At 38.1% G+C, this 144,179-nt stretch overlaps 1 protein-coding gene and 1 non-coding gene across 2 annotated transcripts; one reads left to right on the top strand and one right to left on the bottom strand.

The window, feature by feature from the left end:
* The first annotated feature begins 46,174 nt into the window (after window positions 1-46,174).
* Window positions 46,175-46,276, top strand: LOC130456053 (U6 spliceosomal RNA). The gene has a single exon (XR_008914328.1). It is a non-coding gene; the product is annotated as a U6 spliceosomal RNA (small nuclear RNA).
* A 2,694-nt stretch (window positions 46,277-48,970) lies between these two features.
* MREG (melanoregulin) lies at window positions 48,971-135,445 on the bottom strand. The gene is made up of 5 exons (XM_001368220.4): window positions 134,861-135,445; window positions 111,386-111,545; window positions 56,246-56,336; window positions 54,419-54,582; window positions 48,971-49,733 (listed from the first exon to the last, which is right to left on the bottom strand). The coding sequence occupies exons 1-5, from the start codon at window positions 134,941-134,943 to the stop codon at window positions 49,599-49,601; spliced, it is 633 nt and encodes a 210-aa protein (XP_001368257.1). The 5' UTR covers window positions 134,944-135,445; the 3' UTR covers window positions 48,971-49,598.
* Window positions 135,446-144,179: the final 8,734 nt, after the last annotated feature.

The following is a 144,179-nucleotide window of genomic DNA, read 5'->3' as shown; positions in this document are numbered from 1 at the left end:
GAGATGGACATATTTTTCTTCATCCCCCATCCTCAAGAATCGCTTACTTAGAGCTGGGGAAAGGCAGATTAACCAAATACTGTGCTTGTAGAAGAAGAAAGAAAAACTCTGCTGGATGAGTAGAAAACAAATTTTTCCTAATGGAGTCATTTGTAGGCTCAGAGGCCTCAGCAGCTTGGAGCATTAAACTTAATTAGGATCTACAGACCCTTAACAATGAGCAATCAGAATGTCACCCCTATATACACCCCCAAAAAAGCCTACTGGCCTTTAAAAATATTTATTGTAATTGTATCCTTTATACAAGGCTGCCAAAGAAGGAGCCTGGCAACATCTGGAATTCAAGTACATCTGCCTCAGGTGATCAAACAAGACAGCCAGAAAGCCATTGGACATAAATGCTTCTCATTGGGCTGTGTGGCATTTTTATGAATGTTTTATTAGGGTAGGAGCCTTTGTTTAGACATCCCCACTTACTATCTCCAGTTCTCCTAAACAGGAAAGAAGATGGGACTGGACTGAGCCTTCTTCTCCCAAGCGGCTACATCTGGTTTTAGTGAACCATTCCCTATAAAATCAGACAGACAGCAAATATTTGACGAGGCAGGAGATGAAGCAGGTGCAGTGTTTGGATAATCAGGTAGTTCTGTTCTGAGTCATGGGTAGGATAGTTAGGTCAGTGACTATTCTGCTCAGTAAGTGCTTTTGATCCTTATACAAGTGGGAAGTCTTTTTTTCCCCCCTTTGGTGTTCTCCTATCCCCGCCACCACTACCAAAACACATACATACACATTCATACATAAGAGCTCCATAATCTCCACAGACCATGCCATTGTAAATTTAGAAAAAGTCAACCAGGTGGGATTCACAGAAACCAGATTATAGCTTGGGGAAGCTGGCAGAGTTGAATGAGGTTGATGGTTTTGCTTCCAGTAGAGTGAGGAATGCAGTACCTCGCATCTGACCATGGGCCCTTGATGTAATCTGAAATTTCAAAATGCCCAGAGCTGGAAACTAGTCTGCTTTGTAAATCTCAGCTCATGAGTGAGTTCATTGGGGGAAGTTTTTAAGTCACAAATGTGGCTGTCCTTCCTCCAAAATGGCAGCCATGAAGGTGACTTTCCCAATTATTTGTGAATATAAGACTTATAGAAAAATAGTTATAATACAAAGCAGAATACGGTCATTTTCATAATGAAGGAATAAACAAAGAATCATAGGAATACAGACAAGAGCTAGATCTCCATCCACTAAGCCACCTTGCTCCTTGATTTATAAATCTTAATGTGAATGTATATACATATACATGTATATGGTCAGCTATTATTATATATGTACATGCATATTTTAATTTATTTTCTATAGGATAGAAATAGGGACTAGAATTGAAATTTCATAATTATAGGCAACCCTGAGATGAGAAATTCCTTCTCCTGATGTAGTTTGATACCTTCTCTTAACTTATAATCTTAAGAAATTTGCTCAGAGCACTGAAGCTAACATGGTTAGAGAAACTAACATAATCACATGGTATATATCTGAGGCAGTATTTGAACCCAGGTCTTTCTGGATCCAGGATCAGTTCTCTATCCACTCTACCTCCATGTTTCTTCTAGTCTATACAATAAATCTAATCACTTAGTATAATAACATACATACCTTGGGTAGACCAACTATGCATCTGACCTAGAAGGAAATACAAAATTATGACCATCACATAGCATACACCTAAAAACATGAACAGATAAATTCTAATGATTACATACCTAGTTTGGGTCAAATAAATAGGAGTCCTCCCACTTGAGCAAGTGGGACAGTTAGAGGAAGGCAACAAGCACTCTCATAAATGCCTTTGAAATTTTTTCATCTTTTCTATCAGGATATGACACAAAAAGTCAAAAATGGCTAAGTGGGGTCCAATCCCAAGATTGTTGAAGTAATTTGGGTTAAATAAGAATAGTGTTGTGCAGTCCATCAAACAAGCATTCATTAAGCTCTTCCTATGTGCCACACATTGCCCCCAAGTCTTGGGACTATAAAGAAAAGCAAAACAATTCTTTCTCTCAAGGAGTTCACAGTCTAATGATAGAGACAAGACATTAACAAATGTGTATAAAGATATATGCAGGCCTCATTGGCTAATGAATGTATTCAATCATTTCTTCATTTATTTGTTCATTAATTTGTTCATTTTATATAGAGGCAGAAACAGAAAGAGGTAGAGACACAGAAAGTTAGAGACAGACAGAGAGAGAGAAAGAGAGAGACAGAGAGACAGAGAGAGACAGAGACAGAGGCAGAGAGGGACAGAGGGGGACAGACAGAAAGGTGGGAAGGGAGTTAGGCACTCTGTTAGCCATGTGTACAAAAGCAAAATAAATAAGACACTGTCTCTGTTTTCAAAGAGCTCATCGTCATATACAGGACATAGAACATGGTCACCAATACTTCTAAAAATAAGACAGAAAAAGGGCAAGTACCAAAAGAGAGATGCCAATATGGTACTGTGGGAACACAAAAGTTGTTTCTAGTTGAGGGGCTTTGGGAAGTATTCATGAAGGAGGCAGTATCTGAATTGGACCTTGAAGGATGATTAAGATTTTTATGACAGACACAGGAGGAAGAACCTTTTAGAAGTACAGAAGGAAAGAACCATTTGCACAAGAGTGTCAAAGATAGAAATATCAGAACAAGTCAGGAAATATCAAGCTACCACAATGGGAGACATGAATGAAAAGGCAACATGGAGATAGAGTAGGAATATCTGGGCCAGGAGTTCCAACCTAATTCAGGAGTCTGTGTGAAGTCATGGAAGAAGATGGAGAAATTACAGTGAGAATGTATTTGGGAATAGGTAGAGAGAGGGCACAACTTTAGGTGCTGTGGCTCAAGGCACTGTTCCCCAGGGTACAGTCTCAGAGCTTAGGCAGGAGGATAGAATATGGAGAGGGCAACAGCACCTGTTTTGATTTACTGGTTCATGTGCAGTCTATTTTCACTTCATTTGCTTTCTAGGGTCAGATAATTTTTGACTCAATTTTTATGCTGATTGAATTGTGTTTGCCTATTTGTCAAGATTCATTTGGCAGAGAAGTACCTTTTATCTTGTTTATTTTCAATAAATTTATATTAGGCAACCAGGGCTAGCCCTGGATAAAACTGCAAAACAATCCAAGTTTGTTTTGGTATTGATCCTCTTTTCCTTTCTGTGCCCCCTCCCTCCATCTAGCACCTGCCTTGCCTCACTCTTTTCTACTACAAAAACCTTTTTATCCTTGCCTAAATACTTCTGTCATGAGAAGAATCACATTTAAGTGGTTGTTTTATGTTATGCCTTTTTAGAGTATTTGCATTTTAAAATGGAAACCCAAAGAGATGAATGGTGGAGTTTCAGGCACTTTGATAAGTCTGGAAAGGAATTCTTTTCACTCCATGGGGTCCTGTAAAGGCAGTGTGACATAATGGGAAAACCTTGAACTTTTAAGATCAGTACAAATCCTGGTTTATTCACTGTGAGACCATCAAGCAGATATTAAAGCTTTCTGAGCTTTAGTTTCCTCATCAATAAAATGGGGATCATAGACCTCATGATATCGACCTCACAAGAGAATTGGAAGGAAAGCACTCCATAGACTCGATAGTACTATATTAACGAATCATTCTTGTTGCAGAGCTTCTTGAATCAAATGATGAAGGTGACTATCTTCTGCCTACACAAGAGCAGGCCTATTATTAGTCTTACTCAGTATCTTTCTCAAATATGGTTGCTGGTGCTTAGCATTGGGTCATCCCATAAGCAACGGGCAGACTGCATTCTTTCATCCACCAGCCATTTATTGAGTGCCTCCCACTGAGTCAATGAGCTGAACTAGAGTCTCTCTGTTTCTTTAATCTTTATGCTGTGGGTGCCCAGCAGTTGTCAGACAACATGCAACCAGCTAGTCTGAAAAAATTTTGAAGGTGTTGATTTGGAATTCTTATCCTGGTATCCACTGACCCCAAGGGTTGAAAAGACTTCTAGGGCTCCATAAAATTGAATCGGAAAAATGAATTGCATCTTTGTTTCCACTAATCTCTGCTTTAAATTTGATATTTCCTTCAATGATTTTTAAATTTTTAAAAGCCACGTTATTCTGAAAGAGGGTCCCACGGGGCTTCACCAGACTTCCAGAGGGATCCATGACACAAAAGCCTATCAGAATCCCTGATGAAATATGGTTGAATTAGTACATCATCATTCTTTTGTTTATTTGTCACAGAAATTCTAGAAAATGAGTGTGATTAAAGTCTTACCATCTTGATCACTCCTTGACCACACCTCATAGCTCAAGGAGATTCTGAATGGGGAGAGGAACCCATCAAGAAGCTACCTCCAGTTAGGGAGTTTCATTATTTAATGCCCCAATCTACCATTATGGCCAATCCTAAGGCTTCAGGGAAATTGGGTCATCTTAGAGAAGAGTTTGATGATGCCCTGCCATTTTAAAAGCTGGGAAAAGAGTCCTAACAAGTTGTGAGCCTATTTCCACCTCTCCTCTGTTCAGATAAATCAAACATGGTTCTGGTTAATTAAAACTGAATGTCTTGAGACCACGAGCAAATCTAGCTCATTGGGGCAGGTGCAGTTCATTGCTTGAAAAAGTAATTGGTTCAGAGCACAGGACAGGACCTGACTTCTCTCCTCCTCCCAACCCTACCCCTATCAGAACATACCTTTAGTCATGACCAACTATAGAGAATCCTAAAAGACTAGAGGAGTGAAGCACTGATTGCATCAGCATTTTTATTTTCATGTGTTCTGAGAGAAAATTAGATTTCTCAGGAATGCCAAGACTAGAGGAAAACAAACATGGCCAGGCAATTTTAGCTTCCTTCCAATTTGAAGTGTGGAAAAACATACATCCTATTTACCAGGTGGATGGACAGCCATGACACGTAAGCACTGGAGTCAGAGTGTTTTCCCTTGACCAGTGCCAAGCACCTAGGGTTATCTTCTGTACATTTGGTATCTATGGAACCAAGTGAAGTGTACATGCCATCAACAAACTCTCTTTTCAAAGGCTGTCTGCACTGTCCTCTGGAAGGCTGCTTGCTCAAGACTGGGGCAACTCCCAGTTTATTTCAAATGGTTCCTTGTTTGCATGGAGCCCAGAGGCCCCCTGAACAAATTTGCTTAAACCCTCAAGCTCTGTTCCAAAGTTGCAAAGCAAAAGGATTTATGAGAAATGGTGTCTGGAGACAAGAGGAAAATATTGAGTAATTAGTGCAGCAGCTTTAAGAAGCTGGCTATGTTCTCTGGCTAGACACCCACCTTCACACAGGGCAGACAGCTGGATCATGTCACACAGCCACAGCATGCCCTCAATCACAGAAACATCACCCTGGACCCCAAGAGCCCTAAGAGACAATGTGTCAGCTGCGTCTTTTCCAGCAAAGATGCTCTTTTTCCCTATGAGTGATGTCAGCCTAATATGTAACCCAAGGTGAGGCAGGACCTGCTGTATAGAGAGAAGTCTGAAATGTTAATGATGGAAGGACCTCAGGGATCCAACAAGCAAACATCCCATCTAGTGCAAGAATCCCCACCACAATATCCCTGACAAGTGGATGTCCAGCCTCAACTTGAGCACTTCCAGTGATAATATCCATGGCAGTCAGCCACTCTTGACTTGCTACATTATTTGTTTGTTTTTACCATTGTAATAAGTTCCCAAAATACTCTAGTGCCATTGAACTCATTTGAAATTAAAAAAAAACACACACTTAAGGGACATAGAGACCACATTCTACAATGTTTATAGCCTAGTATTCTACTCATTTTTGGCAGCTACTGACGCAGTAGATACAGCTCAAGTCCTGGAGTCAGAAAGAACTAAATTCAGATCTGACTTTGGACATTTATTAGCTATGTGACCCTGGGCAAGTCACCTAATTTTTGCCTCAGTTTCCTCAATTGTAAAATAGGCATAATAGTAATATCAAGGCCTGACAGGTTTATTGTGAAGACCAAATGAAATAATATTTGTAAAGTTGCTTATCATGGTATATAGCACATAGTAGGTGTCATATAAATGTGTGTTCCTTGCCCTGCCCTAGTTGGAAGAGAAAATCTCAAAATCCAAAAAGACTTGAATTCAAATTCTCAGTGCTATAGAGAGCTCTAAAAGACAATAAATTAAAGTGAAAGTACTAGCCAGCTATGGTCAAGCAAATTTCCTCACCAGAGAGTTCCCTTTGCCTATGAAATCTCTGCTCCAGGCTTTATCTCTGCTATGTAATAAGCACCATGACAGGGGCTAAGGATATAAAGACAAAATAGTCTTTTAATCTCAATGACAGGTTGAATGACTTGCTCTAGGGCCAAATGGCTTATAAGTGTCCAAGGCAGGATTCAAACTCAAATCTTTCTGACTCCCTTTCTGGTACCACTGTGTCACCTACTTGCCCAAAGAGGCAAGATAATTTCTGGGTAGGAGAGAGCACTAACAACTAGAACACATTAATTAGGAAAGGCTCCATGCAGAAGATAGCCTTTGAGTTGAGCTTTGAAGGAAGCCAGGGGTTCTAGGAAGAGAAAGTAAGGAGAAAGTAAATTCCATTGAAGGGAGTAAATTCCTTTCTGAAGGGAGGCAGCAGGAAATGGAATGTTATAAACTAAGTAAAAGAGAACCAGTCTAGCTGATGAATAGAGCATGTGAAGAATGGTAATGTGATAAGCCTAGGAAAGTTAGCTAAACCCAGATTGTGATGGACTCTAAACACCCAACAGTGATAATTGCATTTTAACTCAAAGGCAAGAGAGAACCACTGGAACTTCTTAAACATTCTAATTTATTTTAATTCCCAAATTCCCAAATATGGTCACTGCAATAGTAGAGACAAGGAGACAGATGTAAGAGATTGTGGAGACAGAACCAACAAAAATTAGCAACTAATTGAACTAGAATGAGACTGTAAAGTAAGGGTATCTCCAAGGTTTGAAACCTGGATGAATGGAAGAATGTTAGCTCCCTTGACAGAAGTAGGAAAAATGGGAAAATGAGAGGTTTGGAAAGAGCGGTGATAATTATGTTTGGAACATTTTGATTCTTGGACATCTAGTTACAATAGGCAATATAATAGGCAGTTGTTGATACAGGACTAGTGTTCAGAAAAGACTAGGTTATTGACATCTGCATAGGGGGTGATTTAACCTTAAGGAGCTAATGAAATCACCAAGAGATGGAGACAATCAAAGATTCAAGTCAGAGCCCTGAGGCATACTCATGCAAGAGGAGTGAGCTTTTGTGGATATAGTAATGGAAGCCAAAAAGGATCAAACAAACTGATAGGAGGAACAATGTCAAGAAAATCATGAGAAAAGAGATTATATAGTAGGTGGAGGTGATCCACACTGTCATATGTATCAAAGAAATCAAAAAAGATAAGGACTGGCAAAAGACCAGGAGATGTGATCATTAAGAGGTCTTTGCTAACTTTGGAGAAAGAATAACTACTTGAGTGATGAGAAGTCAGAAGACAGATTTCAAGAGGGTTAGAAGTGAGAAATGAGAAAATAGAAATGATTAGATAGTTTTTTCTATGAAAAGGAAAAATATAAGATGATAACTTGACGGGATGGTCAGATCAATCAGTTATTTTTATAATTGACAGAGACTTAGACATGGAAACAGGAACAGATGTGGTGGAAAAGTATCTCATTACTACAATTCTAAAAAGATGACTTGAGGGGAAAGATGTATGGTAGGATCATATGAAGTTATATTTTAGAATGGGAGCTTCTTTTCATGATGGAGTGCTTCATTATTTGTATTTATTCAATGCCTACCACAATATCTGTCATATAGTAATACTTAATGAATAAATACTTTTTGACTGATGGTTAAACAGAAGGAAAGACTCATTGGATAGGGAGAGATTAGAAACTAAGGAGAAAGAAAGAATGATCAAACTTAAGAGGTAATTCAAACTTAATAGTAATTAAGAGATAAACTCTTAAGAGAGACAGGATGGAATTGGAATCAAGGGTACTAATAGAGAAGATGGAGTTGGTAAGAAGTATTCCTCAGAGACTAGAGCAAAGTAGAAGAAAGCAGAATGAGAATTTGAGGGGTATAGGATTAAGAAGGGACTCATGTCTTAGGGCCTCAATTTTTTCAGTATAGAATGAGATAAAGTCTTTGTTGAGAGGGAGAGGGGTGTTGATGAGAAAGTGGTTTGAGGAGAGAATGATTTGAGGTTTGAGGTATGAAATAGATGCTGTGAAGAATCAGGAAAGACTAAAAGGGTAGCTACTGGTATAGTGGAGAGAGATTGGCCTGAAGTCAGGAATACTCATTTTCCTGTGTTCAAATCTAGCCTTGAACACTTACTAGGTCTGTGACTCTGAGCAAATCACTTAATCCTGTTTGCCTTCATTTCCTCATCTGTAAAATGAGCTGGAGAAGGAAATCACAAACTACTTCAGTATCTTTGCCAAGAAAACCCTGCATGGGGTCACGAGTAGTCATACACAACTGAAACAACTGACCAACAACAAACCACAAAAAGACATTTGAAGAAATGAGACTAGAGGTCAGCAGAGAAGGCCCATATAAAATTATATAGCATAAATTTGTGGTAAATGCAGTTAGTGTAGTTGTATTACTTCCTCCAGAGGCCTTCAATATTGTGAATTCCCCATCCATAGACTCTTAGCTTCTTGACTGACAGGAGGGAAGTGTTTCATCAACTATAATCCAGAATCAAGGGCACTTGTAAAATTCATCCAAGTTCAACTGTCATTTGATATTGTTTTAATTTGAATTATTGTAGTCATCATATATAGACTTATGATTTTATGATTTATGCTTTCCTTGTTCTGCATCCCTCCATATGACTCCCCATATTTCTATGGATCCTTCATATGTATCATTTCTTACAGAGCTTTTAATATCCCATTACATTCATATACCACTGTCTACTTAGCCACTCCCCAAATGATGGGCATTAACTTTGTTTCTAGTTCTTTGTTACCACAAAGAATGCTGCTATAAATATTTTGGCAGGTGTCAAGCCTTTCTTCCTGAATTTGATTTATTTATTTGAGTTACTTGCCCAATAGTGGGATAACTTAATAAAAGGATATGATTATTTTAGTTCCTTTTTAAAACATTATTATTATTATTTTATTATTTTAAACAAATTATTTTCAGCTTCATCAATAATGTATTGATGTCACTTTCATCATCTCTCCAACACTGACTCTCTATGCTAGAAGCTATAATTATTATTACTGTGTTCTTTACTTTTCACAGTTCAAGTGACTTGTGAAGAACACAGAAAATTCCTCTGTCCCAGAATAACTTATCCCACTAACCTATTGTAATGTCTAAATTCCCCAGAAAGGCAAACTTTTGATGTAAGATATCATAACAAATACAAATTTCATATGGGACAGATGATTCCTTAGGCTACTAAAACCTCAGTGTTAATAAGGAACAGAATTAGCCCATTAACTTGGTTAGCCTGTCACATAGACACTGAAGAACTGAGTTAATAGTAAGACAGGAGTTGGAAAAAATTTCAATGAATGAATTGATGTCCAGCAGGGGAAGTCCAAGTGTAATGGCAGCCATGGGGCAGCCATAGAATAGTGAATACCTAGGAAAGAGAGGTGCCAAAGACATGTGGGATAGTAAAAGGATTATTTCTCCTTCCCCCAATTTCTCAAAGGGCTATCTTAGTGTGGGAGGCTTCCTTCTCCTGTCCATCCTTTTATCTACATCTCATCACCTCATTCTGAGACATGGGAGAATGTCAGCTCTTTGCAGAAGGGGAATTGTTTAATACTAGTGTCTTCTAGTGATTGCTACAAATTTAGCCTGTGTGTATCTTATTTGTTCATAGTTGTTTTTCTAAATCTTCCCCATGTAGATGATAAGGTCCTTGAGGGAAGGCACTGTCTTTGTTTTTCCTTTACATCATCAGTGCTTAGAACAGCGTCTGGCACACAATAGTGACTTAAATGCTTACTATCTTTATATTCTCATTTTCTAGCACATAGCAGGTGATTAATAAATACTTATTGACTAGAATTTCAATAGAGGCTCCAATGAGTGTCAAATGTGTTCAACCAAAAAAGAAAAAACAACCCACTCCTGAATCTCTTGGGACAAATATCTTATCCCACAAAGCCCTTACAGCTGATTGACATAGACCTAGATCTAATGAGGCTCTTCAGTCTGAACTAAAGAAGACTTACGTTCCCGAAATGGCTCCAGAAACTCCCAGAGTCTTTCTGACTTAAAATGACACATGGCAAAACAGGTTCTCCAGCCCCTGGATTGAATGAGAATGAACATTAAGATTGGAAAGAAAAAAGGCAATGCTAGCGGGAGCATTACCTAGGAACAAAGCTTACAGATCTGCACCCCCACCCTTAGGTATTTAACATTTGCATGCTGTTGGTGCACCTAGATTTATGTAAAGAGCACCTTTAGGGGAGCAAAATTATTAAACCATTTCATTATCAGTAAACAAGAGTCTAGGCAGTGGTGGATGAAAACTCAAATAGGAAAATGAATGCAGTCTTTCTCACATGACTGCTTTGTTAGAATCAAAGCCTTCAGAGACCAAGGAGATTGGGATTGCAGTAAATCTGTTTTTAAAGAAGTGTATGTGTGTGTGTGTGTGTGTGTGTGTGTGTGTGTGTGTGTGTGTGTGTGTGTGTGTGTGTGCGCACAGGTGGAACATCACAACCAATGAGCTATTCACTTGTTCTTTCCATTTCCGCTTGGGTGGCAGATTTGGGAAATGAACAAATAGACCAGTCTTGGCCCCTATATCTCATAAGGCACCTGTCTGGTTTCTAAGCAGGATTACCTAGTTGAAGGCATTCCTCCTTCTGTCTGCTTTTTATAGTCATGGTGTCTGGTTTTTTGATCTGATACTCGACTCCCTCATTTCAGCTTCCCCCCAGGGTAAGCCCCTTACTTCTGTTTCACCTTCCTAATCACACACACCCATCCTCAAACTTCCCAGCAAATCCATCTCCTACCCTTCTACATCTGAGATTCTACTGATAAAAATCAGAAAGAGGAATCAGAAAAAGTCTCCTCACTTTACCATTACTCTATTACCATTTTACCGGGGCTCTCATGTTTCTTCTTTATGGCTAAAATGCATAACTAAATTAGGAAAAGGTACTTTTTAAGAAGTTTGGAGGATAAATGAATAGAAAAATCAAAGTCAGTAGTTCTCTGGACATGAAATATACAATCACATATTTAGACCTGGAAGGACCCCTTATCTTACAGATGAAGAAACCAATCCTGAAAGGGGTTTAGTGATTTACCAAAGGTCATTCAGTTAATAAGTAGCCAGGACTGGATTTGAACTCGTCTTCCTTACTCTAGATTCCTTACTCTACTCACTGTTTGACTCATTTGAATGTGTTCTAATTGGAAGAAATGAACCAGACAAGGGAGTAAACCACCTTCTCCATCACTATTGAGATGACCAACTCTTCTTGATCCATATTTGTCTCTTTAATCCTTTTTGTTAACTGCCACCTTCCATCTTAGAATCAATACTGTTCTGTGGCAGATCAGTAAGGGCTAGGTAATGGGGATTAATTACTTGCCCAGGGTTATATAGGTAGGAAGTATCTGAGGCCAGATATGAAGCCAGGACCTCCTGTCTCCAGGCCTGGCCCTCTATCCATTGAACCACCCAGCTGTCCCTATGTCCCTTTCATCTCCATATTATCTTTAGTTTCTCTGATAATGAAGGTTTGTGTAAAACAAGGAGACAAAGCCAAGGCTTGCACACCACAGCTAGGTCCTGAGCATGCAAATAATGAACCCCATGAAATATTTACATGTATTTAAATTGTTACTATTCAAACTTATATTTTTATAAATATATATTAAAGATAACATTAAATAGGTAATACATATATAAAGCAAATAATAAAATGTGCTTTATATGGGCACTGGTTTCAGACCAATGAAAATACTCAGTATAAAGTTAAATAAAACTATTATTCATTATTTGTACTATTTGCAACCTGATCATATATTAGATTCGATTGCCTCCATCCTCCCAAATTCATTAACTTTTCATATCAAACATATAAATATCCTCATGACTACAGGTCAATGCTTACCAATGACAAAATTGGTCCCCTCACATAGAGAAGTCTGCTGAGATCATTTGTTCTGCCACCAGATGACTTCCTTTGTATAACATTCAAATCTGAAAGTCCCAGCCAAAGACTCATAAAACATTCCCGTTCCACCCCACCCACCCCCAAGCAAATGCTTTACACTTTGCTGCAGGGAACATCTGCTTTTCTCAGCCACCTGAGTTGAGGACTTTCCCTTGGAGCCAGGCTAAGGTGCAGGTGTCAAGTGAGGACCCAGACAGTTCCTTCCCACCACACCTCGAGAGAAGTCTGAGTTTATAGCCCATTTCCCCTGCAGAGGTTACAATGATATGAGGCCAAACAAGAGTGTGGAAACCATTGCAGCTGTGGCTCATTATAACCAATCAAAGGCCATTATTTAAAAAAAAAAAGGAAAGGTTGCATTTTTGTTTTTCTTAATTGAGTCTGTGTCCACAACCATATGGAAAGGAGAAAGTTAGTCTAAACCTGGATAAGGGAAACGGTGTTCTTTCTTCAGCAAGAAGCTCCCCATTCCATTGCTTCAAAATTACTTAAGTATTCCAAATGGGAAGTAATTGCCCAGACTACAATTCTTCTTGGGTCTGTGATTTGAGCCCCTCTGGGTCATAGTCCCTTTCTCTTTTACATTCCATACATAGAATAGATGTCAGTGAACTTAAGTAGTGATGATTCCTCTTTATTCCTTATAGGTAATGATGTAGAGTTACCTCATAGAGCCTGACTGATCTTTTTGTCTAACTCTTGTTTTACAGATGAGGATATGGGGGCCGGGAGGGAGGGTGATAGTAGTAATAGTAGTAGTAGTAATAGTAGTGGTGGTGGTGGTGGTTGTGCAATGAGAAAGAAGAAAAGGAGGAGGATTGTGGCTGGTAATCATAGTAGTGGTGGTGGTAGTAGTAATAGTAGTGGTAGTAGCAGCAAGCAGCAGTAGCAGATAATTAACATTCATATAGCACTTTAACACTTGCAAAGGTCATTACTCATCTGATGCTCACACAATCCTTTGAAGTAGGAATTTTTATAAATTAGGAAATGGAGATTCAATAGGTTAAATTACTTCCCTGGGGCCACTTAACTAGTTATGTCAGAGGCTGGATTTATTCCACAGCCTTTCAATCCTGGGCTCAGAACTGAGACTCAAATCTAGTTCTCTTTCCATTGTATAAAGGTGCTTTTTCTCTGTATTTACAAATAATTTCTAAGTATGAAGTACACCCCTTGTATCAGAGATTATGCTCCATGGTTTAGGAAGCCAGCAGACATCCAATAAATGCTCCTTGTAATACTTAACAAATCTGAAGGCCCTTCTAACTTGGGGGGGAGGGGCATCCTATATTTAAGGGTCCAGTTAACATTGTTATTTAATATAGCAAAGGACTTTCTTGGCCCCAGAATCTGTCTTCACTTTTCACCTCTCATTCATCCCAGGATCTCAAAACCTCCACCTGATAACAGATCTTTCCTAAATAGTAGCAAAAGTGATAAATGAGATGCACAGCTAGCTGTGGCTGGGGGAAGCTGGGGAAAGGAGGCCTGTGGACTTTCCCCATGGCACCTAACCTCCCAGAGCTTCTTTCTAGCTGTCTTTTTGTTGTTGTTGTTGCCAACTATAAGATCACTGGATTTAGAAAAGGGGGGAACTGAACTGAAAGCTGGCTAAAGGGGCTAGTTTTCTCTTTGAGACCAACAGGGACCTCTGGGGGCTCAAGTCTGCTCCCAGATATGATAGGAGCTGAGTTGCAGCTGCTTTCTACCGGCTGCATAGCCACACTCAGCAAACAAGATAGTGTTTTTCCCAGTTTCTTTGTCTAACAATCCAGGGGTTTACCCAGCTCCCTCATGCCTCAGGGAACAGTAGTACAAATGGAAAATAGATCAAGAGAACAAGCTTTACATTCTTTCCTGAAGTGGGATTTGCACACAGGGTGCTGTCTGGCTCTCTGACTCACTTTTATTCGTGGTCAGCCTGTAATTTTCCAAGACGACCTTGAATGTGCATCCCACAAGCAGAGGGGCAACTTCAAAAACAAAACAGGCCTGGGTGACCGTAAATACCTGTATTCATCTGACTCCCTGGGCTTTTACTTTCAAATATTCCCTTCTCACACAGTTTGTGCCAGACTTGCCAACAGATTAAAGAAAAAACCATGTGGCCTACAAAATTTTATATGGTTCCACCCACATGTACGAATGCCACCCTCCTTCCTTCCCAATCACCCTATGCTCCTACTTTCTCCTTTGTATTACTGGACTTAGAGAAAATGAGTCTGCCTAACACCCCTGACCTACCATCCCCTACAAAGTGAACCTAGCCCCAAATGAAAATAAAAAGAAGGGAGAAAAAAGGAAAAAATAAGCTATACATTTCCTTCAACTTATTTCAGGTACTTTTTGTGTTTGGTCCACACAAGATTCTTTTTTATTTTAAATGTTATTTTTATTGCTGTGCAAAGCACACTTCCAGATTGGTCCCTGTTGTAAGAATACATTCATAGAAAACCAAAAACCCTCAATATAACTGTAAATACACTGATATGAAAGATAGTATATTTTGTTCCTCAACTTTGACTCCAACAGTTCTTTCCCTGCTTCCACTAAAGATTCTTTAGGCTTTGAGCACAAGGGTGCATGCTAACTTTCACTGCAGTTAGATATACCAAGAAAAAAAAATAACCCATTCATTCGACAAATATTTATCACTGTTCTTGGCTCTGGAAGAGTTAAAGCACTGACCCTACCTATTTTACAACCTCGTGGAGGATATTAGATAGGTTTATACCTAATCTATAGATGAAGAAAATGAGGCAGAGAAGTAAAAATCACATAGAAAACCAAGTATTCTTCCATTCCACCATATTGTCTCTCTATATTCAGGCATAATTATTTTTTTTTTCTCCAAGCCTTTAGAGTATTATCTCATTCAATATTTTTCCACGTCTCTTTATTGAATTTTGAATTTTTTAAGTTAAAATAAGAACTATACTATGATGTACTCAGGAACAGGTCATAGACTGAGAACTGGACAGAACCATAGAAGTTGAGTCCAACTTCCTCTTTTTACTGATGAAGTAACTGAGGTACAGAAAAAATTGGGTCCTTATGAAATAGTAATTAAAAGGAAGAAATGAAGATACATTCAAGGAGAGTATCACAAAATCCTTTCAGGTGCAATGAATATAATAATGAACACTCACATTTTTATGGCCTTCTCTAACCCCTCTTAAGTCCAGTGCTTTCACCCTTTTACTTATTTCCCATTTATCCTGAAATAGCTTACTTTGTACATATTTGTTTACATGTTGTCTCCTCCAATTGACTCCAGACTCCTCAAGGACAAGAGTTGTCTTATGCCTCTTTTTGTTTCCTTGGGGCTTAGCACAGTTCCTGGAACATACTAGGTGCTTAATAAATGTTGATTGAGTCGAATATACTTTACATGTAATCCCTCAGAGTTAGGAAGGCTAACAGAACAAAGCAGTTGAGACTTGAGAGCTCTCAATAAAAGAATTCAAAATTCAGGGAATTAAAAAGATTTGTTGAAGACACACAACTAAAATATCAATTCCAGGCCAGTTTGGTTAGAATGAAGAGTGTCAGTAGGGATTAGGAAGAGATGGGTCCAGAAAGATAGGTTGGAGCCTAATCGAGAAGGTGAAGGAATTAAAACAGCAAGTGGTAGTGGAAAACGAGTGAATCACTGACTCCACCTTTGGACTCAAGTCTGGATCTAGCTCAGTTCCCTTTATATTCAATTATAGGAATTGTGGGTAAGAAAAAAACATTATTGCATTGTTTGAGTGCATCAGGTGTGACTGGGAAGCTAGCCCACCCCCACCTGTTGCTTAAGACCCTTAACAAAACACCTAGGTTATGCTCACCAGAAACCCAATCAGAGGGGCAGTTGGGTAGCTCAGTGAATTGAGAGCCAGGCCTAGAGATGGAAGGTCCTAGGTTCAAATCTGGTATCAGACATTCCCCAGTGGTGTGACCCTGGGCAAGTCACTTAACCTCCATTGCCTAGTTCTTACCACTCTTCTGCCTTGGAACCAATACACAGTACTGATTCCAAGATGGAAGGTGCGGGTTTAAAAAAAGAAAAGAAACCCAATCAGATCTGAGACTGATGCAAGAAATTTTCTCAAAATTTTACATCTCAAGCAATCCATATGTCTGATCTGAAAGCTAGATCAGTGCTGGTTGGTTAATGTTTACTTGTTCCTTTGATGGAATACAAACACTTGGGAGAAGTGAAATTCTTCTTTTTTTCTGATTTCAGAGATTTGCACCTGTCCACTCTTCCCCTTCTTTATAAAGTCCTTAATCTTTCCCCCAATTAGAAATCAGATTACCAAATTTGGATTCTAATTCATTATTTTCTTTTAATTAATTAGTCTTATTCAATTGTTTTTGATGCATAAAAATCTGTCTTCCTCTGTATTCAGAGCCCAGTGCCAAAGTAGAGAAGGTCTAGTCCCAATTTGTTATCCAACTGGCATGCATTGCTTAATAAATCAATATGTTTGGAAGCTCAAACCTTTCTTGCCTCAGTCATTTCATATTTCATTTTCTACAAAGGGCTCTATGAAAGGGACTTATATTTAATCTAGAAGTAAGAAGGCACCACTGAAGCATCCCAAACAGGGGAGTGACAACATCAGACCAGTGCTTTTGGAATACCAGTTTGGCAATTGTTTGGAAGATGAATTAGAAATGGGAAAACCTGGAGGCAAAGACATCAATTGCAAAATTTTTGCAATACTTGAGGTAAACTGAGATAAAGACCTGACCTAGAATATTAGCTATGGAAGAAGAGTGGAAGTAGAGTGGAAGTAAGATCATCAAAATTTAACAAATGATTATACACAAGGGGTAAGGGAAAATGAGGAATGGAGAATGACCCAAAGGTTGCCAACCTGGTTGACTGGAAGGATAGTGTTGCTCTCCAAAGAAACAGGAAAGTTTCAAAGAAGGATGGATTTTAGGGGAAAGAGATCATGCTCCATTTTAGATATGTTAAGTTTGAATGGCTACAGGTCATCCATACAAGGATTTCCATGAGATAACTGGCGATGCAAGACTAGAATGCAGAATGCAGATTTGAGAGTCACCTAATAGGTATGATAATTAAATTAACAGAGATTTATGCATAAAGAGAAAGAGTGAAGGGAAGAAGAAAAAGGTGTGAAAGTCTGAGCACTATGGCATATACTAATGTATATGAATGAAACATTGCTAAAGCTCTTGCAATGGGTGTTAAGAAGGGGCAATCAGACAGACCTCAGAAGAACAAGGAAAAAAAACAAAAAACATGGCAAGGAGAAATGGCCAGAAGGATGGGTCAAACACAGTAAAGAGATAAAAAATGTATCAGGACTGAGAAAAAGCCAAGGGACTTGGCTCACTAATGAATGAGTGACCTTGCTGTTGAACATGAAAGCTTCTTCCCAGAACGAGCCACACCCAGGAAAACACCAGACAGGGCAATGAAGCCCTCTGTCATCTGAAAGTAAAATTATTTTTTGCAAAGTTTCCAAAATTAGTTAATACTGCATAAGGTTCCAGTGTGGGTTTTTTTTTTTTTAGTGGGGTGGGGGCATATTCATAAAGGAGTACTTTTCCCAAGTTGGTAGCCAGTCTTGCCAAAAATCTTTAAATATAAATCTAGTTAAAAATAAAAAATAAACTGTGATTCAGCAAATGAGTGACAGTATGCTAAATCATCTTTTTATTTGCATGCAGGTTCCTCATTTCTGCTTGTATATATATATATATATATATATATATATATATATATATATATATATATATATATATATACTTATCCCTTCTGAAAAGCTTTTCGTGATTTTTGACTACCAAATAAAGAGATAGCTTCCATACTCTACAAAGGGAGCCTTGATTCTTTAGGGTTATATGCTTCTAGGAGTGTAAGGCGTGTTCAGGGAGGGCTGGCCAAACCCTTTTTGAAGTTGCTCATCTACCTATGTTGACCATCTTTCACCAAACTGTCACCTGTAGCTCTAAGAAGCTGTAGTACGAGCAGCAGCCGCACAGTATAACTGTCTTTACATTACATATCCTTGGTTACCCAATAAACACTGAGTTTCTCTAGCCAAGACCTTGTGTTCTCTGAGCCCCAGATGTCATGGACCAGTAGCTAGTCATGGGTCAGGTGGACTTAGCTAACATTCTTCCCTCCTTTCAGGGTTTCCAAATCCTCTGAATGGAATTCCTGATGCTGCAGAACGTCAGGTCTTGTCTCTTACAGCTCATCCCAGCCTTTCTCCATAGCATCACCCTAGGGAGTCCACTGAGCTGGCACATTCCCAGTAGCCAACCCTACACCTCAGAGAAGAAGATAAAATTCCAGGAAAGGGGATTCCCAAGGCTGTCTAAAAAGCCCCAGAAACCCAGCCATGCACAGATATATGGAGACTTCCAGCAGCTCTGGTCCTCTTTACAACTGTCAGCAGGAAAATGATTTTGCAATAGCCTCCATTGTGGAGGAGAAATAAATTTTCAATAATAACAGCAGCAGAAAAGATGCTCTACCTTTTTCCAGCCTATGATCCTGGGAGGTTCCAAGCCCTCATGTTCTATGAGTTCAAGCAAAAAGGAGCCAATTCTATGACCTAAGGGAGCTATTCTGCCCTTAATCTCTTTTACAAACTGCAAAGGATTCCAGTACCAAAGAGTGAAGGGCAGGATTATTGCCAGATAGACCAGAGACAAATGTCCACATAGGACTTTATTCCCCTCTCTGTTCCACTCTTTTACTCACTATTCCTTCCTTCACACCTTTCCCACTGGCATACTCATTCTGAGTAATTTCCAGAAACTATAACTTGCTCTTTCAACAAGAAACATTTCTCACACTTCTACTATGTGTTAGGTGCTGAGGGAGGCATGGATTAAAAAAAACATAGAAATACAGATTCTTAGAGTTGGAAAGGCCTTTAGAAATTTTCTAATTCAATTTATACCTGTATAGGAATCTTTCACCTCAAAGTCTTACCCCTCCTTGAGAGTAACAACCTAGAAGGAGAGATAAGCAAGACATGGGAAAATCGCCATAATAGAAATTGAAACATGATTAAATTATACCAGTGCTACATATATGCTAGCATATATACAGCAGCAATTTTTTTGTTGTAGCAAAGAACTAGAAACAAAGTCTATGTTTATTATTATTATTATTATGGAACAGCTAAAGAAATTGTGGGACATTGATATAATGAAATACTACTGTTCTATTAGAAACAACAAATATGATAAACCCAGAGAACTATGGGAAGGTTTAGGTGAACAAGTGATTCAAAGTGATATAAGTAGAACTGGGAAAATAATGTACATGATCACAGCAATGAAAATTGAAAGAACAAAACAGTTGAATGCTTTAAAACTAAAATGACCAAGCTTGGTCCAGATAAAAAGAAGCAAACAGGCATTTTATCTGTTTTGTATGCACAGATTTGTATCTGTGAAATGAGATGTTAGTGAATCTGTGAAATATGAACTGTTATATCAGACTTTTCTGAGATTGAACAGTTTTGCTCATTTATTTTTCCTTCTTTTCCTGTTCTTTGTTATACAGGATGACTTTCTGAGAAAGGAAAAGGGAAAGGATACATTGGAAAACGTACGTTATGGATTTCTGCCCAAGATAGTTGCTTAAATGGGAAGCAGAACACAGAATCACTATGTACTTGCCTCAGCAAAACCCTGGAATTCACACCAGATTGAATAGTTTTTTTTAATTATGAGAAACTATAGTAGTGACTTCTTCTTCCCTAGAACTGCATAAGAGGTCACTAGGCACCCACGGGCAATAGGAAAGGAAGCCTGGCAGTTCTAAGACAGGGCATCCCAACAACCAGAGACATGAGGACCATTTGAGGCAGCAAGGTCTCCTCTTAGATAGCCATAGGGTAGAGACATTGGAAGCCCTGGGGAAGTCCAGATTAAGGCAATAGCAACATTTAGACTGGGGCACTTTGGTCCCTACCTCTCCTCAGATGTGAGAGAAGGGAGAAATTCAGAATTCTGAATGGCAAAGATCTAAGAAGGTTGACTGAGATAAGTACAGGAACCCAGAGCATCCAAGATGAGATGAAATGGGGCCAACCACTTCCCCCAAGGTATATCAGGAAACAGAGCCTGGTCCTATAAAAAGCTCTGTTTGAGGAACAAAAGTTAGACAAATGAATAAATAAAAGAAAATAACCCATATGAAAATTATTGGAAATCTAAAGATCCCCCTAAAAGCAGAAAGATAAAAAAGAAAAAATAATTGTCTTTCCTCAAGGACTACATGTCTACGTAGAATAAATGAAACAAAAAATGAAATAAGAACTATGGAGAAAAGAATTAAAAGAAAATAATTAGCTTAAAAAAGAAAATGGTAAAGTTATAGGAATAAGTCTTTCTGGAAATTACAACAGATCAAACAGAAATCAATGACTCCATGAAGCAGCAAGAAATATTAAAGTCAAATGAAAATATTGAAAAAATAGAAAAAAATGTAAGATACCTGATATCAAAAACAAATGATACCCTGAACTAAGGTGGTGGCAATAGGAAAGGAAAGGAAGAAATGGCTTTGAATCTTTTGGAAAGAGAAATAAATAAATAAATGAACAAATAAATGGATGAATGAATAAATAAATGAATAAATGAATGAATGAATGAATAAATGAATGAATGAATGAATGGATAGATAGATAGATAGATAGATAGATAGATAGATAGATAGATAAATGAAATGAAATGTCTTGACAACCAAATGAATTTGTGCAATTGATGAAAAGGAAGTGTCAAAATGAAACTAAATTTGATTCTAGCTAATAAGCAATGGTGCTGTCATTGATAGGAAGAGGGAAACTAAGAGGAAATATATGTTGAGATAAGGGGAAGATGCCAAATTACTTGGAACAAAGTGAGTTTAATGGGATAGTGAGGCATCCTGACCACATGGAGGTGTCCAACACAGTTAGAGGTCTGGATCTGGGAAAGAGGCCAAGGCAAAAGCAGGAGGTAAGACAAAAGGACCAAGTAAAGAACTGGAAATCATATAAAACAAAATCCCCAAAATCCACTGAATCTGAAGGATTAAAAGAGATTGCCAAGGACTGAAAAGTCAAGAGATATTCTTGGAGGATACCTACATTCAGGGGTTGGAAGGAGTTTCTTTAAAAGTCCACAAAGTATACAAAGAATTCTCCAGAGAAGTAAGAGGAAAAATACAATGGGAAATGTGATAGATGAAGAAGGAGAAGGGCAAAATAAAAATGGTAGTGGCCAAATGTCCTATTCATAGAGAAAACAAGAATATAGATAGAGGAAGTCATTGTATTTGGCATTGACATATCGCTAATGAGCTTGGAAAGAACAGTTTCAGGGAAGTAGTATAAGCACTTTACTGTACCTGTGTATGATTGGGTCTTATATGAGTATGTTTTACTCTCCTACTAGTCCTTAAGCTACCTTGGGGTATGAAGTATTATTTCATCTAAACTTTGTGTCTATCCTGGCAGCTAATATAATGCTTTTGGCATATAATAAACACTTGCTGCTAAACTGAAGTTTGGCATTGAAATGGTAGACATACTACAGAAATCAAAGGATCATAAGATTTAGGGTTGAAAAAAAAAAGACAAAAAAGGATCATCTGGCTCAATACTCTTATTTTATGTATGATCTATATGGTATATTACTGACGATGCACCAAGGAAAGCTTTTTTTTTTTTAATTTCCAAAACAAATGAAATCTGAAAAAATCTAAAAGTGCAAGAGAAAGGATTAGTTGAGAGAGGGAGACAGGAGATGCATAAGAGAAAATAATGAATGGAGAAAGACTCCACAGGCAGGGGTAGGGGACAGAACCAAAGACACAAATCAGAGGTGGGGAGCTTAATCTTGTCTAGAAGGAGAATTAACAGCTTCCTCTGATATAGGAGGTAAAGAGGAAGGTTAGGTGAAGATACAGAGAGGTTTTTAAAGTATGGAAGAAGGAAATTGAAAGAACTCACAGAAAATGTCCTCAATCTTCTTTAGTTAAGTAGGAGCTAAAAACTTTTCTTAAGAAATCTCTGAATCTCCAAATTCTTCAAGCAATTCTTTAATAGTGTGGAAAGGAAACTAGACTAACAGTTTGTGTGGGGGAAGGGCCAACTGGGAGTGGCAGTTGGGTCTTGTGACTAGCACTTCCTTCCTGCTGGGAGAGGTCTTGTGTCCTGGTGTTGGAGGAGAGAGGAGCTTGTTCAGCCCAGTCTGGAGTGGCATGCTCTTCTTGGTTCAGCCCAAAGACACAGGCTTCTAAAGGTTAGAATTGTTCTTGTTTGCTTTCTGTGTACTGCTAAGATTCTGAATTAGAACAACAAGAGTAGATGGGAGTGGGACAAACTCTCCGCCAGCCTCTGGGGCCTGGCCTCAGGTCTGAAACTGAGAAAAACTCCAATCCCAACTAGTTATTAAACTTTATGTTATTTGAATTTGCAGTCAGATAAGTGAACTATCTTTTCTGATCATAGAGGGAGCTGAACTTCAGTTTCAGTCATTCAAAGACAAAGGGTCCTTATTGGACCCCTGCTGTTTCCTCTCAGCAGGGGGCATCTCCCTCCCTTGCCTCACCAAGCAATATTCCCTCTCTCCCTTTAACTCCTCCTTACCCCTATACAAACCTCCCATTATTTCCCCATTTATCCCCTTTTTCCCAATCCCATTTCCCTTCCCAATATATATATTACAATAGTCACTTATATCTCATTCAGCTTGATATAATGAGGCATTTGCCCTCCACAGCAATGTTCTCTCAATGTGAGGAGAATTACTTCAATTCACTGGGATTTCTGGCTTCACATATTCATTCATCCAGAAATGTTCCTTTTGTTTTGTTTTGTTTGGTATATAACATTCACAGAAAAAGTCTGGACTGATTCTGGTTTGCTTTTCTGTGAAATGATACCTTATAAATCATTCCATTTATCAAAATGATGTGCTTTGTCCTTGATTAGATGAATACTGACTCAGTATCATTGATGGGCAAAGTCAGGCATTTGTGTCCAACATGGATAATAGCTGGGTTATTTATTTTGTTGAGATGAGAATAAACCTTTGGGAGTTGTCTTCCATTAGTTCAGCAAGAAACTGTTGCTTATTAATGGCATTCACTGATTTCTCCTGAGATGCTATTCTTGTTAGCCTTACAATAAAATGCAGCTGAAAAATAATTCTCCAATTTTAGTTGACTTTGTTAAAAATCTCTTAGTAAAAAAAAAGGAAAGAAAGAAAAGCAATCCCTCAAATGACTACTCAATAGCCACAAACATATTTTATTTGAATGTTTACTTAGAAGGGAGTTCCGTTTTCCTACTTTAAACTGCCTCTAAGAGCAAAGATCTAGAGGAATCTGAAAATGCCAGGTACCTGAATTAAAGCTAAAAATCATTACACTTTGTTACAACCACAAATTATGCATAGTTTTCAGAATTCTTATGTAGTAATTTAGCCCCTTTAATGGTCATGTGTCTGACTTACAGACTGTTGGGGAGAAAATTACAAAGAAGGTATCCTGAGATAATTTAATACAAGTCCCTCATTTTATAGATGAGGAAATTAAGTATCAGAGATAGGAGGTAATTTACCAGAGGTCACATAGTGAACTAGTGACAAAGATGGGTTAGAACTTGATCTTTCTATGACTACGTCTAATTCTCTTAGCTGCCCCTGATCCAGACAATAGAATGCTTCCCTTTCCCTTCTCCCCCTATCCAACAATATAGCTCCAGTACTTCAATAAAGGGAATATGACACAGTGAAAAGAATATTGGTTTGGGAAGTAGAAACCTAGGGGTTCAAATGCCAGATCTGTAGCTCACTACCTGTAAAACCCCAGGCCAATAAGTCATAATCCCCTTAGACTCAGTTTCCTAATATGTGCAATATAAGGGTGTTGACCTCTTAGACCCTTTTCAACTTTAAATCTGCCAACTAAACTATTAACTTACTTTAAGTGGGTGAATATATACAAAAAATAAAAAATATCCAGGTTGACAAGAGAAGATAAAGATAATTTAAATATCCCATTTTCAGAAAAGGAAATTGAGCAAGCCATAAATAAACTGCCAAAGAAAAAATCCAGAATCAGATGTATTTTTAACTAAATGATATCAAGCAGTCAAACAATAATTCATTCCAACACTATATAAGCTATTTGTGAATAATTTAAAATAAGAGCTCCTTACAAACTCTTATTATTATATAAATATGACCTTGATAGTTATACTAGGGAGAAACAAAGCAGAGGACAAAAATTAAACTAATATCTCTAATGAATATCATCATAAAATATTAAATATTAGAAAAGAGTCTAGTACAACATATTAAAAAGGTTATACATTGTGACCAGGCTGGATTTAGGCCAGGAATGCATGATTAGTTCTTGAATATAAGAAAAACTATAAGCATAATACACCTTATTAAATACAAAATATATATACAATAATAAAAATAATCAAAACCAAATTATTTTAATAAATATAATAGAAAAAAACTTGTTAGAAAGCCCAGTATACATTTTGTTTAAAAATACTAGAAAGCACAAGAATAAAATGTACCCTTCTTTAATATAATAAAGAACATCCATTTAGAATCAGAACCAACATTATATTTAATTGAGAAAGGTTAAAAGTGAAACAATAATATCCATTATCATTACTGTTATTTAATATAGTAACAGAAAAAGATAGTTATAGCAATAAGATGAGAAAAATAAATTGATGGAATAAACATTGCCAGAGGACATAAAACTTTTACCCTCTGTAGATAAAATGATGATCTATTTAGAAAACCCTAAAGAGTCAACTAAAAAATAATTGAAACAGTAACTACAGCAAAATCTCACATAAATCATTATTATTTCTTCATGTTACCAATAAAATCCTGTAAGAATACCTAGAAAAAGACATTCAAATTGAAATATCTACATAAAGGAGAAAATATTTGAGATATCTACTTACCAAGACATTCATAAGAACTATATGAATATAACTACAAAAATTATTTATAGATATAAAGAAAAATGCAAATAGATAAATACAAATTACTCATAGGCAGATAAATTAAATGTTAAGAGTCTCAATGCTAATTGAATTCCTTTATTCAGTACTATAATAAACAACCAAAGGATTACCTTACAAGATTTGAAAAATATTAAAAGATTCATCTGGAGAGATAAAAATTTAATAATGACAAGAGGCATAATTTTTAAAAGCTATAAAGGGGACCTAGGAGCAGCACCATATTTCAATCTACTCTTTAAAGCAGTAATAATCAAGATTATTTTGTACTGACTGACAGATAAAAGTTCATCAGTGGAATGAAATGGGTATCTACAACATGTAAAAAAATTTTTTTAATGTTTAATATACCCAAAGACTCCAAATACTGAAGCAAAGACTTGCTATTTGACAAGATCTGCTGGAAAATGGAAGTCTTAGAAAAATTAAGTTGAACTGAACATCTCATGTTCTTATGAGCTCCAATGGACATAACTTAGATAGAGAAGGTTATATTATAAACAATTTTGAGTAGTTAGGATGAATTCATGATCAACTGGGATGAAAAAAATAACAAAAATGAAAGATAATTTTAACATAGAACATTTAAACGCATTTTGCATCCTCAGGCATGTAATTTAAGTTGCTTTCCAATAATTGGTATAGTTTTTGATTCCCCACAAAAAAAGCAACATTGTGCTATGAGAGTAAGAACACTGGATTAGAATCACAGGACCTCAATACCAGTCCTGCTTCCACCATTTAAGAACTTCAGGACCATGGATATATAATTTATTACCAGCTCTTAAGTCTTTTCTTCCATAGTCTTGACAGCTGCTTCTCTTCCTAGAGAAATCGTAGCCTAGTAGTGTGGCTTATATTTTCCTGAGTAGTTATTGTCTCTCCTGGACTACTGTTTTACCAAAAGGACTCTCTAGTGCTCCTCCACAGTCTTGACCAAAGCCTTGCCAATCCCCATCCTCTATCCTTCTGAAACCCTGAATCAAGATCAATCAACTCTGCCATTTCTGGATGAAGTGTCTCAATCTACTTTCCTAAAGCTCCATTCATCAGCCCTATAGTTTTCTCCCATTCACCATCCTGGTAACTTTCTGGACCAAAGTACTTCTCCCTGGCCACCATTCCCTTTTTATGTTGGCTCTCCCATTAGAATAAAAGCTCTATGAGGGCAAGTCTATCTTTGCTTTTGCTTTGATATGCATACATCTGTGTTTGTGGATGTGTATAATTAGCTTTGGAGTTCTGGATAAATCACACAAATGGTCATTCATTTATTAGTGAGCTGAGGCCAATATTAACAAACACTCTACCTGTTTCATAGAATCATTTAAAGACCAAATGGATGATATCTGAAAAGCTCAGGGTATTGCAGAAGGTAGTTCACTGAGGACAGCCTGCTCTGAATTAGATGCAGTTATATTGAGTGATCTTCAGGAGAGGATGGGGGAAAAATGGGAAAAAGTAGATGAGGAGCCATGCAGGCAGGTGGGGCACACAAGTGGGAAAATAGAACTAGAGAGATGGGGGACAAAGGCCCACTCATCCCACCTTGGTTGTGACTGTCACTGAAAAGTCAGTCTAAAAAAGGCATTTATTAAGTGCTTTCTCTGTGCCCAGGCACTAAGTTTTGGGAATACATGTATAAACAAAAAAGACAGTTGTTCCCTTAAGGAGCTTACATTCAAATTAGGAAGATGATATGAAGCTGAAAGAGGGTTTGCTGGAAGGGGGAGATACCAGTAAGGATAATGAAGGAGAAGTCCTGAATATAACCTGCTGAAAAATGAATAAACGGTCAGCCTGGGTACCTTTCTTAAATGGAAATTCTGGGAGGAACTACCAGAGAGAGAAACTTCAGGGATGCAAGGCCCTTCTGGGGAGTAAATTCCAATGTTTTTCCATGAAAAAGAGGTTCCAAGGCCATAGTGGAAAAGCCCAGAGAACAGCCTGGTGAGATATGCATTCAGGTAATAAGAAACATTTATTAAGTGTCTACCTAGAAAAAGGTTGAGACTAGCCAGGTCACAAAGCTAACTTTTCACAGAGGTTCACAGAGGAATGAAGATGATGATGATAGATTAAATAGCACTTACATATTACTTTAACATTTGAGAAATGTCTTTAAAATATTGTGTCAGGAAGCAGTGGATAAAGAGCCAGACCTGGAGATGGGAAGTCTTGGGTTCAAATCTGCCTTCAGATACTTCCTAGCTATTTGACCTTAGGCAAGTCACTTAACTCCCATTGCCTTGCCCATGCTGCTCTTCTGCCTTGGCACTGAAACTTGTACTGATTCTATGACAAAAGGTAAGTGTTTTTTTCCTTAATCTTGGGCCATATAAATCTTCACAATAATCCTTTGAAGTAGGTGCTATTGTTATCCTCATTTATCAGAAAAGTAAGTAAAGGCTGACAAGAGGAGAAGGGTCATAGAGTCTGAAGCAAAATTCCAACATATGTCTTTCTGACCCCAAATCTAAAGCTTTTTTCCCCATGCCTCTTTGATCAAATCTATGACTTTGGCCTCATTGGCACCAGTCACTGAGCCAACAACCCACCATAGAATTGTCCATTTCTGGTCATAGAATGGATAGCAGTTACAGGATAAGATATCTGGAGGTGAAAAAGACCTCAAAGGGCCACCTAATCTAATTCCTAATTTTGGAGATGAGGTCTTCAAAACTGAAATGAAATGATGTTTCCAGGACCATCACACAAGTAGTAAAACCAAAGCAGGAAGACTTGAACTCAGGTCTTCTGTCTCCCACAGGCAGTGAGTGGACAGAGTATTAGGCTGGGAATCAGGAAGATTTAGCTTCATGGGTTCTCAAATCTGGCCTCATACACTGATTAGATGTGTGACCCTGGGCAAGTTGCTTAACCCTGTTGATCTCAGTTTCCTCATCTGTAAAATGACCTGGAGAAGAAAATGGAAAACACTCAAGGAAAACCCAAAAGGGGACCACAAAGAGTCAGACACAATTGAAACGACCCAAGCACAATTACTTCTGACTCCCAAGTCGGTATACTTCTTCCTCTACTTCAAGGGCATAGAGTTTTCAAGGCAATGAACTTAACCCAGAGATATAAAGATAGAAATCTAAATTGGGAGATAAAACAGAGCCAGCCCCTTGATTTGGGGGGATGTCTTTTGAGACAGTACAGCTTGGAGGAGTTCAGAGTAAATCACATGAAAAATCCACTCTTCCTCACACGGCCTCCAAGAGATTTGGGGGCCCCTCATTCTTCAAAGAAAATGTTAAAAGTGCATCTCCCTGTTTGTTCTTCCTTTCCAATTGCTCCCACTTCCTTCAGCCTTTCAACTTTATATTCCATTACAATACAAACAACCCTACATGTTTCCTGCTCCTTCCCCCAGGCTAAGTGGATTTATTCATGCTCAAAGTTTAAAGAAGGAGATCAGCTTGAAGGGGAAAATAAGAGACTGAGGAGGGAAAACAAATGAGCAGTCCAAAGAACCAGAGCCAGCCCCCCCACCTCCATCCCCTTCCCTCCTAAGAAGGCTTTGGCATCTCCTCCGGAAGGCTGGGCTTTTCTGATGCCTCACTCAAGGGCTGCATTTTCTTCAGCACTCACATCAGAGGTATTCTGGGAAATTCTTCCACTCATGTTGGGACAGTCTTCACAAGTGGAAAGCTGTGGCTTACTAGATCCCTTCCATTATTCCGTCTGGACACACATTCAACTATGGAGCCCAGCTTGAAACATTTGTCCTATGTCTTCATTCCACTCTGGGCTTCACTCCTGGCTCTCTAGACCTTCTTACCCTGTCAGTTCTCTCTATCCCTTTGGTCTCTTCCTCTAATTAGTGGCTTCCTTTCAGAACTTCCATTTCAAGGAAGGGGCTAATAAAAGTTGTTGACTTAACTTGTCTCACATGGCTTCATCATGTTCCCATAAGCCAAAAAAAAAAAAAAGGTCAAATATCAAACTATAACTCCAGCTAAAAATGGGTAGAGATTTGGATGAGGTGAAAGAAGATTTTTGAGCTCATGCTTGAAATCTTAGAAAGGAACTTTATCTAGTCTAACTTCCCCACTTGACAAATGAGAAAATAGAGGTCAAGGGAAGGTAAGTGACTCACCTAAGATCACACAAATTTTAACTAAAGAAGCAGGTTTTGGACCCTAATCCACTAACTCTTCAGCCAGGGCTTATACTATGTTGCCTCAATTTTCTGCTGCCGCCTTCTCCTCTCCTCCTTGGCATAAAGAGGATAGCAGAGATCTAAATGAAAGAGACCTCAAAAACTAAGTAATATAAGCCACTCCTTTTACAGATGAGGACATTGAAGCTGAAATGACTCCTCTTCTCACATTTCTATAGCACATATAGATAGTGAAAGCATAGACATGTCCATTTTCCAGGAGAAGAAGCTTAGATTTCACATAAGAAAACAAAGAGATGAATTGATGAAGGTAGCTTCTTAATTTTTAAAAATTCTAAATAAGAGGCAGTAACATAGTATAAATGAATAAAGGGTTGAACTTAGAGGCAGGAAGACTTGGTGAGTTTGAATCCTACATCAGACTCACACACTGATTGGGTGACTCCAAGCAAGTCTTTAACCCCAGTCAAATCTCTGACTATAAATTACAGACAAGTTGATATCTGCATTGATGGGGACAAAAGAGGATGGAGGGAGTGGAGTTCCCCTCACTGATAAAGTCACAAGTAGGATTTAGAAAAAAAATGGACAAATCACAATTCCACCCACTCTATCCTTTCCATTTCATATCTCTGGAGTGAAAAGAGAAGAGACATTAATTCAGCTAAAGGGACTTTCTTTGTGGTTTATACCAAAATGGACAAGTTCTCATCTTTCCTCTCTTTAACCATTCTTTCCATGATCACCACAAGACTGACTGTATTAGGCCAGCTATTCTTGAGCAGAACTTTAGGAAAGACTGGAGAATGCCTGGAGAGGAAGTGAAAAGTGCATTCATGTCTGGCCTCAATTGCCTCATCTGGAAAATGACGGGACTGGACTAGATCATCTTGAGTTTCCTTTCACTGCTCTTGTCTGGGCTTTATTTGTACAACATATGTTCTCCAAGGTACTTGTGACTTCATAAGCTTCATAAGCCCCCTGCTCTCTCCCTCAATCAATACCCTAAAGAAAAATCTATATGAATTCGCTACTTTCTGAGGCATTATATAGGCAAGAAGAGGACTTAGGAGACAGCAAGGATAGGTTCTAAAGTAGCCAGGGATTGTCTCTCTCTCTCTCTCTCTCTCTCTCTCTCTCTCTATATATATATATATATATATATATATATATATATATATATATATATATATATATATATATATACATATATATATATACACACATATATATTAAGAAAATGGAGATTTCTCTTTCTTCCATGGATATATTGCTATTGCTTTTCTAGAGGTAAGAAAAATAGTGAAGTTCATAATACTGATCTTCTTTTTAAGTAGCAAATCCTTGAAAATGCCTTTAATTTTCAGCCATTGTGCTAGTGAAGTCCTCTTATTTTTCTGAGAATATGAAGATGATGAACACTTTCCAAAAGCTCTTCCCCTGATTTCTTTCCCTTTTAGCCTGAGTATGTCTTTGATTCTTGAATTCTGGAAGTATTCCATTTTATAAGTGTTTTGAGCACCTACCATATGCCTAGCACTGTGATAAAAGTACCATGCAGAATACAGAAGACACAGAAGACATTATTCCCTGCCCGTAAGGAACTTACAAACTGGTTGGCTTTTTCAAGGGAATTCCTTCCACCTTTCTCTGTGTGAAAGTTTATAAAGACTCTCTTGTTGTATCAGAACAAAAGCATAGATTATGTCAGTTATGAAGAGGCCGAGGGGTTGTGATTTCATCCCTGTAGGGAACTCCCAATGGGGAAACTCCCTCTAGTCATGTAGATTGCAAACCATTTGTGACTTAGTAGGTAAGATCTATAAAAAAGGCTCATAACTTTTCGAATATCATGAAAGTTTAAGAAGTCTAGAAATTCTACCCAGAATAATGTTTTTACACGCATTATGTGAACTATGTAAATTCCAAAGAAAGCCAATTCTATTGAAATGCAGTTATCAAAAAATTTATTGCTATAAATATGTCTGTTTATATATATATATATATATATATATATATATATACATATATATACATATATATATTAAGCTCATGGACTCCAATTTGAGAACTGTGATCTAGTCCAGGACCACTCATTCAATAACCACTGATGAAGTAGCTGCTATGTGCTTAGGAATACAAAGATGAAAATGGAACAATCCCTCTCTTCGAGGTATTCACAGTCTATTAAGGGAAAACAGGTACACTGTGAGTCCCAAACAGATGCAAGTAAACTGAGAAGAAGGTCCAATTGGACTCCAGCATGAGTAAGCCTTGGATTGGTCAAGAGCAAGACTTGAACCAGGTCTTCCCCTGGCTAAGCCCAGGATACTCCCCATTACCCCTAAGCCACCTCGAAGGTCAATTACAATAGCAAAATGTAAGAAATCCCATCACAGATATTCAGCATCTCCGGGTACTAAAGGAGGCAGCATGCCTTTATTTAGGGGACGCCATGAACGTATCTCTACTGCCATCTTCTGGATCTGTCCCCGAGTGTCTGGGCCACTCACGTCTGTCATATAGATAGAGCCAACATAAGCAATTTGAGAATTGTGCTTACAAGGAAATGAACTTTGAAAAATATTAAAGCACAAATCACTATCGCTGCCACATTAGTAAACAGTTGAGAGCACAGATAATAATTCCTGAATTTGCAGGCCATTTAAATGAATGCCAACCATATAGAGGAAAATTCCAAAGCCCATTCAGCCTGTGAGTCAGCAACATTTACTGAGCAGATACCTGCCAACAGGGCATGCTGTACTATCCTAGGTGTTGAGAGATGAGACAAAGGGCCCAGGAAAGAAGGAATAAAAACCAGTTCCTAATCTCTAGGGGATGATTAGCATTTATAGGTGTCTCCTGTTTAAGAGGGTCAGCTAGGTAGTGCAGTGGATAGAAAACTGGATGGAAAACCAGGGAGACTCATCTTCCTGAGTTCAAATCTGACCTCAGAGATTTACTAGCTATATTAACCTGGGTAAGTCACCTTAACCCTGTCTGCCTCTGCTCCTCTTCTGTAAAATGAGCTGGAGAAGGAAATGGAAAAATCAATCAGTATCTTTGCCAAGACAACTCCAGATGAGGTCAAGAAGAGTCAGGAATGACTGAATAAATAATTGAACCGTAACAGCAACCTTTTTTTAAGAGAACTACCAAAAGACAAGAATAGTAGGATCAGAAATCTAAAATGGGAAGGGACTTAAGAGAGACCATCTAGCCTATTTTTTTTCATATGAGAAAACTAATTTTTGAGGAGGACAAGTAGTTTCCCCACAGTCAGAAGTGGGATTTGAACTCAGGTCTCTTTACTTCAGTCATTACTCTTTCTATGTACTTGTCATTAAAAAAAAATGATAATTATGATATTTCAATGGATCTTGGACCTCTCTGGTGTGGGTAGTCCCTCCAAGAATGCAGATTGCAGCCTTTCTATGTCTTTGCATCCTGTGTCTTGTCTATGTCTTTCCATAAGTCATCCAGAGATGTACTTTCCCATTAGAAGTCCTCTTGTTTTGTTTTGTTTTGTTTTCTAATGTTTTCTGGAAACCAGCACAGTAACTGGATCTTCTATCTGTCATTCTCTCTTCTTGTTACATGCTGAGAATTGTCCCACTTGAAAGGAAAATTGTGAATTAACCTTGGAGATATATAGGACTTATTTTTAACCTTCATGCATAGACAGAAGCTCCAGCTAAGTTGTTTCCTTAGTAGGGAGGGGTGATGGAGGCTGGTTGGAAAAGTAGACATGCATGCCCAAACTGAGGTCCCACAAATGCTCCAATAGGTCATCTGATGGAGTCAGTCATTTCCCTCTTCTTTGCCTCAATTTCCTCATCTGTAAGATGAACTGAAATAGAAAATGGCAAAACCCCTCTAGTGTCTTTCTTTTTAATAGAGTGCCAGGCCTGGAATCAGGGAGGCTTATCTCCCTGAGTTCAAATCTGGCCACAGACACTCTCGAGCTATGTGACTATAGGCAAGTCACTTAATCCTATTTGCCTCAATTGATTCATCTGTCAAATGAACTGAGAAGGAAATGGCAGACCCTTTCTGTGTCTTTGCCAAAAAAATCCCAAATAGGGTCACAAAGAGTTGGACCCAACTGAAAATGACTTGAACACCATAAGAACACTGATGACAATTTCTCTGTGCACAGCAAGGTGCTCTAGATTCTCCTCTTTGGGGATGGTATTATGATGGATATAAGAAAATTACAATATGTAATGAAAGAGATATTTCAGAGAACAAGAGCAAAAGATGTCATGAAGGAATGATATGATGGGAAGAGAAGATGGGCTGGCTATGGACAAAGATTGTGGTCCACCAATGCATTCCAGTGGTACCTTCCCAATGGCAGGAGAAAATCAAGAAGACCACCTGGGCATTGGTGGACTCCCCATGGAAAACTTAAGAAATCTTTGGACAAGAATCACAGAATGGGGATCTCAGATGGATATTAATCTGCACGGTTGGGAGGAATGTCCAGAGCAGCAAGATCCCAGATCCATTTAAGTTTTGTTTTGTTTTGTTTTATATAAACCCTTACCTTCCATCTTGGAATCAATATTGTGGGGGCAGCTGGGTAGCTCAGTGGATTGAGAACCAGACTTAGAGATGGGAGGTCCTAGGTTCAAATCTGGCCTCAGCCACTTCCTAGCTGTGTGACCCTGGGCAAGTCACTTGACCCCCATTGCCTAGCCCTTACCACTCTTCTGCCTTGGAGCCAATACACAATATTGAGTCCAAGATGGAAGGTAAGGGTTTTAAAAAAAAAATTAAAAAAAAATATTGTGTATTGGTTCCAAGGCAGGAGTGGTAAGGGCTAGGCAATGGGGGTCAAGTGACTTATCCAGGGTCACACAGCTGGGAAGTATCTGAGGCCAGATTTGAACCTTGAACCTTGAACCTCCCATCTCTAGGCCTGGCTCTCAATCCACTGAGCTACCCAACTGCGCCCCCCCCCCCCCATTTGAATTTTTTGAATGATGATTTCAGATCAGAAGCCTTGGTAGGAAGGCATAGATTAGAGGCCGGAATACCCTAGATAGTCTTCTCATCTTATAAATGAGGAAGCTCAGATCCAGAGAAGTGATAGAATCTTTTCCAGGTCACACAGCAAATTAGTGTCAAAGCTTGAATCTGGCTCGGCATCCCTGACTCCTAGGGCAGGCAGCTTACTCCTTGATTACCTGTGCTTTCAATGAACATGCCGTAAGATATGCTTCCCACTCAAGCTGTGTAGAGCCCAGTCTCTGCTCGGTGATTCACGAGGCACTTCAGAAGCCTGCCATGCCTCAGAATCCTATTAGGAATATCAATTATCATTTGCTGTGGATGTATAGAAGTAGCTGGCAATAGCTCGTTCTGGCTAACAGAATGAATGATATCCGTAGCTTCCTAGTACTATACTTAACTGATGCCCAGAGTATAGAGATGGCGGAATTTATGGCCATGAAATGAGAATCTCCTGTATTATCATCTGTCATTCAGGGAGTGCTGGAGCTGTGCATAATGCAGAGAAAACAGTTATTCCAATAAGAGCTTTCACAGCTGAAGAAAACAAGCAGCATTATAACTAGCAATGCTATGCCCAACACAAAAGGGGCCCTCCACTCCCCCCAACCCCAGGCAAGCAGCCCCTCAAAGGGACCTTTAGGTCAGTCTTTTTAAATATATATTCAATGCGGGGAAGGAAACAGGGTCCAGCATGGAAGAGATCCCAGTAAGAGAGGGGCCCAGAGTAGACCTACCAGAGGGAGGTCTAAGACTATCTGGAATTGCACCATATTGTAGCACCCCACCCCCCACCAATTTAACTAATTATCTTCACTAAATAAGATATCTGTTGTTAATTCTACCTACTAAAGGAGTACAAATGCTGTCAGTGCCTTTTAAATTTTAGGGCCATAGGACAAAACCCTGACTATCCCTCCCTAGTTACAATTCTGAAAACAAGATATAAATAGAATGAGAAAAAAAAGTCAAATGAGTGCTATGGTAGTCGTTTCAGGCAATGATAACCACATCCTCATTCTAAACTGACTGAGTAGACTGATCCTGAGTCATTATCTGATAAATCTAAAAAAAACCATTCTTTTTTTTTATTAAAAAAAATTATTCTTTAAAACCCTTACCTTCCAAGGCAGAAGATTGGTAAGTTCTAGGCAATAAGGGTTAAGTGATTTTCCCAAGGTGGCACAACTAGGATGTATCTATGGCTAAAGACCTCCCATCTCCAAGCCTGACTCTCAATCCTCTGAGCCACTCAGCTGCCCCCTTAAATCACACAGATTATTTTAAAGGACCATTTAAGCTACTGATAGGGTATCTCTGGTTCTTGCTATATTAATGGTCCATCGCTATACATTTTTTAATCCTCACCTTCTATTTTAGAATCAATACTATGAATTGGTTCCAAGGCAGAAGAGCAGTAAAAGTTGGACAGTGGGGATTAAGTGACTTGCCCAAGGTCACATAGCTTGGAAGTCTGTCAGACAGGATTAGATTTCTTTTCTAACCTTTACCTTCTGTGTTAGAATCAATACTAAGTATTGATTCCAAAGAAGAAGAACTTTATGGGGGTTATGTGACATGTCCAGGGTCACACAGCTAGGAAATGTTTGAGGCCAGATTTGAATTCACAACCTCTCATTTCTGGGCTTGGCCATGCACATACTTTATACCAGTTTTCCAGATCAGCACTATTTTTGTCTGCTCTCATCCACCATACCTCCCTTCACTGCACTTTGGGCAATCATCAACTTCAGTTTTGGGAGATTATTGTCTTCTGTGACCTACAGCCAGACAACATCCTAGAAAGAATATCTGTACTGTAAAAAAAAAAAAAAGGTTCGCTTTTATTTCAGAGAGAATGGGAAGACCACTAAAACAACTCTGTGGTTGTCCAAAGGCAATCCAATTAACTCCTCTTTAATTCTGGACCCAAATGCCCATGACAAGGTCATAGAATTAATTTCAAGCTGAGAAAAACCTAAGCAATTCTTCTAGAATAACCCTCTCATTTAACAGATGAGGAAACTGAAATTGATTAGATTTATTAAGATAAAGAGATTTATTTAGGGCCACACAGTAGTAAATAATAAAAGCAGAGGCTTGAACCAAGATCCTCTGATTCCAATGTTCTTTCTCTTTTACCTACATAAGTAATCATCAATAAAAAAAATCAAAGAATTTAAATGACTAATTCTGCTTTGTTATAGAAGCAATCTACAGGCATAATAGCATTAAAATATTCACACCGAATGGAAAAAATGAGGAATAGAATGAATATGAAACTGATTTCAGAATTAATTATAATTTTTAAAAATCAGTTTTGCCAAAAAACTGAGGGAAAAAAATAGAACCAGAAACAACCAGAATTTTTCCCCAAGATAAAACAGCATCTATTGTTAAAGGAATTGGCAGGGAAAGTAGAAGTAAGGGAAGTATTTTTTGATGTTTTTGCTTTTTTAAAAAAGAGAGTAAGTGGAGAATGCAGAGTTTCTCCCCCCAGGGAAGCATTCAGGACCCTCTATCTCTCCTCTTTCTGTCAACCAGCAAATGTTCTTTGGAAGAAGAAAAGTGTTTATCAAAACAGACTTTCAAAATCAATCACTAATGGGGGCAAAATCAATAGAATATTGTGTACTGAGTCAGGCCTTTGGAATTATTCCTGCTTGCAGATGGAAAAAAAAAATTAAGAATAAAGTCTGAAACTTGCCAGAATTCAGCACGAGTCAACAGTGACCTCTTGTGTTCACTGAGATTGATAACAGCAAATAAAGTGCCTTGTCAATGATTTGTAGACCTTCAGAAGAGAGATGGGAAGCGCCTCCAGGTGACAGCAATGGCAGATGGTTGGAGTCACTGGTGTGACCATTTCTCACATTGGGCTAAAGGAAAATGGCATGGCCTATCTTGTTTATAAGAAATATATGAAATCAGGAATTAGGATGTCCAATGGGACTTCAACCAGCCACCATTATTAATCCTTTCTGTGTCCCAGCATTATACACACCCCAACCATGTCTTGGGGATTGCTATAGAGGAAGATTTCTGACTTTATGGTACCTAATAGCCTCTTCCTTTGTAAGTGAAGTGGGTCAGATTTGTGTTTGTTAATGGAATTCATTTAGATTTGCAGGTATTCTCCCACTAAATCCATAGCTCTCCAACTTAATCAAGGAGGGAACTCTGAGAAAATTCATGTATGGGACCACTCAGCAGGCTACGCATGTATGAATGAGAGCCTACTGTGGATTAGCAGACATTTTTAGTACAGAGGATGAGTCCAAGCTCTCATCACCTAAAGCCTGGACTACTGCAATAGCTTACTGGTAGGACACCCATTCCAAAGCATTCTTCATTCTTCTTTCAGCCACCAATGTGGTTTTCCTAAAGTTCTGACCTGATCAGATCATTCCCACTATTCCAGGAACTCCAGCAACTCCCTATTGCTTACAGGAGCAATTATAAAATGCTTCATTCAAAGACCCTCCTTCCTACCTTTCCAGCTCTCTTGTACCTTACTCCCTAACACTTACTCTTCAACCCGGAGACACTGGCATCCTGGTTGTTCCATAAACAAGATACGCCATCTCTCAGCCCACAGGACTTTTTCTGTCTGTCCTTCATGCTTCAAATGCTCTCCTTTCTCCTCTGGCTACTCTGATCTCCCCAGCTTCGAGTCTCATCTAAAATCCTACCTTCTCTAGGAAGTCTTCCCCAGCCCCATTGAATTCCAGTGCCCTCCCTCTACTAATTATTTCCTATTTGTTTTATTTTCTATTTAGCTTGCTTTGTATATATTTATTTGTTGCCTCTCCTACTGGGTTGTAAGCTCCTCAAGGACAGGAATTGTGTTTTGTCTTTCTCTGTATCCCTAGTGCTTAGTAGCTGACTCTTAATAAATGTTTAGTGATTGACTAGTAGTGCCCTTAACAGTCATAAGGAAATTCAGAAAAGGAGTTGGTTCGGGGAAAAAGATAATGTAATAAGATCTAGTTCTAATCTAATAATTCATATCTGCTCATCTTATGTAAATCATTTTGTCCCATCAAAATAATTACTGGTCTTTGTCCTGAAACACAAAGCCCATTCCATTGAAGGGCACCAAATACAGCCATGCAGTGATGGAGGGGAGGATCAGAGGGGAAGCAGTGTTTTGTCTGAATGGCTAAAGGTACACTCACCTGGATTGGTTTAGAACCTCCCAATGATAGTGAAGTCCTGTGCTGACCCTGAGGGGGGGGGGGGTTGTAGCTATATTAAAAAAGCCCCACCAATAACTACTGCAAGTAGGGTGAGATACAGCATATCCTACCATCTTATAAATGGCCACACAACCCTTGAAGTCAAGCCCTGGACCCTGGGGGAATAAGATTCATAGGACCTGCCCATTTTCTTTTTCAATCATACATGCCTTAATATCTTTCTTATCATTTCTTTCATTTTTTAGGCAAAGATCTTCATATTCTCCTTTCCAATTCCCACCCTTCATCCCAACCCAACCCCTACTGAGATAGCAAGCAAAACAAAACCCCTGTTACAAATATATATGTATATACTTATTATATATATAATATAAAAAAATAAATTCACTCAATGGCCATTTTTTAAAAAGCCTCCATATACTAAGACCATGACTTTTCAGGAGATGAGGAGCAAGCTTCATGAGTCTTCTGAAACCATGGTTGGCCATTGTTAGAGTTTCTAAAGTCTTTGAAAGCTGTTAATCTTTATAATGTTGTTGTTATTGTATAAAATATTCTCATAGTTCTTTTTTAAACCTTTACCTTCTGTCTTAAAACCATTGGTTCTAAGACAGAAGAGCAGTAAGGGTTAAGCAATGGGGGTCAAGTGACTTGCCCAGGGTCACACATCTAGGAAATGTCTGAGGTCAGATTTGATTTTAGGACTTTCCATCTCTAGACCTGGCTCTCAATCCACTGAGCCACCAGCTGCCCCCTCTTCTAATAGTTCTTTTCACTTTATTTTGCTTCAGTTCCTGTAAGTTTCTCTAAAACCAACCTTTTCATCACTTCTTATAGCAAAATAGTACTCCATGATATTCCTATGCCATAAACTTCTTCAACCATTCTTGAATTGATGGTTTTCTCCTCAATTTATAATCATTTATAATTCTTTGCCACCCCCAAAAGAAGTTGCTATGAATATTGCAATATTGTTCAGATTGATCCTTTTTCTCTTCTGTCTCTTTGGTGTGTAGACTTAGTAGAGATATTTCCAGATCAAAGAGTAATGCACAGTTTAATAGCCAAATTCCTTTCTAGAATATCTGAACTAGTTCACATCTTCATCAACAATACTTTTATATATCTGTTTTCCTATAGCCTCTCCAATATTTGTCATTTTCCTTTTACAATCATATCACCTCAGGGGCAGTGAGGTAGCCCAATGGCTAGAGCACCAGGCCTGAAGTCAGGAGGACTTGGGTTCAAATTTGACATCAGACATTTCTTAGCTGGGTGACCCTGGGCAAGTCACTTGAGCCCATTTGCCAAGCCTTTGCCTTCTGCTTTAGAGTTGTATGTAAAACAGAAAAATAAAGGTTTAAAAAAATTATATCACCTCCAAGATGGATTTCTTCTGTTTATTTTTATCAGATCCAGGCATTCTCTCTAAGTTCATTTTGTTAACCATCATTACCATCTCCTCACATAGGAGTATATAGTACTGAGGTAAGAGAATCCAAATATGAGCTTCACTATTACATTAATGAGCATACAAACAGCAGAAGATCTGTTCTATTTCATGTCTCTTTGTTGTCCATTTTCTTTTTTTTTTTTAATGCTGTTGGGATGGTCTGACGGATTCCACACTAAAATCTCTTGCATTTTCCTTTCAAGCTGAACTACTCAGATTCTTCTTTTATCCTTCTCGGTAAATATGTACAAATGAGAAATTTGGTCCTTAACTACTTTATTTTCCTTCTTGGCAAAGGGAGCAAGAGTCTTTTAGTGGAACTCATTGCTATGTTCTTTTAGGCTCTCCATTTTAGTGATTCTTTTTATCCTTTAAGCTTCTCAGAGAAATTGTGAGTGATAGATTTATACACCATGTATCAAGGTTGAATTCATTTGAGAGGATTTTGTCAAATTCTTCCCATAATTCTTTATCTTCTAGATGTTTGCACATTACAATTTACTGAAGATTACATGGATAATAAGGGAAGGGGGCAAGATTTGTATCCAGGACCTCTGACACCTACCCACGGTTGTTTCAATTGCTTCAGGCTGCCTCTCAAGAATACAATTAAAACCAATTTCATAAACTTCTTTATTTTCCTGAGGAAAACCCATCAATCATGCTTCCTTTGAGCTGAATAGTCTTTGTCTTCTGGTTTCATTTATAGAAAGAACGTTAATATGGATATGGTTCAATCCCTCCAGTTGTGTGTCAAGTCAGGGATAGTGTAACAAAAAGAAATACAAGATTATCAACAATTAAATGTTTTTGTAGAAAGGACTGTATGATCCCTAGGATCTTCTGCCTCTTTTTCCACTATTCAATCACCATCACAAAAGAACTGGAAAAGGGTCATCCAGGACTGAGAGTTATTTTGTATTTGTGCATTTCATGGGTCTCTATAACCAAAAATAATCTGTCACATGTCAGTCAATCTTCTAAGCTTTTTCATGCTTATCTAGGACCATTCTTGGATAGAAGGTAAGGTCTCTTACTGACTCGTTCTCAAAGACGGCCCAACTTTGAAGAATCTGTCAGTTTTCACTCCATGCACATAACTTTTGAGAATCCTGAATCTTCTCTTTTCCCCGACACATTGAGTCACAAAAGAAATATTTTTGCAAAAGTTCTCCTAAATAAATCTCTTTAATCCTGATATAGGTCACACTTTACCCCACCAAACTGGGCTTGTTCAAAATCTGAGTAGTCTACAATAGCAATCTACTGAGCATGGTGTATGTGCTTAGTAAATATTGCAGAATGATTGGAAAGATAGTTTCAAATACAAACTAAAATGATATTAAAATGAATAATGTTTAAAAGCCTTTTATAGTAAATACCTTTCAGATGCAGAAATATTATATTAATTTTCTCAGTGTATATATATTTTTGAAAAGATTTCAAAGAGATGAACTACCTCAACTTCAGTTTCCTCATCTATAAAATGAGGTTGACTAAATTGACTTTAATATCCTTTCCACTCCCAAGTCTATGATCTACTTTATACCAGACTTATTCAGTTCACTCCAGTATTCTGCAAACTAAAGGACATACTATATATTGGATGTATCAATACAATTAAACAGGGTCTTGGAAGAGAATATAGGATGCACAGTATGTTCATAAGGTCTGTTGGATAATATTTCTCTTTATAAAGGATTCAAAAAGGTTATTTCATGTAGTAAAAATGATGTATATGAAATATTGTATAGCAGCAAGGAATGAATGGATTTTGTGTTTTATCATCTATACCATTTGGGGAATTCCACAGATAGAGAACCTATTCCCCCAGCAATATACAGAGCTACCCATCTCTGGTGACTTCACAGAGCATCTAGATAACCAACTGGATAGTGTTTAAGATTTAGTTATATTGGGTCAGCAAAGTGGCTCAGTGGATTGAGAACCAGGACCTAGAGACAAGGGTTCACATATGCACGCTGACCCTTCCTAGCTGGGTGACCCTGGGCAAATCACTTAACCCCCATTGCTTTTCTGCATTGGAACCAATACATAGTATTGATTTTAAGATGAAAGATATGGGCTTAAAGAAAACAGAAATTAGTTATATTAGGGGCAGCTAGGTGGATCAGTAATTAGCTTCCTGGAATCAGGAGTATCTGGATTTAAATATGGCCTTAGATGTGTGACATGGGGCAAGTCACTTAACCCCAATTGCCTAGTCCTTACCAGTCTTCTGCCTTAGGTAAGGGTTGGTTTGTTTGTTTTAATTTAGTTGTATTAGATGACTTCCAAGATCCCTGACAACTTTAAGATTTTGTGATTCTGTGAAAGTTCCTGTTCCAAATTACTAATAAATTGAAACAACTGAGAATTCACCTCATTGAATACAAATTGACAAAGATGAAAAAATAAGTGGGATCAATGTTGGAGGGGGTAATGGAAAGTCAGGCATTCATGTATTATACAGAGCTGTGTTTTGTTGTTGTTGCTGTTGCAATCAATACTAATTATTGATTCCAAGGAAGAAGAGCAGTAAGGGATAGGCAATCGGGATCAAATGACTGGCCCAGGGTCACACAACTAGGAAATATCTGAGGCCAGATTTTAACCCAGGAACTCCCATCTTTAGGTCTGGCTCTCTATGCACTGAGCCATTTAGCTGCCCCATATTGTTGACAGACTTGTGTTTTGGTTGTGATGAAAGTTGAGTAACCTTAAAATGTCATCAGTCATTTTATGGTTTGCAAATGAAGGATGCAGCATGAAGGAAGACTCCAACAAGAAATAATTAAATAATATGCAAAAGGAAAGAGAGAGTACCTGGCTCTCTAGAAACAACTTGTAAAAAAATATCATTATTTAAATTGCAAAGTTTAAATTCCTTTTGAGAATAATTTTAGGTAAAGAAGATGCTACCTCTCTGAATCCAGAACTGAACTGTTGGAGAAGCCACCATGAAGAAGCCTCCAGACCACAGTTGCACAAAACTGAACTTTGGGTGTGGTTGATTGAACATTTATTTATATATATATACTTTCATGCCAAAGGGGACTGCCCCCTAACTGGCTTTCTGTCAATGCGTCCAGTAATTATTGGTTTTGTTCTTTTTTTTATTTTTCTTTCTCTTATCCTCAAATTATTGTAATGTTTAAGTTGATTATGTTCTCATGATCCTTTTTGGGGAAACTTTGCTCCCCAACAACGATCAAATGGAGAAATGTAAAAAAATAGACTCGAATACAGGACTACAATCCCCACAATTCCTTGCTCCACTCCAGAATGCTTTGTAATCTCACCTGGGCCGAGATGGAGAAGGTATTTAACCTGATTGCAAAAGCTTTTGGGTCTCTCTTTTGGACTTCCGTTTTGGGGCAGACTTTCCATAATGTAAGTGAGGTCTTATCTAGGCCTCCCTGGCCTAGGCACGTTTTCCTTATCCTGTATTTTCTTTAATCCTTAATCTTCAATGAACCTCATAAATATAATACTCCTTGCAGAGAGAAACAAATTTCTACCTCCCTCAATCTCTCCCCTAAATTTTCATCTTTACAAACTGTTTGAATGGTCAGATCCAAAGAGTATTGATTAATGATTTGCTGCCAACTTGGGTCTCTAGTGAAGTGGCCTCCAATTTTCTTGGAGCTGAACTATTAATATTTGCATCAATGATTTGGATTAAAGAATGCTTATTTTATTTTCAGATGACACAGATCTGAGAAGGATAATCTACATACTAGGAAACAGGATTCACCAAGATCCCAAAGACTAGAACTTTGGTCCATATTTACTCAAATGAAATTTAAGGATAGAGCCAGGTATTTGGATCTAAAGTTTGGGTATAAGAAACTCCTGGGTTAAAAAAACACAATCCCCCTCCTCCTGTGTAGGTCACCATCTTCTCTGCAATTTTTCATCTCAAAAAGTTGCCTAGAGGAGGCAGCTAGGTGACTCAGTGGTTTGAGGGTCAGGCTTAGAGACAAGAGGTCCTGATTCAAATCTGGTTTCAGATACTTCCCAGCTGTGTGACCCTGTGCAAGTCACCTAATCCCCTTTACTGCTCTTCTGTCTTAGAACCAATACACAGTATTGATTTTAAAACAGAAGGTAAGGATTTTTTTAAAAGTTGCCTAGAGCACTGTTGGTTTGAGTGACTTGCTGAGAGTCACAAAGCTAGATATAACTGACTAGGGATAGATATTGCACATACAAGATAGGGGAGGCATGGCTAGAGAAACATACAGCCAAACAACACAAGTCAATCACGATGGCTTTTGAAGCAGCCATATGAAGACTTGGGCTCCAGAAAACAAAGTATTGTAATAAATAAGATATTTGACTTAAACTCAGGAAGCACTGTGTTCAAATCCCATCTCAGACATTTACTAGCTGTGTGACTCCAAACAAGTCCTTTAACTGCTGTCAGCTTCTTCTGTAAAAATAAAGATTTGAACTTGCTAGCTTCTGATATCCTTTAGGTTCCCTATCTGTGACTAATGGAAAGTAGCTATTAAAGAGCAAGTTTAGGCTTCATGTAAGTGAAAACTTCATAACATTTTAGAGCAATCCCCAAATAGAATAGGATACATCAGGTAGTAATGGGCTCACACCTCACTAGAGGTCTGCTTCAAGGAAAAGTTTATTGTCTTCTTATCAGGGATGTCATAGAGGATTCTTGTTCATGTATGGATTGGACGGCATGGACTCCGAGCTCCCTTCCATGCCAAGGGATCCATGAGGATTAACTCTTCAATGTGTTATCTCAGGGATATTTTGCATGTTCACAACAGATCACTACAAGTGAATACCTTCATCCAAGAATGCAGAATGAATAATACTTTAAAAAAAACTTTATTATTCTTGTTGGTGGGAAAGTCTGTTTTCTTTCACAATACCGTTAATATGAAAATGTTTTGCATGACTGCATTTGTATAACACATATCAAATTGCCTTTTCAGGGAGGGGAGATGAGAGGGAGGGAAGGGGAGAATATGGGACCCAAATTTTTCAAATGAATATAAAAATTTTTTATTTCCATATAATTGAGAAAAAAAATTTTAATTATATGTAAAAAATTTTTAAAAACAAGATGTTTATATGAATCACATATTGACGTACAGGTCTTTCTTTTCTTTTCTATGCCCTGATATGTAGTAGAATGTTCAAGTTTTTTGATGTTTGTCAAATTCATAGTCATAGAAATGGAGGTTTTAAATAAAAAATAATTTACATTTCCATAGTATTTAACATTTACAAGGTCCCTTTATCACAGCTACTATATGATATACATAGCATAAAAATAATGATCTATTTTCCAGGTGAAGAAAATGAATCTGTTCCTTGGTTTGAAGCAGGTCAGTCCCTTGTTCATACATCCTGCTGGTCTGTTGCTGTCACTGTTCCCCAGTCATACAAAATTGGGCCACTGTGCCTGTCTCTTTTTACCCTCCCTGCTAAAGCTAAGGTCACAGTATTCAATAACTACATAGTCATCTTGATCTTGGCTGCTTTAAATCTAGGCAGAGATGTGCCGAAGCTAGCTCCAGTTGATTGGAAGCCAGCTTGAATAGACTTACAGCTTGCAAAAAATGATTGTTAAATTTTATACCCAGAAATCTACAACAACTACAAATCAAGGCTTTGGATTTTTATTTTTTGTTTTATTGTCTAGGCTTAGGAAGTGTTAATATTGTAGATTAAACACTTAAAGTATGTGTGCAGACCATTTCCCCCCTAGAAATCCTGATTGTTAAATATTCACCTGTACATCCCTCTTGTTTGACTCTAAGAGAACGCATTACCAGACTAGATGCCTGGTGACTGGAGTGTGATAATGACAACGATCATGGTGATGACGATAATGAGCATGATAGTGACAATTGCTATTTATATAATGATTTCAGGTTTAAAAAGTGCTTTATACCCACTATTTCACTTGACCCTCAAACACTCCTATACACATATCTGGCCCAGAAGCCCCTGTCATTACTAGAATCACTTTAGTGCCTTTTCCTTATGTGAATTAAAATGTTCTGTAATTCTGGCTCTGGTTACATTCTGGTACATCCAAATTTCCAGCAGGACCCAGCTTGGTGTCAGTGAATCATTAGGCTAAAAATGAAACATTGCTTTCTTCAGTAGCACATCTACTAAAATTGGAAAGCGAGAGATTAGCATGGCTCCTGCACCAGGATGATACACAAATTCATGAAGCATTCCATATTGTGGAAATTTGTTAGTACATATAATCAGTAAAAAAAAAAAAGCCTTTATAAAAATAAATAATAAAATAAAAAGATAACCAACAAAATTAATAAATTAAAATGAAAAAACAAAAATGAAACTGAAAAAAACAAAAAGTCATAATATTCTCTCCTTTCTTGGTTGGGGATATATTTGGACCTTATTGAGACAACTGGGGACATCTGGCTTATAGAGCCATCAGTATCATTAATGAGCCCCTACTGAATTATAGTTCTGCCCTTGATGTGAAGGCTCCTTCATCAATTTACTCTATAGGTAGGGTCATAACTACGGTGGAGTGACCAGAGTGGTGGCCTAGGGCACTGAAATTTAGAAGACACAGACCCTTGGCATCTGTTGGCAGGTGGAAATAACTGAACTTAGTCCCTAGATAGCAAGAATGATTGGGTAAAATAGAAATGCCTTCTCACATCCCTGATGAGCTTCTCTGACCAGCTCAGTTTCCCTTCCTAAACTCTACATATATCCCCTGCCCGTGATGGTCTTGCAGTGTCCTATACTCCCTGACCTGTCTCCCCTGCCTCTACCCCACAAATGAATTTGTCTTAAGTTGACTTGAAATATTTTAAACCACTGGTCTAGGACATATTTTGTATTATTTTCTCTGGTATAAAAATAATGGTAAGCTATGGCTCTTTTCATATCTCAGATTATCCATCTACAAACCAAAAAGTACATAGTACAGTAGAAAGAGAAAGACTACTCATATTCTGTGTTTCTCTGTATTCCACAGAAATGGCATGAAAATAAATGAAAGGCGTATATAAAAATCTATTAACATCTTGGTGGGAAAAACCTGTATAACTCAATGTGTTTTTTGTAATCAGAGTAGCATTTCATTACCATAAGTAATGGAATAGTTACTTAAGTCTTATGTTTTCCACAAATACAACCAATCTCATTCAGGAAAACAGGAAAGCAGAGAGCCGAAAAGAGAAAATCAAAGGACTGAGATAAAAACAATTTGCTTTTCAAAATCTCCCCCCCTCCAAAAAAAATTGAGCCTATGTTGGAACAACATAGAGATATGATGGGAAAGTTACTTTTAGAAATGTATCTAAGTTGAGCTTTTCAAAAATATTTTATACAAAAAAGCCAACCATCAATTCAACTAGCAACTATATTTAACTGGTCTGTCACTTCAGTAGGTCATACAGCAACAGAATCTATTAATTCTGTCTCTAAGATGCACTGAATTGACAAAGGAGAAAGGTCAGGTAAAAAATATTCAAGACAATTTCTTGGAGAAACTAAACAAGTAGTTCTTTTTAGATTGAGATCAACTAGGAGGGGTTAAATCGAAAATAAAAAAAAAGTTAAACACCACAGTTTTCTACAGAAATAAATTAATAAATCCCAGAGCCTTTTAAAACCTTTAAAAATATGAATCTAATATTTAAAAAGGAGTCAGTGAGAAGAGCTCACATATCTAAGGCAAATTAAAAGGTTTGTTTCTGAGTTCAGTAAAAGGATTTCAAATGTTGGTGGCTGAAAGATTGGCCAGATTGTGTTATTTCACTGAGAATCCCTTTAGAACTGAAGGTAGTACAAAATCTCAGAGGCAGCCAGGCTTGGGGTTTAGTTCCCAAGTCAAAGGCAGACCTCAACCCAAGCAAGTCAAGAGAACCCCTTTGCCTCTCCCTTGGGGACAAACCACTGTCTACTAACCATTGCTGTTGAGGTAGAAGTAAAGGATTATGGATAACACAGAAAAAACAAGCAAACACAGCTGTAATCTATTCCAACTGACAAATGACAATAATTCAATAGATTTATTAAGCACCTATAATATTGCTTCTGCCAGGTGTTAGGCACACAAAGACAGAAACATAAGGGTTCTCCTTCCAGGGGCTTACATTCTACTGGAAATGAAACAAAATGAACAAATCTGGTAAAAAATAACTTTTCATTAGGCATTCTTCCAATGGATTGATGAGGTAATTCAATATTATTACATTCAAGAAATTGTTCTCTCTTTATTCACATAGGGGTACGGTCTATATTTTCATTGTCAGTAACAGTAAACCCAAGTTATCTAGCAATCTCGCCATTGGAAGAATAGAACATCAGAGCTGGAAGGAATCCCAAGAGTCATTTATCTTAGCTCCCATCCAAAAAGTAATCTCCTTTACATGATTCCAAACATGTAGCTCACCAGCCTTTGCTTGAATACTTCCAGTGATGGGCAAATCACTAAAAGTAGCCTGTGTCATTTTGGGATTGTCTTTACTTTAGAAACTTGCTTGCTTCCAAACCAAGATTTCCACATTTGTTGTTCAGTCATTTTTCAGTCATATCTTTCTTATTCTTCATGGCCCCATGTAAGGGTTTCTTGGCAAAGATACTAGAGTGGTTTGCCAGTTCCACCTCCTACTCATTTTATAGATGAGGAAACTGAGGCAGAGTTAAATAACTTGGCCAAAGTCCCCCATCTAATAAGTGTCTGAGGCCAGATTTGAACTCAGGAAGATGAGTCTTCCTGACTCCAGGTCTGGCACTCTATCTACTCGGCCACCTAGCTGCCCCAGGATTTCCACGCATCTCTATTAACTGGCAATTATTTTAAATGCATAAAAAGTAATGCACTGATGATCCTGAGACACCATGAGGAGCTGAAGTGTTTTCTGAAAGATCAAAGAAAGATTACACCAGTTCAGTTTAGTTTTAGTGTTGGGCTCAGCAGACTTTATTGTACACTATTTGAAAGTAGATCATCCTGATATGGGATAACCAACAGCTTCCTATTGACCGAGATCCATTTACCTGATCTTACCCTGCCCTGCCCTGCCACCCCTCTGCTGCCACATCTCAGACTAGTTATTTGTAAGCTTTTGGAGGGCAGGACTCATGCTTTACTCATCTTTGTCACAACCAGCACCTAAGACTGTGCTTTTAGCACATAGGAGGCACTCAGTAAATTTCTTCTGGGTACGTTGAATTATTGAATTTTCCTATCTTGAAAGTCAGCGGAATTTAAAGTTCTCCAAGAAAGAGCTGAGGCCATGGAGTTTCCCTGATGGCGTAAATACACACAGTGAGTCCTCCTAACTAAGGACTAAGGTCTGGACTGTTATCATCTCCTAGTTTATTCCTTCCTTGGAGCTGGGCAGGGTTCTACATCCTTCTGCACATAGACATGTTTTCTAATCACGACACAGATGTCTTTCTTCTTCTCTTCCCTTATCTCCCTCCTGCTTGCAATTCTCCAAAGAAAAGCCATGGTACTTTGGCTGGTTGCCCTGAGTCCCCAGGGCAAAATTTAAGTTCTGTCCCAGGTCCATCTCTTTAGGGGCTTGGAAATGGAAGGTAGGGCAGTTCTTTCTGGCCATTGGCCAAGTAGGTTAGTCCTGGCTTTTTAGGGTAAGTGAGGCTGGCCATTTTAAAAAACTCTTCTGCAGCATCCAGAGTGATGAGACGGTCCTGTTAAAGATAAAATAGAGATGTGAGGCAGGTTTCTATTGGATAGAGGGAAAAGATCCTCAAAATCACAACATAAATTCATAGGTGACAAGACCATTTGTTAACATTTACCTTCAGTCTGGTGATGGTATACTATGGTGCTATAAGAAATGATGAGCAGGATGGTTTTAGAAAAGAGCTAAAAAGACCTACATGCACTGATGCAGAGTGAAAAAAGAAAAAAAAAAGCAGAACCAGAAGAACATGAGACACAGTAACAGCAATATCCTGGGATGATCAACTGTGAAAGACTTCGCTTTCTTAGCCATGCAATGATCCAGGGCCATTCTAAAGGACCTATGGCCAAGAATGCTATCCACCTCCAGAGAAAGAACTGCTTGAGTGCAAAGCATTTGAGTTTTCACATTAATTTATTTGTGTTTTTATTTTGGGGTTTGGGTTTTATAAAGTATGTTTTGCATGATAAAATATGTATAACCCAGATCAAGCTTCTTACTATCACAGGGACTGGGGAAGGAAGGGAAGGTGGAAGTCAATTTGAATATTAATTTTTGAAAATATGTTGAAAATTATTACTCATTGCTTAGTGAAGTAGCTTGTCAGCTCTAGGAGAGGGGAGGGAAGAGGAGTGGGGAAAATGATGAATCATGTAGCCATGGGAAAATATTCTAAATAAATGTTTAAAAAAGAAAGAAAATTACTACATATAACTGGAAAATAAAATATATATTTAATTTACTTTCAATCAATCAACACATATTTGTTTAACACTTAATTTTTCTTATTTTATTAAGTGCCTTCCCTTTGTTGATTATCTTCCAATGTATGTCATATATAGCCTTTTTTTAAACTCTTGTATTTCATCTTAGAATCAATATTGATCAGTATTGATCAGAATCAGTATTGGTTCCAAGGCAGAAGAGCAGTAGGGTTTGGCAATGATGTTAAGTGACTTGCCCAGGGTCACACATTTAGGAAGTATTTGAGGCCATATTTAAACCTAGAATCTCTTATCCCTAAGCCTGGCTTTCATACCACTGAGTTGCCCCCTCTATATAGCTTATTCGTATATAGTTGTTTGCATGTTCCCTCCCATTAGACATTGAGCTCCTTCAGAACAGAGGCCCTCTTTTGCTTTTCTTTGCATCTCTGGCCCTTAACACAGTGACTGGTCCTTTCTCACACACACACATCCCACAGGGATATTTATAGTTTCCAGAATATCAGAGCTAGATGGACCTAGGAGCTCATTTAGACCAAATAATCATTTTATAAAAGAAACAGAGGACTACTTTCCTATTTAACAAGGCTACCTTTTAAGTCTTTTATTTTTCCAGTCCTAATCTATAAATAATTAGTAATATATCCATATTTATAAATAATCTAATATATAAATAATATAAATAAACTAATTAATAATATAAATATAATATATTATAATAATAAATATAAATAAACTAAAAAATGGACCAATCACAGATTATTAATTTTAATTGAATTGAATTGAATTATTAAAATGGAGTGGTCATAATAATAATAATAATAATAATAATAATGGTTTACTTGTATATCCTTTATGGTTCATAAACACATTTTCCTCACAGTCCTGAGAGGTAGGTAGTGCAAATATTATTATTACCCCTGCCCTAATTCAGATAAGTAAAAAACCAGGGAGAGAAAGCCATTTGCCATGTATAAACCTCAGAAAATTTCAGAGCTGAAGTTCAAATCCTTCGGCCTTACATGATTTGTTCTCTTGAGAGTCCTCCCAATTCTGAGCTTCTATGATTTAGTGATTCCAAATCCGCCTGATTCCTGGATGCCCTGACTAACTCATAGAGTTTTGTGAGCATCTAGAGAGATTAATAATGTATGAGGAAATTTTCTGTGACCCTAGAGCCTATATAAATGTTAGCCATCATTATCATTATTATCTTTCACCAACAGGATTTCTCATTTGTTAACTATTATAAAGATACTGATTATGAGGCAATGAAAGTAGTATCAGAGTCAGAAGACCTGGGTTCAAATCTCAGTTGTACCACTTAAAATCTGTGTAATCTGGCTTTAGACACTTCCTAAATGTATGACCCTAGGCAAGTCACTTAACCCCCATTGCCCAGCCCTTACCACTCATCTGCTTTGTAACCAATACACAGTATTAATTCTAAGATGAAAGGTAAGGGTTTAAAAAAATTAGTGTAATCTTTAAGAAGTCATTTAATGCCACAGGAGGGGTCCAGCCTCACTCATGACTCCAGTGTTTCCCAACAGATCAGTCAAAATAAATAACAAATGGAAGACAGCTTAATCATTATGGCCATGGGACTGCTTTGCATCTGATAGCTGCTCTACCATCTCCATGCCTAGTTTTTATTTTTATACCCATTTTCTTGGCATTCAAATACATTACCTAACACACATGTTCAAAAAAAGATAATTGGAAAAGTGATACATTAACTTTTAACAAATCACTTGATTAACATTCTATATTCTTATATTGTGATTACAGACAACATACAAGATAAATGATTTCATCACAGGTATCTTAATTTTCTCATTACCCTATGAGGAGTTTTAAGCTTACAAACAATCAAGGAAAATTACTTATTGCTTTTAACAAAATGGAATAATTAATCAACAGTTCTTAAAAGATAATTCAACAATCATATCATTGAGGTTGAGGGGTACTGGGAACACAATTCAAATTTAATATTAGGCTAGTCATTTCTCAGGGTTCTTACTAGAGAGTTTCCCACTGGCGAGTTATTGGTTTGTGTAATCAATTCCCTGAGGCATATTGAAGCTTGATGCACTTGTACTTATTGTATGGGCCTCTATTGATTTGTGTGTTGGCTTCATGAGAATAAGTTTCTGTGAGTGGGAAAGTTCTTGGGCTTGGCCTGTAGCTGTGGTTTTGCTGGGAATTATGTACTTAAGTAAAAGTTAACTCATGATAGTCTTTTTGGGATTGGGTTTAAGTATCTGATCTTTTGGTGATGTTTTGGGGAATTAGGGTACAGGTATTTTGCTCTTGCATTATTTCTTTTGAGACTAGGGGGAATAATAATCATGTAGATTCATAGGTAAGGGGCATTTATGAGAGTGGTCATGTAAAGGGAGACTGGGTGGGCAATCACATCTTGCCAAGGACCACTCTGTGGTCTCCTCAACTACCACATGTGACTCTGTCAAGGCGTCATGATCTGATGACTCCCAGCAATTTAGCATCGCCAAGTCTGTTTTCTAACCTGCAAATCATCTATGAAATGAGGTTAGACTAATATAGTTTACAAATACATCCCCAACACATCTACTTGAATACTTCTAGAGATGGACAACTCTTTAATTATCAAAGTGGGCTTTCTGAGGTTCCATCTAGTTCCAAACTTGTGATCCAATGACTCTGTGATCTGAATTTGAATCCTAAACCTTCTAATTAGTACCTGTGCCACTTTGACTTCTCTGGGCTTCAGTTTCCTCATCTGCAATATGATTAGGGATTAGGTGGACAAGGTTAGGTGATCATTCAAGTCATTTTCTGCTTGAAAATTCTATGATCCAATGGTACAATGGAAATGGTACTAGACAGGGTGGGCTAAGTTCCTCACCAGACAGAATGCCAGATCTGGAGTCAGGAGGACCCAGGTACAAATTTAGCCTCAACTATTTCCTGGCTACATGACCCTGGGCTAGTCACTTAACCTTGTTTGCCTAGCTATTGCTCTTCTGTCTTAGAATTGTTAGTAGGGCAGAACGTAAGGGGAAGGGAAGGGTACTAAGCAGACTCAGAAGACCTAGTTGTCTAGTTGTCTAGAGATACAAAGAAAGGCAAAAATCTTCAGTGGGATCATAGTCTAATTGGGGAAGGCAACAGGAAAAAATATATACAAAAACATAATGTAAAGGACAAATAAGAAATAACAGGCAAGTCATTTTAGCCAGGGGAGTCAAAGGAATGATGAGTAAAGAGCCTCCCAGATCTAAATCTATGATCTTCTGATAGCTATGGTCCTCCAATTCTTTTAAACTCTCATAACCTGTGGCCCAGAGATGATCTCCCTATCTCATCAGATGCCCTCTTATTTACTCAGTTCAATTCTTATCAGAAATCTCTCAGATCATTTCTGCAAGGGGCAAGAGGGAAACCCATGGGACAAAATCTCCCTGGAACTAATTATCTCATCAGTCAAAGGAATACCAAAGCTAGATTTATCTCAAAGTCTAAGTTGGGATAGAGGAGTTGATTGCTCTAATACAAATATTAAAGGATATAGGCAAGGTCAAGCAGCCACAACCAGAAATGAGAGGGATCAAGTTAAATGGATATGGCAAACCACCCCCATATCTTTTGCAAGAGAACTCCAAATGAGATCATGAAGAGTCAAACATTACTCCCACAACTAAACAACAACCAAGTTCAACAAGCTTCTAAGCCTTGTTCTCAAGACGAAAATTTAAACTTAGTCAGCCTATGTGTGAGTCATTATTATGTCGGCCACATTCCCTCAACCCATTAACTATCAGATCCCAAAGAACATGTGCCTGAGATTCCACTGTCACATGCCACCTTGAACTTGAGGATGTAAGTAATATCTAAATGCCTAATTTCATATGCCAAACAGAAAAGAGATGAGAGTTTGAAATAAAATTAATGCAAAGAAAGTGAAAGGTCATCCACTTACCACCACAAAGAGGTACCTCTCTGAGAGCTCCCAGTTTGTTGGGAAAATATTTGTCTCTTCAGCAAGTTTTAACAATATTTCCCGGGCTTTCCTGGTGTTCTGAGAGTCACTGATGGTGCTGAGTTTAGTCACTGATAACAAAGAATCTGCTTCCTTCTGAAAGCCTAAAATAGAAGAGTTTGTCACAATTTAAAAGCAGAGGAAATGATTTCCCTAAAAGGAAATGATCTTCATTGGTACTAGGATGCCTTGGAAAAGTCGGTGCTTTCTTCATTCTTCTGTATCCCTTTCCCATCTCCTTACACCCTAGGTTCTCACTGTCTCCATGCTTCTTTCTAGACACCTTAAAGTCCCAGATAGAGATCCCCCACTTCAGCCTGCCCTCCCCCTTAAAGTGTCCAAAGCTATGAACTCTTTACTTCCTCCTAGTTTCCTCCCAACCCAAATTTCCATATTGTGAAATGGAAAGGAGTATAAGTCATGGAATTAGGAAACCTGAGTTTCCTGAGGAAAACCAGTTCTACTACTTTCTAACTGTGCATGACTCTGGTAAATCATTTAAACCTCTGCTTTTCAGTTTCTTCTTTTGTTAAATAGAGATAACAGAGTAGTTGCTCCTTCACCAGCCTGAAAGCTATATAAATGGGAATTCTTGCCATCATTTCCCCGATAACCAAATTAAAATAATTCATTCTAAAGTGTGGGTGGCTTGGTTCTCCAAAAGAAAACTTGCATTTTAGAGCAGGAACCCTACTGTGTGCCTCTGATTGGTAAGTCAGTCAGAATCAGTATGAAGGCCAGAAAAACAAGGTAAAATCATTTGGCTCCATGTTATTAAAAGGTATAAAATATGGTCTGACATATTTCTGTTTCCAAGAAGGAAGACTCACCCCCTTTGAAGTTCATAAGATCATAGATTGTGAGCTGGAAAGGACCTTGGAGACTTTTAGATGCAACTCTCTAATTTTACAGCTGAGGAAAGGGAGACAGATAGAGTTTAAGTGATTTGTCCAGAGTCACAAAGCTAAGGAGTATCTGGAGCTGTATTTGAACTCCTGACTCCAAGTCTAATGTTCTATTCACAAATGTGGGGGGTAATAATAACACTTACTTCCCAGGAATGTTATGGATAAAATAAATAGTATAAAATAAAATGCTTTCCAAACTTAAAATCACTTTATAAAGGCTATTATTTCTAAATAAATGATTTTTAATATGGGAAATAAAATTTTATTCTACTTTGTAGCTCTATGGACAGGATTGTAATAGTAATAAAGCTACTATTTATGTACAGCAACATTTACAAAGCATTTTACATGTTATCTCATTTGATTCTCACAACAACCTTATAAAGTAGGTGCTCCCCATCTTATAGACGAGGAAACTGAGGTTCAAAAGAAGTTAGGCTCTTGCCCAGTGAGGTAGCTAATAACATCTGAGTCAAGATTTGAACTCGGGTCTTTCTGACTCCAACTCCAGCTCTCTATCCACTTCATATGAACCAGGACCACACAACTTTAGTGAAATAAAAACATGGTACCCAAGAACCAAATCATTGAGACACAGTGAATTATGTAATAACAGAAACATTATGGAGTTTCTCCATATATGACTTTAAGGGAGAAAGAAGTGAGCAAGTAATTCACACAGCAAGCAGGCAATTACTAGGGTGCTTTTAGTCAAACCATAAAACAAATGGAGAAACCCAAGGAAAATAATTTTGGAGGAAAATAGAAGAAGCATTTTATAACAATGTGAGCATAGTGAGGAAGAAAATTCTCATGAAATAACCCCGTAGTAAGCTTGTAAACTCAATGGAATTCATACCTAAATCTTCCAAAATGTGCTTCCATCGGTTTCTCACTTCCCTTCGAGTTCTCCGTAAGGTGTAGATATCATAGTTGAGTTTTTGCCATTCCTATTGGATAATCACACAATAAAAAGTCACCTTTACTTGTGTCCCCCACACTGCACCTTCACTTTGCTACTGACTCTCAGGCTTTTAAGATAATGGGGCAACAGGCTGGAAAGTAATCTATCTCTTCCTTGGACTTTAAAAAGTGACTGTCAGAGGTTCAAACAGACCCTGCTACAAAAGAACCTTAGCCAGCATCGGCAAGGAAGCATCAAACAACTGCACTTCTCCACAGGCTGCCCTATCTTCCCACTGGAGAAGAAATGGAAAGCTTATGGAAAAAGAGATATTAGAGACCACCTACACCAACCCCCCTCATTAGGCTGTTTCCTGCCGGAAGAATTTCTGTCTTCTATCAGAATGTCCTTTCATTCAGTCATTTTTCAGTCATGTACAATTCTTTGTGAACCCATTTGAGGGTTTCTTGGCAAAGATACTGAAGAGGTTTGCCATTTCCTTCTCCAGTTCATTTTCATATGAGGAAACTAAGTAAATGGGATTAAGTGACTTGTCCAAGGTCACACAGCTAGTGTTTGAGGCTAGATTTGAATGCAGGAAGCTGACTATACCACTTACCCCTATCTTAGTGCCCTAGAAAGTGTAATCAAGTAAGAGGAAAGGTAGACTTAATATTGATGCAAACTTCAGGCTAATAAGGGAAAAGAATGGCAAACCTATGATCCCATGAAACTTGGATTGCAATCAAAACTTGTCCAGCTTTGTAGGATCTGAGAGAGCTTGTGTTGCCCTAGTGAAGCTTTCAAGAACTCACAGTCCCGTCTTAATGCCACGCAGAGTCAGCAGGATAGGACTTCAGGGGAAGGTATCTCATGAAAGGAGAGGGCCTAAGAATAAGACCAAGACTCCCATCTTCTGAAAAATTCTTGCCTTTCTTGTCAAAGGGTACTTCTCAGGACCTCAGCAGTTATTTAAAATTGCCCAATTTCACAGACTTCCTGTGTGTAGGAAGCCTCCTTGTAGGTCATAATTTTGAAATCAGAATCTCTCCACTCTCTTCAAAGGGAACTTGAGAACTAAGTGCTTTGAAAAAGAATAGTTACTGGCAAATGTTTTTGCAAGAGCCCATAAAGGGGTCACATTATAAACAATCGTCCCCATCCCTCCCCACCCCCTCCATTTCCTGGAGTAGAACAAGGATGTTGGCTCTGCGTATTCGCCACAAAACTCCATTCCAGTTGCTCTAGCTAAAAGGACATAATTCTAAATGCTTTATTTAAGGGGCAAGTCTTATGATACCTTGGCTCCTCTCCTTTCTTGGGAAATGGTTCTCTCTCTTCAATGATGACTTTTGTTCTCCTTGCTAGTGTACTAATCTTGCTTCTTACTCATATGCTTCATTGGCTGGTCAATTTTCAGTGACCTTTACACTACTTGCAAATAGGCTTACACTGCGTGGTATCACAAATAAAGATGGGAGCAGTTAGATGACTCAATGGACTGACCTCAGACACTTCCTAGCTGTAGTCACATAACTGCCATTGCCTAGCCCTTATCACTTTTCTGCCTTGGACCCAATACACAGGATTGATTATAGGACAAAAGGGAAAAGTTTAAAAAATAAAATAAAATAAAGACAGGGATCATTATAAAGCAGTGGTCATCAAAACAATTTGGTACTGGCTAAGAAACAGAAAGGAGGATCAGTGGAATAGACTTGGGGTAAGTGACCTCAGCAAGACAGTATATGACAAACCCAAAGACCCCAGCTTCTGGGACAAAAACCCACTATTTGACAAAAACTGCTGGGAAAATTGGAAGACAGTGTGGGAGAGATTAGGTTTGGATCAACACCTCACACCCTACACCAAGATAAACTCAGAATGGGTGAATGACTTGAACATAAAGAAGGAAATTATAGGTAAATTAGGTGAACACAGAATAGTATACATGTCAGACCTGTGGGAAGGGAAAGACTTTAAAACCAAGCAAGACATAGAAAGAGTCACAAAATGTAAAATAAACAATTTTGATTACATCAAATTAAAAAGGTTTTGTACAAACAAAAACAATAAAACCAAAATGAGAAGGGAAGCAACAAATTGGGAAACAATCTTCATAACAAAAACCTCTGACAAAGGTCTAATTACTCAAATTTATAAAGAGCTAAATCAATTGTACCAAAAATCAAACCATTCTCCAATTGATAAATGGGCAAGGGACATGAACAGGCAGTTTTCAGCCACAAAAATAAAAACTATTAATAAGCACATGAAAAAGTGCTCTAAATCTCTTATAATCAGAGAGATGCAAATCAAAACAACTCTGAGGTATCACCTCACACCTAGCAGATTGGCCAACATGACAGCAGAGGAAAGCAATGAATGCTGGAGGGGATGTGGCAAAGTCGGGACATTAGTGCATTGCTGGTGGAGTTGTGAATTGATCCAACCATTCTGGAGGGCAATTTGGAACTATGCCCAAAGGGCGATAAAAGACTGTCTGCCCTTTGATCCAGCCATAGCACTGCTGGGTCTGTACCCCAAAGAGATAGTAAGGAAAAAGACTTGTACAAGAATATTCATAGCTGCACTCTTTGTGGTGGCCAAAAATTGGAAAATGAGGGGATGCCCGTCAATTGGGGAATGGCTGAACACATTGTGGTCTATGTTGGTGATGGAATACTGTTGTGCTAAGAGGAATAATAAAGTGGAGAAGTTCCATGGAGACTGGAACAACCTCCAGGAAGTGATGCAGAGTGAGAGGAGCAGAACCAGGAGAACATTGTACACAGAGACTGATACACTGTGGTACAATCGAATGTAATAGACTTCTCCATTAGGGTCAATGCAATGTCCCTGAACATTCTGCAGGGATCTAGGAGAAAAAACACTACCCACAAGCAGAAGACAAATTGTGGGAGTCAAAACACCTAAGAAAAGCAACTGCTTGACTACAGGGGTTGAGGGGACAACATTGAGGAGAGACTCTAAATGAATACCCTAATGCAAGTACCAACAACATGGAAATGGGTTCGAATCAAGAACACATGTGATACCCAGTGGAATCGCTCCTTGGCTATGGGAGGGGTGGTGGCAGGGGGGGGAGGAAAAGAAAATGATCTTTGTGTCCAAGGAATAATGTTTGAAAATGACCAAATAAAATAATGGTTAAAAAAAAGAGAGGACTCACAGAATATGCTGTCATGAAGGCATGTTCTGACTAGCCTTTGCAGCCCCAGTTTTTGACTTGGGTTTTACAGGAGGGAAGTAACTACTGAATTGTAACTAGTATCATGTCCTAAAAAATTATTAACTTCAGATCCAAAAAATCATGGGGGAAAGGGCAAGAGAAAAGAACAAGCTCAAAGTAAAGGCCTACTCTGTGCCAGGCTTTGTGCTAAATACTCTATAAATATTATCTCATTTGAAAATAATAATTAATGAGAAGATTATATATTTAAGACTAGAAGAGACTTCAGATATTAGCCACTTTAACTCTCATTTTTTTCTATAAACTTGATACCCAAAGAGGTAAAGTGATTCCCTCTCCCTACTCAATAAACTATTTACCTCCAGGATCAAGGAATTAAAGGTAGTTAGGTGGCTCACTGGGTAGAGTGCTGGGCTTGGCATTAGGAAGACATATTCCAGTGTTCAAACCTGGCTTCAGACACTTACAAGCTGTGTGACCGTGAGCAAGTCATTTATAACCTTTTTGCCTCAGTTTCCTCAACTACAAAATAAGCTAGAGAAAGAAATGGCAAACAATTCCAGTGTCATTGCTAAGAAAATCCCAAATAGGGCCATGAAGAGTCAGACACAACTAAAATGACTGAATAACAGTAAAATCAAGGATCAAATCTACGATCCACTTTTTAGCTTCTAAAAACTTTCACAACCTCACTCCCTCCAACCTTTGCAGACTTTTCCCCTTTACACCCCTATCTATACCTACAATGCAGCAATACTACTGGCCTTCCTACTCTTCCTCACATCGGACAGCTCCTTTCTCAAGTCCATACCTTTCCACTGGCTGGCTGCCATGACTGGATTGCTTTCCCTCTTCATCTCTCTCCATCTCCTGGTTTCCCTGATCTCCTATAGAACTCAGCTCAAATCCAATCTTCTACAGTGGATTTCTTCCACCAACTCCTTTAAGGTCTTCCCTCTGAAATCTTCATTTGCACTGCATGCATTAGGTATATTGTTTGTATGCTGTATCCCCCATTAGATTGTTAACTTCTGCAGGGTAAGAGCTGTGTTTTTGCTTTTATTTGCTTCTCTCATTTGTAGCACCAAACCTTACACAAAAAAGTAGGTACTGAAAAAATGCTTGTTGACTGACTTTGATCAAGATCATGGAGCTAATGAGTGTTAGAGCAGACTTGACTCCAGGTCCTCAGACTTCAAATCCAATGTTAGCTTCCACTACATCACAGAATCTAATCTCCTTGGTTTCAAGTCCTGATTAATAGTAGTTGTGTCTGCTGGCTATGTTATTCTTAATTTCCTCATCTGTAAAATAGGAATTATAATTATTGCATTATCTGCCTTACAGTTTTGCAAAGCACTGTGCATACTAGCTCATTTGATCTTTCAATAATCATGTAAAGAGGGACTCTTTTATTATCCCCAATTTATAGGTGAGGAAACTGAGACTGAGAGAGGTTATATATCTTGCCCAGGTCATACAGAAAGTGTCTGAAGTTAGACTATAACTCATGTCTTCCTGATTTTAAGCCTAAAACTCTATTCACTAAGTCACTTAGCTGCCCTCATACTAAAACATCATACTAAAACTAAAGCATCATCATAGATATCTATGCTCTAACAAAAATAGCATTGATACGCATTTTAATATACTTTGTCTTACTGAATATCGATTGTACATGGAATGAAAAGTTTTGAAAATTTAGAGACCTAGCAGAAGAAATCAAAGTAATGTGTGATAAGAAAAAGAAACTTACATCATCCCCCTCATCCTACCTGCTACTGGGACTGTGCCAAAGAGGCTTTCAGGGAGCCTACAGAAAATGAGCTTAAACACAAAAGCATTATTAAATTACAAAAAAACAGCTATTTTATCCCCCTAAGTAATGGTATATATTACATGAAACACAAAAGAAAAGTCTCAGACCTTTGTTATTAGAATTCTATCAAACTAGTTGAGATGAATGAAAGAGCAATGATAGTCATTATTATTATTGACTTTACATAGTCTTCAATGCTTTCAAAATGCTACATATGTGTATGTATATATGCATACACATATACATATATATGAAATCTCATTTGATCCTCACAATTATTTGAAGAAGAAATTATAGGTCTTATAATTTCCACTTTAGATGGAGGATGATGAGAAAATGATGAGGAGGATGGTGAGGAAAGTAAGGCTCAAATGGGGTCTTCATAAAGTCATAGAAATTTAAAAATTTCAAGAATTACTTCTGAGCTCTAAATTTAAAAAAGATCCAGATCAGATGTACAACAAGATAGAGGACTAGCATTTTCTCTGATCCTGAAAACCACTTAAATTTCTTCAAAATAAGAATTGAGCACAATACATAAAACAATTTCAGCTGCTTTCATGGTCAAGGACACAAAGAACTCAAATGAGGTAACAATTCAATGAGCTAACAGCAGAAAAAGCTAATCTCCAATCACTAAAGTAATTACTCAGTAGCCCCTCCTACTGGCCACCATACTCTAGAAAAAGCTATAGAAACCACTCTATGGGCTTGCCAGGAGATTTAAATCTTCCCAGACTTCAAACTGGGGAAGAACAAAAGGCTCTGAATGAGACTGCAGTTGGAAGCATTCTTGTGTTATACCTGAGCTCAGCCAGAGAACCAAGCAACCTGGGACAGAATACCATCAGGGTTGGCACTCCACTAAGCCTGAGGGAAAGAGATGGAAATCTAGGCAGTAACAGTTGTTCTCTCTATAAATCACTCGAGAGCTCAGAGTGTGAAACATGATTTCCCCATTAAGGAGGTTTATTCAGTTTTGAGGTCCAGCTCCCAGGGAAATCACCATCAAAGGGGGGGAAAGAGTCAAAAAATGAACAAAGGGGAAAGAACTGAAATTACCAAATATTTTTTAAAAAGAAAACTCAATCAAAGACATTGAGCATTAGCTCAACTTTTTGTTAAGATGTTGATATAAGCCCTAGATTGACTATATAGGCATCTATGAATAAACATTATAAGATAAAGGAAAATGAATCAACAACTGATGAGAAAGAGGATACAGAGGATTCCCAAGAAAGCATAGAACCACAGCGGGATGTTTTAGATATAAAAAAAGGCAAATAAATAGAAAAGAAAAATAAGAATTATGAAAAAACAGAAAATTCAGTGCCTGTCACCTAGTAGGTGCTTAATAAATGTTTAATTGATTGAATTTATGGCTGTATAGCAGAAATAGCTGACAGAACAGAAAATTTTGAATTTGTGGTGACCAACCTCAGCAAAGAAACAAAAGACAGAACAATTGATTGGTGAGCAAATATGCAGAAGTAAAGAGCAACCTGGAAGAAGAGTAAAAAGCAATAATGTTAAAAGAAAATATAATCTCTATATAAGCAAATTATATTGCTCTCAAAGAAAAGATGCATGTACAACTTAAGAATTATAGACCTCTGAGAACATGAAAAATAAAAAAAAAACTGAACACCATAATTAAAGTAAAAAATCAAACAAGTACTCAAAAGTTCTGCACACAGAAAATAAAATCTCAAGGAAAATAATTTGCAGAATGCCTATAGAAAAAAAATACTACTATAAGGGTTAAATTAGGAGTTTTAACAAAATAAGAGAGCAACTTTTAATAATTTAAGTTTTAATCAGAATATAGTAAAGGTATAAATTCATATTATCCCTTTAAGCCAGAGAAAAGAAAACTTCTAGCAGCTTTTAACAATTAACAGTTTAGTTTAATTAAAATAGAGATAGTAAAAGAATATAGTAAAATGAATATAATAAAGGAGAGAAATATAGGAAAGAAGTAGAGAAAGAAAATTTCCTAATATCTATACTAGTTATCCTATAACTAACTATAATCACTACCTAAAACTACCTATATATACCTATAACTGAAAATTTCCTAATATCTATACTAGTTATCCTATAACTAACTATAATCACTACCTAAAACTACCTATATATACCTATAACTGCCTATAACTACCACAAATAACAAACCACCCCACAAAGTTCCAACCCAATCCAGCCCTATCAACACCAACCCAATCAGTGTTTTATACAATCCCAATTAGGTACGTAAATGAAGACCAGCCACCTTCCAACCCAGAAAAGGTCAAAAAGTCCTATAAAAGCTAAAGCCAAAAAGCCCACTCAGTATGTTCAGGCCCACATTTATATTCCAGCAACTAAACACCAACCACCAAACCAACCCACTCCTAGCAGCCAACTTCTCCAGAACAGCCAGCCCCGTAAGCACCTGACAGACCAACCAACTCATGCTGGCACCCTTTAATCCCCTTTTTCTACCTCACTTCCTATCTCTAGGGTTCCTCCTTCCTGTCACTGTGGGCTGGTTAATCCCTACACATCTCTATGGTAAGAGGAACTCCAGGTTCCCAGTTAAATTCAAAAAAGGAATAAAGAATTCCTTTTTATACTATAAAACTCTAAGACATGGTCACTTGGTTTAACAATTCCATCAACAATAACAAAATCTTTAAGCAACTAGGAGAAAGATTTTCAAATGCAAAGTAAAAGAAATTTGAATAACACAAAACTATTCTTTACCCATTAAAAATCCAAGGAGAGAATAGAAAAATGATTTCCAAATACCAAAGAAGCTCAAAATGCCTCTAAAATTTATAAATCCTGAAAAGTTGAACCTAAATATTAATGGAGGAAAAAAGATGTTTAATAAAAAAGAGATTTTGAAGCATTCCTGCAATGGGGCAATACTTCTATCCTCTTTATCTCCTATAGGAATTGATATATCTATATGTAAGCCACAAAGAGTGGGGGTGTGGAGGGGAGGAAGACGGCATGAGAGAAAAGACCTAGAAGACAGTAACATAGGAGCTATCTAGAAGAAAAAACTAAAAATGTATGTCTGAAGTTTTAACTCCATAAGAAACAGAGAATAAAGAAAAAATAGAGAAGTATAAGTTCATGAATCAAAGAATAAAAAATCTAGAACAGTCAGAAAGAAAATAGAAATAATAAAGAGAACAAGGGGGATCCTATTTAGAAAAGGGCACAGAAAATAAACATTTTAAACTAAAAAATAATAAATCAAAGTAGGAAGAGATTTCCTTATATATATAACTGAGAAGAAAAAAAAAGAAAAAATTTCAAGAAAAGTAACTAATGAGTTAAACAAAAGTCCAGAAGTAGGGATAACAAATGAAGGGAGAGGACTTTGAGGGTAAGAAGAGAGCCGCTAGAAACAGGGTTATGAAATTAAAAGAGAGAGAGAGAGAGAGAGAGAGAGAGAGAGAGAGAGAGAGAGAGAGAGAGAGAGAGAGAGAGAGAGAGAATATGCTGTCTTTACAAAAAAAAAAAAAAAAAAGGGAAATCCTAATCTGGGTGGGGAGAATTAGAGATAAATGGAGGGAAATATAATATCCTTTCATAACAGCAACTTATCAACTCTCATAATGCAAGTAAAAAAAGAAATAAGAAAATTACTCAGAGCTTCCAAACACAGAAAATAAAGTGCCAAACAAAATAATCCACAGATTTCCTAAATAATTTTTTTAAAACCCAGTATGCTACAAAACTCTAAGACACAGTCATAAATGTGAATGGACTAAACAATCCAATAAAATGAAAAAAGAGACTGATTTGCTATGAATATAAATCTCTACAATCTATTGCTTACAAGAAACAAACCTAAAAAACAAAGACATATACAGAAAAAAAATTGGGGGCTAGAACAAAAACTTACTATGGATCAAGTGAATTTTTAAAAATAGGAATTGTAATTCATAAAAAGAAACAATCAAGGAAAAGCATTTCAATATGAAACATATACTCCAAATGCTTTAGCAACTAAATTTTAAAAAAAAAGGAAAAATTAATTGAATTACAAGAAGACATAGACATGAACTAACTTCTCCATCTTGTCTTCTTTCCCCAGGAAACTCATTGTGAAATCTCACTCTTGAACTAAGATTGAATCAGTCTAGGAGATCACATCTCATTAGTATCCTCTGACCTTATGACTGGATATGAACTACATGACCTCCATCTAAAGACAGGGCCCAACATAATATTTCCCTCATTTCCCATAAACTACTCTCCTTTTGTACTTTAGTTTTCTCCATCATGTCACTACTCCTGGTACCTTACCTTCTCCGTCTGTCCTTTCTCTCCTTTCTCCCACCACTCCTATTTTTCAAATTCCTTTTGTGTTGTCTTTTCCCATTAGTTATAAACTTTTTGAGGGCAGAGACTATCTTTACTTTTCTTTGTATTTGTATTTCCAACACTATACATAAGGCTTGGCTCATAATAGGTATTTAATAAACTTTGATTGATAGACAATATTAGCAATTTTAATGTCTCTCTGTCAGTTTCAGATAAATCTAAGAAAAATAAACAAATGGGAAAAAAGAATTGAATGAACTTCTGGGAAAACTGGATTTGGTTATGTGATGGAAGACATATGAAATAAAGAATGATCATTTTAGAGCTGAAAGGTACATGGAAGTTACCTAGGGCTCAACTTCCATATTTTAAAGATAAAGAAACTAAGACTGTGAGAAGTTAAGTCAGCTAAGTAACAAGGCCAGGATGGATGGCAGGTTTTCTGACTCTAGATCTAGTTGACAGTCCATGACACAATAATCCTTACACATGGTCTTCTGAATAAAAGGTAGCCCAAGTTTTACATCTTGAAACAAAATGTGAAAGCATAAATTTTACTATTTGATAAAAGATAAGATAGCATACAAGAGTCCTAAGATCATGTAAAATTATAGAGTTTGAGCTGCAAGAGGTCATCAAGTCTAAGCCCTTTTTACAGATGAAGAAAGTAAGACCCAGAGATATGCCCAAAGTCATACAGTCCCAGAAATCGGATTCAAACACAAGCCCTCAAATTCTAAATTCAGTGTTCTGTTTCCTGAAGGATAAAATACCAGACAGAAGCATAAACTCTATCCTGAATTCCCACCTCTGGCTAGTTATAAAATGAACCAAAAATCAGTAGTAAAACCACAGTCTAAAGTAAAGAAATTAAAAAGAAATAAAGTATTCTGGTAAAAGTTTAATAACCAGCTCTTTTTAAAATGTGCATGTGACATCCGTTTAATTTTAATCTGCATCATTAACCCTCTCTCCATCACTTTCTTAAACCTAAACAATCCACAAAACAATAAATGAAGCCATGACCTATATCGTCTACTGATTTCCTATGAGTAAATATTAACACTGAAAATTTAACAATAAGCTTTTATAGTTCTTCTGAGCCAGCTTCAGCTCATCTCAGAAGATACTTTCAGATTCAAAAGAAACTGAGCATAAAAATGAGAGGTTTTCAAACTCTATTTAGTATCCTTAGCATGCAAAACTCAGATAGCCTCTAAGCACAAAGACTTCCATGGATTCTGCAGGCTGTGGGCTGTACCCATTCATTTTGCCAAACTGTTGACTTGGCTTTCATCTATTATTAATGAACCTAGGAGTGGAAGACAGCACATTACAATTGCTTCAAATTAATAAATAAAGATAATTGGTCAGTTTGGCATCATGGGAGATCTAACCTACTAAAAATCATCACATTGCTCCTGCTTCGTCATGCACCATCTAGAGTAAAATCTGGTCTCTAAGTGAAGCAAATTCAAGTGACTTTTTTATTACACATTAGAAAAGTGCTCTATCAATTAATTCAAACTCGTATTTAAATGGGTAATTAAAATACATTAAACTCTTCATTTTTAGAAATAATTTCAAAAATAAGTGATTTATTCATCTAGAATATAGGCTCTTAACCTAGGGGTCTTGAATTTGTTGTTGTTTTATAACTATTTTTCATTATAATTAGTTTCCTTTGTTATGTCAAGTATTTGATTTTATTCATTTAAGAACATTATTCCACGAAGGAATCTATAGTTTAATCAAAGAGATCCTTTATAGAAACAAGGTTAAGAATTTCTGATCTAGAATAATTTTCCCCTTACCTTAAAGATATTCTTAAAAAAAAAAAAAAACCTTACTGGCTGTCTTCAAATCAATGCTAAGTATGGGTCCCAAGGTAGAAGAGCAGTAAAGGCTAGGCAATTGGGACTAAGTGACTTATCTAGGATTACACAGCTAGGAAGTGTCTGAGGTCACATTTGAACCCAGGACCTCCCATCTCTGGGTCTGGTTCTGAGTCCCCTTACTATCACCGACTTATACCAGGAGACTACAGTGTAAGGTTCATAGGTTCATAGAATTACTAGAGTCTAAATGGGATTGAGAGGTCAGACTGTCCAACCCCTTCATTGTATAGATGAATGAGGTCCATAAAGGTTATGGGATTATCCAGGGTTACACAGCTAGCAAGTATCAGAGGCAGAACCTCACCTAGACCAGAACTCTATCTACAATGCCATTCTAGTGTGAATATGGTTTTTAGGGTGGGAAGAACAAGATGCTTATGAGAAAGAAATAACTTTACTAGGAATTGTTAATGGGCTAAATTACAGTCTGTATTCTTTTCAGATTTCACTTAAAAGGAAGTAGAAAGCTTAATTTTTCTCAAACTGTTCTTGCAGGGCTCTGAAAAGACCAGGTAATTTACCAGTCAAGTGCCTCCCCTGGAGGCTAGAAAGGTGCCAGCTAAAACAGATGCCCATAGCTGGCACATTTCCCTTTACCATTTCAAAGCCTCCGTTAGAGAAGCTACCAAATAAAAGAACTCACAGCACTGATGCTACTTTCAAAACTAATACGCAGATGCGAACTGGAACGACCTCCAGGAACTGATGCAGAGTGAAAGAAGCAGAACCAGGAGAACATTGTACCCAGAGACTGATACACTGTGGCACAATCGAATGTAATGGACTTCTCTACTAGCAGAAATGCAATGATCCATGACAATTTGGAGGTACTTATGAGAAAGAATGCTATTCACATTCAGAGGAAGAACTGTGGAAGCAGAAACACAGAAAAAAAAAACTTTTTGATCACATGGGTTGATAGGGATATGATTGGGGATGTAGACTCTAAATGATCACCCTGGTGCAAATATTAATAATATGGAAATAGATCTTGATCAATGACACAGGTAAAACCCAGTGTAATTGAGTGCTGGCTATTGGACAAGGGTGGGAGGAGGGAGGGAAAGAACATGAATCATGTAACCATGGAAAATTTTTCTTAATCAATTAAATAAAATTTAAAAAACAACAACTATTAGGCAGGGCAGCTAAAGGGCTTAATAGAGAGAGAGAGCCAGGTCTGCAAACAGAAGGGTCCTGGGTTTAAACCTGACCTTAGATATTTCCTAGCTGTGTGACCCTGGGGAAATCACTTAAGCCCAATTGTTTAGCCTTCCCACTCTTCTGTCTTGGAACTAATATTGATTCCATACTTAGCCAAACCCAGATCAAGTAGGTAAGAGGGAGACAAGAGTTTAAAGAAAATAAAAGTAGGAAGGAGGCAAAGAGGAATCGAATGGTTGCTATTATCTCTTTCCCCAGTCCCCAAGCCAATGCAGTGTGGTGCTTTTTAAATTTATAGCACTTGTCCACCCCTGGTGGTGGACAGACACTACACATAATGAGCACATTATACTCTATGCAAAAAAAAAGTATTTCTCTAATGGAAGAATCTCAACTATAGCAAAAGTACATTTTAGGTCAGTGATGAGAAAATGAAAAACTGCTCCAAGCAGCCCTGGAGTTGTTAGATCCTCCTAATTGCACTTTTCATCAGACAGTGTGCCCATATGTCTAATGTCCAACATCCAGAAAGAAGACAGAGGCTCCCCATAGATAAGGAGGTGGTGTAGATGATTCTGTTGGGCAGATGATATTGTGCTGATGGCAAAATGATTTGGAAAACTTTGGTGTCACAAAGAGTTGGACATGGCAGAAGTGACTTAACAACAGCACTCTTCCATTGATGGCTGGCAAATCATGAAACACCCAATAAATCTCCAAGGAAATAACTTTTTAGGAATATAAATCATTGTATGAATAATTCAATGGTTCTGAGATAAGTCCTGGAGCAAAGAAAGAAGATGGAACAATAGAACATTATACCTGAAAGAAATCTTAGACATCATTGAGTCAACTTCTTTTCACAGAAGCATCCCTCCTACTACATTCCTCACACAGGATCATCTAATCTGCTAAAACAAACAAACAAACAAAAACCTCCAGTGGCAGACAGTTTAATTGTCAGAAGGCAGACTTGCCTTTTCCATTGTCACTCAGCTTATACTGACCTACAATATTCCTTATAATTTCAACTCATAAAATGAAATATATAATATAAAGGAAGCTAATGATGCTGGAATAGAGTTATCATTTTTTTAATAGGCTCAGGGGCAACTAGGGGACTCAGTGAATTAGAAAGCCAGGCCTAGAGACAGGAGGTCCTGGATTCAAATCTGCCCTCAGACGCTTCATAGCTGTGTGACCCTGGGCAAGTCACAACTCCATTTGCCTAGCCCTTACCACTCTTCTGCCTTGGAACCAACAGTTAGTATTGATTTTAAGATGGAAGGTAAGGATTAAAAAAAAAAAGATAGGTTCACTCCAAGTTAAGAACTCTGGTATATGATCACCCATTTGACTCAAATCTAAGTAACCTGGGAGCCAGGTTAGGGGAGTTATGGAGAGAGGATAAATATTTATGGCTTGGAGGAAACCTGTCATCACTCTTATCCCCCCATGGCCCTCACTCTCGGGCCCCAGACATACACTCCATCTCCTCCCACTCAATAATGATACCTTAGATCTGAGAAGGAATGCACTATATGGCTTTCCCACAGTTTTCTATTCCATGATAATGCTAGAAACTGCCAGGGCTGACAAGCCACACATGGGAGCCTATTTTCTTTCTCTCTTCTTTCTGCCCCACTTCTCATTTGATCTAAAGAAAACATGTCATTCAATCATCCTTGCTTCCCTGAAATGTCAGAGCAGGGTTCTCACCACTCTCTTTTCACCCTCAGGAGATAGCACAGTGATAGGAACAGCCCTTTCAGACCCCTAGAGAAGCTTTTGAGAAAACATGCTGGCACATTCAGTTTCATTCATATGATTTACTTCCTCTCCAAAAGTTAATGAGATCCACACACTAGAAACAAACCTGAGACCTCTGCTTTGGTTTCAAGTTGGAATCCAAATATATTTCCCTAAAAATGCAGGTGCAAAAGGTTTTTCTGTGGGATTCCCCACCCCTATTCTTAGAAGGCACCTAGTTTATATTGATCACGAGACAGCTAAGCACCTGCCTTAATCTGATATCGAAAGTTACACTAAACCCAGGGCAGGTGGGATGGGCCAGTCTTTTAAGGAAATGCCAACTATCTCGATGGCATTTGAGTATGACTGATAATCACTAACTTCCCTTATTGTAGGGTGTGGGAGGATAGAGGTATGGGGTGGGGTCGGGGGAAGTGGTTGAATTTTAACCCAGAAAAGATGAAATGGAAAGAAAGGTCCCATATAATCTCCATCCACCTGCCATCAACTATTTACTTAACCCGTAATATTTGCAAATCATTTTCACGTAGTCCCTAGGAAAATAAATGTTAAAATGTTAAAAAAGGAATGTAAAAATATTTTAAAATAGCCCTTAATATTTGCAAATCATTTTCACTCATGCCTTCTCTTGCCATAGTTGTGTTTAGGAAAAGAAATGTAACATTTCTAAAGTGGTTTGGGGGAAGAAAAGTGTTGAGGAAGAGGGAAGGAGATGATTTTACTGATATAGAGGATATGAAGGTACTCTCCACCAATGTCCCTGATCACCTTTGAGTAAGAGGTGACCAGAGGAAGTTAGAGGCAAGACTTGACCCCATCTTCATAGTTCTGAGGTCAGCTTTCTGTCCTTGACACTCTGTAAGCGCTCGGGATTTTGTACTTTACAAAGGGCTGCCTTCACCAGCACCCTATAAAGGAAACGATGGAATCCTCTTTTGATTACTGGGGAAATTTTGAGGCTCAGAGGTTAAGTGTATTGTCTTTGGTCACACAGATAGCAGGTAAAAGAACTAGGACTCAAACCCAGGCCTTTTGATTAAGCACACTGCCCTTTCTAGTCTAACGTATTGCCTTTCCCTATGAATACTACATTACCAAGTGATACATGGAACACTAAGATGCAAAGAACCAAGTCACCTCTGCTGGGCAGTTTACTGTGTATTCACGGAGGGGTTCCTAGTATGCCTACCCATGTCCATCACACAGAAGTGCCTCCTTTTTCTACTTGTGGATGCCCCTTGTAGCTACACTCCAGATACCCACAACAATAATAAAAGAGCAATGGAAGCAGACCCCAGTGCAGAGACAAACGAGGTAGCAAAGTAGGAAAAAGGTACTGGGCTAGAGATGTCAATGGCAATTCTAAAGCAGAAGGAAAAGGGGAATAAAAGGGAATAAACCAGTTCCCAAGCACACACAGAGGGATACAGAGCCAAGCTCATTCTCATTGGAATCCAGGAGACAGAGAGGGCTAGTTAAGTGAGAAGAGATGATGTATGGAGAGGTGTGATAGCTGTCTACAAACACAGAAAGGGCTATCCTGTGGAAGATTCAAATTGACTTGGTGAGACCTGGGGAAAGCTAGGAAAAATATGTACACACACACACACACACACACACCGAGGTATTTCTTCCATATCACAGCTTCCCCCATTGCAGATTCAATATATCATGGGTCAGCATAAGAAATTAATGGGAATTTGGAGGGAGTTTTGTGGAAGCCATAGAAAATACACAAAAGCCAGCAGACAGAACAGAAAGTTTTAAATTCAGAAATACATGAAATGTATGCAAAGCATTATATAATATTAACATATTTTATCTTTTAATACTATAAATATGTATAGTTTCTTTTTACATTTAAAATAAATACAAAGTTAAAGTTTGCAAAACAAACACAAGAGCCAAAAATTTTACAACTTTTCTAGATTGTAGGTGCATCACACCCCTAACCCCATGACGTACAAGGGATACCTGTGTATATATATGCCAAATTTGCCTCTCCTCGACTTCTACTATATATGTACATATACATGTATGTATGTATATGTTTGTGCACATACATATGATACATGTGTGCATATTACGCTGTGTGTATGCAGATAAAATCTGCATTGTGTATATATCGTGTGTGTGCATATGTCTGTATGTAGGTGTGTGTGTGTGTGTGTGTGTGTGTGTGTGTGTGTGTGTGTTTTAAAGTTTCTGAATAATTCCTAGTCTTTTCAAAGTGAAAGACTCAGAATGGGAAGACAGTGACTAGAGCTCTTCGAGCAGAGGCTAACTAAGCCCTATCAGGGATGTTAGGGGGAATTTGTGTGGTCAATACTTAAAGAAATTCATTGAGTCTATTACCAGAAGGTCAAATACTAAAGATAAAGTTTAAATACTTTGGCCACATAATGAAAAGGAGGGCACGTTGGAAAAGACCTGATGTTGGGAAAGTTGAAGGGGAAAGGATGACAGAGAAGAAGAGTGAGTGTGTCATGGAAACAATAAACAAGAGCTTGGATGGACTTTGGCAGATCACGGAAGATAGAAGACCCAACACCTATAAGGTCACAAAGACACAGGCATGATTAAATGACTCAAGAACAGAAGAATTAGACTGAGGTGGCTGTGTGGCTTAATGCATTCAAGTCCTACCTTTGATACATAATGCCAGGGTGACCCTTGGGACAACTCCTTCATTTCTCAGCGTTCTAGGCAACTAAGACTATAAAAATTGCAGAGGCTAACCCTTACTCAGTGTGAACTCCCCATAGGGATGAAATCACAAGAAAAGTCCCTGTCCTTGCCATATGGGGAAACAAATGATATCTGACTTCCCTTCCAACTATATAACATTCTCAAAGTGTGGTGCTGGGGAACAGAATACCATTGATGGCAGGGGTTGGAGCCCTCTCATACTGGTTCCCCACAGCTGATTATTAAATTTTCAGTGTGAACATTTACCCTTAGCAATTAGCAAACACTGAAAATTAGGACTTGATTTGTCTAGACTTAAAAAAATAATGAAGGGGGGCAGCTACATGATTCAGTGGATAGAGAGCCCAGACAGAAGGTTCTGGGTTCAAAGCTAACCTCAGATATTCCTAGCTATGTGACCCTGCAAGTCACTAACCCCAATGTTGACACTATCTTAGAACTAATATGAAGACAGAATGTAAGGAAAGGAAGAAGGAAAGGAAAGAAAGGAAAGGAAAGGGAAAGAAAGGAAAGGAAAGGAAAAGAAAAGGAAAGGAAAGGAAAGGAAAGGAAAGGAAAGGAAAGGAAGAAAGGAAAGGAAAAGGGAAAGGAAAGGAAAGGAAAGGAAAGGAAAGGAAAGGAAAGGAAAGGAAAGGAAGGAAAGGAAAGAAAGGAAGGAAAGAAGGAAAGGAAAGGAAAGGAAAGAAAGGAAAGGAAAGGAAAGGAAGGAAAGGAAAGGAAAGGAAAGGAAAAGGAAAGGAAAGGAAAGGAAAGGAAAGGAAAGGAAAGGAAAGGAAAGGAAAGGAAAGGAAAGGAGAGGAAAGGAGAGGAAAGGAGAGGAAAGGAGAGAAAGGAGAGGAAAGGACAGGAAAGGACAGGACAGGACAGGACAGGAAAGGACAGGAAAGGACAGGAAAGGACAGGACAGGACAGGACAGGACAGGACAGGACAGGAGAGAAGAGGACAACCCCAGGTGAAATTAGAAGAGTCAAATACCACTGAACAACCAACCACCCTGGTTGCTAAAGAGGTCCTATATTTGCCTTGGCCTGTTTTACCTTTTTGCCTATTGGCATCAAAAGGTTTGATATGGGCATAGCAAAAGGTAAGACCAGAGTCATGATTCTTCATCTCTCTCAGTATATTTTGATACTCGGGATCAAATGAGTTCCCATTTATAAAGCACTTTACAAACTTTACAGCAATACAAATGCTACCACTGCTGTAACAACTACTGCTGCTGCTGCTACTACTACTGTCACACAGCCAGGGGTCAGCAGGAGCTCGAAAACCTAAAGCTTTAAAACCTAAAGTCCTTGACCTAATTCTTTATCTGGTTTTTCACCAGCTTTAAGCAGGAGGTAGTTTTATAACTGCTCGTGCTGCCTGTCTGCCAGTAGAGTGATGAAGAGAATTAAACTGGGAGGTAGGCTTCATTTTTTTTCTTCCAGATTCAGGGGTTCCTATCCACTTCTGATAAGCCAGATGGATAAGTCGGATCTGGCTGCTCCCACTGGATGGTGGAGTGAAATAAAATAATCTTATTGTCACCTTGAACCCTAATTAACTGAGAGGTGGTTACTTTCTATGCCAGCCCTGTCCAAGTATTTGAAGGGCTGTCATGTGAGAAAAGGATTAGATTTTGATCTGCCAGCCCCAGAGGGCAGAGTTAGGAACATTAAGTGGAAGTTATAGGAAGCCAGATTTAAGTTGATTGTAGTTATCTTCAGGACAGGGGGGAAATGGTCTGGGTCTGGAGCTAGTAGACAAAGTGTACAAGCCCCTGCCACTTACTAGTGACCTTAGACCTTATTTATTTATTTATTCATTCCCTTATTTATTCATTCATTTATCAATTTATTTATTTATAAATGTTATTTTCCCCAAACACCATAGAAAACCAATATTTAGCATTCATTTTTAAAATTTTGAATTCCAAATCCTCTCCCTCATTCCAATACACCTTCCCTCCCTCATCTCTGAAATCATAAGCAATCTGATAGAGATTTACATGTGTAATCAGGTAAAAATTTTCTATATTTGTAATTTTGTGGAAGAGGTCTCAAACAAAAAAGGAGAGAGAGGAGAGAGAGAGAGAGAGAGAGAGAGAGAAGAGAGAGAGAGAGAGAGAGAGAAGAAAGAGAGAAGAAGAGGAGAAGAAAGAGAGAAAGAGAGAAAGAGAGAAAGAGAGAAAGAGAGAAAGAGAGAAAGAGAGAAAGAGAGAAGAGAGAAAGAGAGAAAGAGAGAAAGAGAGAAAGAGAGAAAGAAAAGAAAGAAAGAAAGAAAGAAAGAAGAAAAGAAAGAAAAGAAAAGAAGAAAGAAAGAAAGAAAGAAAGAAAGAAGAAAGAAAGAAAGAAAGAAAGAAAGAAAGAAAGAAGGAAGGAAGGAAGGAAGGAACGGAAGGAAGGAAGGAAGGAAGGAAGGAAGGAAGAGGAAGGAAGGAAGAAGAAGGAAGGAGAAGGAAGGAAGAAAGGAAGAAAGGAGAAAGGAAGAAAAAGAAGAAAGAAAGAAAAGAAAGAAAGAAGAAGAAAGAAGAAAGAAAGAAGAAGAAAAGAAGAAAGAAGAAAGAAAGAAAGAAAGAAAGAAAGAAAGAAAAGAAAGAAAGAAAGAAAGAAGAAAGAAAGAAAGAAGAAAGAAGAAAAGAAAGAAAGAAAGAAAGAAAGAAAGAAAGAAAAGAAAGAGAAAGAAACATATTTTGGTCTGCATTTAGACTCTATCAGTTCTTTCTCTGGAAGAAGATGACATTTTTCATCCTGAGTCTCTAGGATTTAGATGAGCTATTTAACCTCCCTAGCCTCAGTTTCCAAATGAGGCTATGAAACTTGTATAAAATAGAGAATTGCACTGAATGATATCTGAAGATATTTGTAGCTCTAACATTTACAAAACTAAAGAAATACTTGACAACAAATGGGCTTCCTAGAGAGGAAGTGAGTGGATTTTTCATCACTAAAAGTCTTCAAACAGAGAGAGATGAACACTTGTTAGGGATACCTGAAAGGAGATTTTTGATAAGGTCCAGGATGAACTAAAGATCTCTGAGTTCATTTTTAACTGTATGACTGGCATTCTGCAATTTTTGAAATTATCATTCAGTCATGTCCAACTCTTTGGGATTCCATGGGGTTTTCTTGGTGAGGATACTGCCATTTCCTTCTCTAATGGATCCTTTTGTCAGGCGATCAAGGGTTAAATGACTTGACCAGGGTCATACAGCTAGGAATTGTCTAAGGCCAGATTTGAACTTAGGTCTTTCTGATTCCAGACCTAGCACTCTAACCACTGAGAAATAGTGTTCTGTTCTGGAACTGATAAAGCCTATGCTCTACACAAAAGGACAGGTTTGTCAATGAACAGAAATGAACAACTAATCTCAGAGACACTTTAATCCAGCCTCCTTTTCTGGACGAGGAAGCTGAGACTCAAAGAAATTCAGATGCTCTAAGTATAGATAAATGAATTTCTTCATGTGTAGAGTCACTTGAAGTAGGATTCAAACCTAGGTCTTCTGACTCAGTATTCTTCCTACTCTACCATGCTGTATCCAGGGCTTAAAAGAAATCAGGGTAGATAAGCATGAAGGACAATGGGACTCAAACCTAAGAAAGGTTCAGAGCTATTTGGAAGCAGCAGGTTGGCTGGTTATTGTTCTTCATATTTGAAGAGGACCAAATGGCAGTGATGTCTTTTGATGTGGGCATAAATTGGATTTAAATGAGGCAAAGTTATCATGGACCACACTCCAGCACAGTGGATAGAACTCTCAGCCTGGAGTCAGGAAGACAAGTTCAAAGTGACCCTGTAGCACTTACCCTCTGTCTACCTCAGTTTCCTCACCTGTAAAAATGGGGACAATAATAGCCCCTACCTCCAGTATTTTTGCAAGGATTTAATAACATAAATAATAGTAAAATATTTAGCACAGTGCCTGGCCAGACAAGAGCTATATTGTTACAATAAATATAATCAAAATGTGTTATATGTATACATATGTGAAGTATGTTCAAAACCATCTGGGACATTCTTTCATATTCTCAATGAGGAGTTTAAGATTCAAGATGAAATGACTTGCCCAGAGTTCACAAGTAGAAAAGTGAAGCAAGACTTGAAGCCAGGCCTTTTGCTACTAAAGTAATTATCCCATGTTGCCTCTTCTAACTCTAAGACTTTTCTCTTCCATTATTCCTTTTACTTCTTCTGTTACAAAGAGTTTGATGTTTGGTCTCCAGAAAAATGTTTTTTCAAACCCTCACCTTCCATCTCTGAAACAATATGTATATTGGTTCCAAGGCAGAAAGAGCAGTAAGGACTAGGCAATGGGGGTTAAGAGACTCGCCCAAGGTCACAAAGCTGGGAAGTATCTGAGGCCAGATTTGAACCCTGACCTCTGAGTCTGACTCTATCCACTAAGCCACCTACCTGTCCCTTCTTCAGGCCAAATTCTGCAAAAGATTCCAACTTTCCTGTGGCCTATTACCACTAGAAATACCAGTGTCATGATGGGTCCTCTACTTTCTGAGCTCCCAAGAAGTACAAAAGATGTAACAAGTGCTCTCTGATAACTGTGTCACTCTAGGTATATGAATTGGAAATAGCCTTCAGGAATGTTTTAAGAGCAGAGTAGCATAGTGGCTAGAACACCTGGCCTAGAATTGGGAAGACCTGCATTCAAATTTGGCCTCAGACACTTCCTTACTATGTGACCTTGGGCAAGTCACTTAACCCCAACTGCCTAGTCCTTTCTGATCTTCTGCTTGAAATTGGTAATTAGTTTCGATTCTAAGAAAGAATATAAGATATTTTTTTAAAGAAACAGTTTTTTACCACTTCCATGAGTAATCCAATTCACTGTCTAATAACTTCATTAAAGACAAATTCCTTTTAATTAGGCTTTAATTTAGTATTCATTTCCATTTAACAGAACTATTTCATGTGCTGGCTGATTGATCTGGTTTCAGTGAAATCTATTAAATAAAAATTTTGTGGATATATATCCTTATCCTCACTTAACTGAAAAAACCTTTTATTTGGAGTTCACTAGAAAGTACACTTTGCTCAGTATTTTTATACTGTCTTTAGGGAACGTGGACTGGAGGAGGGAGCCCAGAAGAGACAGAGTCATGGCTTAGCATAGCTGAGATTATCACAGGAGCTAAATAGAAATTAGGATATTTGCCATAATTAGGTAGGGGGAGGGAAAAAAAGAAGAGGGAAAGAAGGAAGGAATTGAAAGTTTGAAGTATGCTTTATTTAAACTATTAAAATCAGGTAAACAATACCCTTTCTATATAATGTAGGAAGTTTTTCAATAGCCTCAGGGAGGGGGAATAAGGAAAGGATGGAGAAAATCTTAATTCTAAAATGTCAAAAAATAATTGTCAAAACTGCTTCACATGTAACTGAAAAAAAATTTTAACTTGGAAAAAATTTATAAATAAATACAGTTTTCCAAGTTGGCATGATTTTAATCTAATAATTCAGTTTTGATACCCTGGAATTTTCCTTGAAATTTGAAAGCCTTTTTTTTTTCGTTTTGTAGCCTAGCCATCTCATATTATAGCTTTGGCCCCCTTCTTCTTCTTGGTTTTCTACAGAAGAGGAAATGAGAACAACTTATCACCAACCATCCTCATAATTATCTTCTCCATATTTGAAGTCTATTATTAAGTATTCCTTCTTCTCCAGACTAATTCTAACTCTTTTCACCTTTCTCCTGGGTTCTGTTTTCCAACTTTCTCATCCTTTCTGTTATCTTTTCTGAGTTATCTATAAATTACCCTGACTTTTTTTTTTTAAATAGAGAGCTCCAAACTGACTCGGTGCCTAAATAAACCTAATTAATGTTTCTGCATACCATTAGCAAGATTTCACCGTGGCTTTCAAGCAAAGAAAACCGAAAATAGTACTAGGTTCAAAGAGTCTTTACAATCTTGTAAGACAGCTTGATACACTAGAAAGTGTGCAAAACTGGAGTCAGGAAAATCTAGATTTTAATCCAGGCTCAGAAGTTAAAGTTATGTGACCATAAGGAACTCATTTCTCTGAGCTTCTATTTTCTCATCTATAAAATGGGAACAATAACCATATCTATCTCACATCACATGATTCTAGGGATCAAATGAGATATTATAAAAAATGCCTTGCAAACTTTATAAATAATATCTATTATTTCTTATAATCTTCTATGAAAATGAGATTCCTGCAACATCTGGATCTTCTCTTATCTTCAAAAAGGGAATATTCTAAGAGAATCTCATTTTGTTCCTAGTAATCATCAGGTTAAGTCTCAAAATGCTACCAATTCAAGTCAATAAATATTTATTCAGTGTCAAGAATATGCAAAGTATTTTGCTAGTTTCTTGGAATACAAAGATAAATATGAAATGGTCCTAGGCTCAAGGAGTAATAATAATAATAATAATTGCTAGCATATAATGCTTTAAGGTTTGCAAATATTATCTCCTTTGATCACCACAACAACCCTAAAGGTAGATGCTATCATCTCCATTTTATTGTTGTTATTGTTGCTCAGTTTTTTTCAGTCATGTCTAATGATTCATGACCTCATTTAGGATGTTTTTGCAAAGATAATGGAGTGGTTTTCCATTTCCTTCTCCAGCTTACATTACAGATGAGGATACTGAGGCAAACAGGATTAAATCACTTGCCCAGACACACAGCTAGTAAATGTGAGGCCAGATTTGAACTCAGGTATTCCTGACTCGAAGTCAGGTGTTCTAGTCACAGCTCTACTGTGTTGCCCTCTATAAATTGTACAGAGAAATAAATGCAGTCAAATTTCACATTTTAAAAACCACTAACAATGGAGGAAAGGAGGATATAAAGGCTTCCTGTAAAAGAAACCTTGAAAGAACTTGAAAAGTTGAACCTTAAGATTTCCAAGAGAAGGCTGGGGGATGGGGGGTAGTTCGGTAGCTCAGTGGATTGAGAGCCAGGTCTAGAGATGGGAGGTCCTAGGTTCAAATCTGGCCTCAGACACTTCCCAGTTGTGTGACCCTGGGCAAGTCACTTAACCCCCATTGCCTAGCCCTTACCACTCTCCTGCCTTGGAAACAATACAAAGGATTGATTCCAAGATGGAAGGTAAGGGTTTTAAATTTAAAATTTTTTAAATAAATTTTTAAAAAGAGAAAGTGAGGAGGGAATACAGCCCACCGTGTTGTTTGTAAAAACACAAAAATGGGAAATAACATGTTGATCAGTAGGTCAGTTTGACTGAAAAGTAGAAGATCTGGGAAACTCTCTTGACCTTTCAGAAGGGTCCAATGATTGGGCCAAAGATAGGAGGCCAAACTGAAAGGAAAGAGATTTAATAGAACGCTAAGAAATCTGCCCTTGCTGATAGCAAATTTAGACTCTGGGGACACAGATTTGTTTCAATAACCTTTCATCCCTGATACAGTGCATGGCCAATCACCATCATTCTGTGGCAACATGGGATAGAAAAACAGAGCATTTCAGTCAAGGGAGAAAAGGGAAATTTTAGGAATGTCATTGGCAACATTTATATTAACTGAATAAGAAAATATTCCCTGTTCAAGGGCAGGAGAAAAAGTGATGAAATTAAATACTTTTAACAATTGCGAAAGCAGTCTTCTTAGACAAAACTGCAGTTTCTCATCTAAGGCTACTGAGTATTTGCTAGAACACTGTGTAAGACCATTTGCATTACTGTATCCTTAAATAATGATTGGGGCATTTCTAATATTAGGCTACAAAATGCTAGGGAGATTTCTACATTTAACCCAGCAAAATGTATCTAAATGATTGGGGTTTCCTTCCCCACGCCCCATACAAACATAAAGAGGAGTTATGTGAAATCAGATTGGAAAGGTAGTTTGAACTCGGAACTTTAAAGCCTAGGCTGCAGAGTTTGTATTTTATCCTAAATGCAATAGGGAAGAAATATAAAATGGAAATATTAAATTAGCCACTGTATATTTGGAAGTTGCTCTAATAATCTAGTCTGAAACACCATGTCAAGCTTACCAAAGGTAGAATGCCACTTAAAGTAGCCTTTTGCTAATTACCTAGAAATACAGGTTAGCTCACTTGTTTATAATTAAACACCAGAATCTACTAGGTGTTGGTTATAGGCACAAGCTGAGACTCGTGGCCAAGCCATCATCACTTCCTCTTCATGAATCCTGAATTCAACAGCCATTGCCATTTTTTAAGACCAATTAGAGTATCATTTCCTTGTTGAATATCCTGCTCATTAATACAGTAAGCTTTAATTTATCCAAATAAATCCTGCAATAGTGAAGGGGTAATCATAGGACAAGATAAAGTGCCTTGCTATTCAGTAATTTTTCAGTCATGACTCTCTTCATGACCCCATTTGGGATTTTCTTGGCAAAGATAGTGGAGTAGTCTGTCATTCCCTTCTCCAGATAATTTTACAGATGAGGAAACTGAGGCACACAATGTCACACAGCTAGTGTCTGAGGCCAGATTTCAACTCAGATCTTCCTGACTCCAGGCTCAGAGATTTATCCACTGCATCACCTAGCTGCCCTATGCCCTGGTAAAGTGGCAATTTTTAAAACCCTTACCTTCCATTTGAGAAGCAATAAGATGTAGGTAGTGGAGGTTAAGTGAATTGCTCACGATCACAACGATAGGAAGTATCTAAGATCAGATTTTAACCCCAGGATCTACCATCTCTAGGTCCAGCACTCTATCCACTATATTCAAATAACCATGCTGATCCATTACCATGTATGTGTTCCAACCCATGGGACGGTGTTTTTCTCTTCTAAACTTCTATCAACCCTTCCTTATAGACTAATCATTTTAAAGGGATAAGTCATCTTTTTAGAAAATGCCTCTCTTTAACCAATAAGAAGACTAGAAAATTATCCATTTATCATCAACTCCACCCTCCCTATATGTGTAGAAAACATCTCATCTCCAACAATTAATTCTCATTATGCTTACATACTAAGGATGCTTACATGCTATATGGAATCTATAGAATAACTCTTAAGAATTATAATTATATTTCATAAACTCCTCAAAGTCCAACTGATTTATGTTGTTGGAGGAAAGGAATAACTAAGGAAAAAAGGCCAACCAGCTTCCTCTCAGACACAGGGCTCAACCCACCTTTCTTAAAAGGCATCATCGACTTCCGGGTAATCATGGCTGCAATCTAGACTCCACACACTTCCTCTCCCCGGCACCGAACGAAATAGACTACATCAAAGGAGCATAAAATCACCTTTGGAGGAACAGAAGGACTCCCCAGTACCCCACAGAGGCAAAGGTACGTGGGGCTTGAACATTTCCACACTAAAATAAGAAGGAAAAGCTTGCACAGAAAAGTGAACTGAGCCGCCCTTCCCGCACCCCACCTCCCCCACTAAACCAGAGTGAGCTACCTGAGCGCTCACCGGGACAGCGAGTGAGCGGGGAGCGTCTCTGTCTGGGGGGGCACTCCAGGGTCCTTGGGATCTGGGGACTGCCAGGAAAAAACGTCTCAGGGCACTTTCACTGGAGAATCCAGCGGAACTGGACTTGGGGCGGGCTGCGCTGAACAACGCGTGCTGATTATCTGGGCGGAGCTGAATACCTGGGCTCAGAGGCTGGGAAGAACTAGTCTGAAGCAACCTAAATTCACAGAAAAACCGCTCTTATAACCCAGACCCCAGACCAAAAAGGAAAGGGGAATAAAACCACCAAAGGGATGGCTCACATGGCCCAAAATCAAGCCTCCAGGAAGAAAGGGAAAAAAGTGACTATTGAAAACTTTTATGGTGGAAGTACCCAAGGAAAAGAGGAGAATGAGGAGGAAATCCAAAAAAATTCAGAACACGCCTCCCAAAATGGAAACTATCAACAAGCTCTGGAAGATCTCAAACTGGAACTTATCGAAAAGATGGAAACCTACTGGAAAGAAAAATGGGAGAAAGAGATCAGCTGTCTGACAGATAAGACCGCTCAATTGGAAAAAGAACTCGAAGCATCCAATAGAAGGGCAGACAAGGCTGAAAAGCAAAACCAGTCCCTAATGACCAGAATTAAGCACCTCGAAGAAAGTGAGATGATAAAACAGCAAGAATCAATAAAGCAAACCCAAATAATTAATGAATTGGAAGAAAACATAAAATATCTCACTGAGAAGGTCACGGACCTGGAGAACAGAGGAAGACGAGAAAATCTCCGTATCATCGGTCTCCCAGAAAAACCAGAGGTAAACAACAAATTGGATATTATTCTACAGGAGATTATAAAAGAAAATTGCCCCCACGTTCTGGAGCAAGGGGGCAAAATAGAAATAGAAAGGATTCATAGAACACCTTCTATACTAAATCCCCAAAAGACAACGCCTAGGAATGTAATTGCCAAATTCAAGAGCTTCCAAGTAAAGGAGAAAATCCTACAAGAAGCCAAGAAGAAGAGCTTCAGATATAAGGGGGCTCCCATAAGGATCACACACGACTTAGCGGCTAATACACTAAGAGACCGCAAAGCATGGAACACGATATTTAGAAAGGCAAGAGAGCTGGGTCTCCAACCAAGAATCAACTACCCAGCAAAACTGACTATATACTTCCAGGGGAAAGTATGGGCATTCAACAAAATAGAAGATTTCCAAGCATTTGCTAAGAAAAGACCAGAGCTCTGTGGAAAGTTCGATATCCAAGCACAGAAAGCAAGAGAAACATGAAAAGGTAAATATGAAAGAAAGGGAAAAGGAGATAAATCTTATCTTTTTCTTTAAGTCAAACTCTCTTCTATAAGGACTACATTTACATCAAATTATATATATTAATATGTGGGGAAAATGTTTTGTGTAACTCATAAATTGTATCATCATAAGAGTAGTTAGAAGAAACATGCATAGGGAAAGATTGGGGAATTAAGAAGATTTGGGGAAAGTTGGGGCAAAAAAAGGAAAAGGGAGGGGGGAACCGTGATAATACTAAGATTAACTTCAAGAAATAGGGGGGGAATCAATAGAATAAACTTTCCCATATAAAGATACACATGGGAAGGGGAGGGGAAGAACTCTCATATGAGAAGGAGAGGAAGAGAGCGTGAAGTGGAATTACTTAAACCTTACTCTCAGTGAAATCAAATCTGAGAGGGAAGAACATCTAGATCCAGTGGGATCCTGAATTCTATCTTATCCATTAGGGCAAGAAAGAAAGGAAAATTAAGGAGGGGGAGGGGGGAGGGAGTACAAAAAGGGAGGGAAGGAGAGGGGGGAGGGGAAGGGAGCATAAAAAGGGAGGGGCTAGAAAGGGAAGCATCTCAAGGGAGGGGACTAGGGGGACTGACCTAAAGTAAATCACTGGTTCAAAAGGAGAAAGCTAAAGAAGAAAGGTCAGAACTAGGGGAAGATATCAAAATGCCAGCGAATCCACAAATAACAATCATAACTTTGAACGTGAATGGGATGAACTCACCCATAAAACGCAGACAAATAGCAGATTGGATTAGAACCCAAAACCCTACCATATGTTGTCTTCAAAAAACACATATGAGACGGGTTGACACTCACAAGGTTAGAATTAAAGGTTGGAGTAAGACCTTTTGGGCCTCAACCGATAGAAAGAAGGCAGGAGTTGCAATCATGATATCTGACAAAGCCAAAGTACAAATAGACCTGATCAAAAGGGACAGGGAAGGTAAATATATTCTGCTAAAAGGAAGTATAGACAATGAGGAAATATCACTAATCAACATGTATGCACCAAATGGTATAGCATCCAAATTTTTAATAGAGAAACTAGGAGAATTGAAGGAGGAAATAGACAGTAAAACCATATTAGTGGGAGACTTGAACCAACCACTATCAAATTTAGATAAATCAAATCAAAAAATAAATAAGAAAGAGGTAAAAGAGGTGAATGAAATCTTAGAAAAATTAGAATTAATAGACATATGGAGAAAAATAAATAGGGACAAAAAAGAATACACCTTCTTTTCAGCACCACATGGCACATTCACAAAAATAGATCATACACTAGGTCATAGAAACATGGCACTTAAATGCAGAAAAGCAGAAATATTAACTGCAGTCTTTTCAGATCACAAGGCAATTAAAATATTGATCGGCAAGGGTACATGGAGACCCAAATCAAAAATTAATTGGAAATTAAATAACATGATACTCCAAAATCGGATAGTTAGAGAAGAAATCATAGAAACAATTAACAATTTCGTTGAAGAAAATGACAACGGCGAAACATCCTTTCAAACCTTATGGGATGCAGCCAAGGCAATACTTAGAGGAAAATTCATATCCCTGAGTGCATATATTAACAAATTAGGGAGGACAGAGACCAAGGAATTGGAAATGCAAATAAAAAAACTTGAGAATGAACAAATTAAAAACCCCCAGAAGAAAACCATACTAGAGATCCTAAAAATTAAGGGAGAAATTAATAAAATAGAAAGTGACAGAACTATTGAGCTAATAAACAAGACAAGAAGCTGGTACTTTGAAAAAACAGACAAAATAGACAAAGTACTGGTTAATTTAATTAAAAAAAGGAAAGAAGAAAGGCAAATTAATAGCATCAAGGATGAAAAGGGGGATCTCACCTCCAATGAAGAGGAAATTAAGGCAATCATTAAAAACTACTTTGCCCAACTATATGGCAATAAATATACCAACCTAGGTGATATGGATGAATATTTACAAAAATATAAATTGCCTAGACTAACAGAAGAAGAAATAGTTTTCTTAAATAATCCCATATCAGAAATTGAAATCCATCAAGCCATCAAAGAACTGCCTAAGAAAAAATCCCCGGGGCCTGATGGATTCACCAGTGAATTCTATCAAACATTCAGAGAACAGTTAACCCCAATACTATACAAACTATTTGACATAATAAGCAAAGAGGGAGTCCTACCAAACTCCTTTTATGACACAAGCATGGTACTAATTCCAAAGCCAGGCAGGCCAAAAACAGAGAAAGAAAACTATAGGCCAATCTCCCTAATGAATATAGATGCAAAAATCTTAAATAGGATACTAGCAAAAAGACTCCAGCAAGTGATTAGAAGGGTCATCCACCATGATCAAGTAGGATTCATACCAGGGATGCAGGGCTGGTTCAACATTAGGAAAACTATCCACATAATTGACCACATCAACAAGCAAACCAACAAGAACCACATGATTATCTCAATAGATGCAGAAAAAGCCTTTGATAAAATACAACACCCATTCCTACTAAAAACACTAGAAAGCATAGGAATAGAAGGGTCATTCCTAAAAATAATAAACAGTATATATCTAAAACCATCAGCTAATATCATCTGCAATGGGGATAAACTAAATCCATTCCCATTAAGATCAGGAGTGAAACAAGGATGCCCATTATCACCTCTATTATTTGACATTGTATTAGAAACACTAGCAGTAGCAATTAGAGAAGAAAAAGAAATTGAAGGCATCAAAATAGGCAAGGAGGAGACCAAATTATCACTCTTTGCAGATGACATGATGGTCTACTTAAAGAATCCTAGAGACTCAACCAAAAAGCTAATTGAAATAATCAACAACTTTAGCAAAGTTGCAGGATACAAAATAAACCCACATAAGTCATCAGCATTTCTATATAATTCCAACGCAGCTCAGCAGCAAGAACTAGAAAGAGAAATCCCATTCAAAATTACCCAAGACAAAATAAAATACTTAGGAATCTATCTCCCGAGACAAACACAGGATCTATATGAACACAACTACAAAACACTTTCCACACAACTAAAACTAGACTTGAACAATTGGAAGAACATTAACTGCTCATGGGTAGGACGAGCCAATATAATAAAAATGACCATCCTACCCAAACTCATCTATCTATTTAGTGCCATACCCATGGAACTTCCAAAAATTTTTTTTACTGATTTAGAAAAAAACATAACAAAGTTCATTTGGAAGAACAAAAGATCAAGGATATCCAGGGAATTAATGAAAAAAAAATACAAAGGAAGGGGGTCTTGCAGTCCCAGATCTCAGACTATATTATAAAGCAGCGGTCATCAAAACAATTTGGTACTGGCTAAGAGACAGAAAGGAGGATCAGTGGAATAGACTGGGGGCAAGCAACCTCAGCAAGACAGTATATGACAAACCCAAAGATCCCAGCTTTTGGGACAAAAATCCACTATTTCATAAAAACTGTTGGGAAAATTGGAGGACAGTGTGGGAAAGATTAGGCTTAGATCAACACCTCACACCCTACACCAAGATAAATTCAAAATGGATGAATGACTTGAACATAAAGAAGGAAACTATAAGAAAATTAGGCGAACACAGAATAGTATACATGTCAGACCTTTGGGAAGGGAAATACTTCAAAACCAAGCAAGAATTAGAAAGAATTACAAAATGCAAAATAAATAATCTGGATTACATCAAATTAAAAAGTTTTTGTACAAACAAAACCAATGTAACCAAAATCAGAAGGGTAGCAACAAATTGGGAAACAATCTTCATAAAAACCTCTGACAAAGGTTTAATTACTCAAATTTACAAAGAGCTAAATCAATTGTACAAAAAATCAAGCCATTCTCCAATTGATAAATGGGCAAGGGACATGAACAGGCAATTCTCAGCCAAAGAAATCAAAACTATTAATAAGCACATGAAAAAGTGCTCTACATCTCTTATAATCAGAGAGATGCAAATCAAAACAACTCTGAGGTATCATCTCACACCTAGCAGATTGGCTAACATGACAGCTATGCAAAGTAATGAATGCTGGAGGGGATGTGGCAAAGTGGGGACATTAATTCTTTGCTGGTGGAGTTGTGAATTGATCCAACCATTCTGGAGGGCAATTTGGAACTATGTCCAAAGGGCGATAAAAGACTGTCTGCCCTTTGATCCAGCCATAGCACTGCTGGGCTTGTACCCCAAAGAGATAATGGACAAAAAGACTTGTACAAAAATATTCATAGCTGCGCTCTTTGTGGTGGCCAAAAATTGGAAAATGAGGGGATGCCCTTCAATTGGGGAATGGCTGAACAAATTGTGGTATATGTTGGTGATGGAATACTATTGTGCTAAAAGGAATAATAAAGTGGAGAAGTTCCATGGAGACTGGAACAACCTCCAGGAAGTAATGCAGAGCGAGAGGAGCAGAACCAGGAAAACATTATACACAGAGACTGATACATTGTGGTACAATCGAAGGTGATGGACTTCTCCATTAGTATCAATGCAATCCCTGAACAATCTGCAGGGATCTAAAAAAAAAAAATACTACCCACAAGCAGAGGATAAACTGTGGGAGTAAAAACACCGCTGAAAAGCAACTGCTTGACTACAGGGTTGGAGGAGATAAGACTGAGGAGAGACTCTAAATGAACACTATAATGCAAACTCCAACAACAGGGAAATGGGTTCGAGTCAAGAACACATGTGATAACCAGTGGAATCATGCGTCGGCTATGGGAGAGGGAAAGGCGGGGGGGGGGGGGGGGGGAAGGGGAGGGGAGGAAAAGAAAACGATCTTTGTTTCCAGTGAATAATGTATGAAAACGACCAAATAAAATAATATTAAAATTAAAAAAAAAAGGCATCATCTATGTTTTAACAAAAGGTGTGTGTGTGTGTGTGTGTGTGTGTGTGTGTGTATATATATATATATATATATATATATATATATATATATATAATTTCGTGCAGAAATACCTATACCCTACCTTTTGGAAATAATTCAATGTCAATGGTCCTAACCACTAAAATAGAAAATCCAGAAGTACATATAAAATGGGCTGAAGACAACAGATGCTTTCATTATGTGCCAGTATTCTATCAGCAAAATCAGAAAAAGATCCTAATAGTTATAGTTAAGGGCTTCATATGACTTTTTCTCAACAAGAACCTTAACTCCAGGTAACATAACATGCACTCATGGCCAGAGAAGGAAGATGATCACAAAAAAAAAAACCAAAAACTTTACACATAAATCTGGATTAGACAAAATAAGAGATGAAATTGAGGCATTACTAAAATCTGAAGACGGAAAAGTTGAAGATCTCAAAGTCATTTAATGGCTCTACTTAATAGAAACTACAGAAATTGCATCTAATAATGGCACGGTTTGACAAAAATAATACAGGCATCTCTAGTGATTTCAGAAGAAGATGGTCATGCTTAGAATGGAATTTTTTTTGTCTTTTTTGAGTTTAATGGCATGAATCCAATTGCCAGACTATAACAAAACAGAGTAAAAAATTTTAAATTGCTATCTGTTATTACCATTGTGAACAAAATGCATTTTCCCACAGTGTTTGACAGAAAATATAAAAACATTTCCAGACCTGTGCATGGCACTATATGGCTACTGCTGTCATGATTATATTTTAAAAAATGATAGGGGAAAAAAGCTCTCAAAAAACATCCCTGAGGTCAGATATCAAACACCACCATGACAGAAATAATTAGAGAGTTCTATTGAAGATCTCTTTGGGGTGACTAGATGGCATAATGTATAGAACACTAGATCTGGATTTGGTAAGACCTGAGTTCAAATTTGGCCCCAAACACTCACTAGTTATGTGACCTTGGGCAGCTAACTTAAAGCCATTTGCCTCAGTTCCCCCATTGATAGAATGAACTAGGGAAGTAAATGGCAAACCACTTCGGTTTCTTTGTCAAGAAGATCCTAAATGGGGCCAAGAAGACTTGGACACATCTGAATAACATTGTTTTAATATACTTGGTTATTTCAGGCAGCTTGGGATACATCGCCCTTAACATTCCTGGAACTTTTTGTTCTTGAAACAATGTATTATTTTCTTATGTTTAGATATATATGTTTATAAAATGGTTTCATTAGTAGATTTTTTTATTGCCAAATGGTATTACCAAATGTTATCTTAGTACATTAATAGATATATTTTAATGTTTAATGGTTTAATTTTTAATTTTTATGTTTGTTTAATGTTACCTCACCGGATGTATATGTTCAAATACATTCTCTTTATTTTTGTTAAATCACTTTTTAAACTGACCATGCTTTTTAAGAGGAAGTTCAGGTTTCTTGCCCTTTCTAAGTATAATCGATACTAGCATACCTTAGATATTCAAGCTAGTAATCATTGTAGTTTAGTTTTATTCTAGGGAGAGAAAAATAATATCCTAAATCTATGTCCCAACATTATAATCTAATGTTAGCTCACTAACATTCTTGTGGTCTGCTTATAGTGTGTAGCTATGAGCTGAATTATTCCTTGATCTCTAAAATACAGTGTTTTGAGGTATCTAAAATGTTTTAAAAGTGTCTTTCTTTTATATACTTAAAAGAATTGAGTTGCACACTATCTTACAATTTTTGCATATATAAACCCTGGAAATCTAGGAAAAAACAAGTGTTAAAACCAAGGGGGAAAAGCCAAAATATGCATATATGTATATATACACACATATAGCCTACAAACAACCATAGTTTACAAATATTGCCTTTGTAGATTTTGCAGTCTGACTTTTTTCTACATTCGTGCCTTTACTACCTCTCTTGATTATCTACCTTTGCTAATTATTTCAATTAGTCCTATACTCATGGCTTATTGACTTCCCTGCCTCCAGTCAAAACTAGTCCATCCTAATCCCCATTCCCTAAGGACTATGTTCACAGGCAGCCAGAACAACAAATCTGTCCATTATCAGCAGTGAACAGGCTAACTGGACTAGTTTGTAGCACAAAGTAGTTTTTCCAATTGTTGCTCCTTCCCAGATAATGTGTTAACATTTTCATAGGGGCTTCCAAGGGCTTGATCCCAAACAGCAACAAGAACTACATATTTCAGGCAGTCCTGACAGGGCCAGCAAGAGAGATATTTTGAGCACGCAAGAACTAGTCCAGACTGTGACTCTTGGGAAATGTCAGCTTGCTAAACTGGGGAGCAGCAAGAGCCAGACAGCAAGGAAGAGCAGAAACAAAGGCCTAGTGTCTATTCCCATTCAATTTTGAGAGTCATATACAATTCATACATTATTCACCTTTAAGAATTATATAATCTATTAATATTTCCAGTAACATTATTAATAGTTGTCAATGACTGCTGCTAAAAATGACATTATTAAAAAGATAATTTGCTATATTCTATTTAACCTTTTTTAGTTAAATAATAGTAATAACTATTGCAGCAAAAAAGCAATAATAAGTATTACAAGGTACAATGGTCCATGAAAAATCAATAACAATGACAGCTGCTATTTATTTACATACTGCTTGATGATGTATACAGGGCAGCTGATGGTGGAGTAGATCGAGTGCTGGGACTAAAATCAGGAAAACTATTTCCTGAGTTCAAATCTGACCTCAGACACTAGCTATGTGAACATGGACAAGTTATTTAAACCTGTTTGCCTCAATTCCTCATTTGTAAAATGAGTTGGAGAAGGAAATAACAAACCACTCCAGTATCTTTGCCAAGAAAATTTCAACTGAGGTTATGGAAAGTCAGAAAGAACTGAAAATGACTAGGTAACAACAACAACAAAAAAATGATGTGTAAAGCATTTCATAAGTATTATCTCCTTTGATCCTTACAACCCTGAGAGATGGGAACCTGAAGCCTAGAAAGGTTAAGTACAATTGAGATAATTTTGTGAAACTCTATTTGAATGTTTTGTTTTCCTTTTTTTTCCAAGTACTATTTTTACGAAAACAGCCTTAGTTTCTTCATCAGCAAAATGGGAAGATTGGATTCAATAACTTCTAAGACCTTGTCCATCTTTAAATCTCTAATACTCATAACTTAAGTCTTCCTAACTTCCTAACTTCTGGTACCAACCAAACTTGCTAAAAGATCTTTATTCTCAAGGGCTTATTTGGTCAGTTTTAAAATTTTAAATTTATAAATTTTCATTGTGAATGAAACAGTCAAAACCCAAACTAGTTTTTTGTTACAATCCAGGTTAGTTATCTAACCCATCATCTGGCCCATCAATTTCCTCTTCTATATGAAATGATGGAGGTTAGTTTAGATGATCTCTCTTAGCTCTAAAATTCTATGATCCAGACCAGCAGAAACAACACTTTCCCACATCTCCACAATCTTTGCTAAACAAAACACATAAAAGTTTGGACCAAAAGCCTATTGCAGTTATACCTATCTAAAGAAGCAGAGTATTAAAGAGACCAAATTTCCATGTGGAAAAAGATCTGTTCTGGACCTGACTAAATGAGGGACCCCTCCTGTTTCAATATACTCAACTTTATTTTATTATACCTGCTAATTTTAAAAATTATTTTTATTCTTCCAATAATTATTTCTCCTAATTGTTCATTATTTGATTCTAGTATTATTCTATTACTATTTATTATTCCTCCTATTATCTTTCTTGCATATTTTCTATTCCAAAATTTTGTCATTCATATAGGCCACATATAATGATATAAGCCCATCCATTATGACAGGGGTCCCCAAACTACAGCCCGTGGGTCACATGCAGGCCCCTGAGGCCATGTATCCAGACCCCACCACACTTCTGAAAGGGGGCATCTCTTTCATTGGTGGTCAGTGAGAGGAGCACTGTATGTGGTGACACTGCAAAGTGTGGCGTCGCTCACGTATAGTACTACTTCTGGTGATATAATCCTTTGCGTGGCACCTTGTTCTGAGAGTAACTGAACAAGAACAAGGCGCCATGCAAAGGATTATGTGGCTGCACAATGGAAGATGTCAGTATGGTGAGTGGCAATCTGGGGGAGGGGATTCTGCACTCTGTATACTGCTGCCCAGTTAGAGTTAAGGTTAGGGTTAGGGTTAGGGTTAGGTCCAGCCTTCCAATGACCAATGAACTGGTCCGCTATGTAATAAATTTGGGGACCCCTGCATTATGACATAATGTAAACCTTAAAGCAATTGTTTAGTCATTTTTTCAGTCCTGGATTAAGAGCCATGTCAATGACTTCATCTACAGCTTTACAAGGCTTTCAGTACTATCCAACTCTCTGCAACCCCCATTTGGAGTGTTCTTGGCAGATACTAAAGCGGTTTACCATTTCCTTTTTCCAGTTCATTATACAGATTAGGAAACTGAGGTAAACAGGATTAAGTGATTTGCCCAAGGCCACACAGCTATTAAGTGTCTGAGGACAGTTTTGAACTTGGGACACCCTGACTCCAGACTTCTCACTCTATCCACCATGCTACCTGGCTGCCCTTCCAAAAAAGCAATATAAATTACAAACTGTAAAGTACTAAAGATAAAGGTGAACTGGGACTAATAATAGTAATAGAATGACACAGTCTCTATCTAGTAGATGATTACAAATTAACATAAGATGGCATATAAGGATAGGTGGAAGAGAGGGAACAATTATAAAAGATTCTCTCCTGTTACTTTTTAAATTACTTTAAATCAGTAGTTCTCAAAGTGTGATCCATGGACCCCTGAAGTTCCAAGACCCTTTCAAAGGATCTCCAAGGTCAAAATGATTTCATAATAAGATGAAGATGCCATTTGCCTATTAAAATGCTACTTCCTTTTCTGAGGACATATGTGTTGGAGGCTAGATTTTCTTCATATAATTCAACAAAATTTACATATCACAACAGATTAAATGCAAGAGCAGATAAGGTAATTTAGTTGTCTTCAATTCAGCCAGAAATGAAAAAGATTTGTTAAATTATGTAAAACAATGTCATTGTCTCACTATTTTTTGCTTCAGAAATATTATTATTTTCATAAAATGTTATTTATGGTAACATATAATCAATATATTATTATTTTAAATGAATTAATCAATTTTATCAATTTTTAAATGTTCAATTTTTATTTCTAATATGGTATTAATAGTTATAAGCCACATTTAAAAACTCTTTTGGATACTTGGGAATTTTCAAGAGTATAAGGTCCCGAGACTAAAAGGTTCTGAGAACTGCTGCTTTAAATTGCCTCTAGTAAATTTCTATAGTTATTAGACATGGAGTTGGGAAAGGAATTGGAAGCAGAACATGACAGGGTAAGGATAAGATCTTTTAGAACTAGGGCAGAGACACACATACAGTGGGGTAATGTGAACAATAGTCTGTGTTTTCAGGATTCCAAAGAGGCTCTACCTTTCATTATTGTAAGGACCATTTTTATTTTTAAGTGAGTAATCTTATAAAACCAAAACCTCAAAACATAAACCCAAATAAACAACTGAAAAATCAAGTGCTTTCATGTTCATTCTGACTCCACCAATTCTTCCTCAGGAGATAGAGAAGGTTCTTTGTAAAAGACCATTTTTAAAGTCTCCCTCCCTGATTTCTCTCTGTCCTGCCTTCCAAACCAGTTAAATGTTCAGAAGTACTGTGGCCTTGGAGTACTGGGCTGTCTGACAGTCTGTTATCAGGGCTGGAGCACAAGCTGCCCAGCAGAAAAGGCTAAGGCAGGAGCCAGAAAGGGGAGGATGATTAAGGAAGGTCCACTGCCTAGTGGGAGTCCAGATTCTCAATATCACCACTGAATTATATACCACTTTTTAAAAATGATGAACTCCCTGAAAAGCAATTGTGCACAACTAAATAAAGCTGCCTAATTAAGTGTTGCCAAGCCTGTCATCCAGTGTCTTGGAGTCTTGGATTAACTGCAGTTTCAGTGATTTCATCTACAGTTTCACATGCCCTATACTGGCTATGTGCCCATGATGTCACCACATAGCCTACGAAAGAAACCTCCTCCCAACTCACCAGGTAAGGAGAAGGAGGTGAGACTCCTACAGGAGCTGCTGTCCTTAAACTCCACCCTCATTTCCCAAGGTGTGCTATCATTTTCCTGGCTTGTGCCCCAGCTACCTGTTGTGTCTCTGCTCCCCCAGGGCCACTGGCACCTGGTTTCAACATGTTTTGCTCTTCTGTAAAGCAAAAAGAAGGGAGCTACCTCCTTCACGGTTAAGGAAAAGACATACAAATGGGATGATGTCCATCCTTTCCCTTTCTGCAGACTCTGAGAGAGCTCCTAAGGTACCTGTAGTCAGGCAGTCAGCAGGCATCTATTAAGCATTTAGTGTCAGGCTGTATGCTAAGCACTGAGAATACAAGAAAGACAAGGATCTATCCACCTAAGGACCAGTGAGGGGCCTCTGAAGCAGGAAGAGGTTAAGCAACCCTGTCTTGGATCATGATTAATAAGTGTCTGAGGCAGGGCCTTGCCAAGTCCAACCCTATCCAGTGTACCACTTACCTGCCTAAAACATAGTAACAGGACCTGGACCTGGGATTTTATTAGTTCTACACTCTAGCAGGGTTCAAATTAAGTATTCCAACTAGATTTCTAGTGGCCCCTACCAGTTACTAAAGAGTCAAGAGAGAATAGCAGTCAATCATTATTTACTGTTCAAATCTGTCTCGACACTTCTTAGCTCTATGGCCCCAGTTGCCTAGTCCTTGCTGCTCTTCTGTCTTAGAAATAATAAAACAGAAAGAAAAAAATATAAAATAAAATAAAACAAATTTAAAAACTTTAATAAATCTATACTTGTGTTTTAAAGGAAAATGAACTAAAATGCCTCCATCCTGAATAACGTATATAATTAAAGCATGAGCTAATTCATAAAAAAAAAGATGGTAAGGATAAAAAAAATGTTTACTGTCCTAAGTGTGGGGATATAAGGAAAGAAGAATATAACCACTAGCTCATACTCTAATTAAAGCCGCCAACTAGGTACTTACAAGATATAGAAGGAAACAATATGTGACACCTATATTGTCCTCAGTTTTTACAACCAGAATATGGAAAGAATTATCCCCAAGCAGCTCACCATACTTCATTTATCAGATGTTCAAATTTCAAATTTGGGGAGTCCCCACACAAATCTAAAGTCAATGGCCAACTTATAAGATATCCCCATCCAAGCAACCTAACCCACTCAATCCTGAGGGCAGTCTAAAGATGGGAAAGCTGTCTGGGCTTGCCAATGAAGTGGCTCAATCTTTACCCCACCCCGAGGACTAACAGGAACAATATCATCTAATCACAGAAGAAACTATTTGCTTTGAGCAGGGCATGGATAAGCTTCAAAGAAACTATGATGTTTTCAATGTGTAGGAGGTGATCTCAGTTTCCAATTCCCAATATATAAAGTCTAAGACAGTATTTCAAATTATCCTTTGGGGGAATGCAAACTGTGAGTGACACCTCACTGGATTGAAAGGCAGTCCAACCAATCAATCAACAAGAATTTTTTAGCACCGTGCTAAGCATTAAAAGTATCCTCCAGAACTACCTTTCCATACACCTACATTCACACATTCTACTAATCGGAAAATCCTTTAGGTTAACAAGATCCTCTTTTAAAATGAAAATCTCCATGTCTATCACCCTTAAACCAAATCAGTCATTCATACCTCAGTGTGAAAGGACTTTCATATGATTTCCTTCTAGCTACCATCTGTCCCCAGAAGCATTCATGGTGCCTTATCAGGAAATAAAATCAACATCAATTCCAACCCTTTCATCTCGAAAAATGTGGAAAACAAGGTCCAAAGATGTAAATTTCTCCAAATTCAGCTGAGTTTTTTTTTTTTTATTCTCATTATTCAGTCATTCATGACCTCACCTGAAGTTTTCCTGGCAAAGATAATGCAGTGGTTTGCCATTTCCTTCTTCAGCTCATTTTATATATAAGGAAACTGAGACAAGCTGGGTTAACTGACTTGCCTAGGGTCACATAGCTAGTAAGTGTCTCAAGCTGGATTTGAACTCAGGAAGATGAGTTTTTCTGACTGCAGCACTGAACTTTTCTGTGACCTCAGTGGCATTCCAATCCCCTATTGCCTTCTCTAACAATTTTCAAAAGTTTTCAGCACTATACCAAAGATGAAAAACTGAAAAATGCTTGACTGGCTTAAGTGACAAGGATGTCAAACATTTCTGTGGAGTCTACCCAAAGGTAAACACAGATACACCCCTCAATGATTCAGCAGACCTGCCAGCACCTGGGGAGATGTTAACAGACTTTGTTATTTCATCACCCAAAATTTAACACCCCAAATCAGTGCCAACCAAACTAAGACAAATTGCTATGTGTAATTTCACCAAGCACAGGCACCTCCTGTCTCAAAAACCTAATATTTGACCGGTAGAAAATGGGCTTTCAAACTCAGTTATGTGGGGAGGTGGGGTGAAAGAATCACAAGAATGAAATGGTTCCATAATAATAGAAAATAATCACAACAAAAGGGAGTGTCATTTCCTTATTTCTCAAGAGACTATTTTATAATTAAATGGGGTAATTATTGCAAATGGGTGTAACCAACTTTTGGCATGAGCTTCCTGGTCTGCCTCAGATTGCAGAACACTAAAATGGACTGTCACTCCCAGGTCCCAAAATGCTGGCAAACTTCTAAAACATGGCCACAACATTTCTGGTGCTCTTAAGGATTCTACACACGTAATGATAGATAGATAGATAGATAGATAGATAGATAGATAGATAGATAGATAGATAGATAGATAGATAGACAGACAGATGAACTTGGCCAATATTTATGACCACAGGGCCAAAGGGGAGAATTGGTTAATATTTTTAAAAATATATAATCATTCCAAAACACTTTGGGATACTGAATCTGAAGGAGATTCTCAGCAGAAAAGATGCTCAATCTCTTAAAATAATAAAGATAATTTATATTATTATTAATGGCAGTGAGAATAGGTATTTATAAAGCACTTTAAGGTTTACAAAGAGCTATGCAAATGTGATTTCACTTGACTGTGTTGGCTGAACCCTTTCAATTACATCTTAGGAAGGACAGACTACCCTTAGGAAGAACTTTTGTGACAAGGAAATCACTTAAAGACTGATATTAATTTAAGGTCACCAAGGAATTCAGCTATGTAATTCCTTAATGAAAACTCAAGTCAGCAGTCAACCTTTTATGGAGTTTAATTACAAACAGGAGGAAGAAAGGTATTAGAGAGAGAGAGAGAGAGAGAGAGAGAGAGGGGGGGGGGGGGGAGAGAAGGAAATAGGGCTTAAATACCCCCTCTGTTTAGGCTGGGACAAAAGGCCCAAGCCCTTAGATAGCTGAGGCAAAGAAAAGAGATCAGTCCCTATCACTCATGTGACCAAAATGGAGAAACAGTCTCAGGGGCCTCCACCTCCAGCTTTCTTCAGAGCCAGCTTCTCAGAGCACAACCGCTCAGAGCAAAACCTCTCCAACCACCTCAGTCCTCAGACCCCCCCTATCTTTAAGGAAACCATCCAAGTTCCCTCCCCTCAGTTCTCACATCTACCAATCACTGTCCATGTCTTCCCTGTGCCAATGGTGGCTCTAGCTTAACCCAGGACCGCCCAGAGGTCTGTGGCTTTGCACATGTCTGTTGAAGGTCATATTCTCAAATAATTAAATCTTGATCCTTTGCTACAGCCCTTCCTAAATCCTGTTACCCTGAGTAGGGTGGAGATTGGAATAATTAAATTTTGATCTATGCTGCAGCCCTTTCCATTGTTCAGCAAAAGGTTTCTGTCCTAAAGTAATCTTAAGAAGGGAGGAGGAACCTCCCTTGCCAATGGGGTTCACATTCCAATAGAGTTCCCACCATCAGTAGGAAATTCCCTACAAGCATGAAACCTTCCAAAGGTGAAATTTCCAACATTCACAAGTCTAAGAAATTTTAAGGTTTACAATTTGTCTTCTCTGACTAGCACTTTCCCATCTGACCACCTTTCTTTTCATGGGAACCCTAACTTCAAGCTCCATTTTTCCACTCTTGCCAGTCAACTTAGTCAACGAGTACTTATGAAGTATTTGTTATATGCCAGGCACAGTGCCAAGTGCTAGTTTCAAAGAGAAGCAAAAACAGTCTCTGCACTTGAAAAGCTCACCTCCTAATGAGTGAGATTACATATAAAAAACTAGAAGTATACAAGATATAGGTGATCATATAAGTTATGCACCAAGATAGACTATAATCTCAGAGGGAAAGACATTTAGAAGGATGGAGGGAAGTGGGAAAGGCATCGTGCAAGAAGCAAGATCTGAGATGAGTATCGAAGGAAGTCAAGGAAGCTAATACACAGAGGCAGGGATATCCAGGATCAAATACCCACTGGAGCTCCACTTAGGATTAACAGATCATATCAGCATTAGACAAAGGGGGAAGAATGACTGTACTGTCCAAATAATACTTGGTTAATTATTATCTAAATTAGAGGCAGCTGGGTGGCTCAGTGGATAGAGAGTCAGGCATAGAGATGGGATGTCCTAGGTTCAAACCTGGCCTCAGACCTTTCCTACTTATGTAATTCTGGGCAAATCACTTAACACCAATTGCCTAGTCTTTACCATACTACTCTTCTGCCTTGGAACCAATACTTAGAACCATTCTAAGACAGAAGGTATGGGTTTATTAAAATTATTATTGAAGTTATCAGGCACTCTTGAGGGGAAGAATCAAACCTAATTTATAAAGCAAGAAGATTGCTAAAAGCTTAGAGAAATCCTAACAACATAAGGCACATTCCTCTCCAATTCATTATGAAAAGAGCTATTTGGACTCATTCCAGAACCCTCATGATTCCAAAAAGTATTTGTTAAGGACAAAGACATTTACAAAAGCCTTTGGAAAGAACAACAACAAAAAAGTTTGTGTATGCATGAAAAGAACGAAAGAAGGCAAGGTTCAATACATTCTTGACTTTTTTTTTTTAAGGAAAAGTGTTTGTTAGGTTTTTTTGATATATCAACTAGAACACTTTAAAAGGTAAGTCAAACAAAGTCAAACAAAAAAAGTGACTTGTTCCTCCTGTGAAATTTTACCAGCGCAATACACTATTATCCAAGTATGTTGGCACACTCTTGTTGATTGTTTATTTTTCTTAACTTCCCCAAATAGCCACCTTCTCTCATTGGAGAGAGACTGAATACTCTGATTTGGTTATCCCAACTTGTTAAATCAGGTCAGGGCAAAGATAAGCTTAAATTTACCCTCTATTTTTTGTGCTTGTGTGTGTTTCTTTATTGGGGCATTGTTGCATGTCGGGTTGGGTTCTTTTCTCCCTATTTAAATTCAAGAACTAGGAGACTGGGCCTCCCTGTGAATTTTAAACCAATGAATCAAGGCCTGACAGACCAATTAGGAAAGAGACCTGCTTCAAGTTCTAGCATTTCAAATCCATATGAAAGAGCCCTATTGCAACCATTTCTTGTGTGTTCAGCCCAACTCCAGTCAAGTCAGAAGCTGACTTTTAGCAAAAAGTCATCTTCTGTGTCCTAAGTACAGGTTTCCATATGGAATAATAAAGCAAAGAAAATTAAAAGCTATTCAAATGGAAAAGTATATTTTTTCAGGTAATCAATATGCAGATATGACAGGGGCTGACTGGAAGGAAAAGGAAAGAGAGAATTTGAGGCACCCTTAAAAAAACCTCCAATTATAATTCATTCCTCTAACTTCTAGCAGCTGCATTGATACAGTGTAGTTGAAAATATATTGAATTTGGCTTCAGAAGACTTCTGGGTCTGCTTATTCCTTGGACTATTTACTTAAATTCTCTGGTCACAATTTTTCCATCTACAAAATGAGGGACATAGGCTGAATCAGAGGTTCTCAAATTTTTTGGTATATGGACACCTTTATACTCTTAAAAATTATTAAGGGCACCAAAGAGCTTTTGTTTATATGAGTTATAGCTATCAATATTTACCATATCACAAAAAAGATATGTTTAATTCATTTACAAATATTAGTAAATTCATTACATGTTAATATAAAGCATTTTTATGAAAAATAACTATTTTCCAAAAAATGAGGTAGAAGCATGGCATTGTTTTACATGTTTTTGTAAATCTCTTTAATATCTGGCTTAATAGAAGATAGCTGTATTCTCATATCTGCTTCTACAGTCAGTCTGTTGTAACACATTGTTAAAGTATAACAGGAAAATCTATCCTCACACGGATATATCGTCAGAAAGGGGAGAAGTATCTTAATAAGTTGGTATTATTATGAAAATGGTTTTGATCTTGAAAACCCCATGAAAAGGTCTGTGGGATCCCCAGGGATCCTTAGGTCATGCTATAAGAACTCTTGGGTAAGATTCTCTCCAAAGTCCCCTCCATGTAGGGTCCTAAGAACATTCGCCCGATTTCCATCTCTCCACAGACTAACTGTAAAAAGGAAGCAGCTAGGAGAAATAGCTCAGTTCTAAAAATTGATCCAATCAAAAGATATTTGTTTGAGAATCTGCCTGGCCGAGATTGCTCATACAATGCTATGAGCTATAAGGAATCCCCCCAAAGTATAGAACTTTGCCCTCAGAGAGTTTACGATCTAATCGTTGAGAAAAGTCATAAGCAAAGTTAGTTAGCAATACACAAAATAAATAAGAGTTCAATTAAAATAGAAAACTATCACAAGGCAAATTCTACTTCATATCTCCTTATAATATAGTATCATCTTTGATTATGATGTTAAATGCTTTTTTATCACTCCATATTTGTAAAGGGTACCATGTTGCTTATGATCTCAAAGGGTAGGGGCTAGAGGGAGAGAGAGAGAATTTGGAACACAAAAATGTTAAAATAAATTTTAAATAAAGAGTTAGAAACATTTCTCTACTACATCTAAAGTTCACGTTCTAGTTAATATTAGCCAGCTATTTTCATATATTAAATTTTGAAAAATTCAAATAAATTGTTTAACAAAAATGTAGAACTACTAATGATCAGTGTTTATGAGCCTATGAGTAGGGTGTGTGTGGGTGTGTGTGGATGTGTGTGCATGTGTATGTGTGTGAAAGGCCTGATACCTTTTTAAAACAAACTCTCCTTATTTTTTCATCCCAAGAATTAGCATTAGGGAGAATTCTGTAGTTAATAGTAAGATGAACCTAGTGCCAGGAAGAGCAGAGTTCAAAGTCTCAGATACTTGCTAGCTATGTGACCTTAGGCAAGGTTTACTTCTATTTGCCTCAGTTTCCTCATTTGTAATATGGAGATAATGATAGCATCTACCTCATAGGGAGAATGGGAGGATCAAATAATACTAAAAAGTTGTAAATCACTCAGCATAGTACCTGGCACATAGTAAAGGTATATGAATGTTAGTTATTGTTATATACTTTAGTCAAGAAAAGTCCTACAAATGAGAGGCTTAGGTGATACTAAAAATGCAAGAGTTAAATATTGCTCATGTCAATAAAGTTGCATTATGTTAACAAACTTACTTTTCCTATAGAATCCACATCACGATATTCCAAAGAAAGATGGATAACAAAATCTATTTGAATTTATGCCATTGGCCATCATCTTGTTATGATTAATAGAAAGAAACCCATACTCCTGATCAGCTTTTCTTCCCCAAAGCTCTTTCATTAGCCCAGATCCAAAAGTAACAGAATCAGGACACTAGAGTTTGTGATCCTATTATGTCTGTTAGATTTGACTCTCCAACTAAATAAAGAATTCCTTGAGCTCATGGAATTTCTGAATCCCACAAAACTATTCAGTCTGATGGCTTCCACCTAGTAAGTGCTTTAAGTTCATTAAATGGAATTATTTGGGTGTTTATAAGATGATCCTTTCATGGTTCATTTTAATGAAGGATAATCATAAAATTCTAAATTCAGAAGAGATTTTAGAGATCACCTGGTCTGATCTCTTCTACTTACACAAAAGCAAGTGGCCCTTGTTTCCAATGCCACATGTCTTATAAATGTCAAACCTGAGATTAATCAAAGGTCTTCTTTCTCTTTTTTTCTCTACCATACTGACAATTTATTTTCTTTCTATTGCACAGTATACTCATTTTGTACTTTGTACTTTGTACTTTCTTCCTCCCACTTTCACTTCTAGATCTTATATTTTTCCTCCTGATTTTTTTTTGTTTGATTTTGGATTGAGTTTTTTGAGACAGTCTCCCTATCTCTCCCATGCCATCCTTATAGCAGCCATTTATGGGCCCAAGCCCACTGCTAATCAGATATGGAGCTTTGTACTGCTCTGTTTACAAAACTGGCTAGTTTATTCCTTCTAGGGCAGACTGTGTAGCTGGTGTACCTTCTGCCTTAAGGTAAGGTCATCATTTTGGTTTGTTCTTGTTGTTGAGTCATTTCAGTCATGTGGAACTCTTCATGCTGCCATTTGGGATTTTCTGGCAAAAACATTGTAGTGGTTTTGTCATTTCCTTCTTCAGATTACTTTGTAAATGATGAAGAAGGGTTAACTAATTTGCCCAGGGTCACAGAGCAGTGTATATGACCATACTGAACTCAGAGAGTTCACATCTTTCTGACTTCAGAACTAGCTCTCTATCCACTGTGTCACCTAGCTGCCCAATCATTTTAGTATGGACACCCAGTGGGCTTAGTCTCATTTAGACTCAGAACTCCCAAGTTTAGTCTCCCTGGTAGCAGGAATTAAAGCCACATTGTTCTTTTTTCTGGCATATTCTCTAATTTCCCACATGCCTAACCCATCTTCATTTTTCCACTATTTAGCTTTCTCTATCTTGATAGGTAAAGTGGAACCAAATAATGCTATCCGCTCAATATCACAAAATTTTAGAAAAGCCATTTTTCTAATCCTAAGACCAAGTTTCAAAAAATCTAGTAAGAAAAGAAGGAAGAGGAGTCAGAAAAACAAACTTTTTCCTACATTTTTCTACTGGGAGTTAGCACCTAACACTAGTGCTCTATTTCAAGAAATTCCGTTAGCATTATAACATTGAATATAGATTTTCATAAGAACAATGGCACTGGAAAAGTATATATGGGGTCCAGCATATGTTGATACCAAGAAACAAGCCTTTAAGTCAGTCGGTTTATGACTTATTCAGGAAGGAAAGAGAGTAGAATCTGAAAAGAATCTAAAAGCCTTAGCATCTTTTGGAGTCTGGATGGAAGTAAAAGGACAAAGAAGAATAAGCAGTAGTGAAAGAAGTTTAAACTGTGGCACCCAACAAGGTACTCCAGGAAAAAAAAAAAACGTACGTCTTTGGGCATGCCACTTCCCCTTCCCCCAACCTCAAGTCTCAGTTTTCTCAACTGAAAAATAAGGGCGGGGGTAGACTTTGCCCACTGGGTTCCAGTTTTGAATCAGTGTTCTTATGATACTTGGAAGACATCTCAGGGATGAATTTCAAGGAAACTATGGTCATGATAAAAAGTTCTGGTTCTCAAATGATTCCTACAAATAGAAACTCTATTAATCTAGAAGCAATATGAAACAAGGGTAAAAAAAGACAAACAGCCACAAATCAGAGCTTGCCAAGGGTCAGTGATCAATTATGCTTCCAAAGACACAATGGGGTATGCTCTAAAAAGAAAAGAAAAATGATATATTAGAGGAGAGAGGGGGAACAAGGGAGAGGTGGGGAGAGAAACAGAGACATGGACAGATCCAGAGATACAGAAACAAAGAAATAGAGGCAGAGACAGAGAGATGGGGGCCAAAGGAGGTGGAGAGAGAAAGGGAGAAGGAGAGGAGGACTGGAGAAGAGGAGAGAGAGAGAGAGAGAGAGAGAGAGAGAGAGAGAGAGAGAGAGAGAGAGAGAGAGATCTCCTCTAAATCATTTTCCTATCTAGATGGGGGGGGGAGGGGAGGAGATGATGGAGAAACAAAATCCTAGAATGTTGCAGGTAACTGTATCCCTGTACAGAGCAGAGCAGGTTAAATTGAACTGAATTAAGTCCAATCAAAAAAATTAATTCATGCAGAACCCAAATAAACACCAGTAAAAGACATACAACTCACATATACATATCTGCTCTTCAGTAAAGCAAAAATGACTAGGTCAAAAAGAGTGTCTATTACTATTGAAAATTGCCTCTGGCACTGGGAAGAGCTTGCCTTACAAAATAGACTGGATCTTTTTGATGTGCCTTGAAAGCTGACTTGAGACAGAAAATGACTATTTTGAACAGTGAACAGAATGTAAAAATGCTTCATTCTCAACCAAAAAAACCTTCTGTCTTCCCCACAAATCCTATGAGGCCAAATACTCTCTAGCAAAGTAAAATGGAGAACTGGGTCAATTATGGTCCAGCAGGAAAAAAAAAACACTTTGATCTTGAAATGTTGAATTTTGGCAGTCATAGGACTTGAGATTGAATGTTTCATTCTGCCATTTACTACTTATGAATGCTTAAGCAAGTCATTTCAAATGTCCAGTTTTTAGTTTCCTCCTCTATTCAATCAGATGATCACTTAAGGACCCTTTAAATTCCAAAACTAATATCCTATTATTTAGAAATTGGAGAAATAGTGAGGATGCAACGAGAAGAGAGACAGAGACAGAGACAGAGAGACAGAGACAGAGAGAGACAGAGAGAAACAGAGACAGAGAGATACAGAGACAGAGAGAGAGAACTGAATTACCTGTGAAATGTTTGTAATTCTATACTTGCTATATCTTCAGAACTCTTCTTTTCAAGCCATAATCCTTTATTTAAAAAAAACTAGTTTTAATTTAACTTGATTGGTTAAATGGAATTGAGGTAGCTTGGTGTCATTGTTAACTTGCGTTCGAATCTAGTTTACAACACTCAGTAGCTGTGTGTCCCTAGACAAGTCACTTAACCTTTGTCTACCTCAGGTGTTGTCAGGATAAAACAAGTTAATATTTGTAAGCACCTTGAATACTTCACAGCATTAAATAAATGTTAACTATTATTAGTAGTCTAAATTCTCTTTTATTTGGCTTATTTACTCTTTGGTTGATGAAGTATACACATGTACACACATATTTGTCTCTGGAAAATTAGATATGAACAGTGCATGTGATTTATTCAAACGGATTTGCTTAAGTCAAACTGGGAATTGAATCACCACTGTTTGTCAGGCTATACAAAACCCATCACAGTAAGCTATGAAACTTAAATCTTCTGATAAACTCTTGACTCTGAAGTTAGAACATCAGCATGGAGGTCAACATTGAATAGCAGAAAAATTACTTGTCTGGCATCAGAAGGCCTGGGTTCCCGTTCTGCCCTGATAATTCTGGTAGATTTATGACAAGAAGAGACCTAAAAGGAGATCCGGACCAACTCCTTCATTTTACAGATGAGAAAACTGAGACCCAGAAAAGATAAGTCATTTGTCCAGGATGATACAGATCATCCCCTTACATGTGATCTCTTACTTTTGGGTCTGCATAGGTGTTCTCCCATGTATGGAATGCCTTTGCTCTTCACTCTTGCCTCACTGAAACTCTTTTTTTTTTATCTTTATCTTCTGCCTTGGAATCAATATTAATTAATTAATAATCAGTATTAATTCCAAGGCAGAAGAGTAGTACAGGTAAGGCAGTGGGGGTTGAGTGACTTGCCCACAGTCATACAGCTAGGAAATGTCTGAGACCACATTTGAACCCAGGATCTCCTGTCCCTAGGCCTGGCTCTCAATCTACTGAGCCACCCAGCTGCTCCCCAAAATTCCATATTTCTTAAAAAGCTCAGCTCAAATGCCCCCTTCCATGAACGAGACTTTCCTGAGCCCCCCTACTTTAGTACAGTCATCATTTTATCTTGAACTTAATTAACCATTTATATCTTGTGTCCCCCTATAAAATAAACGAGAGATTATTTGGGGTTCTGTTTTACTCTTTCCAGTGTCTAGCATAGAGTATGTACTTAACAAATGTTTCTTGAATGTACATGAAGATTTTACAGTCTCCCCTGAAGCTTAATGAGATTGGTGACAGTACTTGGGGGAGGAGGAGGAGCTTTACCTCTCCACTGACTCAAGACCAGTTCAAATAAAAGTGTACACATTAAAGAAGAAAAGAACTATTTCTTCATTTGGAATTGAATTCAATGGAGCTTGGAACACCCTCAAACCCTCTGCTTCCTGAAAATTTGCACCAAGCGCCTCTTCCACTGGTCAGCAGCATGGATGAATAAGCTAGCTGGAGGGATTAACCATATTTAAACACAAGGAATTTAATATTCTAATAAGACTAAATTCCCCAGTTTTAAGGATGGCTAATTAAAAGGGGGCAGCAGAAGGACTCAAAATGTTCCACATGGAATCAGCCTTGTGAGCTAATGGGAAAAGTGAGAGGGCCTGCAGGGCTCATGCCCCAGCAAACAGACCTAGAAGCCTGCCTCACCTGAGTTCTCGTGGCACATAAGGCCTCCTACACAGTCTTTTTCAAACTGAGTCACCCTACAGGGAAGTGAGGCAAATGTGGCTATGAGCCCCAGGGACTCTGTCTAGGCTGCCCTGCTCACCACATACGCCACTCTAGGAGAATGTTCCCCCTTCTAGATTTAGATACAAGGATGCATAGGGAACTGAGAGCTGCTACATAAGGGCCTTCTTATTCCTGCTTTGGCTGGGAAGACTCAAGGGGCAAAAGACAGAAGTGAGCAGAAACACAAATTGATTTTCCCCCAACAGGCTTATGACAATTTGTTTCTCCCTGCCCAGGGGAAACAATCATGTGCTTTGGCACAAATACACAGATACTGAGTTATTTCTCTAACAGAGATGACAGAGATAACAGAGATAACAACCGAAGAACTGGAAAGGACCTTCGAAGTCATGTAGTTCAACCCTTTCATTTCACAGATGAAGAAACTGAGACCCACAGGGGACAGCAAGGTCACTTGAACAAAGATTATGCAAATATTTATAACACGAAGCAGATATTGTAAATTATAGCTATCTTAGGACCTGATTCCCTTTTTAGATTGTATGCTCCTAAGGACAGAGATGTAATAACTTTTTATGGTATCTGCTTCAGTACCTAGTACAGTCAGACAGACAGACAGATAGATAGATGGATAGATAGATAGATAGATAGATAGATAGATAGATAGATAGATAGATAGATAGAGGGATGGATGCATAGATAGATAGATAGATAGATAGATAGATAGATAGATAGATAGATAGATAGATAGATAGAGACAGAAAGACAGACAGGTGAATGGATGGACAGATGGATAAATGGATGGACATATGAATAGACAGATAGATAAACAGACAAACAGATGGACAGAAGGATAGATAGATACACAGATAGACAGACAAATGGATGGACAAATGGATGAATGGACTGATGGGTGGATGCATGGACAGATAGATGGATAAACAAATGGGCAAACAGATAGACAGGCAGACAGGCAGGCAGGCAGATAGATACATAGATGGATAGAAAGAAAGAAAGAAAGAAAGAAAGAAAGAAAGAAAGAAAGAAAGAAAGAAAGAAAGAAAAGCAGATACATAGATGCATAAATACATACATAGATACATAGAGACAGATAGATAGATATAGGTATAGATTTAGTTATTTAGTATTAAGTGCCTGCTCTAAGCTATATATTTTTAAATCTATCTAAATTGCAAATATAGGGTCAAGAACATCTGAGTTAAAATCCAGGCTCATTCATTTCCTAGCTCAATGACTCAAGGTAAAATATGTCTGACTACTTTAGTTTCCCCATCTGTAAACTGAGGATAATAAGAATATTTCCTTTCCAGAATTGTTATGAGGATAAAATAAGAAAATATTTGTAAAGCACTTTGAAAAACTTAAATTGATACATAAATACTAAGTATTATTATTTATTTGTATCCTCAGTATAGTTTTGGGTATATAATAAAGATTAAATAAATGTTTATTGATTGACATTATAATGTTCATATGTGTCTTATTTCTTTACCAGAGTCATGTACTTAAAAAAATATGCTTACCTTCTATCTTGGATCAAGAATACATATCGGTTCCAAGGCAGAAAAGCTAGGCAATTGGGTTTAAGTAACTTGTCCAGGGTCATACAGCTAGAAAATGTCTGAGACCAAATTTGAACCCAGCTCCTCCTGTATCTAGGCCTGGCTCTTAATCTACTGAGCCACCTAGCAGCCCCCAATCATGCACTTCTAATGATGACAAACTTACCCATCTACCAGCTTAGTCATTCACTCACATCACTATCCTCAACCACATAAAAGGGGGGCTGAGGTTTAGGACTTCCCCCCTTAGAGAACAATAACAAAGATGGCACAAGTACTAGGAGCAAATAGAAGACATTTTCTACCTAAGAGTCTTTGCATGCATCAAATACACAGATAGTTTTTCTATATCCAAAGTCCAAGAAAATAAGTTTACTGCTCTTCTCATTCACTGTAAGACTCAAAAAAACTAGAAGTTTGCATACTCCATAGCAATACACTCAAAACATTTCAGATCAATTGATATTAGAATGCCTATCACCAAGTATTGGCAAATGCTACCTACAAACTTTTCTTTTGAACGGAGGTGGAAAATTGCCAAGCCTTGTCATGCATAACTGCTATATACTTTCAAAACACTAATTCTTCACCTTCTGACCTATTTCTTAATTTGTCAATCAATAATGTTAAGGGCTTAGAAGACTCCTGAGTTGCTTTGTAAGATCTCATTAAACTCATTCCTCATTAGGGCAGGAACTGCTTTGATGTGTGCTAAAAGCTGCTCTTGGAAATCACCGTTGGGTTATATCCAAAATCAGTGTCTCTTAAATGAAAACTTTCAAAATCTCACCAATAAAAGCTAATTGGACTCCAGAAGTTCAAAAATTGTGATAACTCAATCTGGCATAGTCAATTCTGTATAATAATACATTTTATTCTTCAGAATATATCTTCAGAAAGAGAATGTCAAATAAATTGGGTAATATTTCTAGTAGAATGTTTGCTCCACAGTACTTAAGAAAGCAATCTATTTTCAAATATTTGAATGGCATCCATTTGCAGTCGTTAAATCATAGTAAATGTGTGGTAATTCAGAGTTCCTCATTGATTATAAGTTGTAGTCTGATCATGCCCACAATGAGCTTCTTCATTCTCCTCTACATGATACTCATTTTTAATTTTTCATAGGCAAGGTACCACATGTCTTTATTGCCATGTAGCCACACAGGCAAAATGTCAGTATTAAAAGATGAGTCTTTGCTTTCATATGAATTATAGAATTAATAAAAGAACTTTAAAATTCCCCTGAGGCAATCCAGGTCACTCTTTTTCTCTTATTCAGTTATAGATCCAAGACACAGTCCATCAGTCCTATCTGTTCCAGATATACAAAGTTGGTCCAATGTTTGCTATGTTTGTTAATTCTTCTGTACTCTTTGGACTCCTTGTTGAAGCAATTAATTTTCACTAGATAAACTTCTGAATAAAATTATTGTATTCAGTGTTGATATCACTTCTGTTGTCCATTTCTCAACTTTGATTTTCAATTAATTGGTCAAGTTTAAATTGTTTCAACTGTGTTTCTCATCGCTATTCTTTCTTTTTGTTTTATAACAATTCTGATCTTAGCTTTAATGTCTTGATGATCTGCCTATTCACAAGTTGCTGACAGAGTAACTTTCATATCATTGACAAAGCTTTTCTTTTCTTTTGTGATGTAATCTATTTTGTTCTTTTTGGTACTATTTACTACTTGTCATATCCAGAACTTTCCAATAAAGTGTTCATGATATAAAGTCATAAGACTGAGATTATATGTTTTGTAATCTACAAAAGTCTCTTTTTTCTTTCTGAACTATATTCTTCTATATAATTCTCACCATCCTCAACTTTTCCCACTTTTGTCCTGAAATCATCTTGCAAAAGAATATATTTTGGTTTAACTTGCAGCATTTGTCAAGTTTTTCTTACAGAAGTTCTACTCCCATTATCCTTAGCAAACAGTATCACTATAAAGAGTGTAATTATTTTCATGATCATCTTTTTTTCAATAATCATCATTAATATTGTAATGTGGGATGACCAAATATCCCATAATTAATGTTTCTTGTTGCCTTTGGACAAATGATAAGAACTCCCACCAATTCCTTTCATCACCTCATCAAGGAATAGCAATGAGTTGTCCTTCCACCTTGCTGCAACTTCCTCCTTCCTTCTGGTTTTATTTATAACAACTATAGTATACATTTAAAAAGTCCAGATTAATAAATTCAGCTCCTCCAGCAACATGGGGATATAAAATCTACTGCTCATTGGATGGAGATCTTTAGAGTATCAGTAATCAAACTAAAGTTTCTTAGTGATATAAAAATCATCTCTAATGATTCTGTTCCCTTTCCCACCTTTCTTCCTCTACCACTGCAAAAGCAGGAGGAGACCATCATCCTATTATATATAATAAAAAGAACTAATATCTATTTCTCTTCAAACAGGTGACAACTTGTACTTTCTGCCCTTTTAGGTAGATCCAAATGATTACGATTTTACCATACATGACAATGTTCAGACTGGGATCTCCAAAGTTACTTGCTTATTGACTTACCTCTGAATCTTTGGGCTGTTGATTTCGAATGACAATCAAATTATATAGTATCCTATCATCATCTGCTTCTGTATGGGATACATCATGAGGTATGCTCCATAAATTCTTCTCATCATCTCTCACTTGAGTTGCTCCAAAAGAGGAATACGGATTGCTGCCACTAAAATAAAGGGCCAGGGAAATGAGGGAGGGGGAAGTAGAAAGTACAATAAGTTTAGAGAATGACCATATGTATATGTATCCTTCCACATCATGGGGATTAGGGGCATAGTATCCCCCCAATTTGGAAACTCCACATAAAATTTTTTGACTTTTGAATTCTTTTCACAAACTTTAACTTTTTACTTATTTTAATGATATTATATAATATATACATATTTGTTATTTATTCCTGAGTTCCTATTCTTTTTCTGTGTCATCAGCCAGCCTTGGCATGTCTTCTGTAACTTCCACAAAACTACCCCCCCAAATTCCCATTTAGTTTCTTATGCTCACCCATGATATATCAAAATCATCATGGGAAAGTCCCGATGTGGAAGGGATAGCTGTAGTACCTTTCATTCTTTGTCTTATACAAATAGTCTTTCAGGAATAGTTAGATAATAGTGATTAAATAAAATTATAAAGAAACTAATCATCAAAAATGTATATTACTTAAGACACAGTACCTCTGGGTGACTAGTTTAGGTAGCTGGTCTACCTGCTACCAATTTCCCAAATCCAAAAAGGTTTTTGAAGGCTTAGTTCAAATTTCTGAGGTTATAGTAAAGTGCCCAAATACATGAGCAAAGTGGGTACTACAAGGAAGGTCTGATAAGGTTTTCTCAGAATCTCAGAGTTTGAAAGCTAGAAGAAACCTCAAGGACCATCTGTCAGTACAACTTATACATGAAAGGAATCCCTGCTATAATTCCTGAACCCAACTTCTGTCTCTTTAAGGAGCCATGCTCAATAGGAACTCTCCTTGCCATGAGAAGACAATGTTCCAGTCCTTTTAATACCACATGAAGATGCTTCTTCCTATACTTGGGTTACACCCTTGGTGTTGGCCTTTAAAAGGAGGAATAGAGGCAGATTGAAAGGCTCAGAGAAGAGAGCCACAAATGGAAGAGGGACTATTTACAAAAGCTCCAGTTTCCTCAAGGAAACTACCTAAAAATTATTCAATTATTAATATAGTATTAAAAGGACAAGGGGACAACCCAGGGCCAAAATTGCTTGGCCTTTATCATGAAATGAACTTTGTCAAGGAAATGTAAATTACTTAGGAAATATAGGAAAGAGGGAAGTCTTACCAAGATCTTTCTTCTAGGGTATGTGATAAAGGATAAAAAAAAAAAGGTTTGCAATTTGCAAAACTGTTGCAAAAACTGAGAAATGCAAATCTTAGGGAATGATTGACCAAAGGTCACATGGGAGCCTGAGCCTTGGGATCTGGGAAGATTCTATGCCCAAAAGTTTGTCTTCTCAGAGTCTGCTCTCCTGGAAGACCTTGAAGAGGATTTTGCCTGTGATCAACGGAGGAAGGAGTTTTTCTGGATCTGGCTGCTGGCAGCATCAGTCTGGATTTACTTAGACATCTAACAACAAAAGATCCTGGCTCTATTTGATTTGGACTCCTGGTGTGAGATTGGGATATTTGGGAATTTAAGGTTTTAGTTTAGTAACAGTTTAGTTAGTTATAATCTTTTAAATTAAGTATAAGAATAAATATATTCCTAAACCCTTATTCCTTTCCTACCCTTCCCAAACAATAAAGCAGAATTGATTTATATGTTTTCCTCTTGTTTTTTCCTTACCCCAAATCCTACCTTAACAGGTATGCCTTCTATATAATTAATGGATGACTCACTTTTAATTTTCTCATTTGGTCTAATAGGTTTTTTTTTTTCCCTCCAGGTAAATATTATACTATTTCTGTTTCATGAGGGTGATCAGGTGGATTAGTTCCTCACTTTCAAGGCTTATGGCCTTATATTTAACTATGTAAGCATTTCTGTGCCAGAGATGTTCCTAACTCCACTTAGCACACTTATAGTGTAGAAATTAAATTAACTGAGATTCAAATAGGTAAGTCCATGCTGTACTGCTATAAAGAAATTCTTCCATAGTTATTCCTCTGAATCATACCTAATTGCTAACACTGATATGGCTACTTAATGTTCATAAAGTGTTTTACATATATCTATGTCATATGATCTTTACAAGACTGGGGGGTACAGAGGGGGAGTAGGTGCTATTACTGTCTCCATTTTCCTGATGAGGAAATTGAGGCTGGCAGAAGCCCAGGTTCAGACAACTAGATTCACACTCATCTTCCTGACTCAAAAGTCTAGAATTATATCCACTGGGCAGCCAGGTGACTCTTTTATCCAATTTTATGAGGATTCACAAAAGTAGTTACCACAGGGATCCCAAGACCTGAGGGGGGGGGGGCATCCAACTCAAAATAGCTGCTGATATTCTAGACCATTTCTTAGTCCAATAAAATGCTCAGCTATTTTCTGTTCCTTCATTAATGTGAATTTAGCTATCTAGAATTCAAAAGAAAGATAATATTAGGAGCCATATCAATATCTTAATTAATCTGTGCTAGACATGACATTTGCCTAGTAAATAGATCTTATGGAAAACGTTATTTCCCAAAAGAAAAAAATTCATTTTGAGTTTAAGAATCATATTTGCTTGCTCCAAAAGCACATTTACCAAAATTGAAGCAACACAGAGCAAACAAGCATGGCCCCTGAACTCCCAAGTTCAGGAAGCAGTCCTGACTTTTTCAGTGATGATCCTCCCACCCAGACCCCACAGAGAACTTTATACTTCTCTAAAGCAATCATCCCCTATTGCATTATTATAATTATAGATAGAGTCAGGAAGTCTTATCTTCAAATCTGACTTCAGGAACTTACTAGCTGTGTGACCCTGGGCAAATTACTTAAACCTTTTTGCCTCAGTTTCCTCATCTGTAAAATGATCTGGAGAAGGAAATTGCAAACCACTTCAGTATCTCTGCCAAGAAAATCCAAAATAGGGTCACAGAGAGTCAGACACAACTGAAAAATGACTAAACAACAAAGTGTTCATAGCTTGTCTTCCCACTAATCCTAAAGCCCCATGAAGACATAATGTCTTACCTAAATAATTTCAGGAAGACCTGAAGCTAAATTCAGTCTCAGACACTTACTATCTCTGTAACCCTTGGGGCAAATCACTTAACGTGTTTGTCTCAGTCTTCTGATCTATAAATAGGCATAAAAAAGCACTTACCTCCTAGGGCTATTGGGAGGATCAAATGAAATATTTGTATAGCACTTAGCATAGTGCCTGGCACATAGTAAACTTTATATAAGTATTAGCTCTTATTATCTCCCACAGAGCACTAAGTACACAGTTAGCACTTAATAAACATTTGCTGAAGGGTCTTCTGGCCTATCTCTCTATACTAGGAACATGGAAGGTACACAATAAGTACTTCTAGAATAATAATAATAATAGTTACTAGTTTTATAGTGCTTTAAGGTTCATAAAATTCTCTACATGGTTATCTCATTGATTCTTATAACAACCTTGTGAAGTAAGTGACAAAATTGTCTCCCTTTCCAAGATGAAGAAACTGAGGCTAAATAAGATTAAGTGACATGTTCATATTATTATATATTAATTGATATTATATCTATTAAGTATATAAGGCAGGCTTTGAACTCGGGTCTTCCTGACTTTGGATACTGAAACATATTCATGTTACCATTTACCTCTTCATTATACCACAGCTCTATTTCTCAAAATTTGAGAAAGAACTGAAAAGAAATGAACTGGTATCCAAAATTGCTAAGGAAGGTCCAAGAGATATGTAGTTTCACTACCTTTTAAAAACTTCCTCTAAACTATACCCAAAGGGCTTTAAAAGACTGTCTGCCCTTTGATCCAGCCATAGCACTGCTGGGTTTGTACCCCAATGAGATAATAAGGAAAAAGACATGTACAAGAATATTCATAGCTGCGCTGTTTGTGGTGGCCAAAAATTGGAAAATATGGGGATGCCCTTCAATTGGGGAATGGCTGAACAAATTGTGGTATCTGTTGGTGATGGAATACTATTGTGCTAAAAGGAATAATAAAGTGGAGGAATTCCTTGTGAACTGGAACAACTTCCAGGAAGTGATGCAGAGTGAGAGGAGCAGAACCAGAACAATGTACATAGAGATGGATACACTGAATGTAACAATTGAATATAATGGACTTCTCTACTAGCAGCAATTCAATGATCCAGGATGATTCTGAGGGACTTATGAGAAAGAAGCTATTCAAATCCAGAAAAAGAACTGTGGGAGCAGAAACACAGAAGAAAAACAACTTTGTTATCACATGGGTTGATAGGGATATGACTGGGGATGTAGACTCTAAATGATCACTCTGGTTTGCACAAATATTAATAATATGGAAATAGGTCTTGATCAATGACACATGTAAAACCCAGTGGAATTGCTCGATGACTATGGGAGGGGGTGGGAGGAGGGGAGGAAAAGAAGAAGAATCATTTAACCATGGAAAAATATTTTAAATTAATTAAATAAAATTTTTTAAAAATTTCCTTTAAGCACAAAAATCAGGAATCAGCCAGAACCTAAGCTGGTTTACCAAAGAAAAAAGCCTCTTGACCATGAGCCCTCTACTGCTTCTATGCCAGACCACAATTTCCTTTTCTCTTCTGGGTACAAAACCATAAGTCACAGTCTCCTCCTACATGCAAGGAAAGACAGAATCTTGATATTTACCAAGTCCTGCTGGTTCTCCCACTGACATTAGCACTCCTGCCCCTGCTCCAATCAGGGACAAAGTCTGTCCATTAGTCACTGAACTCTTTTCTTTCTAGCCACAATCAACACCTTAGTCCAGAGCTTGTCATAACTAGGATGAAATACAAAACAAAGCATAAAGAGAGGGGCTTCCCATACAGGGATATTGCCTCTGAACTGTTACTGATGTTGTCTCCTTACTCCTACAAATTCTTACCTGTTCCTCCATACTCGAGCTGATTTTCCCAAACTGAAACTTTTACTTGCCTAGATTTCTGATGCTCCTCATACACAACCAGTTTGCTAGATGACCACCAGTTTGAGCCTACTTCTCACTGCCTGGGTCCCCTCTATTCCCTATGTCCTATGAGAGATTTTCACTCATTATCTTCCACCACACCATGGACAAAATCAATCCACAAAATGAACTAAAAGACAAACAAGTATTTGCTATAACTTAGACCATTAGGAAGGCAAGAATAAAGAAGTGTAAAATCTAATCATATCAATGGGCAATTGAATTTAAAAGTTTACGTACAAACAAAACCAATGCAACCAAGATCAGGAGGGAAACAACAAATGGGAGGGGAGGGCATTTTAGAGCAAGTGTCTCTGACAAAGGCCACATTCCTCAGAAATACAGAGAACCCAGTCAAATTTATAAGAATGTAAAGTATTCCCTAATTGATAAATGTTCATAAGACATAAAGAGGCAGTCTCAGATGAAGAAATCAAAACTATCTATAGCCATATGAAAAAATACTCCAAATCAATATTGGTTAGTGAAATGCAAATTAAAACAACTCTGAGATGCTGCCTCATAACTATCACAATTGGCTAATATGACCAAAAAGAAAAATGATAAATGTTGAAGAAAAGGAAATGGGAAAAGTAGAACATTAATACAGTGTTGGTGGAACTGTGAACCGATACAACCATTCTGGAGGCAAATATCGAACTACACCAAAAAGATTATAAAACTAGCAATATCACATTGAGTCTGTATCCCAAAGAGATCAAAGATAGGAGAAAAGGACTGATTTGTCCAAAAATATTTTTAGCAGCTTTTGTGGCAATGGCAAAGAACTGGAAACTGATGGGGTATCTACCAATTGGGGAACGGCTAAATAAGCTGTAATATATGCTTGTATCAGAATGCTATTGTGGCAAAAGAGATAACAGGATGAGTTAAAAAAAAACCTGGAAAAACTTTTTTGAACTTAAGAAAAGTGAAGCGATTAGAACCAAGGGAACAGTGTCTGCAGTACAATATTTCTGGGAACTAAACTACTGTCAGCAAAACAAGGTTCCAAGATAATTCCATTGGACTCATGATAAAAAATACTATCCAAAGCCAAAGATGGAACTATTAGAATCTGATTGCAGGTCAAAACATGCCATCTTTCACTTTCTTTCATGAGTTTTTTTTTTATTATTATTATATGTGTGATATGTGTCTTCTGTAATGGCATAGGGACTATGGAATTGTGTGTTGTATAAGAGCACTAGTATAAGCCATATCAGACAATTTACCTCCTGGTTGGTGGAAGAGAGAATCTGAATCACAAAATGTCAGAAATCAATTGTCAAAAATTTTTTCTACTATAATTGAAAAAAAAAAAGTCAAGGTTAAGGATGGGGAATGAGGAGGATGGAGAAGGGAAAGAATTGTCCTGAGATTTTTAGAAAGGTTTTTTTAAGACCTCTTTTTTAAAAGCAAGCATTGGAGTTTAGAGTTTAAAAATTTCAGGAAGGATTAGGAAAAGAGGGAGAAATTATTCTAGACAAAGAAACCATTTCTACTCTCTGTTTGTCCCCCTCCTCTCCACCTCCACCTCTCATTTTATTACCTCCTCTTCTCAGCATCTTCCTTCAAGACCTAGATCTATCTAGCTTGACTTCCTTCAAAGCTTTCCCTAAGTCTGCCCTTTCCCCAATACCCCCACCCCCGGGTAAAAAGTGCTTTCTCCCCCTCCCTAAATTTTCCTGGGTTCCTCTTTTTCCACCATCACTCCTTGCTAATTTTGTATTTCCTAATAAGCCCCTTAAGGACAGGAACTTTTTCCTGGTTTTTATTCCTTATAATCTCAAGCACCTAGCCCAATGCTTCAAATAAATAGGGCACCTAATAAATGTGTAAATTAAGTATTGAAAACATGGGGGCAGCTAGGTGGCACAGTAGATAGGGCTCCAAGCCTCAAGTCTCAAGGTTCAAATCTGGACCTAGATACTTCCTAGCTGTGTGACCTTGGGCAAGTCACAAGTCACTTAACTTCAGTTGCCTAGCACTGAGAATCAAAACTTAGAAAGGAAGGAAGGAAAGAAGGAAGGAAGGAAGGAAGGAAGGAAGGAAGGAAGGAAGGAAGGAAGGAAGGAAGGAAGGAAGGAAGGAAGGAAGGAAGGAAGGAAGGAAGGAAGAAAAAGAAAGAAAGAAAGAAAGAAAGAAAGAAAGAAAGAAAGAAAGAAAGAAAGAAAGAAAGAAAGAAAGAAAGAAAGAAAGAAAGAAAGAAAGAAAGAAAGAAAGAAAGAAAGAAAGAAAGAAAGAAAGAAAGAAAGAAAGAAAGAAAGAAAGAATTGAATTCATAGTTCTTAAAAAGAAAAGGAGAGCTTCTACTACTTTTACTATGCCCCCTCACACACTCCCCCACCACCACCACCAACCCTACCACCATCTGCTGATAATAAATATTTTATTAGCATCAGCCATTCAAAGGCACACTGAGAGGCCCCCATGATATTCTATACTGAACACAGATGCTTTTAACTCCTAGAGAGAGGATGAGAAAGTCTCAGAAATTCTACCCCCTACCTTCCCTAAGGGTCAATTACCAAATTGATCTTAGGTAGTTTACTTGAATAGTTTCTCAGCTAATAAGATATTGAACAATTTAAAAAGGCTGCCCATCCTTTCTAGGGAGTCTGAGAGAAACATTATACTGTCCAAAGCCTAATCAGTGGGAAGAAAAAAGTTATTTAAGTTGAATTTCAAAATGAGCCCTCACCACGAACCTTGAGTTCAAGAACTGGATTCCACAAAAACTCATACGGGCAGGTTTTTTGTTGATGGCATAAACTCCAGGGACCTAACTGTCCACCTCCCAAGGTCCTGTGACTGTGTTTCTTCTATTTGCTTAAGACTAAAGCTCAAAGGAGCATGAAGACACTTGAAAAGTTAACCAAGAAAGTCCTCCATTCCCAACCTAAATCAGGGCTGCCTCTTATCCAAACACAGAGAAGTACACTTCTGAAGTTAACATCTTTGAAGGCAAAATAATAGACTTACTGACCTAATTTAAAATAGCTTCCAGCATTACTTTATACCTTGATCTACTAATATGAGAACAATTTGCTGGTCAGAACAAGGCAGTCTGATCCCATGGATATATCTCTGACCCTGGAGTCAGGGAAGGGCAAAGGGAATAAGCATTTACTAAATGCCAACTATGTACCAACCAGGCACTGTGCTAAGCGTTTTATAAATATTACCTTACTTGATCCTCCCTACAACCCTGGGATATAGGTGCTCTCATTATCCCCATTTACAGATGAGGAAATTGAGACTGAGATGGGATAAGTTTGTCCACTCATTCAAAGAAAGCACTATGGCAGGACCAATTAGGTGATACTTAGCAATGAGGGTTTCAAGACACATTAACAGAGGCTATGGAGTATGAAAATTATGGTTTAGGGGTGGGGCAGCTAGGTGGATCCATGGATAGTCAGACCTTGAGGTAAGAGGTCCTGGGTTCAAAATCTGGCCTCAGACACTAACTATCTGACCCTGTGGAGTCACTTAACCCCCACTGCCTAGCCCTTACTGCTCTTCTACCTTGGAACTAATACTTCATATTGATTCTAAGAAAGAAGGTAAGAGATTAAAATATATAATTTTTGTTGTATAACTGGGTATGGCCTTACTAACAGTATATCAGTGCAAAGAATTTCCTCTGGGCTATTTTGCTTCCAATTATTATAACCTCTTAACAGATGGTGTTTATACTCCATTCGTGGTCCATAATCTTAGTGAAGTTTTTAACCTTCATAAACTAAAATTTGGGGGGCATTCTATATTGCCTACCACTGTCTTCAAAGGGGAATGGTTAATCATATAAATTTAAACAACAACCTTGAAAGGTAGATTCCTTAAAAAATTAAAAAAAAACTAGACTGTGTATTGATTTCAAGGCAGATGCACAGTGAAGGCTAGGCAATGGGGGTGAAGTGACTTTCCCAGGGTCACACAGCTAGGAAGTGTCTGATATCAGATTTGAATCTAGGACCTCCCATCTCTAGTTTTGGCTTTCAATCCACCGAGCCACCTAGCTGCCCCTGAAAGTTAGATTCTATAGACATTATTAACTCCATTTTATAGATGAGGAAGTTGAGGCTCCATAGAGTTAAATGATTTGCTCATAGTCCTGTAAAAGATTTCATGGCTGTTTTTGCATTATATATAATGCCATAAAAGTCATCATGGAAAGAGCACTACGATAAAGTCAGAAAGACCTGGGTTCAAATCTGGATTCAAATACTTACTAGCTGTATAACTTCACATAAGTCATTAATGTTTGTTAGCCTCGGTTTTATCAACTGAACAATCTACCTCCCAGAGTTATTTTGAGAATCAAATGAGAAAATATACATCAAGAATTTAACACAGTATCTGGCACATAGTAGATGCTTTTTAAAATGCTAATTATTAGCTATACAACCCTGATTCCATTCATCCATAACTTATTTCACATTTATGACTATGACATATCTCAGTCCATCTCATCTAATAGAAACATTATCCTCATTTTTACAGGTCAGAAAACTGGGATTCAGAAAGACTAAGTCATGTGTACCCAGCTCATACATGGTGGAGTCAGCACCATAACCCAGATCTTCTGGTTACTAGTCTAAATCACCTACCACTGCCTTCAGAAGGGAATGGTTAATCTCATAATTTATCCATTTAGATATTTCCATTCTTTTTCTGATATAAAGAGAATAAATTTCCAAGTAAGGGAGAGCAGAAAAAATCCCCCTTTCAACAGATATCTGGATACTAATTGACTGGGTATTTCCTGATAATCTAAATATGATGGTTTTCCTTGGAATCTAGAACTATTCCATTACTAGATTTGCTTACCAAAATGTTACAATTAACTTAATTCAACATATTTTTAGTGGGCATGCTAGTGCTCACTGCCAAGGAGACCAAGATGAGTATGATACATTCTTTGAGACTTACTGAGACACGGAGTTTCCTCCTGGAGTTTATAATAACAGTGGGAATGAGGAAATGGGGAGGGAGAGAAGAGAAGAGAAAGTCGATGAGACAAGTACTTAAGTAATGAGAGTACGAGGCAGAATATGATAAGTCTCCAGGGAAAGGTAGGGAAAAAAATTGCTGTTCATGTTTCAGAGAGATCACATGTGGCTTTTGGGGAAAAAGGAAAATGAGAAAAGATTGGATGGGGAATTGGCATTTGTGTTGGACCTTGAAGAGTAAACAGGATATTGCAGAGAGGGAGAGAAATTGCCCCCATGAAGGCAAGGATAGGCAAAAGCAAGAAGGTAGGAAAATTCAAGGACAACTTATGCTTGAACAGTGAATGAATGGCAAACATACTTTTTAGCTAAGTTTTTAGCTAAGTTTCACCAACTGCCTTTTTCCACACCCCAGGGCTTAGGTCAATTCTTATAGGCCTGAACCCTGTTCCCTCTGCCCCAAATCAAGCACAGAAAGGTCTCCTTTTTTTTTTAGGGGGGGGGTGGACCTTACCTCCCATCTTAGAATCAATACTGTGTATTGGTTCCAAGGCAGAAGAGTGGTTAGGGTTAGGCGATGGGGGTTAAGTGACTTGCCCAAGGTCACAGAGCTAAGAAGTGTCTGCAGCCAAATTTTAACTCAGGATCTCTTGTCTCTAGGCATGGCTCTCAATCCACTGAGCCACCCAGCTGCCCCCAGAAGAGTACACTTTTCAACTTCTCTCTTTCTGTATTGTCTTCCCCCATTAGAATGTAAGTTCTTTGAGTCAAGGATTGTCTTCTTTTTTTCCATCGATATCTCCTAAAGCTTTGCACAGTGACACTGTCTCTAAAGGGATCTACTTCAAATGATCATAGATTTAGAGCTGGAAGAGCTTGTAGAGGACAAGTTCAACCTTCTCGTTTTACAAATGAGGAAACTGAGACAAATAAGGTTAAGTGATTTTCCCTGGGTCACACAGCTAGTAAGGCAGTATTCAAACTTCAAATGGTCAAGTTTCATTGATCTGGTAATTTATGTGCTCTTATTAGACTTTTCATTCTGCTCTCTTTAAATTCTCCTTGATTTTCTTGCTACTTGCACTAGATCCAGACCATCTCTGCACTGGAACCGTTCTAACAGAACATCTTTCTGGCTTTTCACTCATTATTCATTTCCACTATTGCTGACTCCTGTCCCCTCCTTGACTCCATTATCCACATTTGTTGTCCTGGCTGTTCTTCCACTGTCTGCTGGTATGTACCCAATGTCCCTGTGTCTTGGCCAGGAAAGTTCAAGCTCTTGGGATCTGGACAGAGGCAACTGGTTATGGATATAGGGGGAATCGTTCACAAGGAAGGTAGAATGAGCAGTAACCCTAGAAATGAAGCCAGAAATAGCATAAACAGTAGAAAGAGGCTGGGATCTTCAGTCAAAGTCCAGGTTCATCACTTATGTGACCTGGAGTAGCCCACTGAAACTCTCTGGACCTCAGTTTCCTCATCTGTAAAGTGTTAATGAATAGACATGGCCCCCTTCTAGCTTTATTATCTATAATCCTATGAACCTGTGCTTATCTTTGACCTCTTTGTAAACCATCTCTTCCACCTGTCTAGATTTGTTTCCTCACCTGCTAAATGAGAGGGCTGAAGTAAATAGCCTCTAAAGCCCCATCAGCCCTCTGAGTCACAGGACACCCCGTCATACATACCCATACCTGCACACGTACTGTTGGTCAGGTGCAAACTGGAGTAGAATAACACCTTCTAACTCAGAGATGCCAGTTGTTCTCAAAATCCTCAGGGTAGCCCAGGTCCACCAGGGGAAAACAAAGTACAGAAAATCAAGATTCTGTCCAAGGACCAGAGGCCACAACCCAGTTTGCTGCTACTGATTCTATTGATCAACTTGCTCTTGGCCCCTCCTTGCCTTGGTTGACCTCCCAAGACTGTGCTTCCCTGCCTGAACCTTCAGAAATCCTGTCCTATCCTTACCTGCCTGGATCCTTCCAGACTTCTCTGACATGGCCAGGCCTGTGCCTCCCCAAACAAATGTTGTTGACAAGTCTTACAGCCCACACCAAAGAAATCAAAAGCAAGTTTTGCAAGAGAGTAACCTTGGGCAAAACATTTCACCAGACCTCTATCTCCTCATCTTTAAAAATAAAGGGATTGTACTATACCACCTACTTCTTTTTTCAAAAACCCTTATCTTCCATCTTAGAATCAACACTGTATTTTGGTTCCAAGGCAGAAGAGTGGTAAAGGGTAGGCAATTGGGTTTAAGTGATTTGGGGAGGTCACACAGTTAGGAAGTGTCTAAAACCACATTTGAACCCAGGAGTTTCTGATGCCAAGCGTAGCTCTCAATCCACTGAGCCATCTAGCTGCCCCCTCTAATGTAACTTCTTACAGTCACTGCAGAACCTTTGGAAAGCAAAGACGAAGGCAATGTAGGATGCCTGGATTCTAGCCTCAGGTCTCCTACTCATAGCTGTATTACTTTGATCACCCTCCATAAACAAGGAGGGCCTCCCCTGGTAGCACTATTTATATGCTGTTTCAGTGCAATATAATACCCAATGCCAAATGCCCCTGTGCTCAGACCAGGAAAGTCAACCCTCTTGGAATCTGGGCAGCAGCAGCTGGTTATGGCTATTGGGAGAAGAAATTAATAAAGAAGGTAGGTTAAGCAATAATCTCAGATGTGCCAAAAATGAGGCCAAGGAGAAAATGTAGAATGAAGACAATAACAGGGAAAAACTGAACTGCTTCCCTAGCCACCAACAGGCATCTGGCACTAACAACTCTTTTAGAAATACTAAGTAATCACTCCCAGTCTGTGAATACCACATACCAAAATCTTGGTCATTTCATGGGTAGAGCTCCAAGTGGTTGTCTGGTTTCTAATAGATTACTTAGAAAGAGATTTTAAAAGAATCTACCATCAAGCATTTATGGACCTCCTATGGTATACTATGCTTATTCACTTGTTTCAACTGTATTTGACTCTTCATGACCCCATTTGGGGTTCTCTTAGAACTGAATGGTTTGCCATTTCCTTCTCCTCTGTAAAATGAGCTGGACAAGAAAATGGAAAAACCACTACAGTACCTTTGCCCAAAAAATCCAAATGGGTTTTCGTTTTATAGGATTATTCTCTTATAATCATGACCAATATGAAAGTATGTTTTGCATGATAATACATATATATTCCAGATCAAATTGGAGGGGAGAAAAGGAATAAAGAAAGGATAGGAGGGGATGATTTGGATCTTATTTCAGAAAGTGTATGTTGTAAATGTTATTACATGTAATTGGGAAATAAAATATCTTTAAATTTAAAAAAAATAATGTCACAAAGAGTGGGACACAACTGAAATGCCTGACCAAAAATAACAATAAAAAGCTTCTCTGGGACTCAGAAAAAAAGAAAGGGCTGGGTGAGATGGCCTCTATAGACCCTCTCAATTTTAAATCTACTCTGCTATGATCAAGGACAATTTTAAAATATTCCCCAAGGGTCCTGCATGTGAGATGCCCAAAAAAAAAAAAAATATTTGTTGAACTGAATTGAATTCAATGGAAATTGATCAAAACTTGTAAACCTGCATTATTAAATTAAGAAAAATTTTGGAGCTGAAAAGTAAGAAAAGGGCATTTATTAAGTATGTATAAATTATTTTTCCCCACTACAGTATAACCTCCCTGAAAGCAGGAGTCAATATTATAATTTAACTGCATCTCCCACATCATGCATCATAGTTCTAGATACGTAGCAGGCACCCAGTATTCTTGCTATTCATTAAAGTAATTAACTGGAGGAGAAATGCTTAAATTAAGCATGCGTCTGAAATTCTCAACTATGGAATGTTTTGTTTTGTTTTGTTTTGTTTTAACTGTAAGGAATGCATTGTTTAGGCTGAAGGCTATATAGTCACAAGGTTCACTTTTTCCACTTGCTGAGGATGATTTGCAGTTATTAGAATGGCTCTTGTGTTTGGAGGAATTTTCTCCCATAGACCAAGCTGACATATAATTTGTTTTTTCATCTCAAGGTATGATTTCACTGTCATCAGGACCGGTGGTGAAGAGGAGGCACTGAGGAGGAGGCAAACAATTGACTATGAATGTACTTGCTTGGGTGTGGGGAGAGCACATGCCTGAATGATTCAGGCTACCACATGAGGTCCTCAGCCAGATGCCCAGGCAACAGCATGCTTTCAAATAGATGCTTTCAAACAAAGCAGAAAGTCCTTCCAAGTTGGGTGGAGAAGGACTGAAGGCTGGCGAAGCAGGAGAGGGATTCAAGCTGGATATTGAACCCAGAAATTGAACCCCCAAATACTAAAGGATCTATGTTTTACAGATGAGGAAAGTGAGTCTCCAACATGGTAAAGAAATTACTTACTCAAGGTCAGAAGACTGCAGCAGGAGTTCTTAACCCTTTGGCAGTCCTGTGAAACCTATGCACCATTTCTCTGAATAATGTTTTTAAATTCATAAAATACACGGAATTACAAAGGAAACTAGTTATATTGAAATATAGTCATCTATTTTTTTTTAAGTTCCAGGTCCCTAAGTTAAATACCCATGACCTAAAGCAAGAATGACAAATGTAAGGGATGCTTCCTCAATACCTTTGGGATGGCCTCCTAAAAGGAGAGCTGGTTTTAAAATAAAGAGGCTTGGGTTCAAATACTGGCCAGAACATTTAAAGTCTCATGTGACCCTAGGGCAAGTCATTTAATCCCCATCTGAATGAACCACAGCTTTCTCAGTTGTAAAATGGGTATAACAATACTTGTACATAGTTGTTGTAAAGATCAAACGAGGTCATGCATGCCTAAAGTGCTAGCTGAGTATAAGATCCTATTATTTGGGTTATATAAATGTCAGGTATTATTATCCTACCCCTGAATCACCAAAAAAGACTGCTACAAACAAGTTGATTTCCTTGAAGCACGGTGACAGGGCAAGCCAGTTTGGCTGCCTACATACTCCGTTTGGGATTTACTCTTCCCTAAAACAATTTTTGTATAGACACCAGTCATCTGAAACAAGTGGAAACTACATTGTTCTTCTAATGGGTTAGCACCAAAGTTTCCAAACAATGCATTGAAAATGAAGTATGCTACTTTCTGCATTCGCCAAAAACTGGAAACAAAATCAATGCCCATTGACTGAGGATTGGCTAAACCAATCATGATATGTGAACTTTAAAATTAATGCTAAAGAATTAATAATTAATGTTAAAGAACAATAATGTACAAAAAGAAACTATGACATGAATACATGGGAATACCTAAATGAACTGATGAACAGTGAAGCAAATGGAATCAGGAAAGTAATATACACAATGACTTCAGCAATGAAATGGAAAACTACAACAAACTGAATTTAACAAAGAAAGAATAGGAGACTGCATCTCCCCTTCCTTCCTTCTTTGCAGAAGTGAGGGGATCGTGCATCCCCTTGCATATATAAAGGCAGATGTGGTTGATGTGTTTTTTTTATGTGTTTTTTGCCTCTCTTTTTTATTCTTTGTTACAAGAAATAGCTCTCTTGGAGTAAGGGGGAAAGGAAAAGGAAAAAGAAGAGACATATGGGAAATGTTGATATAAAAACAAATAAAAATGAGAACAAAGGTGATAAAACAAAAAGAAAAACAAAAGATAAAAATAATTTAAGTGAAAAATGTTTAAGAAAATAAAATGAAGCATACCTATTCATCATTTATTCTCGATTCAGAGCCACAGATATGTATACTAATATCCATGGGGATTGCAGGTAGACTTTGAGACAAGAAAAAAGCAGGCAATGAAGATGAAAACATGGAAAACTTGAAAGGGAACATAGCTTATTAAAGAATCATGAATTAGATATCCATTCTAGAGTAGTAGTGGGTTTAGACTGAGGAAGATATGGGTTCAATCCTAATTCTGACACTAGCTATTCAGCTTTAGGGAAATACTTCTTTGTGTCTCAAGTTTCCTCATCTATATTGTTTCCCAGTCATTTCAGTCCTGTCTGACTTTTTACGACTCCATTTGGGGTTTTCTTGGCAAAGGTACTGGAGTGGTTTGCCATTTCCTTGTCCAGCTCATTTTACAGATAAGGAAACTGAGGCAAAGAGAGTTAATTGAGTTGCCTAGGGTCATACAACTAGTTAAGTGTCTGAGGCTGAATTTGAAGTCAGGTCCTCTTGAATTCTTGACTTCAGACCCCAGTGCTCTTTCGACTGAACCACTTAGCTGCCTTCTTCCTCATCCATAAAAGAGGCTAATTTCTTCCTTAAACTCCTGCCTCCTGGGAGCATTGTAAGCCTCAAATGAGATAAAGTGTTTTGCAAACCATAAACCGTATCAATGTCAGTGATCCAGTGGTCGTTGTAATTTTTTTTATTATTATTCTCCCACCTGACACCCCTCCCTTAAAAATAGTGAGAGGATACTTACAGAAAAGCATTTGATCAAACAAGAAAGTGATACACTCCATATGAACCTTCATTATAACTGCCACTAGTATCAGCAGGATAGGTCTTTCCATCTGGTGGGGGCATCAATAATTAGAAAGGAATGACATTCCCCTGAAAACATTTACATTAACTCCCAGAGCCCTGCTGTTCTGACGTGAAAAGAGAGCTCTTAGGGCTCTTTCAACACTCCAAGGTCTCCAATTTCAACACCAGAATATTGTGTACTTCTTGACTCTTCTTCAAGAGAGCCAAGAGAAGTCATATGGCTCTTTTGGTCACTGGTCCTGGTCCTGGTCTTCTTCCTGAGTTCAAATATGGCCCAAACACTAGCATATGACCTTGGGTAAGTTGCTTAACCCTGTTTGCCTCAGTTTCCTCATCTGTAAAATGAGCTGAAGAAGGAAATGGCAAAGTGATTACAGTTTCCAGGAGTTAGGGAGACTCTTAACTATATGCTAAACTACGGATGTTGATGTGGTAAAAAGAAATGAGCCCTGAATGGGACATACGGAGACTGCAGAAACTTATAGTATAGGAAAACAAATTCAAATTCTGACTAGGCTAAATTTCTCACCTTTGTGACTTTGGACAAGTCATTGAATCAGTCTGCCTTTTAGTCTCAGTATCTGTAAAATGAGGGGTCTGAGGCTCTGAGGTCCCTTCCGGCTCTATATAGATCCCAACGCAGTCAGCTAATCACCAAGTGGCAGCAGGGCCAGTAACTGATGAGCATTTCTTGTCTCTTCATCCCTCACTGCTGTCAGAGTCCAGACTTGGAGTCAATGAAGAAAATATTCAATTCAATTCCCCAAATATAACTAAGAATCTGGAACATTCAAAGCACTGAGCTAGAACCCTCCAGGGTGCATGGATAAATGAAAAGCCAAAGTCTCTGCCTTCTACAAAGGAACGCTTGTTAGTCATATAAGATGTCTTAGAACTGCTGCTAAGGTAAGGGGTATTTCTTTAAACGAGAATACGTGCCAATCCACTTCAATCAGCACTTGTTAAGTGCTCACTATACGCAAAGCATGATACAAAGACAGAACAGAAAAATAATCCCTTCCCTCAAGAGGTTTACCAGAGCTCTCCTAGTGGGATACTACGACCCGGACGCAGAAAAGCATTAACAGGATGATTGAAGGAGCTGGAGGATAACCAGCACGTACAGCAATGCCTTTAACATTTGGTGTGGGTTGAAGAAGAGACTTGAGATTTTATTGGTGGAAGGAGCCCCCAGCCAAGAACCTCTCTCTACTAATATAAATAGGCAACTTATACTCTTGGGGCTCAATTTAGAGGCTTATGGACCTTGTCCAGGGTCATGGAACTAGTGTGTATGTCAGAACCAGAAGCCAGCATTCCATGGCCAAATGCTACACGATTCTCTTTCTGCCTTGTAGGATGTACTTAATAAAATTTGACTGTGAATAGCTATAACTAGTCATATCTGCTACAGAGAAAAGCAGCATGAAGCCTGATCTCACTCCGATCACTCAATATTCTTGCAAACTAGTTGCTAAGCACACTCATTTCTAAGCTCTGAGAATTAAAGAATTAGCAATGCAATGCCTCTTGGTATTTCAGAACTCCTGATCAAAGCCCTCATTGCCCTGTCATTGTTTGGTCATTTCAGATGTGTCCAACTCTTTGTGGCTCCATTGGGGGTTTCCTTGGCAAAAATACTGGAGTGGTTTGCCATTTCCTTCTCAAGCTCATTTTTGCGGATGAGGAAACTGAGGTAATGTTAAGTGACTTAGCCAGGGTCACCCAGTGTCTGAGGTTAGATTCAAACTCAGGATGAGAAATCTTCCTGAGTCTAGATCTAAAATTCTATCCACTGCATCACCTAGCTGTCTTCCTGAATGTCACGGTTAAGAACGAGATGTAGAATATTAAAGAGAAGGGTCTCAGAATTAGTGATGGCTATATGCACAGGGTTTCTCAGTCCTGATATTAGCTGTGTTTTCAGGGTCAGAGGGAGGATCTACAACTCCTCTGAGGTGTTTATATGACAGAAGCCACTGGCGCAAAACTGGGTCAGCCTCTGGAGGTAATGCAGTCAATAATAACAATGTTCTCTCAAGAGATAGAACACTTTACATCATACTTTCCTCACAATGACCTGTGAGACAGGATCACAGATTCATAGATTTAGTAGGAAGAGATATCAAGGCTCTCATTTTTTTTTTCAGATAAAAGTATTTGATCCTGACATCTTTAGAAGTTAAGTGATTTGTCCAGGATTCTATGTAGAAAACCCAAAATAATCTGACTCCAAGTCTGAAAAGTCTTTCACTGACTCTCATTCCCATTTTGTAAATAAGAAAAACTGAGGCTCAGATAAAATTAAGTGGTTTTCCCAGGGTCATGCTAAAAATAATAACTGACAATTGCTAGAATTATATTGCTACTGTTTCATTAATCAAGCCAAGGTGTTCTCTCTCTTTATTGACCACTTTTCCACTGCATGACTCTTTCTCTTTGTGGACAACACACTCTCCCAAGGAACCCCTAGAGCAGTGATGGTGAATCTATGGCATGAGTGCCAAAGATAGCACACAAGGAACTCTCTATGGGCATGTGGCCTCCCTCCCCATCCCCCCCACCCACCCCCAGAGTTCATTACTAGAAAAGCAGAGGGACTCAGGTAGAGCTGCTCCTTCCCCCTCTCCATGAAGTCTGATGTTATTTTTTCACATCCCCCTCTACCCAGCAGTCCAATGGGAGCACACAGGGAATAAGGTAGGCAGCTCACAGGCAGCAGAGCTGGAGGGAAGCAGAGTGCTCAAGCTACTCCCTTCCCCCTCTCTACACTTGCTGAGGACATTCCTCACTTCACACACTCCTCCACCCAGCAGTCCAATGGGAGTGCTTCCTCCCTCCCCTATGTGGGGTAAGGGGGAAGAGGACACACCTGGCACTGGGGGAGAGGGCTGTGCTTGAGGTCTATAAAAGGTTCACCATCAATACCCTAAAGATACCACACATATCCATGGAAGTGAGGGGAATTCAAGTCTATAAACCATTGGATTAAGAAGAAAATTGTTAATAGATTAAAAATAAAGCAGAGGGTAGGGGAGAGTGGACAAAACAAATGAAATGTTTACAAATTAAAACCTAAGAGGACATTAGAGAAAACAATAGTATAGCTTAAGCTAACTGTGGAGTAGGGGGAAATGTTTTCCTCCAAAGAGCAATCCATGGCTCATGACAGATGATTCTATGACATTAGTATTTCCAAAAGGAATTTCATTTCAACAATTTAGGCTGCGTAGGACTCCATAGAGCCTTAGAATTCAGGCACAAATGCTAAAGGCTTGATGTGACAGGAAATATGGAACCTTAGAAGATGAGCTAATAAAATTCATATTTTTGGAAGAGAGTGGTGGGACTTAGGTTTCTTTCTTTCTATGACACTCCTTTTCATTATATAAATTTTTAGACCCTGACCTTTCATCTTAGAATCAATACTGTGTTTTGGTTCCAAGTGGTAAAGGCAATGGGGATTAAGTGACTTGCCCAGGGTCACACATCTGGGAAGAGATCAGATTTGAACCTAGATCTTCCTGACTCCAAGTCTGGAACTCTATACACTGTGCTACTTGGTTGCCCTGGCATTCCTTTTTAATGAGGCTTTTAATGCTATATGATATTGGCTTGTTTTAAACTACACCATGCCACCCAAACTCTGACTATCATTGTAAATATACTGTTTCTGAAATTTTTTTCAGAAGAGGAATATCCTCATGAAATATTAGAGTATGTTCGGGGTATGAAATAACTTATGCTTTCAAATCCTCAACCCATGAGCAGTTCACACACAGAAACACTGAGGGTTAGAAGAGACCTTCAAGGTCATGTAGTCCAACTGTCCCATTTTACTTATGAAGAAAGTGAGTGCAAGAGACTTGCCCAAAGATTCACACAGTATAGAAACATATTCAAACCATCTAAGTGAGATCTATACAGATCCCACTACCTCTTTTTTTCCAAAACCCTCTAGAACCTATACAAATATCAGTTCTGAGACAGAAGAGATAGTAAAGGTCAGGCAAATGGGGTTAAATGACTTTCCCAGGGTCACTTAGTTAGGAAGTATCTGAAGCCAGATTTGACCTAGGTCCTCTTGACTCCAGGATCACACTACATCTTGAAGAGAACCACCCCACTCACTTTATGAGATTTGGGTTCAGGGATACATGGTGACTTCATACAGAGTAAGAGGCAGAGTTATGACTTGAATCCAGATAACCTAAAACCAAAGACACTATACCTTTTCAAACTGAAAGAATGAACAAAAAGAACGCTGTGTTAAAATAATAATGTCTGGGTAAAGTGAGATTCAGCCTCACATAAAGGGTAGAGATCACATAAGATTAAGGATATTCAGTTGACATTTTAAACTCAGCATGTCCCAAACAAAATTCATTATCTTTCCTCCTAAACTCTTCCCCATCCCCTCCTGCCTTCCTTATTACTGGAGAGGACAATACCATTCTCCTAGTCTCTCAGGCTCATAACCTGGGATTCTTCACTATCTCTCACTTCCCATTACTAAGCTGTCACCAGTTCCTGTTGATTTTACCTTTGCAAAATCTTCTGACACTCCTCTGATAGTGCCACCATTCTTGTGCAGACCTTCATCATCTCATGCCTAGTTTACTTCAATAGCTGATGGCCGGCTTGTCTCTAGTCTCTCCCCACTCCAATCCATCCTCCATTCAGCCAATAAAGTGACTTTTCTATAGCATAGATCCAAACAGTTCCCTACTCAATAAACTCCAGTGGCTCCCTGTTGTCTCCTGAATCAAAAATGCTTTGTTTGGCATTCAAATCCCTTAATAACTTAGACTCCCCCATCTTTCCAGTCTTCTTATACCTTAGTCCCCCAAAATGTGCTCTTCAATTCAATGATGCTGGCTATTTCAAGGCATTCGGGCTATTTCACCAGCATAGTACTCCATCTCTGGACTCAGAGAATTTTCTCTGGCCCCATGTCTGTAAAGTACTCCTACCCTGGCTTCATTTGCAAACTAAAATCCTATCTTCTATAGGAAGCCTTCCCTAATCTCTTGTAATACTAGGGACTTCCCATGGTTAATTATTTCCCATTTATCCTGTACCTGGCTTTTTAAATTTATATGGGTTTGCATTTCTCCTTGAGGGCAGGAACTGCTTCAGCCAGCTTCTGTTTCCCCAGGGCTTATCAAAGTAGATGCTTAATAAAATTGATTGATTGGATTAAGTCATCCTTATGGGATAACTTATTGAGTGACTCTAGGCAAAGAAGTCATGGGATCAGGAATCATTTCACAGATGTGGAACATAAGTAATTATCTGAGGAAGGATTTGAATTCATGTCCTATTTGCCCCCCTAAAAAATAAAAACTCTAAAAATAGTGCATCCCTAGGATCTTATATTTAGAGGTGGAAAAGATCTTTAAACCACCCAAATTTCTCATACTATAGATGAAGAAATAGGTGGAACAGTGGATATTCATCAGTAAGGGCTAGGCAATTAGAGTTAAGTGACTTGCCCAAGGCCACACAGCTAGGAAGTATCTGAGGCAAGATTTGAACTCTGGTCTTCCTGACTCCAGGCCTATCCTCTTCACCACCTAGCTGCCTCCTTATATAAATGTTACTTATTATTATTATTATTGTATTACATATATAATACATTTAAAATATATCACAGTTCCCATGGATGTTATGGAGACCAAATAAGATAATATTTGTAAAGCACAGTGTAGGTGCCTAATACATAGTAGGTGCTATGTAAATGTTGAATATTAGCTCTTATTAGCTGATAATCAGACCAGGGTAACACAAGTAGTAAGAAAGGGGCAGGATTCAAACCCAGATCTTCCTCAGTTCAAGTCTGCCACTATCTTCTGTTCTTCCTATTCTGATCCCTTTGTTTTTAGGCTGACCCTGATCTGAACAATTAAGATACTTCCTTCCAAGCCATTTTCCTGTGCCTTAAATTATCCAGAAACAGAACCTTATATGTTAAACTGTCCATAACAAAGACAGCCTCTCTACACTATCCCTAAAGTGAAAATCAGTGAATTGCTTCCCCTGTACTAACCATAGAAAACTTTCATTGTCATTCACATTAGGCAGGCCACAGAAACACAATACCCACTTCTTTTCCAAAAGAGAAACCCATCATTCGCAGTTCCTTGCTCCTGAACTATCAAGATAACTTCACTGCTTCCCTCCTTCCAAACTAGGGCACTCAGCTCAGAGGTCTACAAACACGCGCCTTATAGTCCCCGACTCCCAGAGTATCTGTTGTGGCTTCAAAAGTCCTCTCAGGGAGCTCCGGCCCCAATTACTCCAGCAAGAAAGTTCTACAGATTCCAGTGAACCCAGCCAGAAACACAGAGACAGAGAGACAAAGGGGGATGGGGGGGGGGGGGAGAGAGAGACAGAGACAGAGACAGAGAGACAGAGAGACAGACAGAGAGACAGAGAGACAGAGAGAGACAGAGAGAGACAGAGTCAGAGAGAGACAGGGTGAGAAGAGAGAGAGCAGGAGAAAGGAAAGAGGGGGGAGGGAGGGGGAGAGAGGGAGAGAGAGAGAGAGAGAGAGAGAGAGAGAGAGAGAGAGAGAGAGAGAGAGAGAGAGAGAGAGAGAGAGAGAGAGAGAGAGAGAGAGAGGAGAGAGAGAGAGAGAGAGAGAGAGAGAGAGAGAGAGAGAGAGAGAGAGAGAGAGAGAGAGAGAGAGAGAGAGAGAGAGATGGGATGGTTAGAGAGATGGGATGGTTGGGGGTTGAGGGGGGAGGCATACAATTTTTAAAAAGCTGCAGGCTATAACAACAGTACCAAAGCACGCAACTCCGGACAGTGGTCTCCTAGGTCCGACTTTGACAGCCAAAGCCGACCATGGCGTCCTAAAGAGCTACTAGATGTAGTCCTAAAGGCTGCTAGATGGCTCTCTGACACTGCCCTTACCTGAGCAGGGGCTCCTTCTCGGGCAAGTCCGGGTCTCCTAGGCAGCAGCAGCACAGCGTCCTCAGCCAGGCCCGCAGCCCCATCGAGAGCTGTCCAGTACCGCCTGGAGACTCAGCAAGACAAGTAGCTAGGACCCCACCCGGACCCTTCCCCGTCTCCCTGTCTCTGTGTGTTCCAGCTCGTGGTGAGCCGAGGTCCCGGAGTTTGGCCGGTTATCCAGTCCACAAGCCGGCAGAAGCAGTAGGGCTGCCAGGCTAGTCAGTGCCAAGGCATTGCCGGGCTGGGCTCCCAGTATATCATGCTGCGGTCACGATCGCCAGCTCCTTGATCAGAGCAGCCCCCCGCCTGGGACAGCCATCGCAGAGCCTAGAACGCCGAGCCACAGGCATGGCCCGAGATCCCTTCTCCCCTGCCCCTCTGTGCGGCGGTTTTTGCTACTCTGGAACCTGGAAGCGGGATGTTTGGCGGCTCGCGGAGGCGTTTTTCTTCTAGTTGTTTTTCCTATTCAATTCCCCCGTGCTAAGTGGAGCGCATGCCCCGTGCGGGCTTGGGAGCGTCTCTGGCCCCCGGGAAGTCACCGCTGCTGCCCTCTAAAGAGGAAGGCGGGGACTCCAACCAGATGTGGGATCTCAGCGAAAACTCGCTCCATGCGCGCGCGCCTCACAGCTAGCCCTTAGGGCAAAAGACCAAGGACCCCGTGCAGCCCTGGATCTGTTCAGGGACTGGGTGGCGTGTATATCTATTTATATATATTTTATTGGCTTCCTCCTCTGTTGCCTTCTCATCCAGCCTTGTTTCGGTTTTTTGTTTTTCCTCCAAAAAGAGACTGAATTGTCTGTTTCCACAGATATGGAAAAGTCGCAGAATTTTGCGCAGCTATAGCCTGTTGAGATTACCCCGATCCCCCAATCATAGGATAAAGAACAGGAAAAGACCCCAGGGCTCTAGTCCAGCCCTCTCCTTTTGCCGGAGACATCCAAGCACCAGAAGGGTGTGCTAATTTGGACAAGGTCACACTTCAAGTTACTGATAGAACCAGCGCTTCTGATCCTCGGGACTACAGATCCTCTGTCTCATCCCACTATCCCAGACTGTCTGCAAATACTGTATTGACTCTATAGTTCATAGGGAAATGAGTCATGGTGTTCTGGTGAAGAAATTAAAGCCAGCAGAAATTTAGAAAGCAAACAGGACTGTAATCCATTAATAGGGGTACATTGAATAGGACAAGAAAGAGAAACAATAAATTCAATTTGAAAGTATTATTGTCGTTATAAGCCCCTTTTTTTAACCTTACCTTGAGGCAGCTAGGTGGCTCAGTGGATTGAGAGCCAGGTCTAGAGTCAGCGGGTTCTGGATTCAAATGTGACCCCCAACACTTCTTAGCTGTGTGACCCTGAGCAAATGATTTAACTCCCACTCTTCTGCCTTGCAATCAATACACTGTGTTGATTATAAGATAGAAGGTAAGAATTTAAAATAAAAACTTCCACTTTCTGTCACCATACTATCAATTCTAAAAAAAAGAGCAAGGGTTAGGCAAATAGGGTTAAGTGACTTGCACAGGATCACACAGCTAAAAAGTATCTGAGGACAGACTTGAACCCACGAATTTCCATCTCCAAGCCTGGCACTCTATCTACTGTGCTACCTAGCTATCCTTCTTTGAAAGTCTAATTGTGTGGTCTGCAAAGAAAGAACAACATCTTGAGTAACCATTTCAGCCTTCTGAGCCAGGGTAGATGCATTTTAATATTTTCTGAGGACCACCCAGGTACCAAGTACTCTAGCAGTGTTGCATAGGGTATAAAAAAATAGAGATGGGAGCATAAAGGGTGGAAAGGGAATGGATTTGGGAGATGGAAAATGATTAAAATTCAAATGTTGTCACTTATTAAGCATATGACCTTGGTCTTCCTCATCTTTGGGTCTCCTGTATAAAATGAAGAGAGCTGAACTAGATGGGCTCTGTGGTTACTTCCAGCTCAAAATCTATGATTCCATCATCCTTGGTTTCTGCCCTTAAGAAACTTCCCATCTACATGGGATAAACACTCATGAAAAACTAACTCATCATTCAAGACAGCAAGAAAAATCTCAATATTAATTGCTATCATTTATACATATAAACCTTAATATTTTAGTTGTTTCTCAACAACAATACTGAGAGGTAGCTGCTATTATTACCCACTACTTTATAGATGGTGAAACTGATTCAGAGGTTAAGTGACTTGCCTGGGGTCATCTGGCTAATAAGCATCTAAGGGAGTACTCAAATTTAGGCATTTTTACCAAGGCTCAGAGCTCTATCCAAGGTGCCACTAGTAGGCACAAGGAAATAGTCATTTTTTTAATAAATAATTTGAAAGAACTCTGATCCAAGCCTTATTTCTAGACATTCTACTTATTAATTGAGACCTTGGAAAAGTCACGGAGCCTTATTGAGACCCAATTTCCTTGGAAGCAAAATGAGGGATTTAGATGACTTATAAGTTACATTGATAAATCCTGTGCTTCTATAACAGTTATGTGTAATATATAACTATAATGCCAAAACAGAGCATTATAGCATTCAATGTCCCACCTGTATATGCATACTGTACTGTGTTTTTAGTAATTGATCAGACCAAACCCAAATAACAAAGACTAACAGATCAAAATATTTCCTTACTGCAAGTAGTACTTGTGCTCACATAGAATGTCAATATTTCACTTGGTGTTTATCTTTTTGTTGCCCTTCTAAAATTGTTTGCCTCAGTGAAAATTTTCAGAAAGTATATTTCCTCATGTGTGAAGTGAAGGGGGTGTATTAGATGATTCCTGCCAATCCCATGATCCTATGATCTTAAAAACGATTTCAACTTAGCTAACTTGGCACCATTTCCCACTATTGAATTTGCCCACTGATGATTATTATCAACATTGTGCATTTCTTCCACATTTTTCCTTCCAAGATCATAACACACAGATTTTTTTTTATCTCCATGTTCTGCAAATCAGATTCCTAATAGTTAACAAGAGTGCTGCCAAGAGAATCACCTACATCATCTGAGTACTTGAGTTTAGAATTTACCAATGCCTTCTTCCTTATTCTGACTCTGGTCAAGCCCAGGAGAGTACCAAAGTTCCCTTTTAATTGAAAATACTTACATTGGTCTGTTGTTCACATTCTGTATCCTTGAAACCAGCCCCACCCACCACCACCGTCAGCAACAGAAGCTAACAATTATGAAGATACATAGGGCACTTGACATAGGATTCATTGGCGACTCACTGGTGTAATTCCTCATTTTCAAAAGTTTGGGCTGACATTTTCAGATTCCTCAGAAACCACTGAGTCAACTTCAAAAACAGGTGGCATCTAAGTATGACTTGGTTGTTTTTTTTTTCCCACTCAATATTTTTTTAAGATTACAGATACAGAATCAGATATAACATCTGTCATTAATAAAGCAATGTAATTGTTTCCATCTTACAGATGAGATAACTGAGGCTCATAAAGGTTAGATGACTTGTCTAGGTTCAAACAGCAGAAGGACTAAACCAAGTTGAGAATAACTGACAAGCCTCAAATCCATTGGTGAGTTGGGGAGGGTGTCTACTCCAGGCCTGTGAAGACTAACCCTGGAAGAAGGACACATGAGAGTTATTTGTTCCGATGGCCATGAAAGCAGCTAAGGCAGGTGCTGAGGAACTCTTAGAGATTGGTCAAACAGCAAAGATACACGAGGGTCATTCATCGCATCCCACTCCATCACCAATTATCCTGACCTTGGACACTGGACTTTGATGACTCTGTGAGAGAGTGAGGCTAAAGACTGCAAGTTTGCCTTTCTTGAACTCAATTTACTCCACTGTTCTCTTCATTGGTCCTCTTCAAAAAAAGGACAAACAACTAAGTATCTAAGGCAGAATTCAAATCCTGATCTTTCTTGCATCAGTCAAGAACTCTATTCAATATTCCATGCTGATTCTAAGATATGTGCATAGGTATGAGTGCAGGTCCAGTAACATTGCATACATGTCAGTGGCACTCCCCAATTGTAGTCTATGCTTCCTGAGAATTCAAATATGATTTCCTCACTTCAATTCAGTTTAACAAGCTTTTATTAAGCCCCTACCATACATAGGTCACTGTGCTAGTCATTGAGGCTACAAAGATTAAAACTGAAATAGATGTGTGTTTATTGGGCTAATGCAGAAGTAATTTAAATCCCTTTCTGTCTTGCTCCCTCTACTGGCTCCTTTCTTGGGCTATTGACCATAAATATATTTGAAGGAAACTGGGATCAGAGGAGGTAGAGAATTTGGAGGACTTTTTTTTTTTAAGAGAAAAGCAGCATCAAAGTTTAGTCTCAGTAGATGCAATTTTTATTTCCATTCCAGATCTGGGTTCCTATTTCTTCCTGAATGTAGATGGCTTTGCCTTCTTGGATTCAGCCAACCTCTATCAATAGTTCATCTAATACTTGCAGTTTCTGTGAAATCATACAAAATGCATTCTACTTATTTTTATTGATCTTTCTTAACTCATCTAGTCAGTCAATATTATTACTCCTCAAAACAGATCCTCAAGGAAAATCTTAATGAATAATTCCATTTCTCATTCCTTAGATACAAACCACAAATGTCCTGACTCTTTTCCTAAAGCAGTATTATTTTCCTTTTTCCCAATCTAATAAATAAATTTAAAAACCTAACTAAAAAATAATAAAAAACTAATAAATAAATATTCCTAACCTAATAAATTTCCTAACCTAAATAAATATATGGAAGCCCATGAAACAATAAAGGGAAAAGCAGGGGATATGGAGTCAAATAACTCATTCCACATTGTTCTAGAACTCTAACAATCTAAATATTCAAAAAGTAAAAAAAAAATTGACCTTGTTGCCCAAGACATAAGCTCTTTGGCTTATTTGCCTGCCTATCCCAGAGTTTCCTATGGGAATTTTCAGAATATAACTTACATCTAAGAATCCACAGATGTGAATAGAGCTTCACTAATTTCCAGACAATCAATCAAGGTAACGATGAATATCAAGTGTAGGATAAGCTCTATTTACTCCATTGATTAAATTAATAAAACACAAAGGACTCACATAAATCATTGATACAGTCCTTCTCCCTCTTTGGTATATCCCACTTTCTCCCAAAGAGACTATGCAATTCTCTAGATCCATAGCACCAATCTGTGATTTCAATATCTCACAAAAGAGATCTTGAACAAAGATGTAGACTAAAACTTTTCTTCATACCTACTCTAGCAAAAAACTAGAATTAATACCAAATGAAGTAGAGATTAAGAAATTCAGTGAGAAAGTACTATCTCACATTTTAAGACTGGTCAATATCACTGTAAAGAAAATGATAAATTTTGGGAGGAATGTGGCAAAATTAGGACACTAATACATTGCTGGTGGACTTTTGAATTGATTTGACCATTCTGAAGAGCAATTTGGCATTATTCACAAGGTCTATAAAAGAATGCATGACCTTTGATCTAGTAATACCACTACTAGATCTAATAATAGCACTACTACTAGATCTTTGATCTAGTAACACCATTGTATCACAAAGAGACCAAAATAGTCATAGATGAGCTTTTTGTGGTGGCAGAGAATTGGAAACTAAAAGGATGTTGCTCATTTGGTGAATGGATAAACAAAATGTGGTATAGAATTCTATTGTGCTATAAGGAATGATGAATAGGATGATTTCAGAAAGAGCTAGAAAGACTTACATGAACTGATGCAAGGTAAAATAAGCAGAACCAGTATATCATTATACACAGTAACTGCAATATTGTGGAATGATCAGATATGTGATAGTTAAAGGAATTGTAGAGGATTGAAGAGGTACAGGGGATAAGGAAGGTTTTAGAACAGGGAATGGAGGAGTTGAAGGGATAGAGGGAATATGGCTGCTGGTAAGGTAAAAGGAGAGAGATACTCCTTGCTAAGAGGCTATTTTTGAAAATTGGGTTCCTGGGAAATGGGTCAACTATGATAGACTGAGGGGATGTCTTCTCTATTGATTGATATTCACAATACCCCAGGGCAGGTAAACACAGACCCCCCTGAGGGACAAGCCTCCCCCTGGACCAAAGTCACCTGACAGGGGTCCAATACGGACCATTTATGGTTGAATGGCTGTCCTTAAGTTATGCTCCCTCTATGTTCCCCTGAAATGAGAGTTCTCCTCTTATCTGACTATGGGTTATTTAAATATTCATTTAATAACAAGTTTGGATGGGGGAGGTATCAGGGTAGAGGGAAGAGGGGTTTCCTATACTTTTCCCCAGATTAGGTTTGAGTTTCTATCAGCTTTTTAGATAAGGTCAGGCCTGAAAGACTGGTGGAGGGTTTCTTTTATTACTGCCTATGCTAATCTATGCTAGCTTTCTTAAATTCAAAATCTTTAGCAGTAGACAGCAAGAGGCCTATCTCTCTGCGCTGATGCCCCTAAAGACCAGCCTTAGAGTTCAAACCGTTCCCATTTAATCATTTTGTTTGATGACATGATCACAGGAATCCAGGTAGAGCACATAGTTGGGAAAGATCCAGGAATAGAGGTACTCCTATCCCAAAACAGGGGGAGAGGGCTCCTTCCAGTCTGAGGGCCAGGAAAGAGAGTTCTAGAGAGCACCTGTCACTCTCCAAGTCGTCCCTCCCCCAACCAACTGTCATGGCTGTCCATCAATTTCACTTCAATATTTCAACTGCTGTCCATTCCACCTCAGTGGCATAAATGCCAAAGCTTCATTCAGTTTTCCTTTCCACAGATAAGATAGACTTTGTTACTAATAGCAATACAATGATCCAGGACAATTCTGAGGGATTTATGAAAAATAATGCTATCCACCTCCATAGAAAAAAAAAACTTTTGGAGTAGATATTAGAGATTAAAAAACATATGCTTTATCACTTATTTATTTAGGTCTATGTTTTGGGGTTTGGGTTTTATAAGACTATTCACTTACAAAAATGAATAACATAGAAATGAGTGATAATCCATGTATTACCCAGTCTGAATTGTTTGCCAGCTCTGGGAAGGGGAACGGAAAAAGTGGGGAGACAATTTGAATCATATAACTTCAGAAAACTTATGTTTATTTATGTTTATTTATTAAATTTTTAATTAAAGAAAAGCAATACAATTAGGATCTATAATAAATTACTTCCCCCATTTCAAAACTGTTCAAAAAGTCAGTCAGCATTCCACAGGCAATAGAAACAAGAGCCTTAAGTATATTTAAAAAATGATAAAAGAGGGAAGTTGGTACCCCAAGGGAAGCTTGGACTTTAGGCATTGAGAGTAGAGGAGCCCCTTCTCAAGGTGGGGTACAGGGGAGACAGCAGATGTTTAGGGTTGGCTCAGACAGAAGAGAGGGGGTTTGAAGATTTTCCCCCTTCTGCCTTTCCTCCTTAGCTAAAGCTGCTCTCCCCAATTCACTCTTGTCTCTATTGCCCCCCCTCTGCTACTTGAGACCAAAGGGTCTCCCCTTGATCTGTTCATTCACACTCAGCTTGGGGAACAAATAACTTTTAATGTCAACTCAATCAGGTAATACAAAAGGAATAACAGGCAGTGAAGAATGGGAAAGGACTGTGGGAAAGGGGGTCCCTGTCTCTATCTAAACCCTTTCCCCTCCCTCCTTCAGTTTGGGAGGAGCTCAGGCCTTGGCAGCCTGAGCCCCCTAAGAGAAAGTCGTGTTGACTCACCCTGGGCAACAGGAGTTGAGGTAAAGTCTGCTCAGGTTTCTCTTCAGAAAGTCCCTTCAATAGGGAAGTGTTGGGTAAGATTTCCAGTCACCAACAGGAAAAGTGGGCAACTCTAAGGAGAAAGCCTTTTTCCCACCTTCCTGACTGAGAGCCTCACTACTCTCTCCTCCAGCTGGAGTCTTCTCCTCTCCAAGATTCCAAACTGCTCGGCCCCTCCCCCATTGAGGTGATCAATTTCACATACTCTTCAGCTTGGCACTTTTTTCTATAGTGCCAGCCTCTGTCACATAAGCAACCTCTTAGATCTATGAACCAGAGATACATGTAGCTTGCAAAGTCCTTGTCCATTCAGTAGAGATGGAAATTCCTGAGAGAAAGGCCCAGGATATGAACATGGGAAATCCTAGAAAGTAGAATCAGACTAAGACATCGTAAGTGTCCAGGGGTTTGTGTCCCCAGTTTTCTATCCTTAGAGATCACTAGAAGCCCTAAAGATCCAACATGATAGTCCTCAAAGATTAGAGGGAGGACGAGAAGGCTAACCCCCTGAGATATTCCATTTAGGGTCAACCATTACACCCTAAAATACAGCAAAGGGCAGAGTCTGACCCTGGTAAAATGACTCAACTGAGGATCTAAAGCTGGAGAGATGATTAAATCAAAGAAAAATCATTATAAAGAATTATTATAGCTCCAGAAATATTTAAAAAGGAGAAAGTAACACTATAATTACTAATAGCATTGACTTATGTCAGGGAGGGAGGCATAGATTTTTCCAGAAGGACCATGTGACTAGCTAGAAGAAGTGAAGGAAGATATTTCTTTAATGAAATAAAAACTTTGGTGGAAAGAATTAATTTTGGGGGGGGGGGGTTATTTAATTAGTAAATTTAGAATATTTTCCCATGGTTTCAAGAATCATTTTCCTTCTTTATGTTCCTTCCCTCTCCTCCCCCCAACCCCTTCTCATAGCCGATGCACAATTCCACTGGGTTTACATGTGTAATTGATCAAGACCTATTTCCATATTATTGATATTTGCAATAGGGTGATCATTTAGAGTCTATATCCCAAATCATATCCCCATCAAGTCATATGATCAAGCAGTTGTTTTTCTTCTGTGTTTCTACTCCCACAGTTCTTCCTCTGAATGTGGATAGCATTCTTTCTTATAAGTACCTCCAAATTGTTCTAGATCATTGCATTGCTACTACTAGAGAAGTCCATTACATTCTATTGTACCACAGTGTATCAGTCTCTGTATACATTGTTCTCCTGGTTCTGCTCCTTTCACTCCGCATCACTTCCTGGAGGTTGTTCCAGTTCATATGGAATTCCTCCAGTCCATTATTCCTTTGGGCACAATAGTATTCCACCACCAACAGATACCACAATTTTTTCAGCCACTCCCCAATTGGAGGGCATCTCCTCAAATTTCCAATTTTTTGCCAGCACAAAGAGCAGAGCTATGAATATTCCTGTACAAGTCTTTTCCCTTATTATCTCTTTGGGGTATAAACCCAGCAGCGATATTGCTGGATCAAAGGACAGAGAGGCTTTTAGCGCCCTTTGGGCATAGTTCCAAATTGCCTTCC

This window comes from Monodelphis domestica, chromosome 8, assembly GCF_027887165.1.
Source record: "Monodelphis domestica isolate mMonDom1 chromosome 8, mMonDom1.pri, whole genome shotgun sequence".
Classification (NCBI taxonomy): Eukaryota; Metazoa; Chordata; class Mammalia; order Didelphimorphia; family Didelphidae; genus Monodelphis; species Monodelphis domestica.
The sequence above is the reverse complement of the archived record's forward strand: the minus strand, read 5'-3'. Positions and strand labels throughout refer to the sequence as shown.

What these genes read in the sequence shown, in the direction of transcription:
- MREG (XM_001368220.4), bottom strand. Translation starts at nt 134,943, where the DNA reads ATGGGGCTGCGGGCCTGGCTGAGGACGCTGTGCTGCTGCTGCCTAGGA. An exon ending in GAGAAGGAGCCCCTGCTCAG is followed by an intron (nt 111,546 to 134,860) that starts GTAAGGGCAGTG and finishes CCTTTATTTTAG; the next exon opens with TGGCAGCAATCCGTATTCCT. An exon ending in AGAGGTACCTCTTTGTGGTG is followed by an intron (nt 49,734 to 54,418) that starts GTAAGTGGATGA and finishes TATCTTTAACAG; the next exon opens with GACCGTCTCATCACTCTGGA.